Source organism: Coregonus clupeaformis, unplaced genomic scaffold, assembly GCF_020615455.1.
Source record: "Coregonus clupeaformis isolate EN_2021a unplaced genomic scaffold, ASM2061545v1 scaf0087, whole genome shotgun sequence".
NCBI lineage: Eukaryota > Metazoa > Chordata > Actinopteri > Salmoniformes > Salmonidae > Coregonus > Coregonus clupeaformis.
Genome location: NW_025533542.1, coordinates 526,257 through 659,293, shown reverse-complemented (window position 1 = coordinate 659,293; position 133,037 = coordinate 526,257). Strand labels below are relative to the sequence as shown.

The following is a 133,037-nucleotide window of genomic DNA, read 5'->3' as shown; positions in this document are numbered from 1 at the left end:
AGTAACAGATACTATGTCTGCTAATGAGTTGAATAGTAGGCAATTCCAAAATAATAGGAGAAGGCGACACACATAAAACACATTGCTGATCATAAATGCAGAAATAAATGTTTGATAACCAGTATACGATAGCATTTCCAATCGTTTATTTCGCTTTCCTAATCCATTTACAAGGTTTAAAGGACAGGACTCTTATTTTGAAGGATTTTCTCCAAATTACGTGACCCGGAAGTTATTGCTAGCTGGCGTCAAATAGTTCTCCATCGATATTCTCATCCAAACAAACAATTGAAGAACAATTATTTCAGGTAGCTAGGAAGTTCTTTTAAATGTTTTTACATTTTTATTTCGAACTTTAATGAGTCGTTTAACTAACGCATGTTTCAGCCAATCTCTTGAGTCTTTTACAGCTCATGTTGTTATCCTAGCTTGCAAGCTAGCTAACATCAACGTTACACTAGCCATTGTCATGGGTTGGAAAGTGACGGCCGCTAAATAGGTAGGTAGCTTTCTAGCTAGCTAACACTTTGTTTTGTCCAGAATGTAGTATTTAGGTATTGTTGGTGGCTACGAAAAATTACGAAAATGTATGCACTCATAAATCGCTCTGGATAAGAGCGTCTGCTAAATGACTGAAATGTAAATGGCTATGTTTACTACCACGTCAGTGTACACACGTTTGCATTGTATCCCTTTCCAAATTTGGTATAACCTCTTTCTGTTTGTGAAAGTCACCTTTATACCGCCTCTGGTTCTACTGACTCACCTCTAGCCCACCATGTCTGAACCGAGTTCTGGCTGTGGCGTTCCAGTCCAGAGAAGCTCACAGCCTGGTCCAGAGACTGTGTCAGTGAAGCTGGAGGACTGCTGTCAGACACTGGAACTCAGTGTGATTGTCAAAAAGGAGGAGGACAAGGGAGAAGTTAAAGAAGAAACGGAGAAGAGAGAAATCAAAGAAGAAGAAGAAGAGGGGGAGAAGAGAGAGGTCCAAGTAGAAGAGGGGGAGAAGAGAGAGGTCCAAGTAGAAGAGGGGGAGAAGAGAGAGGTCCAAGTAGAAGAGGAGAGAAATGCTGATCCAGGTAGGTTGTAATGGAGAGACGTCAATGTCAAAACAATCAAGTTGACCTAAAATCAAACATTTCCCAAGTAATTCCATACATTGAATCTAGTTAGGTGGAGTTTGCCTTGTTTCCCTGCAGTCTAGAACTGGAACGCTGCTAAAAAGGGTCACGACTCATGAAGTGTATGTGCACTGCTAGCTCTGCTCCTTTGTCAGTCAAAGAGCGATTGAGAAATCTGTCAATTGCAGACAAATTCTTAGTTTTCTTGAAAGCGTACGGACGAATGAGCTATTTTAATAAAAGTGCTATCGGTTTTGAGTCAGAGGAAATTTGAACTTTTCCACCTAAAACAATTGTGATTATTTTATATAATTTTATGTGGGTGACTGCAACAGCAGCAGAACTAGGTAATTGCACATGTGCGCTCTCGTGGGGGAATCCCTTTACGTAAGAACTGCACGTAAGGCCCTTATTCACTATCACAGATGCGTTAAAAAACTGTATAGACCGTAGTTATTCGAAGCAAACAACTACCTACAAACATGTCTGACAATGAAATGCTCGCGAGTGACGAAGAAAACCACTGGAGGGACACCAATGTTTATAATCTGTAATACATTTTTTATGGCCATGGGGCTAAATATAAATACTGCTTGCCGTGCGGTAGCAGAGAGAACAGTCTATGACTAGGGTGGCTGGAAACTTCGGCAATTTTTAGGGCCTTCCTCTGACACCGCTTGGTATAGAGGTCCTGGATGGCAGGAAGCTTGGCCCCGGTGATGTACTGGGCCGTACGCACTACCCTCTGTAGTGCCTTGCAGTCGGAGGCCGAGCAGTTGCCATACCAGGCAGTGATGCAACCAGTCAGGATGCTCTCGATGGTGCAGCTGTAGAACCTTTTTGAGGATCTGAGGACCCATGCATGGCAGCAACACATGACAACACAGCATGGTAGCAACACAACATGGCAGCAGCACAAAACATGGTAGCAGCACAAAACATGGTGCAAACATTATTGGGCACAGACAACAGCACAAAGGTCAAGAAGGTAGAGACAACAATACATCACGCGAAGCAGCCACAACTGTCAGTAAGAGTGTCCATGATTGAGTCTTTGGATGAAGAGATGGAGATAAAACTGTCCAGTTTGAGTGTTTCGTGCAGCTAGCTGCAGGGAGCTGAAAAGAGGAGCGACCCAGGGATGTGTGTGCTTTGGGGACCTTTAACAGAATGTGACTGACCTAAGACGGTTTTATAAATAAGCATAGCATCAACCAGTGGGTCTTGCAACCGGTATACAGAGATGACCAGTTTACAGAGTATAGAGTGCAGCGATGTGTCCTATGAGGAGCATTGGTGGCAAATCTGATAGCCGAATGGTAAAGAACATCTAGCCGCTCGAGAGCACCCTTACCTGCAGATCTATAAATTACGTCTCCATAATCTAGCATGGGTAGGATGGTCATCTGAATCAGGGTTAGTTTGGCAGCTGGGGTGAAAGAGGAGCGATTACGATAGAGGAAACCAAGTCTAGATTTAACCTTAGCCTGCAGCTTTGATATGTGCTGAGAGAAGGACCGTCTAGCCATACTCCCAAGTACTTGTATGAGGTGACTACCTCAAGCTCTAAACCTTCAGGAGGTAGTAATCACACCGGTGGGGAGAGGGGCATTCTTCTTACCAAACAACTTGACCGTTGTATTGGTGATGTTCAGAACAAGGTTAAGGGCAGAGAAAGCTTGTTGGACACTAAGAAAGCTTTGTGTCGGATGCAGTGGATTGAGACGCAGCCCATGAAAAAAAAAAAAAAAACACTATCTCTATCTTAAAGAGATGGATTTTGATGGGGAATTTTTGTATTATGCAAAGAACATTTTCACAGGGACACGGACATCGACTCTAGGGGGTTAAAGAGTATATGCATTGATTTTAATCTGACTCAAGTGATCCTAAATGTGAAAAACCCTGTTAACTCCTCATTGATTTATACAATTCTTACTAATAACATCCATAAATATTTGTCTAGTGGAGTATTTGCATATGATCTCAGTGGTCATTGTCCCATAGTATGTATTAGAGATACCAAACGGCAAAATACTAATCCTCGTTTAATTAAAGAAGATGCATTTTAAAACGTTTTCTCAAGGGATTTTTTTCATGACATGTTCTTACTCTGATTTAGCCACTGACCACGTTAACATGCACACCCATATCCCGTTTATTATTCGTGATACTCAAGTATTCTGTTTTTTGAGTTGACGCATATAAACATCATATCCCGTTTACAATAACCTGAAAAAGCTTCCATCCCTGTTATGAGAAACCCAGATAAAATGCCTGGGATACGCTGATCTAAGACGGGGTACTGTGGCATGTAAACATCTTATTCTGTTTACTGTAGTTGTTATGTTCTGCGCAGGCTGTTTCACATATCATGGGTGTTGTGTGATGCTGTTTTCATCTGATTTTCAAACAAATCACTTCAAAAAAAGTAGGCTACCTTCGCAGTTAGATCCACCATAATAATTCCCTAATAATTTAGCCTATCATAATTAATTTACTATAATTTACTACTGGCTACTTTCACCCCTAATTTAGACACGTTTCTGCTTATAATTTCCGACATTTGGTAGGCCATATTATAATTTCTGACATTTGGTAGGCCATATTATAATTTCTGACATTTGGTAGGCCATATTATAATTTCCGACATTTGGTAGGCCATATTATAATTTCAGATATTTGGTAGGCCATATTATAATTTCCGACATTTGGTAGGCCATATTATAATTTCCGACATTTGGTAGGCCATATTATAATTTCAGATATTTGGTAGGCCATATTATAATTTCCGACATTTGGTAGGCCATATTATAATTTCCGACATTTGGTAGGCCATATTATAATTTCCGACATTTGGTAGGCCATATTATAATTTCCGATATTTGGTAGGCCATATTATAATTTCTGACATTTGGTAGGCCATATTATAATTTCTGATATTTGGTAGGCCATATTATAATTTCTGATATTTGGTAGGCCATATTATAATTTCCGATATTTGGTAGGCCATATTATAATTTCTGACATTTGGTAGGCCATATTATAATTTCTGACATTTGGTAGGCCATTTGTTTGTCAACTATAGTTAGATACATGCAGCTTCTCTTCTGTCATAACTTGTTGCCCCAGAAGACTAAATAAACTAGTGCTCAGCAGCATAATGTCTTACATTGATAGTATGAATGCATTAGTAATCTAGTCAACACCGGTAAAGTTGTCTGTTTTGTTTAGGGACCGGGGAGGAAATGCAATAACTCCAAAACAGAGGAAAGATTGGTCCTGTGCAAAATGTCCAAAATGTCATCCGTTTCACCAGTTTTAAGGAAATGATAAGCTGAGAAAACAATGAAACACTTCAGTTACTATTCCATTTAAACCATATACTTAAATGAGAATATTCTGTTTAATCAAGGTTAAGTGGTAATATTAGCCATAGTGAGGAAACCAGACTCTGTAGTGGACTGCCAATCTTTCAGACAACTGAGAAACAGATTTACTATCTCGATTTAAGAAAGTTAAATCAAGCTACTTTTTAAGCTCTGACTCTGCTGGTGATCCTTCTAAATGTTGGAAAACAGTAAATGCACTGAAGCCTACAAATTCCTCTTCTTCCCTGCCTATGCAAGTTCTGTCTGACTGACATCATAACAGGAGAATAAGGAGGATAAGGGATGCTTTTAATCATCATTTTATCTCGGCAGGCTTTTTATTTGAGAGAAACGGTGGTTTAATCGACCCTGGTCAGTCAATCGACTGCTCTTCCCTCTGCCAGCCTATAGCTGACTCGATGGTTAACCTGTCAATGTAAAAAATTTTTTTTTGTCATTTAGCAGACGCTCTTATCCAGAGCGACTTACAGTTAGTGAGTGCATGCATTTTCATACTGGCCCCCCGTGGGAAACGAACCCACAACCCTGGCGTTGCAAACGCCATGCTCTACCAACTGAGCTACAGGGGACTATTTCTAGTGAATCTTTGTTTTTATTTCAACAATTTACTCCCTGTGATGTGCTAGATGCCCACTGGGGCTGATATGCTTCATCCATTTTTGCTGCAGCTCTCTAACCCCCTGATTGCTGAATCATTAACCCATACTTTTTAACCTGACGATTATATCTGGTACCTAAGGTTTGGAAAGCGGCCCATGTACTCCCCCTTCACCAAGGTGATGACCCTTATGACCTAAATAATTTCTAGCCTAGCTAAAATATTAGAATCCTTGATTAATTCTCAGCTAAGATCTTTCTTATCTTTGAAATGTATTCTAAATGTACAGTACCAGTCAAAAGTTTGGACACAACTACTCATTCCTGGGTTTTTCTTTATTTTTACTATTTTCTATATTGTAGAATAATAGTGAAGACATCAAAACTATGAAATAACACATATGGAATCATGTAGTAACCAAAAAGTGTTAAACAAATCCAAATATATTTTATATTTGAGATTCTTCAAAGTAGCCACCCTTTGCCTTGATAACAGCTTTGCACACTGTTGGCATTCTCTCAACCAGCTACATGAGGTAGTCACCTGGAATGCATTTCAATTAACAGGTGTGCCTTGTAAAAAGTTAATTTGTGGAATTTATTTCCTTCTTAATGCGTTTGAGCCAATCAGTTGTGTTGTGACAAGGTAGGGGGGTATACAGAATATAGCCATATTTGGTAAAAGACGAAGTCCATATTATGGCAAGAACAGCTCAAATAAGTAAAGAGAAACGACAGTCCATCATTACTTTAAGACATGAAGGTCAGTCAATCTGGAAAATGTCAAGAAATTTGAAAAGTTTGTTCAAGTGCAGTCGCAAAAACCATCAAGCGCTATGATGAAACTGGCTCTCATGAGGACCGCCACAGGAAAGGAAGACCCAGAGTTACCAGCCTCAGAAATTGCCCAAATAAATGCTTCACAGAGTTCAAGTAACAGACACATCTCAACATCAACTGTTCAGAGGAGACTGTGTGAATCAGGCCTTCATGGTCGAATTGCTGCAAAGAAACCACTACTAAAGGACACCATAAGAAGAAGAGACTTGCTTGGGCCAAGAAACACGAGCAATGGACATTAGACCGGTGGAAATCTGTCCATTAGTCTGATGAGTCCAAATGTGAGATTTTTGGTTCCAACCGCTGTGTCTTTGTGAGACGCAGAGTAGGTGAACAGATGATCTCCGCATGTGTGGTTCCCACTGTGAAGCATGGAGAAGGAGGTGTGATGGTGTGGGGGTGCTTTGCTGGTGACACTGTCTGTGATTTACTTAAGGCACACTTAACCAGCATGGCTACCACAGCATTCTGCAGCGATACGCCATCCCATCTGGTTTGCGCTTAGTGGGACTATAATTTGTTTTTCAACAGGACAATGACCCAAAACACCTCCAGGCTGTGTAAGGGCTATTTGACCAAGGAGAGTGATGGAGTGCTGCATCAGATTACCTGGCCTCCACAATCACCCGACCTCAACCCAATTGAGATGGTTTGGGATGAGTTGGACCGCAGAGTGAAGGAAAAGCAGCCAACAAGTGCTCAGCATATGTGGGAACTCCTTCAATACTGTTGGAAAAGCATTCCTCATGAAGCTGGTTGAGAGAATGCCAAGACTGTGCAAAGCTGTCATCAAGGCAAAAGGTGGCTCACTTTGAAGAATCTAAAATATAGAATATATTTTGATTTGTTTATCACTTTTTTTGGTTACTACACGATTCCATATGTGTTATTTAATAGTTTTGATGTCTTCACTATTATTCTACAATGTAGAAAATAGCAAAAATAAAGAAAAACCCTTGAATGTGTAGGTGTGTCCAGACTTTTGACTGGTACTGTACATCATTCGGGTTTAAGACTTTTAGCATTACCTCTGCTGCATCCCTAGTTATAAATGATGTGGTTAACTGTATGGATAAAAGGCAACATTGTGCTGCCCTCTAAAATGTGCCGTTTTGCCACAACACAATGCCACAGGAATGTCCACCAGAGCTGTTGCCAGATAATTGAATGTTGTTTTAGAAAATTTGGCAGTACGTCCATCCGGCCTCACAATCGCAGACCACGTGTATGGCGTTGTGTGGGAGAGCGGTTTGCTGATGTCAACGTTGTGAACGGAGTGCCCCATGGTGGCGGTAGGGTTATGGTATGGGAAGGCATAAGCTACGGACAACGAACACAATGGCATTTTATCGACGGCAATTTGAATGCACATAGATACCGTGACGAGATCCTGAGGCCCATTGTTGAGCCATTCATCTGCCGCCATCACCTCCATGTTTCAGCACGATAATAAAGGGCCTCATGTCGCAAGGATCTGTACACAATTCCTGGAAGCTGAAAATGTCCCAGTTCTTCCATGGCCTGCATACTCATTGAGCATGTTTGGGATGTTCTGGATCGACGTGTATGACAGCGTGTAATGGTTGGAAACCACACGTTTGACTCAGTTCCATTTATTCCATTCCAGCCATTACAATGAGCCCGTCCTCCTATAGCTCCTCCCACCAGCCTCCACTGGTCACAGAGTTTGCCCCACGAGAGCGCACATGCACAGTTGTTACCGATCTCCGCTGTTGTTGCAGTCGGACACACAAAATAATCGCAATCGTTTTAGGTGGGAAAGTACACATTCCCTGACTCAAAACCGATAGCAATTTTGATAAAAATAGCTGATTTTGGCAGTACGCTTTCAATAAATAAAATAATCCGTCCACAATTCGCAGATTACACAATTGCTCTTTGACTGACAACAGAGCAGAGTTAGCAGTACAGAAAGACACGTCACGGGTCACTTGACCCTTTTAGCAGCTTTCCAGTTCTAGACTGCAGGGAGAGAGAGGGGGAGAAGGCAAACTCCACCTAACTAGTTTAAATGTATGGAATCACTTGGGAAATTGGGGATTTTAGGTCAACTTCCACTTTAACCTCATACATTCTGATAGGTGCTGTAATTTAATTGGGGAGATGCCTTTGTGTTAATTGGTGTTTTATCACACCTGAATTCTAAATAATCAATGTATTTTTTTTTTTTTACTTTTCTGATTCTAATCCCAAATCTGTTCATATATTCCCACAGGCGAGAGCTCCAACTCCGGCTCACTCAGCGAGCCCAGTTCCACATCACCAGGAAACCACGAACAACACAGAGAGAGGAACTCAAGACGGAAACATCACCATTGCATGGACTGCTTCACTAGTTTCTATGAGCCAGAGGAGTTGAGAAGGCACACTTGTAAGGCGTGCAGCCAAGGTGTGACTTGTCCTCCCAAACGGAAAAAGACTTCCAGCTCCTTCCCACCAATCCTCCCACCAATCCTCTCACCAATCCTCCCACCAATCCTCCCACAATTAGCTTTCATCATCGTGTCAGCTAATGGGGATCCTAGTAAACATAAAGATACATGTGATGAGAGCTTGAACCAGGCCAGAAACCCAACAGCAATCAGTAACCATGTGGACTTTCTCCTTGCTAACCGTTACACTTTGTCGCAGAAGGAGAAACTCCAGATAAAGCGCCTCGGTCCCCACCAGCCACCCGATGTAGAAATAACAGCACTTCCCAAACACCGGAGAAAGGGAAAGGACACGAACCGTGCGTTCAACCCCTCGTGGTTCGATAAGAAACCGTGGCTGACGTCCAGCGTCTCCAAAAAAGCGCTTTACTGCTTCCCTTGCCTTTTATTCGGCAAGGAGGGCGCTTGGTCAACGGTGGGTTTCAAGGACCTGAAGCACCTCTCCGAAAGGATTTCCAAACACGAGAGTTGTAGTGCTCATCTGGAAAGCGGCATGAAACTGGGACTTCTAGGGAAGACTAACACCGCTGGTCAGCTGGTCAGCGTAAACCCAAGCTCCATGGAGATACACAACAGGCAGACAGAGGAGAACAGGTACGTGCTGGGTAGAATGATCAAATGCTACACGCTGTGTGGGAGACACATGGCTGCGACGTGGCGGAGCGGCCGGGTTGAGTCGGACTCCCTGAACACATCCATGTTTAAGTGCATCTTTGAGACGATGTGCGAGGGAGACTCGAGGCTCCAGAGGCATTACGATGCTCACGGCTTCTTTAAGCACCCAAGAGGTTATGTACAAAACACACTGTTTAACTGTATGCACGAGGTGTACAGAGAGGCGATTGCCAAGGAGGTGTGGGCTTCTAGCTTCGTAGCGGTGCAGGTGGACGGCACGCCGTGGACAGGGGAGGTCTCCTCCAGGTTGACCTTACCCCTAGGTACAGATCTAGGATCAGCGTCCCCTCCCCCAATCCCGACCTTAACCATTAGTGGGGAAAATGCCAAACTGGCCGAAGATCAGCGTCTAGGGGCAACAAACTACTCCTGTACGCCACGACGGGTCTCTGTCGTGCTACGGTACATGCTTCCAGACAATACCGTCACCGAGAGGTTTTGGGAGTTTGTGGACCTGAAGGATAGAACGGCCGCCGGTCTCACCGACGCGGTCAAGGACTCGCTGGAGCCACTGAAACTGGAGCGCAAGCTGATTGCTCAGACGTACGACGGGGTCGCGGCGGCAGCAGTGGACGGGGCTGACGTGCGCGACTTGGAAACTCACCTGAAACACACCTATCCCAATGCTAACTTTGTGCACTGCTACGCTCACCCGCTCCGTGTCACACTCCAGCAGATCTGCTCGGCGACAGCGACCCAACTCAAAGTGTTTTTCGCGGATTTGTCTTCGTTCGAGACCTTCTTCAAGGATTGGCCTAAGAGAGCTATGGCCGCAGGGTGGAATTGTGAGCGGGAAACGGTCAGTGTGGTTTGGGAGAATCGCGTTGCTCTTCAGAAGTGTGTGGAGGATATTAGGACACAGCCGGTGTGGGACCAGGACCTTATCAGAGAGGCTTACGGCCTGTCAGCCAAACTCAGGGACACCACGTTCCTACGACTGCTGGAATTATTCTATCTGGTCATGCAACAGGTGGATGTTCTCACTGTCAACATACACAAAAGGGACATTGTCGCGGCGGACATCGAACAGGCAGTCGACCGTTTCAAGAAGTACGTTCAAGACCAACAGGGGAGAGCTGAGGCCCTGGCCACAGCACACGTAGTAGGCCCCGCCTCTGACAACGACACGAGAGACACAAAGACGACTGCAGCGGTCATGAGGAAGGCATGTGACATCGTCATCACACATGTGCGTCACAGGTTTTCTCAAAGTAGTGACCATTTAATCGCGGCCAAACTGGTGAATCCCACGCTCTTCTCTAAGTTCGTCGGTTTAGATAGTTTCCCGTGCTCAGCCCTACAGTGTGCTGCCAAGCTATGGCCGGTGGGTAACACTGGGAAGCTGAAAAGTGAACTGACCTCTCTGTATCGACACACGGAGCTCCACAGTGGTACAACGGCGCTGTCTTTATTGAAAACAATCGGCGAGCACAACCTCCAGGATGTTTTGTCAGAGACGGTCTCTCTTCTCAAAATCGTCATCACCACTCCCATGCAGACCGCCGAGTCTGATAGAAGGTTCCCCACTCTGAAAAGAATCCAGGCGTTGCCGTGTTCTCGGAACGCCTCAGGATCCGCAGTCGCTTGGCAACAGAACAACGGCAGACTGAATGCACTGTCCGTGCTCTCTGTTGAGAAGGACTTCATTCAAGGACTTGGGTCAGACTTTCACGACAAGGTCGTCGATAGGTTTGTCCAAAATGAAACCTGCCCTAGAGCCTTCCTGTTTAAATGAGCAGTACTGCATCTGAGAAGGCTGGGGCTGTGTCCCAGATGTAAAACCGTAGCATATTCTATATAGGCCTTGAGCTGAATACTTAGGCTGAGTGTCCCAAATGGCACCCTATTCCCTCTGTAGGGCACTACTTTAGACCTTGAGCCCTATGGAGTATTCTATTGAATACAAAGTAAGTCTATAGACTCAGTATGAAAGAATTCAGTTATAAATATTTATAAAGTTAACACAATACAGTTATAAAGTCCATAGAATCAGTATGACAGAATTCAGGAGTGAATATTTTTTATACATAATTCAACTCCGTAGAAGGGCTGGTTTGTATTGTCATTAGAGGTCTTCACGGGTCCAAAAAGTTGGACCCCGTACCGAGGACAACGAGTCTGGGTCTAGACCGCCCAGAGTTACCAAACAATAACGTTTATCAGCCAAGTTGCTCTTCTGGGTAACTAATAGGTCTTTATGTATTTTTGTTCAGTGTATGTTGGCTAGTCCTTCTATAAGTCAATCATTTCACCATATTAGATATGCTATAGGCTATGCAGAGCCGTGGTCGGGTCCATTCTGGTCTATCAGCTGTAGTTACATAGACCTGAGATCCAATGACAATCAAATAGGACACACCCTATATTGGGTCCACCCGGACAGTGAAGACCTCTAACTGACATCCAAAGTTAACAATATGAGTGTATTGTTATGTCATGATCTGCTTGTAAACTGTGAAAATATTGTCAACTATCCTTCAACAGAATTATAAATAAAAACAGTTCAAACGATCTGTGTAACGCCTCTTCTTCATTGAAAGTGTATTATGTTGGTAGATTGTCTTCATCGATGACATGTCAGTATAGTAGCATGGTGATAATAAATGATAAGGATAACAGATGTTATACACTGCACTGTTGGAATAATATAACATCACCCTGCAGATAGAAATAGACTGTAATGATAGCGGTCTTTTTTATCCACTGAACAAAAGTATAACGCAACATGTACAGTTTCATGTTTGCATAGCTGAAATACAAGATCCATGTACGCACAAAAAGCTTATTTCTCTAAAATGTTGTGCACAAATTTGTTTAGATCCCTGTTAGTGAGCATTTCTCCTTTGCCAAGATAATCCATCCACCTGACAGGTGTGTCATATCAAGAAGCTGATCAAACAGCATGATCAATACACAGGTGCAGCTTGTGCTGGGGACAATAAAAGGCCAGTCTAAAATGTGTCATTTTGTCACACAACACAATGCCACAGATGTCTCAAATTTTGAGGGATCGTGCAATTGGCATGCTGACAGCAGGAATGTCCACCAGAGCTGTTGCCAGAGAATTTAATGTTAATTTCTCTACCATAATGTCATTTTTGAGAATTTGGCAGTATGTCCAACCGGCCTCATAACCGCAGACCACGTGTATGGCATTGGGTGGGCGAGCGGTTTGCTGATGTCAACGTTGTGAAAAGAGTGCCCCATGGTGGCGGTGGGGTTATGGTATGGGCAGGCATAAGCTACGGTCAACGAACACAATTACAATTGTTCGATGGCAATTTGAATGCACAGAAATACCGTGACGAGATCCTGAGGCCCATTTCTTTTAAGGTATCTGTGACCAACAGATGCATATCTGTATTCCCAGTCATGTGAAATCCATCGATTAGGGCCTAATTAGTATATTTTAATTGACTGATTTCCTCATAAGAACTGTATCTCAGTAAAATCGTTGAAGTTGTTGCATGTTGCGTTTATATTTTTGTTCAGTATATTTGCATTTGTTTTGCCTGACTTCTTTCCGGTGAGCGGTGGTAGCAGAGCGATCTGACTCTGAGCTCGGAGAGAAGTGAAGGAGAGGCTGAAAGCTGTGGCTAGCGATCAATCGTTGATAAACAAACAATCAAACTTTACTCGGTGTGGTGGCGGTTCGGCCAGTATGGAGCATAGTGGTACAAATAAAGGAGGGAGTAGGAAAAAGAGAGCGGGAGAGAGAGAGAGGGAGGAGGGGTTTGAAGGGGAGAGAGCGAGAGGATGGGTTTGAAGGGGAGAGAGAGAGAGGGGGGGAGGGGTTTGAAGGGGAGAGAGAGAGAGAGAGGATGGGTTTGAAGGGGAAGAGAGAGAGAGAGAGAGAGAGAGGTGGGGTTTGAAGGAGAGAGAGAGAGAGGATTTAAGAGAGAGAGAGGGAGGGGAGGAGAGAGAGAGAGAGGAGGGTTTTGAAGGAGAGAGAGAGGAGGGTTTTGAAGGAGAGAGAGAGAGGAGGGTTTTGAAGGGGAGAGAGAGAGAGTGAGAGGGAGGAGGGGTTTAAAGGGGAGAGAGAGAGGAGGGGACTGATGAGGCACTGGATAAGGTATTGATGTTGTACAACAGAGTGTGGGCAGTAGTGGTACCAATCCGGAAGCGAGGGAAGGACCCAACGAGGCCAACAAGCTATCAGCCAACAGCTTTAATATCACATGTATGTAAGATAATGGAACGTATGATTACGGAGAGGGTAACTTACTTCCTGGAGAGCAGGGGGCTAGTATCGCCACATCAGAGTGGGTTCAGGAAGGGTAGGGGAGAACTATGGATCCAGTGCTCTGCTTAGAAGCAGAGGTCAGGAATGCTCAGGTGAACAAGGAGACCGTTGTAGCTGTCTTTTTTGATGTGGAGAAGGTGTATGATATGATGTGGAAGGAGGGGTTGTTAAATCAAGCTTGATATTATGGGGGTAGGAGGAAGAACGTACAACTGAATAAAGGATTTCCTGTTTGGAAGGTCTATCCAGGTGAGGGTGGATAATGGTACACCACAGGGGAGTGTGATTAGTCCTCTGTTGTTCTCAATCATTATCAATGATGTTACTCTCAGGTACAGCCAGATATTGGGAGGTCGTTATTTGCAGATGACATGTCCTTATGGAAGAGGGGAAGAAATGTGCCATACATAGTCAGGAAGGTACAGGAAGCAATTGATGAGGTAGAGCAGTAGGCATTCATGTGGGGATTCAGGTTCTCTGTAGAGAAAACTCAAGACAGTGTTCTTTACCAGGAGGAAGGTGGGAGATGAGGTATGGTTGAGGTTATACGGGAAAAACCTGGAGAGGGTGGGGGCCTTCAGGTTCCTTGGGGTATACTTTGACACTAGACTGACCTGGGCAGAACACATTGAGAGAGTGGTGGGAAAGTGTAAGATGGGGCTAAATGTAATGTGCTGTCTGACGGGGAAGGAGTGGGGGGCTGGGCGTTCCTCATTGAGGACCATGAATGTTGCATTGATCCGATCTGTAATAGACCATGGCAGTATAGCGTATGGTTCGGCAGCCCTCATTGGAAAATGCTAGATGTCATACAGGGGCAAGGACTGTAGTGGGGCGTTTCGGAAGTCCCCAGTGGCTGCACTACAGGTGGAGATGGGCGATATGCCATTGCAGATTAGGAGACAGCAGCTGGCAATGAATTATTGGGTCAACCTACAGGGACATGGGGTGTCTCATCCTGCGAAAGGGATTTTGCAGGCGTGCTGGGAACATGAGCGAAGACAGAATGCGAGCTTTGGGTGTGTGGGTAATACCCAGGCGAAGGTGATGGGACAGTATGGAAGGGAGTTTAGTCCAACGGTAGCTATTCCTGTAAATCCACCATGGCTACTCCCGCCTCCAGTAGTTGATCTAGAAGTGTTGGAGAGACTACAGAAAGATAGGGAGGGTGTTGATCCATCTGATTTCTTTAAGAGACATCTGGAAACTGTGTATCAGGATTTTGTGACCATTTACACAGATGGTTCAAAAGATCCAAGGACAGGACGTACTGGGTCAGCATTTGTAGTGCAGGAATGTAGGGTGGAAGTCAGGAAACGTATTACAGATCATCTGGCTGTATATACGGCGGAGCTGATGGCCATACTGTTGGCCTTGCAGTGGGTGGAGGAAGTCAAACCAGACAGAGTAGTTATTTGCTCTGATTCATGTGCAGTGTTAATGAGTCTCCAGTCCTTTAGCTCACGTAACAGACAAGACCTGCTTTAGGAGGTGCTACAAACCCATGGCGGGATTAAACAGATGGGTATTCAGATAAGATTTACTTGGGTTCCAGCCCATGTGGGGGTGGAGGGGAACGAGGCAGTAGATGTACTGGCTAAACAAGCACTTAGTAGTGGGGATGTTGATGTTGTAGTTTCAATGAGCAAGGCAGAGACAAAAAGACTGATATATACAGTGATGGTGCAGAGATGGCAGGAGCAGTGGAATAGAGATAATAAGGGAAGGCATTTATTTCAAGTACAGAGGAAAGTCGGGGAGGGGAGGACGGCAGGAAGGGACAGAAGAGAGGAGGCTATTTTTACAAGATCAAGGGTGAATAAGACATTAAATGTGATAGGAGAGCATCCATCAGGAAAGTGTGATTATTGTCAGGAAATAGAGAAAGTGGAGCATGTATTGCTACAGTGTGGGCAGTATCAGAGGGAGGCTGAGATCTAGTATAAGGAAGAAGAGGATACAGAAAATTAGTTTAAAGAGTATATTGAGTAGAACGTCATTAGATATAGTCTCAAATATTTTGTTATCTTTTTAAAGAGAAACGGGGTTGGCAGGTAGGATAGACCAATGGGGCAGTGCACAATTGTCCCAGCGTCGTCCAGGGTAGGGGAGGGAATGGCCGGCAGGGATGTAGCTCAGTTGGTAGAGCATGGCGTTTGCAATGCCAGGGTTGTGGGTTCGATTCCCACGGGGGGCCAGTATGAAAAATTTAAAAAGAATGTATGCACACACTAACTGTAAGTCGCTCTGGATAAGAGCGTCTGCTAAATGACTAAAATGTAAATGTAAATGTAGGATTTAGTTTCTCCCTGTCTCTGGCCCACATTCCGGTACAGTAGGTGGCGGTAATGTACCATGACGTTGAATGCCAACCAACGATAAACCCCACCAAAGAAGACTTCTTTCCGTCAGAGGCCAGCAAAACATGCACAATGATAGGACTAACCTGATAGGACGCTCACGAACATTTACCGCAGCATTTTATAATCCAGACCAAACGCCCTCCGAAAGTGGAGACATTTTTTCCGCTTGCTCTACGAGACCTCACCATTTCCCAAGTTCTTCTCAGCCAAACAATTAGCTACAGGAAATCACCTCAAGGTAACCAATTACTAATTTAAAAAATGTTAAATGTGTGCTTGTTACACGGTCTGTAAACTAACAAATTCCACGATAAAACGGCAGTGGATGCGGCGGCCTGGCTTTGTTGTTATCGCAGCTAACTAGCCGTTAGCGATAAACCAGTTAGCCGTTAGCTAGCTACACATCTCCCGTCCAACACGTTTGTGTCGATAGCTAGCTAGCTAACAAACTAACTTAATTTCAGGTTAACGGTTGAAGTGACTTTTACTTAATAGTTAGCCAGCTGTCGTCTAATTGTGTGCTAACCGCCAGCTCATTGTTTAGCCACAGATAGCTAAACGAAATATGTTTTATCTAGTTACTGTAGTTAGCTAAATTGGCTGGACTAGCCGTTGCTAAACCAGCTGGATACCGGTTTATGCAAACAACTAATGCCTAACCCATTTTCCATAACGTTTTAAAGCAAATGAATGAATGTCGATATAACTTGTAGCAATTTAATTGGCTGGACTAGCCGTTGCTAAACCCCCCATCGCTCTTTCACAGCAAAGAAAGAGCGATGGGGGGACAGCGAGTGACGGGAGGGGGCACAGCCAGGCGTAGGTTGGCCACCAGGCAGATAGTCAGAACCGTGCATCGGTAATAAAAAGATTTAAGGCTATCGCAATGCTGTATTTCGCAATTACTTGGCATGCAATGTCTCGCTCAAGTTCACTAAAGTAGGGGCTATCGATGAGTAGCCTGAGCTATTCTACAAGCAACAGACCGATGACCAAACAGCGTTTCCATAGTGAAGAGAAAGAGGAGAGTGGATCGCCGCAGACAGACAGAACCGTGCACGTACGCTATGTCTTGGTAATCTGTATCTAGCAATGCCTCGTAAATTCACAAAAAAAAAAAGAGGATATTCAAGTATAAATTAGGCTATCAATGAGTATGGCTAAGCTATTCTTCATGGTGCCAGTGAATTGAAGTTGAACATCGCCGAATGCGTCAGTTTAATTAGCCCTATATATTCAATAAAATGTTATTAGGAAGGACGTCTACCATGGATCGCTAAAATAATTATGATCACACTTCATCGATTTAAATATTAAGGGGGGACCTATACATTTGGCAGCCAAGCACGATTTAGCAGTGTAGCCTATTGTCATCTAGACAGGTCGTTCAGATATCTTCACGCCTACAATAAAAACCTACAGGCTTCCATCATAATTCAATGTAAAAAAACATTACGAATTACAGGGGCAGTTTGGAAAAACTAAGCCTGTGTGAATCGTCCTCTGGATTAACGCACATGCTGGGATAAATAATTACAAAACCAACGTCTCCAGTAATACCCGTCCAATGGGGCTGTAACATGGAAATTAATAGTCTTATCAGCGTAAATTGGGCCGCATCGTCCCGTGGTATCGTCAAGGCTGCGCACAGCAGAAATATCACTGAAATATTCTAGCTCCTACACATCACCCGGGCCTTTTGAAATGCTATGTTGATGAGCATGATATACCGCAAACCCCCGAGGTGCCTTATTCGGAATTGCATTATTTTCCAGAGAGCGCATAGAGCCCCGAGTTGATTATCCCTTTTATACCATGGCTGTAATTTAACACATTTGCCACTAAAATCTGTTCATTTGCTGGTAGAAATGTGTTCCACATCCACTGAAGTAGCTAGCAAGTTTACAGTATCTTAAATAATCCTACTCCTCACCTCAACCCCCCCCCCCCAAAAAAAAATATATTATTATTACTTGACCCCCCCACCCCCATTCTAGCTCTAACTCTACGTAGAGGGAAAATGTACTTTCTATGCCTGTGATATGTGGTTGTCCCACCTAGCTATCTTACGATGAATGCACTAACTGTACGTCGCTCTGGATAAGAGCGTCTGCTAAATGACTAAAATGTATAATGTCTACAGTAGTTGCTGTGGTAACCAAACAAACAGACTTGCTAGTTTATCTAACCAAACCACCAGTCCTAGCTTGCTATTATGAAAATCGAATTCACCAATACTGTTTTCAATTCGACTTTTGCTTTCAAAAGCAGCTCAAACAAAACTTTACAAAAATTAACAATAGCAATTTTATTCTAAGAGTTAATATTATAAATCATATTAGAGTCGCCAATCAGCTTAAATCCACTAGTTTTTTTCATATTGGACATAAATATTGCACCGTACATAATAGATTGTGTGTCCATAAAACCAGGGTCCAGCCTACTCACTAGAGTCTATAACATACAAAACAGATGAGCTTGAACCAAAAAGCTTGCGTGTCTAATTCGGGGGGAAAACTATTGGACTTCCGCTGATTTGGCCACTCTTTAAAGGGCCACAAAATGGGTGTAAACGCTGTGTGTTTGGAAAATAGAGGTGCTCCTGAGTAGAATGGACCCCCCCCTTTACTGTGACACAACGTACAGGCAATTATGTACGGTGAAATATGCATGTCCAATATTTAAAAAAAACTGCTGGACATCGTGCAATACCAATGGGCTAAATAACTGTGGGATTTAAATGGGTTTTCTAACGTTTATTATTTGTGCTGGCTTCTCAGAGGTCCAAATAATCATTATTGCAAGCTCATGGGACGTTGCATGATGTTGTGAGGTTTAAGTTCTGGTATAAACGATCCAGTCGGACTCCATTAAAAGCTCATGCTAGATTTATTAAACCACGCTGGGTCATACAGCTGCAAAGATAATTTTTTAAAGAATTTCGGCACATATTTATCCCCTCGGTCCATGCCCTCTTCCCAAACAGCTCTAACATATGGCTCCTATCTCACCCTTATGGAAACATCCTGTTTCAGAGAGAGGCCCCCTTTGTACTTAGCCTCTGGCCAAATACTATCTAACCCATAACACGTTAATCACTATTGCTACGCTACTTATATGATTCTAAACATACTAAAACGTGCTCAAGTCAATTAGCCAGTTTCCAACAATTTATAAGATATTTTTTTGCTTATGTCGCAAGATAAAAGATTATTCGACTTTATTCAACTCGTCGGCTCATTTTCCAGCAATGGATGTCGATTTAACTTGTTTCCACTGCTTAATGAATTATAGTGTAAATAAATCCCTTCTGTGCATGTGCATAACTATAGATGCATCCAACAGGAGAGTTTGAGTGATGAAAGTTGGACAGATGATTTGTATGTAAAGGCATCCGCATACTAGGTTCGGTTTGCTGCTAGCAGAACTCGGCTAGGCGACGCAAATGTCTGTGCCTCGCATGCGCCCTTGAAAAGACATTCGCTCGATAAACTAGGAAAAAAACATCCATCTTTCCATGACAGACTGACCAGGTGAAAGCTATGATCCCTTATTGATGTCATCTGTTAAATCCTCTTCAATCAGTGTAGATGAAGGGGAGGAGAGAGGTTAAAGAAGGATTTTTAAGACTTCAGACAATTGAGTCATGGATTGTTTATGTGTGCCATTCAGAGGGTTAATGGGCAAGACAAAATATTTAAGTGCCTTTGAACGGGGTATGGTAGTATGGCCAGGTGCACCGGTTTGTGTCAAGAACTGCAACGCTGCTGGGTTTTTCACGCTCAACAGTTTCCTGTGTGTACCAAGAATGGTCCTCCACCCAAAGGACATCCAGTCAACTTGACACAACTGTGGGAAGCATCAGAGTCAACATGGGCCAACGAATAGAGGCTGTTCTGAGGTTAAAAGGTGTAACTCAATATTATGAATGTGTTCGTAATGTTTTGTACACTCAGTAACAATTCCTCAAAATAGTCAGAATCAATCTAAGATAAATCAAGAAATCTGTTATTAATTTGTAAGTTTTTGCTGAGGAGGTAGGTTTTAGTCGTGCAATATTACATCTAACTAGGATGTTTGGAGCCTTATTTCTCAAGTGAAAAAAATGTGATCAATCACCGACAAAGGGGCGTAGACTTCGGCTACCAAACTTGAGCTTGCCTCAAGAAAATGATTTGTGCGCTCGAACAGCTGGAAAAAAACCTAACGAATGCTAACAACATTTCGTCATAATATACTGTATGCACAAATTGTTTTGACTGGGAAACATGCGGTAAGCTTAAGGCATAGTTGATTGGTCACGAGCATGGTCTCCGCTGACCCAGTCAATCAGTTAACAGAACCAAAACGATCTAAGGAAGGTCCAATAAACCTTGTTATTCAGAAAAGGAGGGACTGTTAGTGAGTTCTGGGCGACGTGGAAGCAGTGTTGCCAATTTAGCCACTTTGTTGCTGTATTTAGAGTCCTGTTTTTTAAATAATGTTTTTATTTGAAATGAAATGCCGTCCAACTGGCGACCGAAGTCAGCTTGCAGGCGCCCGACCTGCCACAAGGAGTCGCTAGAGAGCGATGGGACAAGGAAATCCCGGCCGGCCAAACCCGCCCCTAACAACGCTGTGCGAATTGTGCGCCGCCTTATGGGTGTCACGGCCGGCTGTGACACCCCCGGGATCGAACACGGGTATGTAGTGACGCCTCAAGCACTGCTATGCAGTTTGCGTCACTTGGGAGGCTTTAGAGAGTTTTAGACCCCTCACTATTGGTCTAGCGACAAATTCAGCTACTTTTCAGGCTGCCATTGGGGTGTTTTCTATGGTTTTGATAGCATTTAGCGACTTTTCCCACTCAATTCTGCCACAAAAGAGAGTGGGGGAAGCTGTCTGTGTAACAGAAGTCACGGCAACGGCACAAGGGGAGGGGGTGATAACGCTACGTCGGGGACTGCGGCAAGTTGGTGCTGTGACGTCAATGCGGCAATGGAAAACGTAATCTAGCGACAAATCAAGGAGCCAATAGTGATTCTCACTGAAAAATTGTTTGATTAAATAATTAAGACACACAAATTACTAGAGGGCCAGCAATTTATTTGATTGTGACGGGCTGAGTTCAGACTTGCTGCGCTCTGTTTAAAAAAAAAAAAAAAAAAAAAAAGACTGCAAGTGACAAATGGCTGTAATTATGTTGCAGCTTAAGCAACACGGACAGTGCGATAACACTGATGTTCTGTGGTGGTCGCAACATAATTACAGCCATTTCTGACTGAAAGGTTCTGTTACCGAAATCAATCATTTGTTTAGGAAAAACATTCCCTATTCCCTTAACCCTTGCTCTCTTTATGTGACTCGTAAGCATTGCATGCACGTGACCAATAGGGCCTGACCTATAGCCTATCATCAATAAATTGGTTATTACAAACTCCAAACACCATAACCGCAAAATGGATGCATAGGACGTGACGAACTCGAAATGGGGAAATGTTTACTGGTTGCTCAGGAGGCAAAGGGGAAGATGTGTGGAATAAATTTGACTAGTTGTGGAAAATACTGGAGATCAAGAAAAATAAGGTAAGGAGCAAGTGCTGCAATGCCTATTGTGTGTGCACCAAACAGGTGCTGTATACAATAAAACATTTCTGACCGTTTAGAACAATGTGAACACCACTGAATACATTAGAAGCGTACCAGAGTCTGTTGTAAAACATTTTTTTGGTCAAGCCTTTATTACATCATAGACTAAAAACGGTCACATTCATTCGTGAATGCAATTTACAAAATGGAACGGTTTATTTATTGTTTAAGCTAATTATTCAAGGCTCGCTTTATTTTATTTTAAAACTAAAATGCTTGATTTGCATTTCAAATCATGAATGACTCGCATGCTGTGTGATGACATGAACGAATTAATGATTGAAATGTATGCCTAAGTAAATTACATTATTAAGACTAAACAGGATGCGCTCTTAGGCCTACAGCTCAATCAATGGTGGTTATACAAGGCAGCTATCCTAAGCCTACTAATGATAATGACGTTACTTATTATAATAATGATCATGATAATAACAAGAAGGAGATCAAGAAAAATAGTTGTTATTATTATAAAAAATATGATTTGTTTTTTAAAGTTTTGAGTGACAAGTATTGGTCTTCACAAAGTTTGCTGCTGCAGTGTTATGAGATATTTTTGTCAGATGTTACTATGGTATACTGAAGTATAATTACAAGCATTCCATAAGTGTCAAAGGCTTTTATTGACAATTACATTAAGTTTATGCAAAGAGTCAATATTTGCAGTGTTGACCCTTCTTTTTCAAGACCTCTGCAATCCGCCCTGGCATGCTGTCAATTAACTTCTGGGCCACATCCTGACTGATGGCAGCCCATTCTTGCATAATCAATGCTTGGAGTTTGTCAGAATTTGTGGGGTTTTGTTTGTCCACCCACCTCTTGAGGATAGACCACAAGTTCTCAATGGGATTAAGGTCTGGGGAGTTTCCTGGCCATGGAGCCACATTTTTGATGTTTTGTTCCCCGAGCCACTTAGTTATCACTTTTGCCTTATGGCAAGGTGCTCCATCATGCTGGAAAAGGCATTGGTCGTCACCAAACTGTTCTTGGATGGTTGGGAGAAGTTGCTCTCGGAGGATGTGTTGGTACCATTCTTTATTTTATGGCTGTGTTCTTAGGCAAAATTGTGAGTGAGCCCACTCCCTTGGCTGAGAAGCAACCACACACATGAATGGTCTCAGGATGCTTTACTGTTGGCATGACACAGGACTGATGGTAGCGCTCACCTTGTCTTCTCCGGACAAGGTGTTTTCCGGATGCCCCAAACAATCGGAAAGGGGATTCATCAGAGAAAATGACTTTACCCCAGTCCTCAGCAGTCCAATCCCTGTACCTTTTGCAGAATTATCAGTCTGTCCCTGATGTTTTTCCTGGAGAGAAGTGGCTTCTTTGCTGCCCTTCTTGACACCAGGCCATCCTCCAAAAGTCTTTGCCTCACTGTGCGTGCAGATGCACTCACACCTGCCTGCTGCCATTCCTGATTAAGCTCTGCACTGGTGGTGCCCCGATCCCGCAGCTGAATCAACTTTAGGAGACGGTCCTGGCGCTTGCTGGACTTTCTTGGGCGCCCTGACGCCTTCTTCACAACAATTGAACCTCTCTCCTTGAAGTTCTTGATGATCAGATAAATGGTTGATTTAGGTGCAATCTTACTAGCAGCAATATCCTTGCCTGTGAAGGCCTTTTTGTGCAAAGCAATGATGACGGCATGTGTTTCCTTGCAGGTAACCATGGTTAACAGAGGAAGAACAATGATTTCAAGCACCACCCTCCTTTTAAAGCTTCCAGTCTGTTATTCTAACTCAATCAGCATGACAGAGTGATCTCCAGCCTTGTCCTCGTCAACACTCTCACCTGTGTTAACGAGAGAATCACCGACATGATGGCAGCTGGTCCTTTTGTGGCAGGGCTGAAATGCAGTGGAAATGTTTTTTTGGAATTAAGTTAATTTTCATGGCAAAGAGGGCTTTGCAATTCATCTGATCACTCTTCATGACATTCTGTAGTATATGCAAATTGCCATCATCAAAACTGAGGCAGCAGACTTTGTGAAAATTAGAATTTGTGTCATTCTCAAAACTTTTGACCATGACTGTAGTTGGTGCTAACCGAATCAGTAGGCTATTAAACAAACACTCCAAACATGCAACAGAAGCAGGATCTGCCTTATTTCTGTAGATGGATTATTTATAAAGCCAGGCACACATAACAGTTAGGCCATTTGATTACAGACCTACTTAAGTTAGGGTTTCCTCTCTCCTCACTTTTCTTAGACAATAAGGCGAGGGCTGTTTTCTCACCTCCTCATTCTACTGCTGCCTCCGCCGCATTGTTCTCAACACCAATATGCTGGTTAACTTTGCTATTATTCACATAGCAACATGGTCTACATGGCAACATGGAAAAGGCGCCAATTCAATAGTGCACTGATGTGTTTCAGAACTGCGGACAGTGACCACTATGCAACGCAGGAGAAAGCAATTTTTTTAATAATGCTTTTTTTTCACCATTGATCTTATGTAATATAACCATTTACAATTTCAGTAGCACATGTCTTAGATTGATGGGCTGTGCCATCCACACGGCCTCCACAATTGATTAGTCCACTCAGACAGGCGCAAATCAGACAGGTGTCTTGTACACCATGATATATACAGTGAGGGAAAAAGTATTTGATCCCCTGCTGATTTTGTACGTTTGTCCACTGACAAAGAAATGATCAGTCTATAATTTTAATGGTAGGTTTATTTGAACAGTGAGAGACAGAATAACAACAACAAAAATCCAGAAAAAAGCATGTCAAAAATGTTATAAATTAATTTGCATTTTAATGAGGGAAATAAGTATTTGACCCCCTCTCAATCAGAAAGATTTCTGGTTCCCAGGTGTCTTTTTATACAGGTAACGAGCTGAGATTAGGAGCACACTCTTAAAGGGAGTGCTCCTAATCTCAGCTTGTTACCTGTATAAAAGACACCTGTCCACAGAAGCAATCAATCAATCAGATTCCAAACTCTCCACCATGGCCAAGACCAAAGAGCTCTCCAAGGATGTCAGGGACAATATTGTAGACCTACACAAGGCTGGAATGGGCTACAAGACCATCTCCAAGCAGCTTGGTGAGAAGGTGACAACAGTTGGTGTGATTATTCGCAAATGGAAGAAACACAAAATAACTGTCAATCTCCATCGGCCTGGGGCTCCATGCAAGATCTCACCTTGTGGAGTTGCAATGATCATGAGAACGGTGAGGAATCAGCCCAGAACTACACGGGAGGATCTTGTCAATGATCTCAAGGCAGCTGGGACCATAGTCACCAAGAAAACAATTGGTAACACACTATGCCTTGAAGGACTGAAATCCTGCAGCGCCTGCAAGGTCCCCCTGCTCAAGAAAGCACATATACAGGCCCGTCTGAAGTTTGCCAATGAACATCTGAATGATTCAGAAGAGAACTGGGTGAAAGTGTTGTGGTCAGATGAGACCAAAATGGAGCTCTTTGGCATCAACTCAACTCGCCATGTTTGGAGGAGGAGGAATGCTGCCTATGACCCCAAGAACACCATCCCCACCTTCAAACATGGAAGTGGAAACATTATGCTTTGGGGGTGTTTTTCTGCTAAGGGAACAGGACAACTTGGACGATGGACGGGGCCATGTACCGTCAAATATTGGGTGAGAACCTCCTTCCCTCAGCCAGGGCATTGAAAATGGGTGGTGGATGGGTATTCCAGCATGACAATGACCCAAAACACACGGCCAAGGCAACAAAGGAGTGGCTCAAGAAGAAGCACATTAAGGTCCTGGAGTGGCCTTAGCCAGTCTCCAGACCTTAATCCCATAGAAAATCTGTGGAGGGAGCTGAAGGTTCGAGTTGCCAAACGTCAGCCTCAACCTTAATGACTTGGAGAAGATCTGCAAAGAGGAGTGGGACAAAATCCCTCCTGAGATGTGTGCAAACCTGGTGGCCAACTACAAGAAACGTCTGACCTCTGTGATTGCCAACAAGGGTTTTGCCACCAAGTACTAGGTCATGTTTTGCAGAGGGGTCAAATACTTATTTCCCTAATTAAAATGCAAATCAATTTATAACATTTTTGACATGCGTTTTTCTGGATTTTTTTGTTGTTATTCTGTCTCTCACTGTTCAAATAAACCTACCATTCAAATTATAGACTGATCATTTCTTTGTCAGTGGGCAAACTTACAAAATCAGCAGGGGATCAAATACTTTTTTCCCTCACTGTGTGTATATATATATATAAGTATTCAGACCCTTGACTTTTTCAGCAAAAAACAAGCCATAAGGTTGAAGGAATTGTCCGTAGAGCTCCGAGACAGGATTGTGTCGAGGCACAGATCTGGGGAAGGTTACCAAAAAATGTCTGCAGTATTGAAGGTCCCCAAGAACACAGTGGCCTCCATCGTTCTTAAATGGAAGAAGTTTGGAACCACCAAGACTCTTCCTAGAGCTGGCCGCCCGGCCAAACTGAGCAATCAGGGGAGAAGGGCCTTGGTCAGGGAGGTGACCAAGAACCCGATGGTCACTCTGACAGAGCTCCAGAGTTCCTCTGTGGAGATGGGAAAACCTTCCAGAAAGACAACAATCTCTGCAGCACTTCACCAATCAGGCCTTTATGGTAGAGTGGCCAGATGGAAGCCACTCCTCAGTAAAAGGTCATGTCCCCCCCCCCCCCATATCTTTACCAGGCACAGGCAGGAACCAAAGATTTATTTATGACACTAACGCAAGATGAACATTTTCAAGGTTGTCTCTAAACATGATAAAAATGTCCGTCACAATCTATTTTAGAATAAGGCTGTAACGTAACAAAATGTGGAAAAAGTGAAGGGGTCTGTATTTTACAGTATACACATTCTGGTAACACTGATGTTATTGTTTGGAGAATACAAGCTAACTAGTCATTTTCCATACATATCTGGATGAAGTTTGGTGTTTATTTTTAATAAACTTGCAAGAAATTCTAAAAACCTGTTTTCGCATTGTCATTATAGGGTATTGTGTGTAGATTAGAGATTATTTTTATTTTTTCATCCACTTTAGAATAAGGCTGTAATGTAACAAAATGTGGAAAAGTCAAGGGGTCTGAATACTCAAACTATATTTTACACATTCTGGTACAGGAACACTGGTGTTATTGTTTGGAGATCTAACTAGTAATTTTGTACACATCTGGATGAAGTTTGATAATACTAAGTAAATAATAAGGAAGGAACAGTAGAATTACATGATATGTTTACATTGTAAGATGTTAATTGATAGGCAATGCATTTGGTACAGAGTATGATTTATGATTTGACCAAGTGACCGCCTTTATTCTAACTGGCTCATCAAAACAATGTGCAAGAAGGTGGGGTATTGTATGAGTAGCTAGCTATATTGCTATACAAGTATTGATCCACATTCTAGCTAGTGCCGATCACTGATACAGGCAATAGTTGCTTTCCTTTCCTCCCTACAAAAAGCTTTAAGGCCAACTGTTAAATTGGTTGTCTAGTAACCAGCTAGTGGGCATACTTGTAAACATTGCAGCTAGAAGTTGGTTAGCTAGCTAGCCTGGTAGCTAACAAGTTAGCTAAATGTCGAGTACAGTAGCTAGCTACTAACTACCTAACCTTTACTCTTAAACAGCTAAATGGTAGCTAGCTAGCATAATTACAGGTACTTATATGCTTGAAACAACTTTGGAACCAATTATCCACAGTTGCTAATAATTACCGGTAGCTACCTGGCTAGCAAGCTAGCTTTATTTGGTCCAGGGAGTAGGTTAGCTAGCATCTAGCGTCACGGTAAAACTCCTGTATTACCGTTAAACTCTGTATTCATCCTTGGTCATTAAATTCTGTTGCAAAAGAGGGAGGAGGAGAGTGGATGGTCATCCTCGTTGTCATAGCTAGCTGTGCTCCGTAGTGATTAGTGAAGCTACCCTGACTCTGGCTTTTTGGTTTGTTTACAATTCGCTGAGTCTGCAATGTGCCGGAGACAGTGTGGGCTGTGCACATGGAGGAAGGTGGAAACGTGAACTTCCGATTTTTAATCAATATTTATAAGGAGCCATACCTCGGTGTTTGGAGGGTGAAACTAAACGTGCATTTCCGCACTACAACAGGAAATACTTTGAAATAGTGGCGGCAACTTCCTCTGGAGGGGTCCTTTTTAACTTGCAGATAAAACCACCTCTTCCGAGCGAATGTATCTATTGCGCTGTAGTGCGCCTATAGTCGAATTACTCCAGATATGTTGGTCATTACTGAGACGTGATTAAGAAAGAGTGTTTTGAACACTGATGTTGTTAACCTTTCTGGTTATAACCTTTTTCGGCAAGACAGATCTTCCAAAGGTGGTGGAGTGGTAATCTATACCAAGGAGCACCTTCAGTGCTTGGTTGTCTCCACCAAGTCTGCCCCCAAACAATTTGATTTGCTGGTTTTAAGCATTAAACTTTCAAATAGTTCTTTGTTGACTGTTGCTGGGTGTTATCGTCCTCCATCAGCACCGGCCTGTACCCTACCTGCCCTAAGCTCTCTCCTGGCCCCTTACACTAAGTCTGAATTTGTCCTGCTAGTTGACCTAAACTGGGACATGCTTAAACTACCTGACCAAATCCTAAAGCAATGGGACTCCCTAAATCTTTCTCAGATGATTATCAATCCCACAAGGTATGACTCCAAACACCCAGAAAAGGCTACTCTCCTTGATGTTATCCTCACAAATAATCCTGATAGGTATCAGTCAGGTGTTTTCTGTAATGACCTTAGTGATCACTGTTTTACAGCCTGTGTTCGTAATGGCTGCTCAGTGAAACGACCTGTCCTGATTTGTCATAGACTCTTGCTAAAAAACTTTAATGAGCAAGCCTTCCTTCATGACCTGGCCTCTGTAAATTGGTATAGAATCAGCTTGATCCCCTCTGTTGAAGATGCTTGGACCTTATTTTTTTAAATATTTTCAGTGGTATTGTTAACAAACATGCCCCCATAAAGAAAATGAGAATTTAAAACCGGTTCAGCCCCTGGTTCAACCGTGATCTGGCAGTTACTCCACCTCAAGAATTCCATTTGGCGAAAGGCTCGGCATACTCAGGCTGACTGGCTCTCGTTCAGGCAAATGTGAAATAACTCAGGTTATATGGAAGGCCAAAGTCAGGTACTTTAAGGAGCGGTTCTCTATCTGTGGGTCTAACCCCAAGAAGTTAAAGACCTGGAGAATAAACCCTCCTCCTCACAGCTGCCCATGTCCCTTAATGTTGTTGATGTGGTCGTTACTGACAAAGAGCACATGGCTGAGCTCTTTAATCACCACTTCATAAAGTCAGGATTCCTATTTGACTCAGCCATGCCTCCTTTCCCGTCCAACATTTCCTCTTCTCTCAGCCCTTCTAATGTGACCTGATGCTCCTCCCTCTTTTCCCTCCCACCCCTTCTAATGTGACCTGATGCTCCTCCCTCTTTTCCCCTGCCCCTCCTACAAAGTTTCTCCCTGCAGGCAGTCACTGAGTCCGAGGTGCTGAAGGAGCTCCTTAAACTTGACCCCAAAAAACCATCTGGGTCAGATGGTTTAGACCCTTTCTTCTTTAAGGTTGCAGCCCCTATCATCGCCAAGCCTATCTCTGACCTTTTTAACCTCTCTCTCCTCTCTGGGGAGGTTCCCATTGTTTGGAAGGCAGCCACGGTGTGTCCTTTATTTAAAGGGGGAGATCAAGCTGATCCTAACTGTTATAGGCTAATTTCTATTTTCCCCTGTTTATCAAAAGTGTTGGAAAAAGTTGTCAATAATCAACTGACTGGCTTTCTTGATGTCTATAGTATTCTCTCTGGTATGCAATCTGGTTTCCGTTCGGGTTATTGATGTATCACTGCAACCTTAAAGGTTCTAAATGATGTCACCATTGCCCTTGATTCTGAGCAATGTTGTGCTGCTATTTTTATTGACTTGGCCAAAGCCTTTGATACAGTAGACCATTCCATTCTTGTGGGCCGGCTAAGGAGTATTGGTGTCTCTGAGGGGCTTTGGCCTGGTTTACTAACTACCTCTCTCAAAGAGTGCAGTGTATAAAGTCAGAACATCTGCTGTCTCAGCCACTGCCTGTCACCAAGGGAGTACCCCAAGGCTCGATCCTAGGCCCCACACTCTTCTCAATTTACATCAACAACATAGCTGAGGAAGTAGGAAGCTCTCTCATCCATTTATATGCAGATGATAGTCTTCTACTCAGCTGGCCCCTCCCCGGATTTTGTGTTAAACGCTGTACAACAAAGCTTTCTTAGTGTCCAACAAGCTTTCTCTGCTCTTAACCTTGTTCTGAACATCACCAATACAACGGTCAAGTGGTTTGGTAAGAAGAATGCCCCTCTCCCCACCGGTGTGATTACTACCTCCTGAAGGTTTAGAGCTTGAGGTAGTCACCTCAGACAAGTACTTGGGAGTATGGCTAGACGGGAGTATTGGGAGTATGGCTAGACGGGAGTATTGGGAGTATGGCTAGACGGGAGTATTGGGAGTATGGCTAGACGGGAGTATTGGGAGTATGGCTAGACGGGAGTATTGGGAGTATGGCTAGACGGGAGTATTGGGAGTATGGCTAGACGGTCCTTCTCTCAGCACATATCAAAGCTGCAGGCTAAGGTTAAATCTAGACTTGGTTTCCTCTATAGTAATGGCTCCTCTTTCACCCCAGCTGCCAAACTAACCCTGATTCAGATGACCATCCTACCCATGCTAGATTACGGAGATGTAATTTATAGATCGGCAGGTAAGGGTGCTCTCGAGCGGCTAGATGTTTTTTACCATTCGGCCATCAGATTTGCCACCAATGCTCCTTATAGGACACATCACTGCACTCTATACTCCTCTGTAAACTGGTCATCTCTGTATACCCGTCGCAAGACCCACTGGTTGATGCTTATTTATAAAACCCTCTTAGGCCTCAATCCCCCCTATCTGAGATACCTACTGCAGCCCTCATCCTCCACATACAACATCCGTTCTGCCAGTCACATTCTGTTAAAGGTTCCCAAAGCACACACATCCCTGGGTCGCTCTTCTTTTCAGTTCGCTGCAGCTAGCGACTGGACCGAGCTGCAAAAAACACTCAAACTGGACAGTTTTATCTCCATCTCTTCATTCAAAGACTCAATCATGGACACGCTTACTGACAGTTGTGGCTCCTTCGCGTGATATATTGTTGTCTCTACCTTCTTGCCCTTTGTGCTGTTGTCTGTGCCCAGTAATGTTTGTACCATGTTTTGTGCTGCTGCCATGTTGTGTTGTTGTCTTAGGTTTCTCTTTATGTTGTGGTGTTTCTATTATCATGATGTGTGTTTTTGTCCTATATTTTAATTTTATTTTTAATCCCAGCCTTTTTGCCTTTTGGTAGGCCATCATTGTAAATAAGAATTTGTTCTTAACTGACTTGCCTAGTTAAATAAAGGTTTAATAAAATGAATAAAACATTTTAATTGTTTTACATTTATATTTTAGTCATTTAGCAGACGCTCTTATCCAGAGCGACTTACAGGAGCTATTAGGGTTAAGTGCTTTGCTCAAGGGCACATCGACAGATTTTTTTCACCTAGTCAGCTCGAGGATTAGAACCAGCGACCTTTCGGTTACTGGCACAACGCTCTTAACCACTAAGCTACCTGCCGTTTTCCAGTGAACTTGTCACCTTTATTTTTTGATGTGCATCAATTCTAGCGATTCTATATTTTTATATTGCAAAAAGGGTTTCTGCTGGACGGGATGTGGTTAGCTAGCTTAGATACCCATTGTTGTCTTTTCTGGAGCTATACCACAATCTAGGTTTGTGAAAATCACCCAGAACTCTTTGGGTCTCCTCTTTTTAGATCCTCCTCTAGCCTACCATGTCTGAACCGGGTTCTGGCTGTGGTGTTCCAGCCCAGAGAAGCTCACAGCGGGGTCCAGAGATGATGTCAGTGAAGCTGGGGGACTGCAGTCAAACAGTGGACTTCAATGTGATTGTCAAAGAGGAGGAGGAGGAGAGAGAAATCGATGAGGGGGAGGAGGAAGAGAGAGAGGAGGACAGGGACTCAGTTGACTCAGGTAAATTCAGGCTAACATCCTCTTTGGTTCAGAGAGGTAAACTACAAAGCAGGATCAATGAGTTAGCCAGCTAACTTTGATAAACAACCCAAATAACTAGATTTTCTGGTTCATTAAGAAATGTTAACTTAGAAATGTTTTTGGTTGTTGAGTCAATTAGTCAAGCTTACCTTTCTAAACAATAAAAAGTTATTTCAGAATATTTAGGGAAGTTAGCTGGCTAACTCATTGATTCTGCTTTGTAGTTTACCCCTCAGGCTTCTGTATGTGTAAGAGGTGAGGCGAGTGCCAAAACAAAAATGGCTACCGACCATTGCGCAATGCATTGTAGTTTGACAATGGCATTCTCTATATGTGATGCAATGCAACACGCCCCTTGCAAAGTCTTTCTTTCAATACTCTGTTAATCCAAATGAATGTTGACTCCTGAATTATTAAGCTTAAAGCTTTTGTTCCTCTCGGTCTGTTTCTTACCCCTTATCTGTTCATATTCTTACAGAAGAGAGCCCCAACCCAGACAACGAGCCCAGTTCCACAGCATCAAGACTATCTGGACAGAATCATCAAAGAATACACACTAGAGAGAAACCTTTCCACTGCACAGCATTTGGGAAGCGTTTCAGTGAGAAAGTAAACCTTAAGAGACATGGGAGAGTGCATAGTCGAGAGAAGCCTTACTACTGCATTACATCTAGGAAGAGCTTCAATCATTCAGGAAGCCTTAAGGAACATCAGCGAATACATAAAGGGGAGAAATCTTACCACTGCTCTCTATGCGGGAAGAGTTTCAGTCGAGCAGGAGACATGAAGACTCATCAGAGGTCACACAGTGGAGAGAAGCCTGCCTGTATTTTCAATGTGATTGTCAAAGAAGAGGAGGATGAGAAGGAAATTGATGAGAATGAAAGGAGAGAAGTTGAGGAAACTAGTGGTGTGGTTGACCCAGATACCTCAAGACTACCTGGTCGTGGGAGTTACCCCTGTCCTCAATGTGGAAAGAGTTTCAGTTATTCAGGTAATCTAACGAATCATCAAAGAGTACACACTGGAGAGAAACCATTCCACAGAGCCACATGTGGGAAGAGTTTCAATCGTTCTGGAAGCCTTGAGAAACATCAAAGAGTACATACAGGGGAGAAGCCTTTTCACTGCTCTCAGTGTGGGGAGGGATTCACTCAGCTAAGAAGTCTTAAAAGTCATGAGAGGATATCCATTGGAGGGAAGCCTGCCTGTGGTTTCAATGTAATTGTCCAAGAAGAGGAGGGTGTGAGGGAAATCAATGTGGATGAAAAGCGAGAAGTTGAGGAGGACAATAGTGGTGCAGTTGACAGTGCATGTCAGAGCAAAAACCAAGCCACAAGGTCGAAGGAATTGTCCGTAGAGCTCCGAGACAGGATTGTGTCGAGGCACAGATCTGGGGAAGGGTACCAAAAAATTTCTGCAGCATTGAAGGTCCCCAAGAACACAGTGGCTTCCATCATTCTTAAATGGAAGAAGTTTGGAACCACCAAGACCCTTCCTAGAGCTGGCCGCCCAACCAAACTGAGCAATTGGGGGAGAAGGGCCTTGGTCAAGGAGGTGACCAAGAACCCGATGGTCACTCTGACAGAGCTCCAGAGTTCCTCTGTGGAGATGGGAAAACCTTCCAGAAGGACAACAATCTCAGCAGCACTCCACCAATCAGGCTTTTATGGTAGAGTGGCCAGACGGAAGCTACTTCTCAGTAAAAGGCACATGACAGCCCGCTTGGAGTTTGCTAAAAGGCACCTAAAGGACTCTCAGACCATGATAAACAAGATTCTCTGGTCTGATGAAACCAAGATTGAACTCTTTGGCCTGAATGCCAAGCGTCATGTCTGGAAGAAACCTGGCACCATCCCTACGGTGAAGCATGGTGGTGGCAGCATCATGCTGTGGGGATGTTTTTCAGCGGCAGGGACTGGGAAACTAGTCAGGATCGAGGGAGAGATGAATGGAGCAAAGTACAGAGAGATCCTTGATGAAAACCTGCTCCAGAGCGCTCAGGACCTCAGACTCGGGCGAAGGTTCACCTTCCAACAGGACAACGACCCTAAGCACACAGCCAAGACAACGCAGGAGTGGCTTCGGGACAAGTCTCTGAATGTCCTTGAGTGGCCCAGCCAGAGCCCGGACTTGAACCCAATCGAACATCTCTGGAGAGACCTGAAAATAGCTGTGCAGCGACGCTCCCCATCCAACCTGGCAGAGCTTGAGAGGATCTGCAGAGAAGAATGGGAGAAACTCCCCAAATACAGGTGTGCCATGCTTGTAGCGTCATACCCAAGAAGACTCGAGGCAATAATTGCTGCCAAAGGTGCTTCAACAAAGTACTGAGTAAAGGGTCTGAATACTTATGCAATGTGATATTTCAGTTTTTTTTTTGTTTTTTTTATAAATGTGCAAACATTTCTAAACCTGTTTTTGCTTTGTCATTGTGGGGGTATTGTGTGTAGATTGATGAGGGGGGAAAAAACAATTTGATCCATTTTAGAATAAGGCTATAACGTAATAAAATGTGGAAAAGTAAAGGGGTCTGAATACTTTCCCAATGCGCTGTATATGAACGCAGCTGCCACTTCATTAAAGCCGTTAGATGCAGTTTATCATATAGCACTGCTCTTTTATTACGGGTGACAGTTTTAGTACTTTTTTTTTTTTTTGTACTCATCACTGCATTCTCTACCAGGAAGTTGGTTGGCCATCTTTGATGACACGTAGGTTGATACATTGCTATGTTTTCATTTAAAAAGCCCTTTTACAAAAAACTCTCACTCTACCTAACATCATTACTAAACTTTAGACTTATGAGTTACCACACCCGGTCTCAGGGATGGTTAACTCTGGAAATTCCTTTGGTCTCTACTGAGTTAGGTAAATCAGCTTTTAGTTTTCTTGCAACTTACTTGTGGAACAGTCTTCTAAATGTTCTTAAATGTTTTGGTGCCTCTATGGGCAATTCATAAAGCTGATTGAGGACCTTATTACTGATGAATGAGTTTATTTTTGCTTGCATTTTGTATTTATACTGAAAATATATATATATATATATATATACGCAACATGCAACAATTTTAAAAGATTTTACTGAGTTACAGTTCAAATGAGGAAATTAGTCAATTGAAATAAATTCATTAGGCCCTAATCTATAGATTTCATATGACTGGGAACTGGAACAGGCTGTCGTACACGTCGATCCAGAACATCCCAAACATGCACAATGGGTGACATGTCTGGTGAGTATGCAGGCCATGGAAGAACAGACATTTTCAGCTTCCAAGAATTGTGTACAGCTCCTTGCGCTGTGCATTATCATGCTGAAACATGAGGTGATGGCGGCGGAAGAATGGCTCAACAATGGGCCCCAGGATCTCGTCACGGTATCTCTGCATTCAAATTGCCATCTATAAAATGCAATAGTGTTCGTTGTCCGTAGCACTCCGTTCACAACGTTGACATCAGCAAACCGCTCGCCCACACGATACCATACGTGGTCTGCGGTTGTGAGGCTGGTTGGACATACTGCCAAATTCTCTAAAACAATGTTGGAGACTGCTTATGGTATATAAATTAACATTCACTTCCTGCAGTCAGCATACCAATTGCACGCTACCTCAAAATATGAGACATCTGTGACATTGTGTTGTGTGACAAAACTGCACATTTTAGAGTGGCCTTTTATTGTCCCCAGCACAAGTTGCACCTGTGTATTGATCATGCTGTTTAAACAGCTTCTTGATATGCCACACCTGCCAGGTGGATGGATTATCTTGGCAAAGGAGAAATGCTCACTAACAGGGATCAAAACAAATTTGTGCACAACATTTGAGAGAAATAAGCTTTTTGTGCATATGGAACATTTCTGGGGTCTTTTATTTTATTTCAGCTCATGAATCATGGGACCAACGGTTTTTACATGTTGCGTTTATACACTGCTCAAAAAAATAAAGGGAACACTTAAACAACACAATGTAACTCCAAGTCAATCACACTTCTGTGAAATCAAACTGTCCACTTAGGAAGCAACACTGATTGACAATAAATTTCACATGCTGTTGTGCAAATGGAATAGACAACAGGTGGAAATTATAGGCAATTAGCAAGACACCCCCAATAAAGGAGTGGTTCTACAGGTGGTGACCACAGACCACTTCTCAGTTCCTATGCTTCCTGGCTGATGTTTTGGTCACTTTTGAATGCTGGCGGTGCTTTCACTCTAGTGGTAGCATGAGACGGAGTCTACAACCCACACAAGTGGCTCAGGTAGTGCAGCTCATCCAGGATGGCACATCAATGCGAGCTGTGGCAAGAAGGTTTGCTGTGTCTGTCAGCGTAGTGTCCAGAGCATGGAGGCGCTACCAGGAGACGTGGAGGAGGCCGTAGGAGGGCAACAACCCAGCAGCAGGACTGCTACCTCTGCCTTTGTGCAAGGAGGAGCAGGAGGAGCACTGCCAGAGCCCTGCAAAATGACCTCCAGCAGGCCACAAATGTGCATGTGTCTGCTCAAACGGTCAAAAACAGACTCCATGAGGGTGGTATGAGGGCCCGACGTCCACAGGTGGGGGTTGGCTTACAGCCCAACACCGTGCAGGACGTTTGGCATTTGCCAGAGAACACCAAGATTGGCAAATTCGCCACTGGCGCCCTGTGCTCTTCACAGATGAAAGCAGGTTCAAACTGAGCATGTGACAGACGTGACAGAGTCTGGAGACGCCGTGGAGAACGTTCTGCTGCCTGCAACATCCTCCAGCATGACCGGTTTGGCGGTGGGTCAGTCATGGTATGGAGTGGCATTTCTTTGGGGGGGCCGCACAGCCCTCCATGTGCTCGCCAGAGGTAGCCTGACTGCCATTAGGTACCGAGATGAGATCCTCAGACCCCTTGTGAGACCATATGCTGGTGCGGTTGGCCCTGGGTTCCTCCTAATGCAAGACAATGCTAGACCTCATGTGGCTGGAGTGTGCCAGCAGTTCCTGCAAGAGGAAGGCATTGATGCTATGGACTGGCCCGCCCGTTCCCCAGACCTGAATCCAATTGAGCACATCTGGGACATCATGTTTTGCTCCATCCACCAACGTGGCGTTGCACCACAGACTGTCCAGGAGTTGGCGGATGCTTTAGTCCAGGTCTGGGAGGAGATCCCTCAGGAGACCATCCGCCACCTCATCAGGAGCATGCCCAGGCGTTGTAGGGAGGTCATACAGGCACGTGGAGGCCACACACACTACCGAGCCTCATTTTGACTCGTTTTAAGGACATTACATCAAAGTTGGATCAGCCTGTAGTGTGGTTTTCCACTTTAATTTTGAGGGTGACTCCAAATCCAGACCTCCATGGGTTGATACATTTGATTTCCATTGATAATTTTTGTGTGATTTTGTTGTCAGCACATTCAACTATGTAAAGAAAAAAGTATTTAATAAGATTATTTCATTCATTCAGATCTAGGATGTGTTATTTTAGTGTTCCCTTTATTTTTTTGAGCAGTGTATTTTTGTTCAGTGTATGGTGGATAGTCCTTCTATAAATCAATCGTTTCACCTTATTAGCGTAAAAATAAATATGCTATAGGCTATGCAGAGCCATGGTCGGGTCCATTCTGGTCTATCAGCTGTAGTTACATAGACCTGAGATCCGATGACAATCAAATAGGACACACCCTATATTGGGTCCACCCGGACCGTGAAGACCTCTGACATCCAAAGTTAACAATATGAGTGTATTGTTATGTCATGATCTGCTTGTAAACTGTGAAAATATTGTCAACTATCCTTCAACAGAATTATAAATACAAACATTTCAAACTTGTAACGCCTTTTCATTGAAAATGTATTATGTTGGTAGATTGTCTTTATCGATGACAAGTCAGTATAGTAGCATGGTGATAAATGATAAGGATAACAGATGTTATACACTGCACTGTTGGAATAATATAACATCACACTGCAGATAGAAATAGACTGTAATGACAGTTGTTATGGTTGAAAAATCTATTTGCATTTGTTTTGCCTGACTTCTTTCTGTCAGAGATGCCAGCAAAACATGCACAATGATTACGCTGATACGACGCTCACGAACATTTCCTGCCGCATCTCATAATCCAGACCAAACGCACTTCGAAATTGAAGACATTTTTCCCGCTTGCTCTACGAGATCTCACAATTTCCTCAAGTTCTTTTCAGCCAAACAATTAGATACAGGAAATCAGTTTCAGGTAACCTATTACTAATTTCTAACGTTTTAACATGATGCTTGTAGCACGGTCTGTAAACCAACGCATTCCATGATGAAACGGTAGTGGTTGCCGCGGCCTGGCTTTGTTGTTATCCCAGCTAGCTAGCCGTTAGCGATTAGCCAGGTAGCCGTTAGCAAGTTAGCTACACATCTCCCGTCCAATCCATTTGTGTAGTTAGCTAGCTAACATGCTAACTTCATTTCAGGGTCACGGTTTACGTGTGACTTTCATTTCATACTTAGCCAGCTGTCGTCTCGTCGTGAGTAAAATGACCGTATCGAGGAATTAGCTAGCTAGCTAATCGGCTGCTCATTGTTTAGCCAACCCAAAAATATTTGGTTTAATTATCTAGGTAGCTAGCTAGCAAAATTAGCAGGACTAACAGTTGCTAAACTACCCGGCTAAACTAAACAGCTAATTCCTTGAACAAACCTACAGTGTCATTGCGCAAAATGTTTGCATCATCATCTGGATATGTGTGCAACAAAAGTTCAACCTTCAGCTACCATTTCTGCCAAACCGACAACGTATACACTTTTATCCACACCTTTGATAAATTCAATTAATGCACCACACAGAACCCAATGCCTCTGCAATGCTGAAAAGCAAACGCAGCGTTCCCTTGGAAATGACTGAATGTACTTCTGGTGTATAAAAATGCAATGATACTGGTGGTGTGATCAAGGCGTAACCCTTTTTCCATAACGTTTTCAAACAAATTAAGAAGGAATGTCGACATAAGAAGCAAAATTCGGGTTTCCATCAAAATAATACAGCTGTGAAGCAGGCAAGAATAACTAAGTAATTCCGGTTCACGGATCTTCTTCTTCAATAAATCAATCATATTTTATTTATAAAGCCCTTTTTACATCTGCAGATGTCACAAAGTGCTATACAGAAACCCAGCCTAAAACTCCAAACAGCTAGCAATGCAGATGTAGAAGCACTATGGTATAATGGCATTAGCAACAATTCGATGTGTATTCTGCCACCTGCTGTGGGGATGGATAATAAGGATCCCAAAAAGGAAATAATGTGGGTATTATATATAATATTTTTTATCATACAAACTATCAAAAAAGAAATTAACTGAACAAAATCAACCTGCTTTTATGTAAGAAAACGAACTATTTCTAATCAGGTCCCTACACAGGCTCAGAAGACTCCTGTGAGGGTGGGACATTTCCTAGCGACAATAGTCCTTGCAGTGCTTCTACCGTGAAGTCTTGGAGCCCCCAAAACGTATTGGCTGCAGATATAATGATATCCAGCTTCTTGGACTTCTTAGATACTTTGGGCTGTACAATTAATCACTGTGGCTATAAATGCCACAAAATCCACCTTCTTCACAATGAGTGTATCCAGATAACGCAATTGACTTAAAATACTAGCAACTGGTTGCAATGCATCCACCTCCATATCTTCAACACTGTTGCCTCTTGCCCCTTCGACTCTCTTCACCGCCTCCACATAGGAGATCCGCTGTACAGCCCTGATCCTTGACACCTCGACCTCCTTGACCATAACAGGGGACTCAATGAAGTCCGGAGTATGATCCCCGATAGGCGTTTTCTCCTTCCTTCCATTTACCACACGGGTCAGGTGACGTGCACTGACCACTCCTGGGATTTTCTGACTACGGTACTCGTCATCTATTTCCAAAGAGACTCCAGCTATAACTCCTTTGGCGCCCTGCTCCAAAGATAAATACAGGTTACTTCTGAAGTAGGCAATTTTGCCAGATCCAGTGCACGCTTCTTCTGTTCTTCATCGACACAACACCTTGCTTGAATCCACCTTTCCCATTGCTTTCTTCACAGTTCTCGATATTAGAAATAGATTTCCCAAATGCATTATGGGACCGGTCCTTGTCTTCTACTACAACCTAGACTCATTTTGTTCCTTTCTTTGATTTCATTATTTTCCGTTCATTATCATTCTATTTTCATTATCACACACTTCGCTAGCCGCGCTTTCAGATCCAAGCACAGTCGCCATTTCTGTCTACTCGCTTCTTGGACCGCCGTGGTCGTCACGGATCTTTTGGAATCCTTTCAGAATAAGTGTCCCGTCATGTATACCAAACATTAAGGATATACTGAGAAGATACATGTCTCTCCGCCCTAACAATGGGAGTGGTTGTCCACAAAAGCGGCACGGTGGGCTGTCTAGCTCCCGCCTATCCTTTCTTTTGGATTGGTGGATACATCTCATTATTGTAATCCTTTTTTGAATATTCGATGAGGGTTGTTGACGTCAACCGCCTGTATTCAATGGAGAGGGATGCTATGCTACTAGCTTCATGAATATGCATAGCCATTTAAAGACAACTCCAATATAGTGTCCTACTTATATCAGTACACTCATAACGACTTAAGGAGGATTACCAAACTTCTATTAGATCAAATAAACCTTTGTGTAGCAAATAAGCCATTGCTTTTTTTTGTTGACCAAATTCGAGACACTCTCATTGACCTCCATACAAAAACTCCTTGCTTGGTGGGCGAAACAACGGGGGGGGAAAAACGCCCCCTGCTGGAGGGAGACATAAATGCAGCCAAGTTGGGCCTCTCTCTTTCTCTCTGTGTATACTTTCTAAATTAATAATTCGTGCGAAAATGTGCAGAATTATCTATATATTTTATACTTGTTATCATACAAATAATAATTAAAATATATTTCTATAAGATATTATGTGATTTATTTGTACATTTTTCCAAGCCTAAATGGTCAACAATGTTTTTTGTGTGTGTACTCCTATCATTTATTGGACCGTACACAATTATCTGGAGCACTTTAAGTTTCCAAATCCACTGAGTTTACACCCAGAGGAGTGTCGCTGCTCATTTCGCGGCCCCTAAAGAGTGGCAAATCAGCTTAAATCCACTAGTTTTTTCATATTGGATATAAATATTGCACTGTACATAATAGATTGTGTGTCCATAAAACCAGGGTCCAGCCTACTCACTAGACTCTATAACATACAAAACAGATGAGTTTGAACCAAAAATGTTTGTGTCCAATATGAAAAAACTATTGGATTTAAGCTGATTGGCTACTCTTTAAGGGCCGCAAAATGAGCAGGGATGCTCCTCTGGGTGTAAACTCTGTGACAGTGTGAACGGACAGTGACGGTGTGAACGGACAGTGACAGTGTGAACGGACAGTGACAGTGTGTAGTTGACAACGATAAGAAGTAGCCACAGATAGCAGATAACGTAGCTAACAGATAGCAGATAACGTAGCTAACAGATAACAGATAGCAGATAACGTAGCTAGCAGATAACATAGCTAACGCAAATACAGCTATTCTGGAAATGAATGAGCTTGAATATATCGCTAGCTCTGACTAAAGAAGCAGATTACTAACTCATTCTAGCTGAACATCATTAGTTTGATTACGGATACGAGAGAAGCGGGCTTGTGATTGTTTCACAGTGACTCTAAAATAAATAACATTATTCTCTCATGGAATAAAGATGTTGTATGTGATAGCTACTTCTAAGACTCATACATTAAGTTGTTCCGAACTCACTTCACTGGCGCTTAAGAGGGAGGCTCGCTTTGCTGGTTCTAGTACACAATATACTGCTGGAATGCCAATTAAGGTGTTTACATGTCCTAATAATTTGAAAGGTTACTCAGAAAACCATGTGTTTTAATCTGGGTATGCTTACTTCGATTTTGACCTTATACCGATTAAGATAAGCAGATGAAGGTGTTTACATGACTATTGTATAATCTTCTTACTGACATAATCAGTTTAATATCAAATTATTATAATTGAGGTAGTCAAGATAATTTTGTTAACATGTACAGTACCAGTCAAAAGTTTGGACACACCTACTCATTCAAGGGTTTTTCTTTATTTTTACTATTTATTACATTGTAGAAAAATAGTGAAGAGATCAAAACTATGAAATAACACATATGGAATCATGTAGTAACCAAAAAAGTGTTAAACAAATCATAATACAGTGAGGGAAAAAAGTATTTGATCCCCTGCTGATTTTGTACGTTTACCCACTGACAAAGAAATTATCAGTCTATAATTTTAATGGTAGGTTTATTTGAACAGTGAGAGACAGAATAACAACAAACAAATCCAGAAAGACGCATGTCAAAAATGTTATAAATTGATTTGCATTTTAATTAGGGAAATAAGTATTTGACCCCCTCTCAATCAGAAAGATTTCTGGCACCCAGGTGTCTTTTATACAGGTAACGAGCTGAGATTAGGAGCACACTCTTAAAGGGAGTGCTCCTAATCTCAGTTTGTTACCTGTATAAAAGACACCTGTCCACAGAAGCAATCAATCAATCAGATTCCAAACTCTCCACCATGGCCAAGACCAAAGAGCTCACCAAGGATGTCAGGGACAAGATTGTAGACCTACACAAGGCTGGAATCGGCTACAAGACCATCGCCAAGCAGCTTGGTGAGAAGGTGACAACAGTTGGTGTGATTATTCGCAAATGGAAGAAACACAAAAGAACTGTCAATCTCCATCGGCCTGGGGCTCCATTCAAGATCTCACCTCGTGGAGTTGCAATAATCATGAGAACGGTGAGGAATCAGCCCAGAACTACACGGGAGGATCTTGTCAATGATCTCAAGGCAGCTGGGACCATAGTCACCAAGAAAACAATTGGTAACACACTATGCCGTGAAGGACTGAAATCCTGCAGCGCCCGCAAGGTCCCCCTGCTCAAGAAAGCACATATACATGCCCGCCTGAAGTTTGCCAATTAACATCTGAATGATTCAGAGGAGAACTGGGTGAAAGTGTTGTGGTCAGATGAGACCAAAATGGAGCTCTTTGGCATCAACTCAACTCGCCGTGTTTGGAGGAGGAGGAATGCTGCCTATGACCCCAAGAACACCATCCCCTCCGTCAAACATGGAGGTGGAAACATTATGCTTTGGAGGTGTTTTTCTGCTAAGGGGACAGGACAACTTCACCGCATCAAAGGGACGATGGATGGGGCCATGTACCATCAAATCTTGGGTGAGAACCTCCTTCCCTCAGCCAGGGCATTGAAAATGGGTCGTGGATGGGTATTCCAGCATGACAATGACCCAAAACACACGGCCAAGGCAACAAAGGAGTGGCTCAAGATGAAGCACATTAAGGTCCTGGAGTGGCCTAGCCAGTCTCCAGACCTTAATCCCATAGAAAATCTGTGGAGGGAGCTGAAGGGTTCGAGTTGCCAAACGTCAGCCTCGAAACCTTAATGACTTGGAGAAGTCAGGAGTCAGGAGTGGGACAAAATCACTCCTGAGATGTGCGCAAACCTGGTGGCCAACTACAAGAAACGTCTGACCTCTGTGATTGCCAACAAGGGTTTTGCCAGAGGTTTTGCCAAGTCATGTTTTGCAGAGGGGTCAAATACTTATTTCCCTCATTAAAATGCAAATCAATTTACAACATTTTTGACATGCGTTTTTCTGGATTTTTTTGTTGTTATTCTGTCTCTCACTGTTCAAATAAACCTACCATTAAAATTATAGACTGATCATTTCTTTGTCAGTGGGCAAACGTACAAAATCAGCAGGGGATCAAATACTTTTTTCCCTCACTGTATATTTTATATTTGAGATTCTTCAAATAGCCACCCTTTGCCTTGATGACAGCTTTGCACACTCTTGACATTCTCTCAACCAGCTTCACCTGGAATGCTTTTCCAACAGTCTTGAAGGAGTTCCCACATATGCTGAGCACTTGCTGGCTGCTTTTCCTTCACTCTGTGGTCCAACTCATCCCAAACCATCTCAATTGGGTTGAGGTCGGGATTGTAGAGGCCAGGTCATCTGATGCAGCACTCCATCACTCTCCTTCTTGGTCAAATAGCCCTTACACAGCCTGGAGGTGTGTTGGGTCATTGTCCTGTTGAAAAACAAATGATAGTCCCACTAAGCGCAAACCAGATGGGATGGCGTATCGCTGCAGAATGCTGTGGTAGCCATGCTGGTGAAGTGTGCCTTGAATTCTAAGTAAATCACAGACAGTGTCACCAGCAAAGCACCATCACACTTCCTCCTCCATGCTTCACGGTGTGAACCACACATGCAGAGATCATCCGTTCACCTACTCTGCGTCTCATAAAGACACAGCGGTTGGAACCAAAAATCTCAAATTTGGACTCATCAGACCAAAGGACAGATTTCCACCGGTCTAATGTCCATTGCTTGTGTTTCTTGGTCCAAGCAAGTCTCTTCTTATTATTGGTGTCTTTTAGTAGTACTTTCTTTGCAGCAATTCGACCATGACGGCCTGATTCACACAGTCCCCTCTGAACAGTTGATGTTGAGATGTGTCTGTTACTTGAACTCTGTGAAGCATTTATTTGGGCTGCAATCTGAGGTGCAGTTAATTGCCAATTTCTGAGGCTGGTAACTCTAATTAACTTATCCTCTGCAGCAGAGGTAACTCTGGGTCTTCCATTCCTGTGGTGGTCCTCATGAGAGCCAGTTTCATCATAGCACTTGATGGTTTTTGTGACTGCACTTGAAGAAACGTTCAAAAGTTCTTGAAATTTTCCGGATTGAGTGACCTTCATTTGTTAAAGTAATGATGGACTGTCGTTTCTCTTTGGTTATTTGAGCTGTTCTTGCCATAATATGGACTTGGTCTTTTACCAAATAGGGCTATCTTCTGTATACCCCCACCTTGTCACAATACAACTGATTGGCTCAAACGCATTAAGAAGGATAGAAAATCCACAAATTAACTTTTAACAAAGGACACCTGTTAATTGAAATACATTCCAGGTGACTACCTCATGAAGCTGGTTGAGAGAATGGCAAGAGTGTGCAAAGCTGTCATCAAGGCAAAGGGTGGCTACTTTGAAGAATCTCAAATATATTTTGATTTGTTTAACACTTTTTTGGTTACTACATGATTACATATGTGTTATTTCATAGTTTTGATGTCTTCACTATTAATCTACATTGTAGAAAACAGTACAAAAATAAAGAAAAACCCTGGAATGAGTAGGTGTGTCCAAACTTTTGACTGGTACTGTATGTGTGAGTGTGTGGGTTGAGTCCAGTGAGTGTGCATAGAGCCAGTGCAAGAGAGTCAGTGCCCATAAAAAAAGGGTGTCAATGATTAACTGTTCAGCAGTCTAATGGCTTGGGGGTAGAAGCTGTTCAAGAGCCTTTTGGTGCCAAACTTGGTACTCCGGTACCGCTTGCTGTGCGGTAGCAGAGACGACTTGGGTGGCTGGAGTCATTGACCACTTTTAGGATGGCAGGGAGCTCAGCAGCAGGGATGTACTGGGCCGTACGCACTACCCTCTGTAGTGCCTTGCGGTCGGTTGCCAAGTGGTTGCCATACCAAGCGGTGATGCAGCCAGTCAAGATGCTCTCAATGGTGCAGCTGTAGAACGTTTTGAGGATCTGAGGTCCCAAGAGATACATACAAAGCTCTACCTCGCCCTCCATTTGCCAAATCATAACTCTATCCTCCTGATTCCCGCTTACAAGCGAAACTCAAACAGGAAGTACCAGTGACGCGCTCAAAATGGAAGAGGTCCGATGAAGCGGATGCGAAGCTACAGGACTTTTGCACAGACTGGAATATGTTCTGGGATTCATCCGATGGCATTAAGGAGTTTACCAAATCGGTTACAGGCTTCATTAATAAGTGCATTGACGACGTCGTCCCCACTGTGACGTACATATCCCAACCAGAAGCCATGGATTACAGGCTACATCTGCACTGAGCTAAAGGCTAGAGCTGCCGCTTTCAAGGAGCGGGACACTAATCTGGACGCTTTTAAGAAATCCTGCTATGCCCTCCGACGAACCATAAAACAACAACACTGAACCATGCATGAAACACCAGCTGTTCCGGACGACTGTGTGATCACGCTCTTCATAGCCAATGTGAGTAAGACCTTTTTAAATAGGTTAACATTCACAAGACCGCAGGTCCAGACGGATTACCAGGACGCATACGCAGAGCATGCGCTGACTAGCGGGCACTGACATTTTCAACATCTCCCTGACCCAGTCTGTAATACCTACATGTTTCAAGCAGACCCCCATAGTCCTTGTGCCCAAGAACGCCAAGGTAACCTGTCTAAATGACTATCACCACGTAGGACTCACATCTCTAGGCTGGTCATGGCTCACATCAACACCATCACCCCAGATACCCTGGACCGACTCCAATTCACATACCGCCCCAACAGTTCCACAAACGACCCAATCTCTATTGCACTCCACACTGCCCTTTCCCACCTGGACAAAAGGAACACGTGAGAACGCTGTTTGTTGACTACAGCTCAGCATTCAACACCATAGTGCCCTCCAAGCTCATCACTAAACTAAGGGCCCTGGGATTAAACACCTCCCTCTGCAACTGGACCCTCGACTTCCAGACGGGCCGCCCCCAGGTGGTGAGGGTAGGCAACAACACATCCGCCACGCTGACCCTTAACACAAGTTCCCCTCATGGGTGCGTGCTTAGTCCCCTCCTGTACTCCCTGTTCACCCACGACTGCGTGGCCGCGCACAACTCCAACACCAGCATTAAGTTTGCGACTCAATTCCAGTTTTATTTGTGACTCAATTCCAGTTTATATGACAATCAAAGGTTGATTATCTGCAAGGTTATGGTTGAATGACTGTTTTAATATTTCACCAACTTGTGTTTTGGTATTGGTTATTGAGGGTTACTGAGTGTGAGAAATACTTTGTTACTCCTTGCTGAATACTGAATTTGGTTTTGGGAAAACGACAGTTTTATGCTGATGGTTGGAGAAACCAGTCCACTGCTCTTTATTATTTTAATTGAGTGTTACCAGTGTGACGCTATATCACAGTGAGTGATTGTATATATTGACTATTAAAGACGATCAAGACTCAACACTATACCACTGCTCCTAGTGGATGAAGTAAAATTAAAAGTAGTCCTTGTGCATGGAGTTGTATGGTTTATTTAACTTTGCATTTATTGGGTTTTAGTAGATTTTAAAGCGACAAAACTCTGAGTCTCAGCATCACTCTGTTACCTTGGAATTGCCCCTAATTCTAACACAAGAAAATGCTTGTGTTGCCTAATAGCCTGTAGGCAAATGTTGGAATAGGCTACTGAGGATGGGGTCGTAATTTCAATCACTGAGTGAATCAGATATTAGTAATATGAATATAAAATGAATATGCTTGTGCTCAACAGACGTTTTTTTTTTTTTTTTTACTTATAGCCTAATCTGAATGGCTGTTGCCGTCAAGCTTATATTTTTTTAGGGGGAAATGGTTTCTGCTGGACGGGATGTGGTTAGCTAGCTTAGATACATCTTTGTTGTCTTTTCTGGAGCTATACCACAATCTAGGTTTGTGAAAATCACCCTGAACTCTTTGGGTCTCCTCTTTTTAGATCCACCTCTAGCCTACCATGTCTGAACCAGGTTCTGTCTGTGAAGTTCCAGCCCAGAGGAGCTCACAGCGGGGTCCAGAGATGCTGACAGTGAAGCTGGGGGACTGCAGTCAAACAGTGGAACTCAATGTGATTGTCAAAGAGGAGGAGGAGGAGAGAGAAATCGATGAGGGGGACGAGGAAGAGAGAGAGGAGGACAGGGACTCAGGTAAATTCAGGCTAACATCCTCTTTGCTTCAGAGAGGTAAACAACCCAAAATAACTTGATTTTCTGGTTCATTAAGAAATAAACTTAGAAATGTTTTTGGTTGTTGAGTCAATGAGACATATACCAATTTCAAGCTTACCTTTCTAAACAAGACAAAGTAATTTCTGAATATTTAGGGAAGTTAGCTGGCTAACTCATTGATTCTGCTTTGTAGTTTACCCCTCAGGCTTCTGTATGTGTAAGAGGGAAGGAGAGTGACAAGACAAAAATGGCTACCGACCATTGTGCAATGCATTGTAATTTGACAATGGCATTATCTATGTGCGATGCAATGCAACAAGCCCCTTGCAAAGTCTTTCTTTCAATACTCTGTTAATCCAAATTAATGTTGAATCCTGCATTGTTAAGCTAAAAGCTTTTGTTTCTATCAGTCTGTTTCTTACTATCTGTTCATATTATTACAGGAGAGAGCCCCAACCCAGACTCAGACAACGAGCCCAGTTCCACAGCATCAAGACTACCTGGACGTGGGACTTACCCCTGTCCTCAATGTGAGAAGAGTTTCAGTTCCTCAACTAATTTAAAGAATCATCAAAGAGTACACACTGGAGAGAAACTTTTCCACTGCTCCACATGTGGGAAGAGTTTCAATCATTCCGGACGCCTTAAGGAACATGAGAGAATACATACAGGGGAGAAGCCTTACCACTGCTCTCTGTGTGGAAAGAATTTTCGTTTCGCAGGAGGCCTAAAGAATCATCAGAGATCACACAGTGGAGATAAGCCTTACCACTGCTCTCAGTGTGGAGAGGGATTCACTCAGCTAAGAAGTCTTAAAAGTCATGAGAGAATATCCATTGGAGGGAAGCCTGCCTGTGCTTTCAATGTAATTGTCCAAGAGGAGGAGGGTGAGAGGGAAATCAATGTGGAGGAAAAGAGAGAAGTTGAGGAGGACAATAGTGGTGTAGTTGACAGTGCATGTCAGAGCAAAAACCAAGCCATAAGGTCAAAGGAATTGTCCGTAGAGCTCCGAGACAGGATTGTGTCGAGGCACAGATCTGGGGAAGGGTACCAAAAAATTTCTGTAGCATTGAAGGTCCCCAAGAACACAGTGGCCTCCATCATTCTTAAATGGAAGAAGTTTGGAACCACCAAGACTCTTCCTAGAGCTGGCCGCCCAGCCAAACTGAGCAAACGGGGAGATGGTCCTTGGTCAGGGAGGTGACAAGAACGTTACGGTGACCGTATTACCGCCACACTGGTGGTCACGAGTCATGATGGCAGTCAAATTCGGCTTCTCCGAGCTCTGATGCTGCTGATGGTCATTAGTAGCCTACCAAACTTGCTAACTCCCTGGTACTCAGCACACTATTGTCTCTCTAATCAGACATCAATGTAAATGTAATCCAAAATCTAATCAAACACTTCATGAGAGCCTGTGAGCTCATGTTGCGCAAAATCTTTATAGGCTATGCAATTGCTTGTGAAAACAGAGTTTTGATGGCCTCTATTAAAAAGAGGAGGATCCCATCAGCTTTCTATAGGCTAGGCCTACTATATTTATTTATCAACTTTCCTAATATTATGCACATTGCTTAGCTTTACAACAGGAGTATAGCCTACCTGGCTGGCATGGAAATGAACCAAGGGAATAGCCTCCTCCATTTGCTATTTAAGTGCATTTTGTTCTGAGACAGGTGCATGATCATGGTCCATTCTAAATCAAAAGTAATTTAACACATATATACAGTGGGGAGAACAAGTATTTGATACACTGCCGATTTTGCAGGTTTTCCTACTTACAAAGCATGTAGAGGTCTGTACTTTTTATCATAGGTACACTTCAACTGTGAGAGACGGAATATAAAACAAAAATCCAGAAAATCACATTGTATGATTTTTAAGTAATTAATTTGCATTTTATTGCATGACATAAGTATTTGATACATCAGAAAAGCAGAACTTAATATTTGGTACAGAAACCTTTGTTTGCAATTACAGAGATCATACGTTTCCTGTAGGTCTTGACCAGGTTTGCACACTGCAGCAGGGATTTTGGCCCACTCCTCCATACAGACCTTCTCCAGATCCTTCAGGTTTCGGGGCTGTTGCTGGGCAATACGGACTTTCAGCTCCCTCCAAAGATGTTCTATTGGGTTCAGGCCTGGAGACTGGCTAGGCCACTCCAGGACCTTGAGATGCTTCTTACGGAGCCACTCCTTAGTTGCCCTGGCTGTGTGTTTCGGGTCGTTGTCATGCTGGAAGACCCAGCCACGACCCATCTTCAATGCTCTTACTGAGGGAAGGAGGTTGTTGGCCAAGATCTCGCGATACATGGCCCCATCCATCCTCCCCTCAATACGGTGCAGTCGTCCTGTCCCCTTTGCAGAAAAGCATCCCCAAAGAATGATGTTTCCACCTCCATGCTTCACGGTTGGGATGGTGTTCTTGGGGTTGTACTCATCCTTCTTCTTCCTCCAAACACGTCGAGTGGAGTTTAGACCAAAAAGCTCTATTTTTGTCTCATCAGACCACATGACATTCTCCCATTCCTCCTCTGGATCATCCAGATGGTCATTGGCAAACTTCAGACGGGCCTGGACTTGCGTGCGCTGCAGGATTTTAATCCATGACGGCGTAGTGTGTTACTAATGGTTTTCTTTGAGACTGTGGTCCCAGCTCTCTTCAGGTCATTGACCAGGTCCTGCTGTGTAGTTCTGGGCTGATCCCTCACCTTCCTCATGATCATTGATGCCCCACGAGGTGAGATCTTGCATGGAGCCCCAGACCGAGGGTGATTGACCATCATCTTGAACTTCTTCAATTTTCTAATAATTGCGCCAACAGTTGTTGCCTTCTCACCAAGCTGCTTGCCTATTGTCCTGTAGCCCACCCCAGCCTTGTGCAGGTCTACAATTTTATCCCTGATGTCCTTACACAGCTATCTGGTCTTGGCCATTGTGGAGAGGTTGGAGTCTGTTTGATTGAGTGTGTGGACAGGTGTCTTTTATACAGGTAACGAGTTCAAACAGGTGCAGTTAATACAGGTAATGAGTGGAGAACAGGAGGGCTTCTTAAAGAAAAACTAACAGGTCTGTGAGAGCCGGAATTCTTACTGGTTGGTAGGTGATCAAATACTTATGTCATGCAATTAAATGCAAATGAATTACTTAAAAATCATACAATGTGATTTTCTGGATTTTTGTTTTAGATTCCGTCTCTCACAGTTGAAGTGTACCTATGATAAAAATTACAGACCTCTACATGCTTTGTAAGTAGGAAAACCTGCAAAATCGGCAGTGTATCAAATACTCGTTCTCCCCACTGTATATATATTATTTAGTATATGTAAAGACAACATTAAATTGAGGATAGTCTGATAGGTGACAATATTAGCCTATCACTGTGAATTATATATTATCACTTGTGAATGATGCCCAGCTTAAGGCAAGAAACAGCATAGAACTTCTTTGTCCAACTTTTTCAAAACATAGTCGCACACCTCATGTAGCCTAGCCCATAGGCCTATATGTTTGATAGAAGATAATTTTCACCATAGAAATGCACCTTTATAATAAAGCATTACATGCATAATTGCATTTGCTGTCGCTTCCGAGAACAGTGTTTTTCCACTAATTGATTGGATTTTGGAACATTCGCTCTTACAGCGCTTATAATGTAAAGAAGTAGCCTAATAGTTTATCAACATTTAAAGTTAAATATTCTGATCTGTTGCATCAGCCTCATTACTTAAAAAAATAAAAGTGATGCTAGTGGTTGTATTAATTTGGGATCTATCGCATCCCACAACCGTCCCAGAGTATGTTTGGAATATTTATTGCACAGAAGGACAAGTTGACCAATAGAATAGGTCGACTTTTGTACTATGAGGGATAGTAGATTGACATAAGCTTTAGGTTTATTTGAACAGTGAGAGACAGAATAACAACAACAAAATCCAGAAAAACGCATGTCAGAAATGTTATAACTTGATTTGCATTTTAATTAGGGAAATAAGTATTTGACCCCCTCTCAATCAGAAAGATTTCTGGCTCCCAGGTGTCTTTTATACAGGTAACGAGCTGAGATTAGGAGCACACTCTTAAAGGGAGGGCTCCTAATCTCAGTTTGTTACCTGTATAAAAGACACCTGTCCACAGAAGCAATCAATCAATCAGATTCCAAACTCTCCACCATGGCCAAGACCAAAGAGCTCTCCAAGGATGTCAGGGACAAGATTGTAGACCTACACAAGGCTGGAATGGGCTACAAGACCATCGCCAAGCAGCTTGGTGTGAAGGTGACAACAGTTGGTGCGATTATTCGCAAATGGAAGAAACACAAAAGAACTGTCAATCTCCCTCGGTCTGGGGCTCCATGTAAGATCTCACCTCGTGGAGTTGCAATGATCATGAGAACGGTGAGGAATCAGCCCAGAACTACACGGGAAGATCTTGTCAAGGCAGCTGGGACCATAGTCACCAAGAAAACAATTGGTAACACACTACGCTGTGAAGAACTGAAATCCTGCAGCTCCCGCAATGTCCCCCTGCTCAAGAAAGCACATATACAGGCCCGTCTGAAGTTTGCCAATGAACATCTGAATGATTCAGAGGAGAACTGGGTGAAAATGTTGTGGTCAGATGAGACCAAAATTGAGCTCTTTGGCATCAACTCAACTCGCCGTGTTTGGAGGACGAGGAATGTTGCCTATGACCCCAAGAACACCATCTCCACCGTCAAACATGGAGGTGGAAACATTATGCTTTGGGGGTGTTTTTCTGCTAAGGGGACAGGACAACTTCACCGCATCAAAGGGACGATGGACGGGGCCATGTACCGTCAAATCTTAGGTGAGAACCTCCTTCCCTCAGCCAGGGCATTGAAAATGGGTTGTGGATGGGTATTCCAGCATGACAATGACCCAAAACACACGGCCAAGGCAACAAAGGAGTGGCTCGCTCAAGAGGAAGCACATTACGGTCCTGGAGTGGCCTAGCCAGTCTCCAGACCTTAATCCCATAGAAAATCTGTGGGGGAGCTGAAGGTTCGAATTGCCAAGCGTCAGCCTCAAAACCTTAATGACTTGGAGAAGATCTGCAAAGAGGAGTGGGACAAAATCCCTCCTGAGATGTGTCCCCGGTGGCCAACTGCCACAGAAGAAACGTCTGACCTCTGTGATTGCCAACAAGGGTTTTGCCACTAAGTACTAAGTCATGTTTTGCAGAGGGGTCAAATACTTATTTCCCTAATTAAAATGCAAAACAATTTTTGACATGTGTTTTTCTGGATTTTGTTGTTGTTACTCTGTCTCTCACTGTTCAAATAAACCTACCATTAAAAATATAGACTGATCATTTCTTTGTCAGTTGGCAAACGTACAAAATCAGCAGGGGATCAAATACTTTTTTCCCTCACTGTATATCTCAACATTTGTATCACAACTAAAGTTGCATAAATAACTCTAAATTAAGCATATAGGAGGACCTGTTTCTTTGTTAACCGCTCAACACAGAATAGCCGCATGTGCGCACTTCCTTTTAAATCGTTTATAGAAAATATCCTTTCTATTTTATTAAGCTGTGTTCAATTGTATTCATCATACTATAAAATATATTTTTTAAATGATGCCATGGAATTCTAAGCAAATCTTGTCTGCTAAATGAACTAGTGTAGTCCACAGCCATATGGCATAGCCAGATCAGGGCCTAACACAGAGTATGCTATTCTGCTCTTCAGAAATAGACTACATTTTCTTCATATCATGTTTCTTTAGACCTGTCTATATTAAGTGGATTTATTGGGATGGTGCAGGCTATATTAAGTGGATTTATTGGGATGGTGCAGGCTATATTAAATGGATTTAATGTGATGGTGCAGGCTATATTAAGTGGATTTATTGGGATGGTGCAGGCTATATTAAATGGATTTAATGTGATGGTGCAGGCTATATTAAATGGATTTAATGTGATGGTGTAGGCTATATTAAATGGATTTAATGTGATGGTGCAGGCTATATTAAATGGATTTAATGTGATGGTGCAGGCTATATTAAATGGATTTAATGTGATGGTGCAGGCTATATTAAATGGATTTATTGTGATGGTGCAGGCTATATTCAATGGATTTAATGTGATGGTGCAGGCTATATTCAATGGATTTAATGTGATGGTGCAGGCTATATTAAATGGATTTAATGTGATGGTGCAGGCTATATTAAACAGATTTAATGTGATGGTGCAGGCTATATTAAACGGATTTATTAGACTTTCTTAAATGTAGATGTTGCAAAGGTCTGCATCAGTGGCTTTGAAGCTATGCGTTGAAGCTAGGAGATGCTAAACGTGTTTATGTTAATTAACGGCCAATTACCGTGAGACCGGCAGTTATTTGCTTGACAATCACCGGCTGACAAAACTTCATGACCACCACAGCCCTAACTCTTTACAGAGCTCCAGAGTTCCTCTGTGGAGGTGGGAGAACCTTCAAGAAGAACAACCATCTGTGCAGCACTCAACCAATCAGGCCTCAGTAAAAGGCACATGACAGCCCGCTTGGAGTTTGCCAAAAGACACCTAAAGGACTCTCAGACCATAAGAAACAAGATTCTCTGGTCTGATGAAACCAAGATTGACCTCTTTGGCGTGAATGCCAAGCGTCACGTCTGGTGGAAACCAGGCACCGCTCATCACCTGGCCAATACCATGCCTACGGTGAAGCATTGTGGTGGCAGCATCATGCTGTGGGGATGTTTTTCAGCAGCAGGGACTGGGAGACTAGTCAGGATTGAGGGAAAGATGAACGGAGCAAAGTACAGAGAGATCCTTGATGAAAACCTGCTCCAGAGTGCTCAGGACCTCATACTGTGGCGAAGGTTCACCTTCCAACAGGACAACAACCTAAGCACACAGCCAAGACAACGCAGGAGTGGCTTCGGGACATTTCTCTGAATGTCCTTGAGTGGCCCAACCAGAGCCCGGACTTGAACCCGATCTAACTTCTCTGGGGAGACCTGAAAATAGCTGTACAGTGACGCTCCCCATCCAACCTGACAGTTTGAGAGGATCTACAGAGAAGAATGGGAGAATTTCCCTAAATACAGGTGTGCCAAGCGTGTAGCGTCATGAAGACTCAAGACTGTAATCGCTGCCAAAGGTGCTTCAACAAAGTACTGAGTAAAGGGTCTTAATACTTATGTAAATGTGATATTTCCGTTTTTTAATTTTTTTATAAATTAGCAAAAATTTATAAAAACCTGTTTTTGCTTTGTCATTATGGGGTATTGTGTGTAGATTGATGAGAGAAAAAATATTTAATCAATTTTAGAATAAGGCTATATAACGTAACAAAATGTGGAAAAAGTCAAGGGGTCTGAATACTTTCCCAATGCGCTGTATATGAACGCAGCTGCCACTTCATTAAAGCCGTTAGATGCAGTTTATCATATCACACTGCTCTTTTATTACGGGTGACAGTTTTAGTACTCATCACTGCATTCGCTACCAGGAAGTTGGTCTTTGACGTCACGTAGGTTGATACATTGCTATGTTTTCATTTAAAAAGCCATTTTACAAAAACTAACATCATTACTAAACTTTAGACTTATGAGTTACCACACCCGGTCTCAGGGATGGTTAACTCTGGAAATTCCTTTGGTCTCTACTGAGTTAGGTAAATCAGCTTTTAGTTTTCTTGCACCTTATTTGTGGAACAATCTTCAAAATGTTGTTAAATTTGATGTTTTGGTGCCTCTATGGGCAATTCATAAAGCTGATTGAGGACCTTATTACTGATGAATGTGTTTGTTATTTCCGCTTGCATTTTGTATTTATACTGAAAAAAAATGTTAACGCAACATGCGACAATTTCAAAGATTTTACTGAGTTACAGTTCATATGAGGAAATCAGTAAATTAAAATTAAATCTATGGATTTCACTCGACTGGGAACTGGAACATGCTGTCGTACACGTCGATCCAGAGCATCCCAAACATGCTCAACGGGTCACACGTCTGGCGAGTATGCAGGCCATGGAAGAACTGAGACATTTTCAGCTTCCAGGAATTGTGTACAGATCCTTGCGACATGAGGCCCTTTATTATCGTGCTGAAACATGAGGTGATGGCGGCAGATGAATGGCTCGACAATGGGCCTTAGGATCTCGTCACGGTATCTCTGTGCATTCAAATTGCCGTCGATAAAATGCAATTGTGTTTGTTGTCTGTAGCTTATGCCTGACTATACCATAACCCCACGGCCACTATGGGGCAAATCAATCGTTTCACCTTATTAGCGTAAAATAAATATGCTATAGGCTATGCAGAGCCGTATTCGGGTCTATTAGCTGTAGTTACATAGACCCGAGATCCGATGACAATCAAACAGGACCCACCCTGACCCGGGGGACAAGTTAAGAATTTCAGACACGAACGGTCCCGGGTGTCGGGTATATTGGGTCCACCCGGACCGTGAAGACCTCTAATTGACATCCAAAGTTAACAATATGAGTGTATTGTTATGTCATGATCTGCTTATAAACTGTGTAAAATATTGTCAATTATCCTTAATCTGAATTATAAATACAAACAGTTCAAACTGTCTGTGTAACGCCTCTTCTTCATTGAAAGTGTATTATGTTGGTAGATTGTCTTCATCGATGACATGTCAGTATAGTAACATGGTGATAATAAATTATAAGGATAACAGATGCTATACATTTAATTTCAAATTAAATTAGCCATTTAGCAGACACTTTTATCCAAAGCGACTTACAGTCATGTGTGCATACATTTTTACGTATGGGTGGTCCCGGGGATCGAACCCACTACCCTGGCATTACAAGCGCCATGCTCTACCAATTGAGCTACAGAGGACCACACAGCACTGTTTGAATAATATAACATCACACTGCAGATAGAAATACACTGTAATGATAGCTGTCTTGTTATGGTTGAAAAATCTATTTGCATTTGTTTTGCCTGACTTCTTTCTGTCAGAGATGCCAGCAAAACATGCACAATGAATACGCTGATACGACGCTCACGAACATTTCCTGCGGCATCTCATAATCCAGACCAAACGCACTCGGAATGTGGAGAAATTTTTCCGCTTGCTCTACGAGATCTCACAATTTCCTCAAGTTCTTTTCAGCCAAACAATTAGATACAGGAAATCAGTTTCAGGTAACCTATTGCTAATTTCTAACATTTTAAAATTATGCTTTTAGCACGGTCTGTAAACCAACGCATTCCATGATGAAACGGCAGTGGTTGCCGCGGCCTGGCTTTGTTGTTATTTCAGCTAGCTAGCCGTTAGCTACACATCTCCCGTCCAACCCGTTTGTGTAGTTAGCTAGCTAACATGCTAACTTTATTTCAGGGTCACGGTTAAAAGTGTGACTTTTATTTAATACTTAGCCAGCTGTCGTCTCGTCGTGAGTAAAATGACTGTAACGAGGAATTCGCTAGCTAGCTAATCGGCTGCTCATTGTTTAGCCAACCCAAAAATATTTGGTTTAGCTATCTAGGTAGCTAGTTAGCAAAATTAGCAGGATTAACCGTTGCTAAATTACCCAGCTAAACTAAACAGCTAATCCCTTGAACAAACCTACAGTGTCATTGCGCAAACTGGTACGCATCATCATCTGGATATGTGTGCAACAAAAGTTCAACCTTCAGGTACCATTTCTGCCAAACCGACCACGCATACGTTCGATAAATTCAATTAATGTACCACACAGAACCCAATGCCGCTGCAAAGCAAACGCAGCGTTCCCTTGGAAATGAATGAATGTACTTCTGGTGTATCAAAATGCAATTATACTGGTGGTGTGATCAAGGCGTAACCCTTTTTCCATAACGTTTTCAAACAAATTAAGAAGCAAAATTCGATTTCCATCAAAATAATACAGCTGTGAAGCAGGCAAGAATAACTAAGTACTTCCGGTTCACGGATCTTCTTGGCGTTAGCAACAATTGGGTGTGCATTCCGCCACCTGCTGTGGGGATGGATAATAAGGATCCCAAAAAGGAAATAATGTGGGTATTATATATATATATATATATATATATATATATATATATTTTCATACAAACTATCAAAAAAGAAATTAACTGAACAAAATCAACCTGCTTTTATGTAAAAAACTAACTATTTCTAATCAAGTCCCTACACAGGCTCAGAAGACTCCTGTGAGGGTGGGACATTTCCTAGCGACAATAGTCCTTGCAGTGCTTCAACCGTGAAGTCTTGGAGCCCCAAAAACGTATTGGCTGCAGATATAATGATATCCAGCTTCTTGGACTTCTTAGACACTTTGTGCTGTACAATTAATAACTGTGGCTATAAATGCCACAAAATCCACCTTCTTCACAATGAGTGTATCCAGATAACGCAATTGACTTAAAATACTAGCAACTGGTTGCAATGCATCCACCTCCATATCTTCAACACTGTTGACTCTTGCCCCTTCGACTCTCTTCACCGCCTCCACATAGGAGATCCGCTGTACAGCCCTGATCCTTGACACCTCGACCTCCTTGACCATAACAGGGGACTCAATGAAGTCCGGAGTATGATCCCCGATAGGCGTTTTCTCCTTCCTTCCATTTACCACACGGGTCAGGTGACGTGCACTGACCACTCCTGGGATTTTCTGACTAAGGTACTCGTCATCTACACTACCAGTCAAAAGTTTGGACACACCTACTCATTCAAAGGTTTTTCTTTATTTTTACTATTATTTATTTTTTTACATTGTAGAATAATAATGAAGACATCAAAACTATGAAATAACACACATGGAATCATGTAGTAACCAAAAAAAAGTGTTAAACAAATCCAAATATATTTTATATTTGAGATTCTTCAAATAGCCACCCTTTGCCTTGATGACAGCTTTGCACACTCTTGGCATTCTCTCAACCAGCTTCACCTGGAATGCTTTTCCAACAGTCTTGAAGGATGATTGATGATTTTGCGAGACGGTGTAGCCTACATTAATATAACATGTTGGCTGAGTTCTTCACGTTTTACCAGTATTTGTATTTGTATTTAATATGGATCCCCATTAGTTCCTGCCAAGGCAGCAGCTACTCTTCCTGGGGTCCAGCAAAATTAAGGCAGTTATAACATTTTAAAAACATGACAATACATTCACAACAGATTTCACAATACATTAAGTGTGTGCCCTCAGGCCACTACTCTACTACCACATATCTACAACACAGAATCCATGTGTATGTGTGTATAGTGCGTATGTTATCGTGTGTGTGTATGTCTGTGCCTATGTTTGTGTTGCTTCACAGTCCCCGCTGTTACATAAGATGTAATTGTATCTGGTTTTTAAATCTAATTTTACTGCTTGAATTATTTACTTAATGTGGAATAGCGTTCCATGTAGTCATGGCTCCATGTAGTACTGTGCGCCTCCCATAGTCTGTTCTGGATTTGGGGACTGTGAAGAGACCTCTGGTGGCATGTCTTGTGGGGTATGCATGGGTGCCAGTAGCTCAAACAGACAGCTTGGTGCATTCAACATGTCAATACCTCTCACAAATACAAGTAGTGATGAAGTCAATCTCTCCTCCACTTTGAGCCAGGAGAGATTGACATGCATATTATTAATGTTAGCTCTCTGTGTACATAATAATAATAATAATAATAATAATAATAATATGCCATTTAGCAGACGCTTTTATCCAAAGCGACTTACAGTCATGCGTGCATACATTTTTGTGTTTGGGTGGTCCCGGGGACATCCAAGGGCAAACCGTGCTGCCCTGTTTTGAGCCAATTGCAATTTTCCTAAGTCCCTCTTTGTGGCACCTGACCACAAGACTGAACAATAGGCCAGGTGCGACAAAACTAGGGCCTGTAGGACCTGCCTTGTTGATAGTGCTGTTAAGAAAGCAGAGCAGCACTTTATTATGGACAGACTTCTCCCCATCTTAGCTGCTGTTGTATCAATATGTTTTGACCAGGACAGTTTACAATCCGGGGTTACTCCAAGCAGTTTAGTCACCTCAACTTGCTCAATTTCCACATTATTCATTACAATATTTAGTTGAGGTTTAGGGTTTAGTGAATGATTTGTCCTAAATACAATGCTTTTAGTTTTAGAAATATTTAGGACTAATTTATTCCTTGCCACCTATTCTGAAACGAACTGCAACTCTTTATGTGTTGCAGTCATTTCAGTCGCTGTAGTAGCTGACGTGTATAGTGTTGAGTCATCCGCATACATAGACACACTTGCTTTACTCATAGCCGGTGGCATGTCATTAGTAAAAATTGAAAAAAGTAAGGGGCCTAGACAGCTGCCCTGGGGAATTCCTGATTCTTCCTGGATTATGTTGGAGAGGCTTCCATTAAAGTACACCATCTGTGTTCTGTTAGACAGGTAACTCTTTATCCACAATATAAACTCAGCAAAAAAAGAAATGTCCCTTTTTCAGGACCCTGTCTTTCAAAGATAATTAGTAAAAATCCAAATAACTTCACAGATCTTCATTGTAAAGGGTTTAAACACTGTTTCCCATGCTTGTTCAATGAACCATAAACAATTAATGAACATGCACCTGTGGAACGGTCGTTAAGACACTAACAGCTCACAGAAGGTAGGCAATTAAGGTCACAGTTATGAAAACTTAGGACACTAAAGAGGCCTTTCTACTGACTCTGAAAAACACCAAAAGAAAGATGCCCAGGGTCCCTGCTCATCTGCGTGAACGTGCCTTAGGCATGCTGCAAGGAGGCATGAGGACTGCAGATGTGGCCAGGGCAATAAATTGCAATATCTGTACTGTGAGATGCCTAATACAGCACTACAGGGAGACAGGATGGACAGCTGACCAGTACATCCGAACATCACACCTGCGGTACAGGTACATGATGGCAACAACAACTGCCAGAGTTACACCAGGAACTCCCTCATGGTACCCTTCCTGCAGGCTCATCCTGACATGACCCTCCAGCATGACAATGCCACCAGCCATAATGCTTGTTCTGTGCGTGATTTCCTGCAAGACAGGAATGTCAGTGTTCTGCCATGGCCAGCGAAGAGCCCGAATCTCAATCCCATTGAGCACATCTGGGACCTGTTGGATCGGAGGGTGCGGGCTAGGGCCATTCCCCCCAGAAATGTCAGGGAACTAGCAGGTGCCTTGGTGGAAGAGTGGGGTAACATCTCACAGCAAGAACTGGCAAATCTGGTGCAGTCCATGAGGAGGATATGCACTGCAGTACTTAATGCAGCTTGTGGCCACACCAGATACTGACTGTGACTTTTGATTTTGACCCCCCCCCTTTGTTCAGGGACACGTTATTCCATTTGTTAGTCACATGTCTGTGGAACTTGTTCAGTTTATGTCTCAGTTGTTGAATCTTGTTATGTTCATACAAATATTTACACATGTTAAGTTTGCTGAAAATAAACGCAGTTGACAGTGAGAGGACGTTACTTTTTTTGCTGAGTTTAGCAGGGGGTGTAAAGCTATAACACATACATTTTTCAAGCAGACTATGATCGATAATGTCAAAAGCTGCACTGAAGTCTAACAAAACAGCCCCCACAATATTTTTATCATCAATTTCTCTCAACCAATCATCAGTAATTTGTGTAAGTGCTGTGCTACTTGTCCTTCCCTATAAGTCTGCTGAAAGTCTGTTGTCAAGAGATCGGGGTGCTTGGTAAGGAGCCGGCGGGCTAATCTGCCTTTGCCATCGATACTATTGGCCAACTTACAATCGCTTGATAATAAAGTGGACGAACTACAGGCACGAATATATCCTACCAACGGGACATTAAAAACTGTAATATCTTATGTTTCACCGAGTCGTGGCTGAACGAAGACATGAATAACATACAGCTTGCGGGTTTTACACAGTTTCGGCAAGATAGAACAGAAGCCTCTGGTAAGACAAGGGGTGGCGATCTATGTATATCTGTAAACAAAAGCTGGTGCACGATATCTAAGGAAGTCTCAAGGTTTTGCTCGCCTGAGGTAGAGTATCACATGATAAACTGTAGACCACACTATCTACCAAGAGAGTTTTCATCTATATTCTTCGTAGCTGTCTATTTACCACCACAAGCTGATGCTGGCACTAAGACCGCACTCAATGAACTGTATACGGCCATAAGCAAACAGGAAAATGCTCATCCAGAGGCGGCGCTCCTAGTGGCCGGGGACTTTAATGCAGGGAAATGTATCTGTTTTACCTAATTTCTACCAGCATGTTAAATGTGAAACCAGAGGGGGAAAAACTCTAGACCACCTTTACTCCACACACAGAGATGCGTACAAAGCTCTCCCTTGCCCTCCATTTTGCAAATCTGACCATAATTCTATCCTCCTGATTCCTGCTTACAAGCAAAAACTAAAGCAGGAAGCTCCAGTGACTTGGTCAATAAAAAATTGGTCAGATGAAGCAGATGCTAAGCTACAGGACTGTTTTACTAGCACAGACTGGAATATGTTCCAATAGCATTGAGGAGTACACCACCTCAGTCACTGGCTTCATCAATAAGTGCACCGATGACGTCGTCCCCACAGTGACTGTACGTACATACCCCAACCAGAAGCCATGGATTACAGGCAACATCTGCACTGAGCTAAAGGGTAGAGCTGCCGCTTTCAAGGAGCGGGACTCTAACCCGGACGCTTATAAGAAATCCCGCTACGCCCTCCCGACGAACCATCAAACATGCAAAGTGTCAATACAGGACTAAGATCGAATCGTACTACACCGGCTCCGACGCTCGTCAGATGTGGCAGGGCTTGCAAACTATCACAGACTACAAAGGGAAGTACAGCCGCGAGCTGCCCAGTGACACGAGCCTACCTGACGAGCTAAATTACTTCTATGCTCGCTTTGAGGCAAGTAACACTGAAACATGCATGAGAGCTTCAGCTGTTCCGGACGTCTGTGTGATCACGCTCTCCGTAGTCGAAGTGAGTAAGACCTTTAAACAGGTCAACATTCACAAGGCCGCAGGGCCAGACGGATTACCAGGACGTTTACTCCGAGCATGCGCTGACCAACTGAGTCTGTAATACCAACATGTTTCAAGCAGACCACCATAGTCCCTGTGCCCAAGAACACTAAGGTAACCTGCCTAAATGACTACCGACCCGTAGCACTCACATTTGTAGCCATGAAGTGCTTTGAAAGGCTGGTCATGGCTCATATCAACACCATTATCCCAGAAACCCTAGACCCACTCCAATTTGCATACCGCCCCAACAGATCCACAGATGATGCAATTTCTATTGCGCTCCACACTGCCCTTTCACACCTGGACAAAAGGAACACCTATGGGAGAATGCTATTCATTGACTACAGCTCAGCGTTCAACACCATAGTGCCCTCATAGCTCATCAGGTTGGATGGGGAGGCTCTCTGCACAGCTATTTTCAGGTCTCTCCAGAGATGTTCGATCGGGTTCAAGTCCGGGCTTTGGCTGCGCCACTCAAGGACATTCAGAGACTTGTCCAGAAGCCACTCCTGCGTTATCTTGGCTGTGTGCTTAGGTCCGTTGTCCTGTTGGAAGGTTAACCTTCGCCCCAGTCTGAGGTCCTGAGCGCTCTGGAGCAGGTTTACATCAAGGATCTCTCTGTACTTTGCTCCGTTCATCTATGCCTATATCCTGACTAGTCTCACAGTTCCTGCCGCTGAAAAACATCCCCACAGCATGATGCTGCCTCCAATTTGTAAGTCGCTCTGGGTAAGAGCGTCTGCTAAATGACTTAAATGTAAATGTTTCCTCCAGATGTGACGCTTGGCATTCAGGCCAAAGAGTTCAATCTTGGTTTCATCAGACCAGAGAATCTTGTTTCTCATGGTCTGAGAGTCTTTAGGTGCCTTTTGGCAAAACTCCAAGCGGGCTGTCATGTGCCTTTTACTGAGGAGTGGCTTCCTTCTGCCCACTCTACCATAAAGGCCTGATTGGTGGAATGCTGCAGCGATGGTTGTCCTTCTGGAAGGTTCTCCCATCTCCACAGAGGAACTCTAGAGCTCTGTCAGAGTGACCATCGGGTTCTACCTCCCCGACCAAGGCCCTTCTCCCCCGATTGCTCATTTTGGCCGGGCGGCCAGCTCTAGGAAGAATCTTGGTGGTTCCAAACTTCTTCCATTTAAGAATGATGGAGGCCACTGTGTTCTTGGGGACCGTCAATGCTGCAGAAATGTTTTGGTACCCTTCCCCAGATCTGTGCTTCGACACAATCCTGTCTTGGATCTCTACGGACAATTCCTTCGACCTCATGGCTTGGTTTTTGCTCTGACATTCACTGTCAACTGTGGGACCTTATATAGACGGATTTGTGCCTTTCCAAATCATGGCCAATCAATTGAATTTACCACAGGTGGACTCCAATCAAGTTGTAGAAACATCTCAAGGATTGATCAATGGAAAAGAGGATGCACCTGCGTCTCATAGCAAAGGGTCTGAATACTTATGTAAATAAGGTATTTCTGTTTTCTACCAACCTGTTTTCGCTTTGTCATTTTGGGGTATTGCTGAATATTTTTTTTATTAATCAATTTTAGAATAATGCTGTAATGTGGAAAAATGTGGAAAATGTCAAGATGTCTGAATAATTTCTGAAGGTACTGTATATGTTTCAAGCAGACCACCATAGTCCTTATGCCCAAGAACGCCAAGGTAACCTGTCTAAATGACGATCACCACTGTTAGGTTCTGACAGAGTGAAAAACTAACGGACAACTAGTCAAAGCTCAAACAAAGTTTATTCACCCAATGGATCAAACAGCTGCAAAGACGAAGACATGTTTACACAAGCACATATATTTATACCTTCTTCCTATGCTGAGTCCCCTCCTTGCACATCTGGACAGCCAATACATCTCTGGTGCTAGACAGGACTTTAGTGGTGCTTGTTCTTTCTCAGTTCATCTGACCTGACATCGGCCCAAAATTCCTCACTCCTCCCCAACGCACGGCTACCCGATCTGTTGACTGAAACCAGACCGTTGCCTCTCCTCCATAGGATACATGAGATTTAACAATAACATGTTCTGACAAAATGTAAACTTGTTTCTGCCCTTCCCTTTCTCCCCCAGTAGATTTCAGTTAGACCCTCAGTTCTAATATGGTAACATGAATAGGGATATTTCAAGTTTAGAAGTGTCAAGTGTCTTCACTGACATTTTCAACATCTCCCTGACCCAGTCTGTAATACCTACATGTTTCAAGCAGACCCCCATAGTTCTTGTACCCAAGAACGCCAAGGTAACCTGTCTAAATGACAATCACCACGTAGGACTCACATCTCTAGGCTGGTCATGGCTCACATCAACACCATCACCCCAGACACCCTGGACACACTCCAATTCACATACTGCCCCAACAGTTCCACTAACGACCCAATCTCTATTGCACTCCACTCTGCCCTTTCCCACCTGGACAAAAGGAACACGTGAGAATGCTGTTTGTTGACTACAGCTCAGCGGTCAACACCATAGTGCCCTCCAAGCTCATCACCAAGCTAAGGGCCCTGGGATTAAACACCTCCCTGGATCCTGGACTTCCTGACAGGCCGCCCCCAGGTGGTGAGGGTAGGCAACAACTCATCCGCAACGCTGAAACTCAACACGGGGGATCTCCTCAGGGATCCGTGCTTAGTCCCCTCCTGTACTCCCACAACTGCGTGTCCGCACACAACTCCAACACCATCATTAAGTTTGCGACTCAATTCCAGTTTTATTTTGTGACTCAATTCCAGTTAATCTGACAATCAAAGGTTGATTATCTACAAGGTTATGGTTGAATGACTGTTTTAATGTTTCACCAACTTGTGTTTTGGTATTGGTTATTGAGGGTTACTGAGTGTGAGAAATACTTTGTTACTCCTTGCTGAATACTGAATGTGGTTTTGGGAAAACTTCTGTTTGTTATTGAGTGTTAAATGCTGATGGTTGGAGAAACCAGTCCACTGCTCTTTATTATTTTAATTGAGTGTTACCGGTGTGACGCTATATCACAGTGAGTGATTGTATACATTGACTATTAAAAGACACCATACTGTTGCTCTTGTTTTGGCGTGTTGACGATCAAGACTCTCAACACTATACCACTGCTCCTAGTGGATGAACATTGTTCAACATTCTATAATTCTTAAACATCATTCTATGGGTTTTAGTACATTTTAAAGTGACAACTCTGTGTCTCAGTTACCTTGGATACCTTTTTGTTATACCACAATCTAGGTTTGTGAAAATCACCCTGAACTCTTTGGGTCACCTCTTTTAGATCTACCTCTAGCCCACCATGTCTGAACCGGGTTCTGGCTGTGGTGTTCCAGCCCAGAGAAGCTCACAGCGGGGTCCAGAGATGCTGTCAGTGAAGCTGGGGGACTGCAGTCAAACAGTGGAACTCAATGTGATTGTCAAAGAGGAGGAGGAGGAGAGAGAAATCGATGAGGGGGAGGAGGAAGAGCGAGAGGAGGACAGGGACTCAGTTGACTCAGGTAAATTCAGGCTAACATCCTCTTTTGTTAAGAGAGGTAAACTACAAAGCAGGATCAATGAGCTAGCCAGCTAACTTTGATGAACAACCCAAATAACTAGATTTTCTAGTTCATTCATGTAAACTTAGATATGTTTTTGGTTGTTGAGTCAATTAGACCATGACAATTTCAAGCTTACCTTTCTAAACAATAAAAAGTTATTTCTGAATATTTAGGGAAGTTAGCTGGCTAACTCATTGATTCTGCTTTGTAGTTTACCCCTCAGGCTTCTGTATGTGTAAGAGGGAAGGAGAGTGCCAAAACAAAAATGGCTACCGACCATTGCGCAATGCATTGTAATTTGACAATGGCATTATAATAATAATAATAATAATATGCCATTTAGCAGACGCTTTTATCCAAAGCGACTTACAGTCATGTGTGCATACATTCTTACGTATGGGTGGTCCTGGGGATCGAACCCACTACCCTGGCGTTACAAGCGCCATGCTCTACCAATTGAGCTACAGAGGACCATTATCTATGTGCGATGCAATGCAAAAAGCCCCTTGCAAAGTCTTTCTTTCAATACTCTGTTAATCCAAATTAATGTTGAATCCTGCATTGTTAAGCTAAAAGCTTTTGTTTCTATCAGTCTGTTTCTTACTCTCTATATCTGTTCATATTATTACAGGAAAAAACCCAAACCCAGACAACGAGCCCAGTTCCACAGCATTAAGACTACCTGGACGTGGGACTTACCCCTGTCTTCAATGTGAAAAGAGTTTCAGTTCGTCAAGTAATCTAAAGAATCATCAAAGAGTACACACTGGAGAGAAACCTTTCCACTGCTCCATATGTGGGAAGAGTTTCAGTGAGAAAGTAAACCTTAAGAGACATGTGAGAGTGCATAGTGGAGAGAAGCCTTACCACTGCACCACATGTGGGAAGAGTTTCAATCATTCAGGAAGCCTTAAGGACCACCAGCGAATACATACAGGGGAGAAACCTTACCACTGCTCTCTTTGTGGTAAGAGTTTCAGTCGAGCAGGAGACCTGAAGACTCATCAAAGATCACACAGTGGAGAGAAGCCTTACCACTGCTCACTTTGCGAGAAGAGTTTCAATCAGCCAGGAAACCTAAAGAGTCATCAGCGAATACACACTGGAGAGAAGTCTGCCTGTACTCTCAATGTGATTGTCAAAGAGGAGGAGGACGAGCAGGAAATTGATGAGAAGGAAAGGAGAGAAGTTGAGGAGGAGGAGGAAACTAGTGGTGCGGTTGACCAAGGTACATCAAGACTACCTGGTCGTGGGAGTTACCCCTGTCTTCAATGTGGAAAGAGTTTCAGTTTCTCAGGTAATCTAACGAATCATCAAAGAGTACACACTGGAGAGAAACCATTCCACTGTGCCACATGTGGGAAGAGTTTCAGTGAAAAAGTCAACCTCACGAGACATGAGAGGGTACATAGTGGAGAGAAGCCTTACCACTGCACCACATGTGAGAAGAGCTTCAATCATTCTGGAAGCCTTAAGGAACATCAAAGAGTACATACAGGGGAGAAGCCTTACGACTGCTCTATTTGTGGGAAGAGTTTCAGTCAGCCAGGAAACCTTAAGAAACATCAGAGAATACATACAGGGGAGAAGCCTTACCAGTGCTCTCTATGTGGAAAGAATTTTCGTTTTGCAGGAGACCTAAAGAATCATCAGAGATCACACAGTGGAGATAAGCCTTACCACTGCTCTCAGTGTGGAGAGGGATTCACTCAGCTAAGAAGTCTTAAAAGTCATCAGAGAATACAAATTGGAGAGAAGCCTGCCTGTGCTTTCAATGTAATTGTCCAAGAGGATGAGGGTGAGAGGGAAATCAATGTGGAGAAAAAGAGAGAAGTTGAGGAAGAGGAGGACAATAGTGGTGCAGTTGACCCAGATACATCAAGACTACCTGGTCGTGGTCGTTACCCTTGCCATCAATGTGGGAAGAGTTTCCGTTCCTCAAGTAGTCTAAAGAATCATCAAAGAGTACACACTGGAGAGAAACCTTTCCACTGCTCCCAATGTGAGAGGGGTTTCAGCGAGAAAGTAAACCTTAAGAGACACGAGAGAGTACATAGTGGAGAGAAGCCTTACCACTGCACCACATGTGGGAAGAGTTTCAATCATTCAGGAAGCCTTAAAGAACATCATAGAATTCATACCGGGGAGAAACCTTACCACTGCTCTCTGTGTGGAAATCATTTTCGTCTTGCAGGAGACTTAAAGAATCATCAGAGATCACACAGTGGAGAGAAGCCTTACCACTGCTCTCAGTGTGAAGAGGGATTCACTCACCTAAGAAGTCTTAAAAGTCATGAGAGAATGCACATTGGAGGGAAGCCTGCCTGTGCTTTCAATGTGATTGTCCAAGAGGAGGAGGAGGAGGAGGAGGAAGAAGTTGAGGGAGAGGAGAGTGACATAAAAATGAAGTGAGGATACTACATAAGCTAACTCTATAGGTATGGAAATGCAAACCTATCCTTGCAATGGTGTCTTCTGTGACAGCATGGTCATGGGCAGCACCGTTGAGGGCTAGCTTCATCTTCTTTTACTTCTATGAGTGTATTGGAACTTCACAAATGAACTCAACTTGAATACCACCACCTAATGTGTTGGAGTGTGTATTTATTGAACCTTTATTTTGACAGGGAGTCAATGCTGAGACCAAGGTCTCTTTTCCAGATGAGCCCTGGATAGCACCACAGTACACATCAAAATACAATGAACACATTCATATACAGACTAATATACACATTATTGTACACAACAATACACGAAAGCAAAACACAATGGAAAAAAAAAACAGACACATTCTTTAGTAAAACGTTCCCCTATCAACAGTCTGAAATGCATTAGAGGCATCAATTCCTACAATTTTAAAGTGGATTGTAGATCAAGGCACAAGGAAACTAAAGGCTGATCTACCAACTCTCTAGACACCAACGGAGTGAACGGGTTGATCAACCAAAGGCTGATCTACCAACTCTCTAGACACCAATGGAGTGAACGGGTTGATCAACCAAAGGCTGATCTACCCAACTCTCTAGACACCAACGGAGTGAACGGGTTGATCAACCAAAGGCTGATCTACCAACTCTCTAGACACCAATGGAGTGAACGGGTTGATCAACCAAAGGCTGATCTACCAACTCTCTAGACACCAATGGAGTGAACGGGTTGATCAACCAAAGGCTGATCTACCAACTCTCTAGACGCCAATGGAGTGAACGGGTTGATCAACCAAAGGCTGATCTACCAACTCTCTAGACGCCAATGGAGTGAACGGGTTGATCAACCAAAGGCTGATCTACCAACTCTCTAGACACCAATGGAGTGAACGGGTTGATCAACCAAAGGCTGATCTACCAACTCTCTAGACACCAATGGAGTGAACGGGTTGATCAACCAAAGGCTGATCTACCAACTCTCTAGACGCCAATGGAGTGAACGGGTTGATCAACCAAAGGCTGATCTACCAACTCTCTAGACACCAATGGAGTGAACGGGTTGATCAACCAAAGGCTGATCTACCAACTCTCTAGACACCAATGGAGTGAACGGGTTGATCAACCAAAGGCTGATCTACCAACTCTCTAGACACCAATGGAGTGAACGGGTTGATCAACCAAAGGCTGATCTACCAACTCTCTAGACACCAATGGAGTGAACGGGTTGATCAACCAAAGGCTGATCTACCAACTCTCTAGACACCAATGGAGTGAACGGGTTGATCAACCAAAGGCTGATCTACCAACTCTCTAGACACCAATGGAGTGAACGGGTTGATCAACCAAAGGCTGATCTACCAACTCTCTAGACACCAATGGAGTGAACGGGTTGATCAACCAAAGGCTGATCTACCAACTCTCTAGACACCAATGGAGTGAACGGGTTGATAACATATCATTTAGAGGCAGCTGCTCTTGTATAAATAGTATCACCATAATGGAGAACAGGTGAAAGGTCGACTGCTTCCCAGGTGAAAGGTCGACTGCTTCCCAGGTGAAAGGTCGACTGCTTCCTAGGTGAAAGGTCGACTGCTTCCTGCCGACTAGATAGAGACCAGATCTGTTTCTGTAAAAACGCCCACTTTTAAATATTAGTTCCTTAACAAGCTCAGTCCTATGTTTAAAAAAAAAAAAAAAAAACTATAAATCATTGTCAATCAAAATACGAAGGTATTTGTATGCAGGGACTTGTTTGATTTATAGAACCATCCCGACGAGTGAGGAAGATGTAATCCATCTGAGGCAATCTTACGAGAACTTGAAAACAACATGTATTCAGTTTTGCCTGTACTAAGTATGAATTTTAAATCAGTAAGGGCTTCCTGCACAACTGAAAATTCGGACTGTAGCCTTGTCACAGCCAGGTCAGCAGTCGTGGCAATTGCGTACATAATAGTATCATCCGCATATATAGTAAATATATATATATATATATATATACATATATACTGAATAAGACATTTTCCATTCAAACAATAACCTTATTTCTCTCGTTTACATCCCTGTTAGTGAGCATTTGTCCTTTGCTAATATAATCCATCCACCTGGCAGGTGTGACATATCAAGAAGCTGATTAAACAGCATGATCATTACACAGGTGCACCTTGTGCTGGGGACAATAAAAGGCCACTCTAAAATGTGCGGTTTTTTTACACAACACAATGCCACAGATGTCTCAAGTTTTGAGGGAGCGTGCAGTTGATCATTCAAGGCAGGAGCAAAAAAAACACACTCGGCCCTCCAGGAATTGGGTTCGACACCCCTGCTTTGCCTGGAGACGGAGGGAAAGTAAAAGAGCTGTTGCCAGATAATTGAATGTTCATTTCTCTACCATAAGCCGTCTCCAACATCGTTTTAGAGAAATTGGCAGTACATCCATCCGCATCTGGCCTCACAACCGCAGATCACGTGTAACCACGCCAGCCCAGGACCTCCACATCTGGCTAAGCATGTGATATATACTGAACAAAGATATAAACGAAACATGCAACAATTTCGAAGATTTTATTGAGTTACAGTTCATATAAGGAACTCAGTCAATTGAAATAAATTCATTAGGCCCTAATCTATGAATTTCACGTGACTGGGAATACAGATATGCATCTTTTGGTCTCAAATAGGGGCGTGGATCAGAAAACCGGTCAGTATCTGGTGTGACCACCATTTGCCTCATGCAGTGGGACACATCTCCTTCGCATAGAGTTTATCAGGCTGTTGATTGTGGCCTGTGGAATGTTGTCCCCCTCCTCTTCAATGGCTGTGCGAAGTTGCCGTGCATTATCATGCTGAAACATGAGGTGATGATGGCGGATGAATAGCATGAAAATGGGCCTCAGGACGCACTGCAAAATTCTCAAAAAACGATGTTGGTACAGACTTATAGTACAGAAATGAACATTCAATTTTCTGGCATCAGCTCTGGTGGACATTCCTGCAGTTAGCATGCAAATTGTACGCTCCCTCAAAACTTGAGACATCTGTGACATTGTGTTGTGTGACAAAACTGCACATTTTAGAGTGGCCTTTTATTGTCCCCAGCATGCTGTTTAATCAGCTTCTTGATTGGACACCTGTCAGGTGGATGGATTATCTTGGCAAAGGAGAAATGCTCACTATCAGGGAAATACACTTTTTGTGAGTATGGAACATTTCCGGGATATTTTTATTTCAGCTCATGACACATGGGACCAACACTTTACATGTTGTGTTTATATTTTTGTTCAGTGTATATCTGCATCTGGGCTGTGTTCAGTATTCAATCAGATTGCGGATGGTAATTTCCGAATGATCCGACTCATGCAGCGCTGACAGTGAATGGGATTTCCATGAATGCAGGAACATTGCCTTTTAAAAGCTGCAATGTTGACAACTGCCACTGTGATTGAATCCCAGCCTTAGTCTAGTCATGGTAGAGCATGGCGCTTGCAACGCCAGGGTTGAGGGTTTGTTTCCCACGGGGGGCCAGTATGAAAATGTATGCACTCACTAACTGTAAGTCGCTCTGGATAAGAGCGTCTGCTAAATGACTAAAATGTAAAATGGTGTGCGTTGTGTGATTTTAACCAATTATGAGGAGGCATTGGCTACTAATTACCTACTAATTGGTTGGTGATTGGAAACACTCATCTTCCTCTATTGTTTTACTACAAAACATAGAAACGCGGCATTTTCACATATGTTGATGTTGGGGTGGTCCTTGAGATGATGAATATGTAGTAGAATTGTTTTTTAAATGTATTTTTTAAAGTAACGTATGCCCATGTACATGATTTAAAATGTTAATGTAAAACAGTTTACAGTAGCGTAGTCTATATAGGCCTTGATCTGAAAACTTGGGTGTCTGACAGAATTCAGGCGTGAATATTTTTAATACATGATTAAACTCAGTAGAAGGGCTGGTTTGTATTGACATCAAGTGTATTGTTATGTCATGATCTGGATGGAACCTGTGTTTAAAATATTGTAAAGAATCCATTAATTGAATAATAAATGCAAACAAACTATTCTTCTTCATTGAAGGTGGATGATGTTGGTAGATTGTCTTTATTCATGAAAAGTCAGTAAGCTATTTGCATTTATTTTACGGAGTGGCTGCTGTTCTGGATTTTCTGGGATTACTTTACACACAGTCTCTGCTCTCTTTATGCAGGATTATCTACTTTACACACAGTCTCTGCTCTACTCGTTCAGCTGCCCAGAGAAGAGGCTACTCAGAGACACAGAACGTGATCCGGATCCTTAGCTTTGAGAAAGGTTTCCGGAGGGGCGGGCGGGGTGTGGTAGTCGTGGGGTTTTGATAAAAAATGCTTTATCTGCCTTCCCAATGAAAACTACTTAGAAAATTCTAACATTTATTTTATGCAAAAAATATGTGGACGTGTTGACAACATGAAAGAGAGAGTGGCGCAGATTACCGTTCGATTTGAGAAGGGTGCGGCTCCCTCCCTGCTTTCGCCCAATAAGGTGACAGGCCTATGACCGGTGCCCCGTGGCTCAGCATAATCAAATCGGCCCAGTGTCTATAAGTGGGTGTTGCGAAAGTGGGAGGATCAACAGAAGTGGGAGTTTGGAAAGCCAATGAGCTAATTGGGCAGATTTGTTGCCACTCAACCGTTTTGCATGTCTGATGGGGCTGCACAGCAAGTCGATTGATGACAACTGTAGCATTTTAGCTTAGCCTAACCCTAACCCTTTTCCTAGCCTAAGTCTCATTCTCATAACTACCATGTTAATTATCCCAACCTGCTGCATTAGTTATCCTAACCTGCTGCATTAATTATCCTAACCTGCTATGTAAACATTAAACTAACCTGCTGTCCAACGGGCTGTGGCCAGTTGGACCTATGTTTTGGAACATGGTAGCTGGTAACCAGTTAAAACAGCTAGAACATCTAGTACCAGCTTCAGAGCAGGACTAGGTGGGTTTCTGGGCCGATAGCAGTCACCCGGTGCGCAACAACCAATGGCTGCTTGCAATGTCTTTGTCTGCTCATTGGATGATGCTGCCATCATTGACATGGTGGAATCGTTGGTCGGCTGCTAACCGAATGACTGCGTTGTAGTGTCCTGGAACGCCGCTACTGTCTGCCTGCTGTTGGGAATCACCCACTGTCTGCCTGCTGTTGGGAATCACCTACTGTCTGCCTGCTGTTGGGAATCACCCACTGTCTCATACATTGTAATATTGTTGTGTGCTGGTATTGTACATTTTGTATTGTAGATATGTAGTGGTGTAATAATGTTATATGATGTACTGTTTTATCTTTTGTTTTATATGTGATGTAAGTGCTTTAATGTGTTTGGACCCCAGGAAGAGTAGCTGCTGCCTTGGCTAATGGGGATCCCTAATAAATACAAATACTGTAACTTGCTTAGACCTATATTTCAATAGATTGGCTACTGTATCAATTCATCATTAATTCATTCATGTCATCACACAGCATACGAGTCATTCATGCTTTGAAATGCAATCAAGCATTTTAGTATTAAAATACAATAACAAAGGGAGCTTTGGATAATTAGCCTAAACAATAAATAAACAATAAATAAACCGCAATTCACAAACGCATGCAACTGTTTTTACTCTTTGCTGTAATAAAGGCTTTATAGTTTTGTTTACACTGTTTCAAACATGTCTCAAGGGTTGAGGGAATAGGGAATGTTTTTCCTGAACAAATTAGGTATTTCGGTAACAGAAATGTTCAGTCAGAGAAACAAAGTAAGAAACTAAATGGCTGTAATGATGTTGCAGCTTCAGCACGGACTGCGTGATAAACTCTTGCTGTGCTGTGGTGCCTGTTCGCTGCAGCAGGGAGGAGAGAGAGACAACGTTCTCCAGTCACACAGGCTACTCAGTGTCATTTCTTTTTAACACAGCGTGGCCCTCGGGCTCCCTCTTGAGTCATTTGTGTGTCTTAATTATTTCATCAAACGGTGCACTTAAAGCATCAGTGCATATAGTTGATTTTATTCAAACACATAGGGTGTGTCTATATATGGAAAAATACACGTTTTAACATTTAGACCAATCGATTGGTCGAAAGAACAGACGACTCTCGGTCGACCAAATTATTTATTTTTTTCAGGAAAAGACCTAAGCCAAATACAGGCAAATCCTTGATGAGAACCTGCTTCAGAGTGCAAACGACCTTAGACTGAGGTGAAGATTTACATTCCAACAGGACAATGACCCCAAGCATACAGCCAAAGCAATGCTGGAATGGCTTCAGAACAAGAATGTGAAAGTCTTTGAGTGGCCCAGCCAAAGCCCAGACTTGAATCCCATTGAAAATATGTGGAAAGACTTGAAGATTGCTGTTCACCACTGCTCTCCATCTAACTTAACAGAGCTTGAAAAAAGCTGCAAGGAAGAATGAGAGAAAATCCCCAAATCCAAATGTAAAAAGCTGATACAGACATACCCAAGACGACTCGAAGCTGTAATCACCGCCAAAGGTGCTTCTACAAAGTATTGAAAATGAGTTATTTCTGTATTTCATTTTCAATAAAATAGCTCACATTTCTAAAAATATGTTTTCACTTTGTCATTATGGGGTATTGTGTGTAGATGGGTGAGAAAAATAAATCATCAATTTTGAATTCAGGCTGTAACAACAAAATGTGGAATAAGTCAAGGGGTATGAATACTTTCTGAAGGCACTGTAGGTGAGACAAGTTCACAACCATACAGTTGAAGTTGGAAGTTTACATACAATTAGGTTGGAGCCATTAAAACTCGTTTTTCAACCACTCCACAAATTTCTTGTTAACAAACTATAGTTTTGGCAAGTCAGTTAGGACATCTACTTTGTGCAAGACACAAGTCATTTTCCCAAAAATTGTTTACCAGACAGATTATTTCACTTATAATTCACTGTATCACAATTGTAGTGGGTCAGAAATGTACATACACTAAGTTGACTGTGCCTTTAAACAGCTTGGAAAATTCCAAAAACTGATGTCATTGCTTTAGAAGCTTCTGATAGGCTAATTGACACAGTGGGGGAAAAAAGTATTTAGTCAGCCACCAATTGTGCAAGTTCTCCCACTTAAAAAGATGAGAGAGGCCTGTAATTTTCATCATAGGTACACGTCAACTATGACAGACAAAATGAGAAGAAAAAAATCCTGAAAATCACATTGTAGGATTTTTTATGAATTTATTTGCAAATTATGGTGGAAAATAAGTATTTGGTCAATAACAAACGTTTCTCAATACTTTGTTATATACCCTTTGTTGGCAATGACACAGGTCAAACGTTTTCTGTAAGTCTTCACAAGGTTTTCACACACTGTTGCTGGTATTTTGGCCCATTCCTCCATGCAGATCTCCTCTAGAGCAGTGATGTTTTGGGGCTGTCGCTGGGCAACACGGACTTTCAACTCCCTCCAAAGATTTTCTATGGGGTTGAGATCTGGAGACTGGCTAGGCCACTCCAGGACCTTGAAATGCTTCTTACGAAGCCACTCCTTCATTGCCCGGGCGGTGTGTTTGGGATCATTGTCATGCTGAAAGACCCAGCCACGTTTCATCTTCAATGCCCTTGCTGATGGAAGGAGATTTTCACTCAAAATCTCACGATACATGGCCCCATTCATTCTTTCCTTTACACGGATCAGTCGTCCTGGTCACTTTGCAGAAAAACAGCCCCAAAGCATGATGTTTCCACCCCCATGCTTCACAGTAGGTATGGTGTTCTTTGGATGCAACTCAGCATTCTTTGTCCTCCAAACACGACGAGTTGAGTTTTTACCAAAAAATTATATTTTGGTTTCATCTGACCATATGACATTCTCCCAATCCTCTTCTGGATCATCCAAATGCACTCTAGCAAACTTCAGACGGGCCTGGACATGTACTGGCTTAAGCAGGGGGGACACATCTGGCACTGCAGGATTTGAGTCCCTGGCGGCGTAGTGTGTTACTGATGGTAGGCTTTGTTACTTTGGTCCCAGCTCTCTGCAGGTCATTCACTAGGTCCCCCCGTGTGGTTCTGGGATTTTTGCTCACCGTTCTTGTGATCATTTTGACCCCACGGGGTGAGATCTTGCGTGGAGCCCCAGATCGAGGGAGATTATCAGTGGTCTTGTATGTCTTCCATTTCCTAATAATTGCTCCCACAGTTGATTTCTTCAAACCAAGCTGCTTACCTATTGCAGATTCAGTCTTCCCAGCCTGGTGCAGGTCTACAATTTTGTTTCTGGTGTCCTTTGACAGCTCTTTGGTCTAGGCCATAGTGGAGTTTGGAGTGTGACTGTTTGAGGTTGTGGACAGGTGTCTTTTATACTGATAACAAGTTCAAAAAGGTGCCATTAATACAGGTAACGAGTGGAGGACATAGTTAATACAGGTAACGAGTGGAGGACAGAGGAGCCTCTTAAAGAAGAAGTTACAGGTCTGTGAGAGCCAGAAATCTTGCTTGTTTGTAGGTGACCAAATACTTATTTTCCACCATAATTTGCAAATAAATTCATAAAAAATCCTACAATGTGATTTTCTGGATTTTTTGTCCTCAATTTGTCTGTCATAGTTGACGTGTACCTATTATGAAAATTACAGGCCTCTCTCATCTTTTTAAGTGGGAGAACTTGCACAATTGGTGGCTGACTAAATACTTTTTTCCCCACTGTATCATTTGAGTCAATTGGAGGTGTACCTGTGGATGTATTTCAAGGCCTACCTTCAAACTCAGTGCCTCTTTGCTTGACATCATGGGAAAATCAAAAGAAATCAGCCAAGACCTCAGAAAAAAATTGTAGACCTCCACAAGTCTGGTTCATCCTTGGGAGCAATTTCCAAACGCCTGAAGGTACCACGTTCATCTGTACAAACAATAGTACACAAGTATAAACACCATGGGACCACGGAGCCGTCATACCGCTCAGGAAGGAGACGCGTTCTGTCTCCTAGAGATGAACGTACTTTGGTCCGAAAAGTGCAAATCAATCCCAGAACAACAGCAAAGGACCTTTTGAAGATGCTGGAGGAAACAGGTACAAAAGTATCTATATCCACAGTAAAACGAGTCCTATATCGACATAAACTGAAAGGCCACTCAGCAAGGAAGAAGCCACTGATCCAAAACCGCCATAAAAAAGCGAGACTACGTTTTGCAACTGCACATGGGGACAAAGATTGTACTTTTTTTTAGAAATGTCCTCTGGTCTGATGAAACAAAAATAGAACTGTTTGGCCATAATGACCATCGTTATGTTTGGAGGAAAAAGGGGAACGCTTGCAAGCCGAAGAACACCATCCCAACCGTGAAGCACAGGGGTGGCAGCATCATGCTGTGGGGGTGCTTTGCTGTAGGAGGGACTGGTGCACTTCACAAAATAGATGGCATCATGAGGAAGGAAAATTATGTGGATATATATTGAAGCAACATCTCAAGACATCAGTCAGGAAGTTAAAGCTTGGTCGCAAATGGGTCTTCCAAATGGACAATGACCCCAAGCATACTTTCAAAGTTGTGGCAAAATGGCTTAAGGGCAACAAAGTCAAGGTATTGGAGTGGCCATCACAAAACCCTGACCTCAATGGTCCAAAACACACAATCAAATCTACATGAAAATTGCTAAAAAGCAACTAATTGGAAGTTTTGGAATGGCCTAGTCAAAGTCCAGACCTAATCCCAATTGAGATGTTGTGGCAGGACTTGAAACGAGCAGTTCATGCTTGAAAACCCACACGTCACTGAGTTAAAGCAGTTCTGCATGGAAGAGTGGGCCAAAATTCCTCCACAGCGACGTGAGAGACTGATCAACAACTACAGGAAGGATTTGGTTGGAGTCATTGCAGCTAAAGGTGGCACAACCAGTTATTGAGTGTAAGGGGGCAATTACTTTTTCACACAGGGGAATTGGGTGTTGCATAACTTTGTTTATGAAATAAATATGTAATTGTTATTTACATTTTAGTCATTTAGCAGACGCTCTTATCCAGAGCGACTTACAGTTAGTGAAAACATATTTTTTATACTTGCCCCCCGTGGGAATCGAACCCACAACCCTGGCGTTGCAAACTGCTCTATCAACTGAGCTACATCCCTGCCGGCCATTCCCTCCCCTACCCTGGGCCAATTGTGCGCCGCCCATGAGTCTCCCGGTTGCGGCCGGCTGCGACAGAGCCTGGATTTGAACCAGGATCTCTAGTGGCACAGCTGGCACTGCGATGCAGTGCCTTAGACCACTGCGCCACTCAGGAGAATTATTTGTTCACTTGTGTTCCCTTTATCTAATATTAGGTTTTGGTTGAAGATCTGATAACATTCAGTATCACAAATATGCAAAAGTGGAGAAAATTAGAAAGGGGGCAAATACTTTTTCATTGTACTGTATGTATATATTCTTAAATTCCATTCCTTACTAGTTTTGTGTGTATTGGGTATATGTTGTGAAATTGTTAGATATTACTTGTTAGATATTACTGCACTGTCAGAGCTAGAAGCACAAGCATTTCGCTACACCCGCTATAACATCTGCTAAACACGTGTATGTGACAAATACAATTTGATTTGATATTATGTATGGGTTTTCTTTTGTTACATGGAATATTGGCAAAAGCCGTATCACTCTCTCCGGTCCTAAAGACTGAGAACTAAAAGAAGGAAGACATTTGAGTTTTGTTTGTTTTGGCAATGTATTCTTTTTATTAGGGTGGATGGAGTAAGTTAGTATCACTAAGTATGGATTTATTTTTTATTTTATATATTTTGTGGTTTCAAACTGTCCAGTTGGTGGCGGCAATACAACTTTTGGATGTAGTCCGCCATAAAACCCAGAGAAGAAGAAGAAAATACATGTTATCCTGTGCGAGCTTATGTGCGGAGTACATTACGATGTTACAGGTGTCAAACTTATGGGCATGTGGCAGCAGTATGTAGGAGGGAGATTCCAAGGTGTGAGAAGTGTGCAGAAGGGCATGAGACTAAGGAGTGTGAAGCAGTGGGGAAAGTGGTGGTATGTGGTAATTGTAGGGGTGGCCATGGGGCTGGGGATCAGACATGTCCAGTGTGAGAGAAGCAGGTTGAGGTTTCCAGGGTAAGAGTAGAGAGGAAGTTGTCATATGCGGAGGCAGTGAAGAAAGTAGAGGAAGAGGGGTCAAGGGGGAGGGATCCTGAGAGAAATGGTGTGAGTAGTAGAGATTTACCAGTACAGAGTGATAAACCAAAAAGTGATATATGGTTCAGCAAGATTGGATTTTTAGCGTTTATAGCAATGGTTATTAATTGTACTGCAGGGATGGAACGCAAATCGAAGAAAATTGAGGTTGTGGTGGCAGCTGCAGAGAGATATTTGGGTGTGCGAGACTTGACAGCAGAAGAGTTACAGGGAGTGTTAAGTGGTGATGTCCCATCATTTCAGGTTGAGGGCATGAGGTAGGAGTGAGTGTATTTAAATAGTGGAGAAGGGTGGGGTTAATTATTAGTTGTAGTGTTGAAGGTGTGAGTGTAGTGTTAGATGGTAGGATATTTCTTTGCTTTGGTTTATTTTATTTTTCAAGGAAAGATAAGGGAGTTAAACTCCAGTCTAGTAGGTGGCGGTAATGCAACAAATTGGATGCCAACCGCCGTTAAACCTCATTGAAGAAAAAGAAAATACATGTTTCCCTCCGAGTCTGGTTGATTTAATTCAGTATAATATCCTAATTTAGCACAAATTGTACGTATTGGATTGAACAAGAGAGGCCAGCAAAACATGCACAATGACTACGCTGAAATGACGTTCACGAACATTTCCTGCAGCATCTCATAATTCAGACCAAACGCACTCGGGAAGTGGATACATTTTTTCCCGCTTGCTCTAGGAGATCTCACCATCCTCAAGTTATTTTCTGCCAAACAATTAAATACAGGAAATCCGTTTCAGGTAACGTATTGCTAATTTCTAACATTTTAAAATTATGTTTGTAACACGGTCTGTAAACCAACGCATTCCATGATGAAACGGTAGTGGTTGCCGAGGCCTGGCTTTGTTGTTATCCCAGCTAGCTAGCCGTTAGCGATTAGCCAGGTAGCCGTTAGCAAGCTAGCTACACATCTCCCGTCCAATCCATTTGTGTAGTTAGCTAGCTAGGATGCTAACTTCATTTCAGGGTCACGGTGGAAGTGTGACTTTTATTTAATAGTTAGCCAGTTGTCGTCTCACCGTGAGTAAATTGACTGTAGCGAGGAATTAGCTAGCTAGCTAACCGGCTGCTCATTGTTTAGCAACAGAGAGGTTAGTTATACAAAATATTTGGTTTAACTATCTAGGTAGTTCGCTAGCCAAATTAGCTGGACTAACCGTTGCTAAACTACCCGGCTACAGGTTTATGCATACAGCTAACGCCTCGATCACACCGACAGTGTTATACATTTTGGTACACCTGAAGTACATTAATTTCCAAAAGGACGCTGCGTTTGCCTTGCAGCGTTGCAGAGGCAGTGCGTTCTATTTGGTACATATGTTGAATTTATCAAACTGTATGCGTAGACGGCTTGACAGAAATGGTAGCAGAAGGTGAATGTTGAACTTTTGTTGCACACATCTCCAGATTATGCTGCTTACCATTTTGCGCAAAGCACTGTTGGTGTGATCAAGGCATAATCCAAACGCCTCAAACACACCTACAGTGTCATTGCGCAAAATGTTGGTTTGATCAAGGCATAACCCTTTTTCCATAATGTTTTCAAGCAAATTAAGAAGGAATGTCAACATATGAAGCAAAATAAGAGTTTCCATCAAAATAATACAGCTGTGAAGCAGGCAAGAATAACTAAGTACTTCCGGGTCACTGATCTTTTGGAATCCTTCAGAATAAGAGTCCCCTCATGTATACCAAAGATTATGGATATACTGACAAGATACCCGCCCTAACAATGGGAGTGGTTGTCCACAAAGCGGCACGGTGGGCTGTCTAGCTCCCGCCTATCCTTTCTTTTGGATTGGTGGATACATCTCATTATTGTAATCCTTTTTTGAATATTCAATGAGGGTTGTTGACGTCAACCGCCTGTATTCAATGGAGAGGGATGCTATACTACTAGCTTCATGAATATGCATAGCCATCTAAAGACAACTCCAATATAGTGTCCTATTTATATCAGTACACTCATAACGACTTCTATTAGATCAAATAAACCTTGTGTAGTAAATAAGACATTGCTCTCATTGACCTCCATACAAAAACTCCTTAATTGGTGGAAGAAAACGCCCCCTGCTGGAGGGAGACAGAAATGCAGCCGAGTTGAGCCTCTCTCTTCCTCTCTGTGTATACATTTACATTTGACATTTTAGTCATTTAGCAGACGCTCTTATCCAGAGCGACTTACATTTAGTGAGTACATACATTATTTTATTTTTCATACTGGCCCCCCGTGGGAATTGAACCCACAACCATGGCTTTGCAAACGCCATGCTCTACCAACTGAGCTACATCCCTGCCTGCCATTCCCTCCCCTACCCTAGACGACGCTGGGCCAATTGTGCGCCGCCCCATGGGTCTCCCGGTCGCGGCTGGCTACGACAGAGCCTGGATTCGAACCAGGATCTCTAGTGGCACAGGTAGCACTGTAAATGAATACTTAGTGCGAAAATGTGCAGAATTATCTATATATTTTATACTTGTTATCATACAAATAATAATTACATGTATTTATATAAGATATGTGATTTTATTTGTTAATATTTCCAAGCCTAAATGGTCAACAATGTTTTTTGTGTGTGTACTCCTATCATTTATTGCACCGTACACAATTATCTGTACGTTGTGCTGCAGTAAAATGGCTGTCCATTCTACTCAGGAGCATTTCTAGTTTCCAAATCCACTGAGTTTACACCCAGAGGAGCGTCACTGCTCATTTCGCGGCCCTTAAAGAGTGGCCAATCAGCTTAAATCCAAATTTTTAATTTTTTATATTGGACATAAATATTGTACAGTACATAATCGATTGTGTGTCTATAAAACCAGGGTCCAGCCTACTCACTAGAGTCTATAACATACAAAACGGATGAGTTTGAACAAAAAATGTTTGTGTCCAATATGAAATCTGATTGGCTACTCTTTTAAGGGCTGCAAAATGAGCAGCGATGCTCCTCTGGGTGTAAACTCTGTGACGGTGTGAACGGACAGTGACGGTGTGAAGTTGGCAACGATAAGAAGTAGCCACCGTAACAGATAATGTAGCTAACGAAAATAGAGCTATTCTGGAAATTCATGAGCTGGAATATATCGCTAGCTCTGACTATAGAAGCAGATTACTAACTAATTCTACCTGAAGATCATTAGTTTGATTACGGATACGAGAGAAGCGGGCTTGTGATTATTTCACAGTGACTCTAAAATAACATTAATCTCTCTTGGAATAAAGAAGTTGTACGAAGAGAACTGAAAGTCATTGAAGACCGTTTAGCGCTTGAGTCGCTGGTTTATTTAGAATTTAAACAAAATATAACTTTTGTCTATTGACAATTGTATTTCAAATCAAATGTTATTCGTCACAGGTGTAGACTTTACTGTGGAATGCTTCCTTACGAACCCTTTCCTAACAGCAGAGTTAAAAAGTAAGGAAAATGAGCAAAGAAACAAAAAAGTACCGTTACCAAGTCTGAGGTTACATGCACACAATAATGTTTATTGTGGATAGTCAGATTAATATAATAGTTTGATTAAAACGTTGACATGCTTTGCAAGAATAATGATTTCCCTAACAATTCTGTTTTACATGGACACGTCTGAAATCAGGCTACCTGATGGCACTCTGATAAATGCAGAAAATCGCGACTCAAAATAAACGTTCTACCACAGCGACCATGGTATTTTTGGGAAGCATATTTGATTCTGAGTTCGGACATATACAGTTTGTATGCGAAAACTACTTCTAAGACTCATACATTAAGTTGTTCCGAACTCACTTCACTGGCGCTTAAGAGGGAGGCTCGCTTTGCTGGTTCTAGCACATGTGCTGATCAAATATACTGCTGGAATGCCAATTAAGGTGTTTACATGTCCTAATCATTTGAAAGGTTACTCAGAAAACCATGTGTTTTAATCTGGGTATGCTTACTTCGATTTTGACCTCATACCGATTTAAGATAAGCAGATGAAGGTGTTTACATGACTATTGTATAATCTTCTTACTGACATAATCAGTTTAATATTGAATTATTAATATTGAGGTAGTTGAGGTAATATGTACATGTAGTTAGGGGTAAATCAGGATAGATAATAAACAGAGTAGCAGCAGCGTATGTACAGAGTGTAAAGGAGTGTGAAAGTGTGTCTGTGTGTGTGGCGTCAATATGCATGTGTGTGTTTTGTGTACGTAGTGTGAGTGTGTGTGTGTGTTGGAGTGTCAGTGTAGTATGTGTGAGTGTGTGGGTAGAGTCCAGTGTGTGTGCTTAGCCGGTGCAAGAGAGTCAGTGCAATAACAAAAAAAGGGGGTCAATGCAAATAGTCCGGGTAGCCATTTGATTAACTGTTCAGCAGTCTTATGGCTTGGGGGTAGAAGCTGTTCAGGAGCCTTTTGGTGCCAAAATTGGTACTCAGGTACCGCTGGGCGTGAGGTAGCAGAGATGACTAGGGTGGCTGGAGTCTTTCACAATTTTTAGTGCCTTCCTCTGACACCGCCTGGTATAGAGGTCCTGGATGGCAGGAAGCTTGGCCCCAGTGATGTACTGGGCCGTACGCACTACCCTCTGTAGCGCCTTGCGGTTGGAGGCTGAGCAATTTCCATACCAGGTGGTGATGCAGCCAGTCAAGATGCTCTCAATGGTGCAGCTGTAGAACGTTTTAAGGATCGGAGGGCCCATGCCAAATCTTTTCAGCCTCCTGAGGGGGAAGAGGCGTTTTTGTGCCCTCGTCACGACTGTGTTTTTGTGTTTGGACAATGATAGTTCTTTAGTGATGTGAACACCGAGGAACTTGAAGCTCTTGACCCGCTCCACTACAGACCCGTCGAGGTGAATGGGTGCGTGCTCGGCCCTCCGTTTCCTGTCAGCGCCTTTTGTCTAGTTGACGTTGAGGGTGAGGTTGTTGTCCTGGCAACACACTGTGTCCTTGCAAACTTAATGATGACTCACCTAGCTGTATAGGGACATAAGCAAACAAGAAAATGCTCATCCAGAGGTGGCACACCTAGTGGCCAGTGATTTTAATGCAGGAAAAATGAAATCAGTTTTACCTCATTTCTACCAGCATGCCACCTGTGTAAAACTCTAAATAACTTTTACTCCACACACAGAGACGCATACAAAGCTCTACCTCGCCCTCCATTTGGCAAGTCATCCTCCTGATTTCTGCTTATAGCAAAAACTCGAACTGGAAGTACCAGTGATCCGATAAAGCGGATGCTAAGCTACAGGACTGTTTTGCTAGCACAGACTGGAATATGTTCCGGGATTCATCCGATGGCATTGAGGAGTGAACCAGTCCACTGCTCTTTATTATTTTAATTGAGTGTTACCAGTGTGAAATTATATCACAGTGAGTGATTGTATACATTGACATAGACTCTTGTTTTGGTGTGTTGACGATCAAGACTCTCAACACTATACCACTGCTCCTAGTGGATGGACATTGTTCAACATTCTATAATTCTTAAACTTCATATGAATGGATGGAATTAAACCAAACAATTGTAAACTACTTCCACTGAAAATGATAGAAACACATTCACTTGAAGAACAGTGCAGATACAAAGTTTGGTAACAGAATGATGGTTGGTGCTGTTTGTGCCGTCATCGTTACCAAACTTTGTAGAATTTTCAGTGTAAATTGTTAAAAGTAGTCCTTGTGCATAGAGTTGTATGGTTTGTTTAACTTTTCATTCATTAGGTTTTAGTAGATTTTAAAGTGACAACTCTGAGTCTCAGCATCACTCTGTTACCTTGGATACCTTTTTGTTGTCTTTTCTGGATTTATACCACGATCTAGGTTTGTGAAAATCACCCTGAACTCTTTGGGTCTCCTCTTTTAGATCTACCTCTAGCCTACCATGTCAGAACCAGGTTCTGGCTGTGGAGTTCCAGCCCAGAGAGGCTCACAGCGGGGTCCAGAGATGGTCTCAGTGAAGCTGGAGGACTGCAGTCAAACAGTGGAACTCAATGTGATTGTCAAAGAGGAGGAGGAGGAGAGAGAAATCGATGAGGAGGAAGAGGGAAAGGAGGACAGGGACTCAGGTAAATTCAGGCTAACATCCTCTTTGGTTCAGAGAGGTAAACAACCCAAAATAACTATTAATTTTCTGGTTCATTAAGAAATGTTAACTTAGATATGTTTTTGGTTGTTGAGTCAATTAGTCAAGCTTACCTTTCTAAACAAGACAAAGTAATTTCTGAATATTTAGGGAAGTAAGCTGGCTAACTCATTGATTCTGCTTTGTAGTTTACCCCTCAGGCTTCTGTATGTGTAAGAGGGAAGGAGAGTGACAAGACAAAAATGGCTACCAACCATTGCGCAATGCATTGTAATTTGACAATGGCATTATCTATGTGTGATGCAATGCAACAAGCCCCTTGCAAAGTCTTTCTTTTAATACATTTACATTTAAGTCATTTAGCAGACGCTCTTATCCAGAGCGACTTACAAATTGGATGAACAGTGTCTGATACTCTGTTAATCCAAATTAATGTTGAATCCTGCATTGTTAAGCTAAAAGCTTTTGTTTCTCTCAGTCTGTTTCTTACTCTGTATCTGTTCATATTATTACAGGAGAGAGCCCAAACCCAGACTCAGACAACAAGCCCAGTTCCACAGCATCAAGACTATCTGGCCGTGGGAGTTACCCCTGCCCCCAATGTGAGAAGAATTTCAGTTCCTCAACTAATCTAAAGAATCATCAAAGAGTACACACTAGAGAGAAACCTTTCCGCTGCTCCATATGTGGGAAGAGTTTCAGTGAGAAAGTAAACCTTAAGAGACATAAGAGAGTACATACAGGTGAAAAACCTTACCACTGCTCTCTTTGTGGAAAGATTTTCAGTCGAGCAGGAGACCTGAAGACTCATCAGAGATCCCACAGTGGAAAGAAGCCTGCCTGTACTTTCAATGTGATTGTCAAAGAGGAGGAGGATGAGAAGGAAATTGCTGAGGTAAAGAGAGAAGTTGAGGAAGAGAAGGAAAAGAGAGAAGTTGAGGAAGAGGAGGAAACTAGTGGTGTAGTTGACCCAGATACATCAAGACTACCTGGTCGTGGGAGTTACCCCTGTCCTAAATGTGGAAAGAGTTTCAGTTCCTCAAAGAATCTAAAGATTCATCAAAGAGTACACGCTGGAGAGAGAACATTCCACTGTGCCACATGTGGGAAGGGTTTCAGTGAAAAATTCAACCTCACAAGGCATGAGAAGGTACATAGTGGAGAGAAGCCTTACCACTGCACCCAATGTGGGAAGAGCTTCAATCGTTCTGGAAGTCTTAAGGAACATCAAAGAGTACATACTGGGGAGAAGCCTTATCACTGCTCTCTTTGTGGGAAGAGTTTCAGTCAGCCAGGAAACCTTAAGAAACATCAGAGAATACATACAGGGGAGAAGCCTTACCACTGCTCTCTGTGCGGAATTAATTTTTGTTTTGCAGGAAACCTAAAGACTCATCAGAGATCCCACAGTGGAGAGAAGCCTTACCACTGCTCTCAGTGTGGAGAGGGATTCACTCAATTAAGAAGTCTTAAAAGTCATCAGAGAATACATATTGAAGGGAAGGCTGCCTATGATTTAAATGTGATTGTCAAAGAAGAGGAGGGTGAGAGGGAAATCAAAGAGGAGGAAAAGAGAGAAGTTGAGGAAGAGGAGGATAATAGTGGTGTAGTTGACCCAGATACATCAACACTATCGGGTCGTGGTCGTTACCCCTGCCCTCAATGTGGGAAGCGTTTCCGTTCCTCAAGTAATCTAAAGAATCATCAAAGAGTACACACCGGAGAGAAACCTTTCCACTGCTCCCAATGTTGGAGGGGTTTCAGTGAGAAAGCAAACCTTAAGAGACATGAGCGAGTTCATAGTGGAGAGAAGCCTTACTCCTGCACCACATGTGGGAAGAGCTTCAATCATTCAGGAAGCCTTAAAGATCATCAGAGAATTCATACAGGGGAGAAACCTTACCACTGCTCACAGTGTGGAAATACTTTTCGCTTTGCAGGAGACCTAAAGAATCATCAGAGATCCCACAGTGGAGAGAAGCCTTACCACTGTTCTCAGTGTGGAGAGGGATTCACTCACCTAAGAACTCTTAAAAGTCATGAGAGAATTCACGTTGGAGGGAAGCCTGCCTGTGCTTTCAATGTGATTGTCCAAGAGGAGGAGGAGGAAGAAGTTGAGGGAGAGGAGAGTGACGTGAAATAAAGGTGAAGTGAGGATACATAGCTAACTATAGGTCTGGAAATTCACATCTATCCTTGCAATGGCGTATTCTGTGACATCATGGTCATGGGCAGCACCTTTGAGGGCTAGCTTCATCTTCTTTTACTTCTATGAGTGTATTGGAACTTCACAAATGAACTCAACTTGAATACCACCACCTAATGTGCTGGAGTGTGTGCCTAAACCCTGGATAGCACCACAATACACATCAAGATATAATGAACACATTCAACTACACATTCATATAAATAAACACATTAAATTACCCATTCATATACACATTAATATAAACCCATTCATATACACATTAATATAAACCCATTCATATACAGATTAATATACAACACAATACACAAAAAGCAAAACATAATCATAAAAAACAGACACATTCTTTAGTAAAAAAAAATAACGATAAATCATTGTCAATCCAAATACCATGGTATTTGTATGTAGGGACTTGTTTGATTATAGAACCATCCCGATGAGTGAGGAAGATGTAATCCATCTGAGACAATCTTACGAGAACTTGAAAACAGCGTGTAGTCAGTTTTGCCTGTATTAAGTATGAGTTTTAAATCAGTAAGGGCTTCCTGAAATAGACAGTAGCCTTGTCACAGCCAGGTTGGTCAGCAGTCGGGGCAATTGCATATCATAGTATCATCCGCATATATATTAAGCGAGAAATGTTCCCACAAAAGCTTATTTCTCTCAGATTTTGTGCACAAATGTGTTTACATCCCTGTTAGTGAGCATTTCTCCTTTGCCAAGATAATCCATCCACCTGACGGGTGTGTCCAATCAAGAAGCTGATTAAACAGCATGATCGTTACACAGGTGCACCTTGTGCTGGGGACAATAAAAGGCCACTCTAAAATGTGCAGTTTCACAATTATTATTTTTTTAAGCCTCACAATTTCTCCCATGGGAAATATCTTGTTCAATAAAGCATGGGATATACCGTATATCTGTATCTGGGCTGTGTTCTGGTTGCATGCGTGCTACATCTTCGACTGCCCTCCAACTACTCCAGGTGGCTCACAGATTCAGGCCAGTTATTCAATCAGATTGCGGATGGTAATTTCCGAATGATCCGACTCATGCAGCGCTGACAGTAAATGGGATTTCCATGAATGCAGGAACATTGCTTTTTTAAAAGCTGCAATGTTGACAACTGGCACTGTGATTGGATCCCAGCCTTAGTGTGATTTTAACCAATTATGAGGAGGCATTGGCTACTAATTACCTACTAATTGGTTGGTGATTGGAAACACTCATCTTCCTCTCTTGTTTTACTACAAAACATAGAAGCGCGGCATTTTCACATATGTTGATGTTGGGGTGGTGCTTGAGATGATGAATGTCGTAGAATTGTTTTTTAAATGTATTTTTTTAAGTAACGTATGCCCATGTACATGATTTAAAATGTTTAATGTAAAACAGTTTACAGTAGCATAGTCTATATAGGCCTTGAGCTGAAAACTTGGGTGTCTGACAGAATTCAGGCGTGAATATTTTTTATACATGATTCAACTCAGTAGAAGGGCTGGTTTGTATTGACATCAAGTGTATTGTTATGTCATGATCTGGATGGAACCTGTGTTTAAAATATTGTAAAGAATCCATTAATTGAATAATAAATGCAAACAAACTGTAATCTTCTTCATTGAAGGTGGATGATGTTGGTAGATTGTCTTTATCCATGAAAAGTCAGTATTGTATCATAGTGATAATAAATCATAAGAATAAGAGAAGCTATACACTGCATTGTTGGAATAATATAACATCACCCTGCAGATAGCTGAAGATAGAAATGGGCTTTCTTGTTTTAGTTGATAAAAGCTATTTGCATTTATTTTATGGAGTGGCTGCTGTTCTGGATTTTCTGGGACCCGTATTTTCCGGACAAAAGATACAGAGCGTTCTGCGCATGTGTAGGATTATCTACTTTACACACAGTCTCTGCTCTACTCATTCAGCTGCCCAGAGAAGAGGCTACTCTGGAGAATGTTTTTGATGAATGGAGAGTGGATTATCTACTTTACACACAGTCTCAAAGCTGTCATCAAGGCAAAGGGTGGCTATTTGAAAAATCTCAAATATATTTTGATTTGTTTAACACTTTTTTGGTTACTACATGATTCCATGTGTTATTTCATAGTTTGGATGTCTTCACTATTATTCTACAATGTAGAAGATAGTAAAAAAATAAAGAAAAACACTTGAATGACTAGTTGTTCTAAAACCTTTGACCGGTAGTGTAAACACCTGGCACGGTGAGAACAGAGGATTCCCCTTTATTGCATTTTTACCACAAGCCAATGTGACCACATCACAGAAGCTCTCGCCATTCAAACTTCCTGCCAGTTCGTTGTGAACGCTTTTAGCCTATTTTATATCCAGCAAGCAAGAGCAAGGTGCTTCTTTCCAGATCATATACATTTTTTTAATTGCTCAGAATAAGTGACCGAACTACAGTATTTTTAGGGAAGGGTATAACATGTCTAAAGTGCTGAAAGTTTCCAAAAGCACAGTGGTCTCCATCATTGGGAAATATGGGACGACCCAGGCTCCGCCTAGAGCTGGCCATCTGACCAAACTGAGCAACCGGGCAAGAAGGACCTTGGTCAGGGAGGTGACCAAGAACCCAATGACCACTCTGACAGAACTACACTGTTCCTTGGCTGAGATGGGAGAACCTGCCAGAAGGACAACAGTCTCTAGAGCGCTTCACCAAATCTGGGCTTTATGGGAGAGTGGCCAGACGGAAGCCACTCCTGAGGAAAAAGGCGCATGACATCCCGCTTGGAGTTTGTAAAAAGGCATGTGAAAAGACTCTGAGAGCATAAGGCAAAATATTATGTGGTCTGATGAGACAACAATTTAACCATTTGGCCTGGATGCAAAGCTCTAATGTCTGGAGAAAAAACAGCTCATCACCCGTTGAACACCATCCCTACCGGGAAGCATGGTGGTGGCAGCATCATGCTATGGGATGCTTTTCAGCGGCAGGGACTGGGAGACTGGTAAGGATAGAGGGAACAATAAATGGAACCAAATTAGGGCTGACCCCATTTAGTCTACTGGTCGATTGTTTGGTCGATAGGTTGTTGGTCGACCGAGATTTCTTTAGGTGTGCAGTCACAAATAGTTTTTTTTCATGGTGCACAAGACATCTGCCTGATTCAAGCCTGTCTCAGTGGACTAATCCTTTCCCAAGGCCACTGGATGGCACAGTCCAACACTCTAAATTGAACATTGTAAATGATTATATTATGTAAGAATAATGGTGCAACACTAATAAATATATTATTTTATAACAAATGGTTCTAAAACGTAATCTTCTGCGCGCCTTTGAATTGACGCCTTTTCCTAGACCATGTTGCTATGAGAATAATAGTGAAGTTAACCATCATATTGGTGTTAAGAACAATGCGGCGGAGGTAGCAGCATAATGAGGAGGTGAGGAAACAGCCCTTGCTTTAATTGTCTAAGAAAATTAAGGGGAGAATGTATGCACTCACTAACTGTAAGTCGCTCTGGATAAGAGCGTCTGCTAAATGACTAAGATGTAAATAACAGACATTCTAGTATTACTTATAATTTGTTTGTTTACACTGTTCCAAACGGGCAGAAAAATAATATTGTAATCTAACAGCACCTGTTTGTCATATAATATGCACGCAGCTCTCGCTCCTATCCCCTCCTTATGCAGGCAGCTCTCGCTCCTATCCCCTCCTCCTCCTATCCCCTCCTCCTCCTATCCCCTCCTAGCCCCTCCTTTTCCTAGATCTCCTGCTTCTTGTTGTTATTGTTACAATTATTATGATCGTCATTATGATTATTACAATTATTATGATCATCAATATAATTATTACAATTATTATGATCGTCATTATGATTATTACAATTATTATGATCATCAATTAATTATTACAATTATTATGATCGTCATTATGATTATTACAATTATTATGATCATCAATATAATTATTACAATTATTATGATCATCATTATAATTATTACATTTACGTCATTTAGCAGACGCTCTTATCCAGAGCGACTTACAAATTGGTGCATTCACCTTATAGCCAGTGGGATAACCACTTTATAATGTTTTTGGGGGGTAGAAGGATTACTTTATCCTATCCCAGGTATTCCTTAAAGAGGTGGGGTTTCAAGTGTCTCCAGAAGGTGGTGAGTGACTCCGCTGTCCTGGCGTCGTGAGGGAGCTTGTTCCACCATTGGGGTGCCAGAGCAGCGAACAGTTTTGACTGGGCTGAGCGGGAACTGTGCTTCCGCAGAGGTAGGGGGGCCCGCAGGCCAGAGGTGGATGAACGCAATGCCCTCGTTTGGGTGTAGGGACTGATCAGAGCCTGAAGGTACGGAGGTACCGTTCCCCTCACAGCTCCGTAGGCAAGCACCATGGTCTTGTAGCAGATGCGAGCTTCAACTGGAAGCCAGTGGAGTGTGCGGAGGAGCGGGGTGACGTGAGAGAACTTGGGAAGGTTGAACACCAGACGGGCTGCGGCATTCTGGATGAGTTGTAGGGGTTTAATGGCACAGGCAGGGAGCCCAGCCAACAGCGAGTTGCAGTAATCCAGACGGGAGATGACAAGTGCCTGGATTAGGACCTGTGCCGCTTCCTGTGTAAGGCAGGGTCGTACTCTCCGAAAGTTGTAGAGCATGAACCTACAGGATCGGGTCACCGCCTTGATGTTAGCGGAGAACGACAGGGTGTTGTCCAGGGTCACGCCAAGGCTCTTCGCACTCTGGGAGGAGGACACAAAGGAGTTGTCAACCGTGATGGCGAGATCATGGAACGGGCAGTCCTTCCCCGGGAGGAAGAGCAGCTCCGTCTTGCCAAGGTTCAGCTTGAGGTGGTGATCCGTCATCCACACTGATATGTCTGCCAGACATGCAGAGATGCGATTCGCCACCTGGTTATCAGAAGGGGGAAAGGAGAAGATAAGTTGTGTGTCGTCTGCGTAGCAATGATAGGAGAGGCCATGTGAGGATATGACAGAGCCAAGTGACTTGGTGTATAGCGAGAATAGGAGAGGGCCTAGAACTGAGCCCTGGGGGAAACCAGTGGTGAGAGCACGTGGTGTGGAGACAGCTTCTCGCCACGCCACTTGGTTGGAGCGACCGGTCAGGTAGGACGCAATCCAAGAGTGAGCTGCGCCGGAGATGCCCAGCTCGGAGAGGGTGGAGAGGAGGATCTGATGGTTCACAGTATCAAAGGCAGCAGACAGGTCTAATTATTACAATTATTATGATCGCCATCAGTTCCAAGATGGCGTAGCAGTGCGGTCGTGTACTCTTGTGTGTCCGTGTAAATAGCCAGTTTTTCGCTTTTTTTTGTATTTTGTTGTATATATTCCACTATCACACTTTTAATCATTCTACTAAATATACTTTCCTGCAGGTTTATCTCCACTGTACTCATATCCTTCCATATCATTGTCTGTACATAATGCCCTGAATCTATTCTACAACGCCCGGAAATCTGCCCCCTTTAATCAATGTACCCAACGCACTAGAAGACCAGTTCTTAAAGCCTTTAGCCGTATCCTTATTCTAGTCCTCCTCTGTTCCTCTGGTGATGTAGAGGTTAACCCCTGCAGCCCCCAGTATCACTCCCCAGGCGCTATCATTTGTTGACTTCTGTAACCGTAAAAGCCTTGGCTTTTTGCATGTTAACATCAGAAGCCTCCTTCCTAAGTTTGAGTTATTCACAGCATTAGCACACTCCGCCAACCCTGATGTTCTAGCAGTGTCTGAATCCTGGCTTAGGAAGGCCACCAAAAATTCAGAAATGTCCATCCCCAACTACAACATTTTCCATCTAGATAGAACTGTCAAAGGGGGTGGAGTTGCAATATACTGTAGAGATAGCCTGCAGAGCTCTATCAAACTATCCAGGTCTGTGCCCAAACAGTTTGAGCTTCTACTTCTAAAAATCCACCTTTCCAGAAATAAGTATCTCACTGTTGCCGCTTGCTACAGACCCCCCTCAGCCCCCAGTTGTGCCCTGGACACCATATGTGAATTGCTTGCCCCCCATCTATCCTCAGAGTTCGTACTGCTTGGTGACCTAAACTGGGATATGCTTAACACCCCGGCCATCCTACAATCTAAACTAGATGCCCTCAATCTCACACAAATTATCAAGGAACCCACCAGGAACAACCCTAAATCCGTAAACATGGGCACCCTCATAGATATCATCCTGACTAATTTACCCTCTAAATACACCTCCGCTGTCTTCAACCAGGATCTCAGCGATCACTGCCTCATTGCCTGCGTCCGTAATGGGTCCGCGGTCAAACGACCACCCCTCATCACTGTCAAACGCTCCCTAAAACACTTTAGCGAGCAGGCCTTTCTAATTGACCTGGCCCGGGTATCCTGGATGGATATTGACCTCATTCCGTCAGTAGAGGATGCATGGATGTTCTTCAAAAGTGCTTTCCAGACTTGACTGCCCTTGACCAGCACAAAAACATCCTGTGGCGTACTGCATTAGCATCGAACAGCCCCCGCGATATGCAACTTTTCAGGGAAGTCAGGAATGAATATACACAATCAGTTAGAAAAGCAAAGGCTAGCTTTTTCAAACAGAAATTCAAAAACTCAAAAGTCCATGGAGAATAAGAGCACCTCCTCCCAGCTACCCACTGCACTGAGGCTAGGAAACACTGTCACCACCGATAAATCTACAATAATCGATAATTTCAATAAGCTTTCCAAGCTGGTCATGGGTGCACCTCAGCCACGCTCAAGGTCCTAAACGATATAATAACCACGATCGATAAAAGATAGTACTGTGCAGCCGTCTTTATCGACCTGGCCAAGGCTTTTGACTCTGTCAATCACCGCATTCTTATTGGCAGACTAAATAGCCTTGGTTTCTCAAATGACTGCCTCGCCTGGTTCACCAACTACTTCTCAGATAGAGTTCAATGTGTCAAATTGGAGAGCCTGTTGTCTGGACCTCTGGCAGTCTCTACGGGGGTGCCACAGGGTTCAATTCTCGGGCCGACTCTATTCTCTGTGTATATCAATGATGTCGCTCTTGCTGCTGGTGACTCTCAGATCCACCTCTATGCAGACGACACCATTTTGTATACATCTGGCCCTTCATTGGACACTGTGTTAACAAACCTCCAAACGAGCTTCAATGCCATACAACACTCCTTCCGTGGCCTCCAACTGCTCTTAAACGCTAGTAAAACTAAATGCATGCTCTTCAATCGAACGCTGCTTGCACCCGCCTGCCCGACTAGAATCACTACTCTCGGCGGGTCTGACTTAGAATATGTAGACAACTACAAATACCTAGGTGTCTGGTTAGACCGTAAGCTCTCCTTCAAGACTCACATTAAGCATCTCCAATCCAAAGTTAAATCTAGAATCAGCTTCCTATTTCGCAACAAAGCCTCCTTCACTCATGCTGCTAAACATGCCCTCGTAGAACTGACTATCCTACCGATCCTTGACTTCGGCAATGTCATTTACAAAATAGCCTCAAACACTCTACTCAGCAAATTGGATGTAGTCTATCACAGTGCCATGCGTTTTGTCACTAAAGCCCCATATACTACCCACCATTGTGACCTGTACGCTCTCGTTGGCTGGCCCTCACTACATATTCGTCGTCAAACCCACTGGCTCCAGGTCATCTATAAATCTCTTCTAGGCAAATCCCCGCCTTATCTTAGCTCATTGGTCACCATAGCAACACCCACCCGTAGTATGCGTTCCAGCAGGTATATCTCACTGGTCATCCCCAAAGCCAACACCTCCTTTGGCCGCCATTCCTTCCAGTTCTCTGCTGCAAATCACTGGAACGAACTATAAAAATCTCTGAAGCTGGAGACACTTATCTCCCTCACTATCTTTAAGCATCAGTTGTCAGAGCAGCTTACCGATCACTGCACCTGTACACAGCCCATCTGTAATTAGCCCACCCAACTACCTCATCCCCATATTGTTATTTACATTGTTATTTATTTTGCTCATTTGCACCCCAGTATCTCTATTTGCACATCATCTTCTGCACATCTATCACTCCAGTGTTAATACTAAATTGTAATTATTTTACACTATGGCCTATTTAATGCCTTACCTCCATAACTTACTACATTTGCACACACTGTATATAGATTTTCTATTGTGTTATTGACTGTACGTTTTGTTTATTCCATATGTAACTCCGTGTTTGTTGTTTTTATCGCACTGCTTTGCTTTGTCTTGGCCAGGTCGCAGTTGTAACTGAGAACTTGTTCTCAACTGGCTTACCTGGTTAAATAAAGGTGAAATAAAATAAATATGAGGGGGGGAAGACATCTTGGGCATCTGGCATGACCTCCTCCTTTAGGACCATCTGGCACCCGGAATATGTTATATAAGTTAAGATAGGAGATGGAGCCAGACACCTGCAGGAACCAACCTATGAACCATGCCTATGTAGCTTGTCTATGTAAGGAGTATATAAGAGATCTAACGGGATCCCCGACGGAGCTCACTTCAGACCGGTACTTTATGCATCTAAGTTTGACTGTGACCTCTCCAGCTTGCTGTTAATAAAGAATGATTCATTTAAGATTGACTTCAGGTGGTAATTTCCATGACAGGAGCTTTGGATAATTAGCCTAAACAATAAATAAACCGCAATTCACAAATACATGCAACTGTTTTTATTCTTTGCTGTAATAAAGGCTTGATATATATTTTTTAAATTGTATTTAGTGTTGTTTACACTGTTCCAATTGGTCAGAAAAAAAGATAGTATTGTAACCTAACAGCACCATAATACTCAGGCAACGCTCGCTCCTATACCCTCCTTTTTCTTGATCTCCAGTAGTTTCCACAACTAAGTCAATGGACCTTGATTAGTTTCATCTGACCAGAGTACCTTCTTCCATATGTTTGGGGAGTCTCCCACATGGCCTTTTGGCGAACACCAAACGCATTTGCTTTTTTTTTTTTCTTTAAGCAATGGCTTTTTTCTGGCCACTCTTCCGTAAAGCCCAGCTCTGTGGAGTGTACGGCTTAAAGTGGTCCTATGGACAGATACTCCAATCTCCGCTTTGCAGCTCCTTCAGGGTTATCTTTGGTTTCTTTGTTGCCTCTCTGATTAATGCCCTCCTTGCCTGGTCTGTGAGTTTTGGTGGGCGGACCTCTCTTGGCAGGTTTGTTGTGGTGCCATATTCTTTCCATTTTTTAATAATGGATTTAATGGTGCTCTGTGGGATGTTCAAAGTTTCAGATATTTTTTATAACCCAACCCTGATCTGTACTTCTCCAGAACTTTGTCCCTGACCTGTTTGGAGAGCTCCTTGGTTTTCATGGTGCCGCTTGCTTGGTGGTGCCCCTTGCTTAGTGGTGTTGCAGACTCTGGGGCCTTTCAGAACAGGTGTATATACAGCTCTGGAAAAAAATTAAGAGACCACTGCAAAATTATCAGTTTCTCTGGTTTTTACTATTTAAAGGTATGTGTTTGGGTAAAAATAACACTTTTGTTTTATTCTATAAACTACTGACAACATTTCTCCAAATTCCAAATATAAATATTGTCATTTAGAGCATTTATTTGCAGAAAATGACAACTGGTCAAAATAACAAAAAAAGATGCAGTGTTGTCAGACCTCGAATAATGCAAAGAAAATAAGTTCATGTTCATTTTTAAACAACACAATACTAATGTTTTAACTTAGGAAGAGTTCAGAAATCAATATTTGGTGGAATAACCCTGATTTTCAATCACAGCTTTCATGCGTCTTGGCATGCTCTCCACCAGTCTTTCACAATGATGTTGGGAGACTTTATGCCACTCCTGGCGCAGAAATTCAAGCAGCTCGGCTTTGTTTGATGGCTTGTGACCATCCATCTTCCTCTTGATCACATTCCAGAAGTTTTCAATGGGGTTCAGGTCTGGAGATTGGGCTAACCATGACAGGGTTTTATACTTTTCCTCATTAAATAAGATTTGGTTCAGGTGATCACCTAATCAGCACCTAATTCAGTAGAATGAGGAGTGCCTGTGTTGGAATTCAACAGACACTGGAATGGAATGGCTGTCATACATGTAGAGATGCTGATTTAAGAACAATTTGCAGTGGCCTCTTAATTTTTTCCACAGCTGTATACTGAGATCATGTGACAGATCATGTGACACTTAGATTGCACACAGGTGGACTTTATTTAACTAATTATGTGACTTCTGATGGTAATTGGTTGCACCATATCTTATTTAGGGGCTTCATAGCAAAGGGGGTGAATACATATGCACACACCACTTTTCTGTGATTGATTTCTTAGAATTTTTTTTAACAAGTTATTTTTTTCATTTCACTTCACCAATTTGGACTATTTTGTGTATGTCCATTACATGAAATCCAAATAAAAACCCATTTAAATTACAGGTTGTAATGCAACAAAATAGGAAAAACGGCAAGGAGGATGAATACTTTTGCAAGGCACTGTAGGGTGTTTTTATACATGGAAAAATACACATTTGAACATTTCAACCAATCGATTGGTCGAAAGAACAGACGACTCTCAGTCGACCAATTATTATTTTTGTCTGGAAAAGCCCTCAGCCAAATAAAGGCAAATTCTTGATGAGAACCTGCTTCAGAGTGCAAACGGCTGTAGACTGGGGTGGAGATTTACTTTCCAACAGGACGAGGACAAAGCAAACAGCCAAAGCCACGCTGGAATGCCTTTAGAACAAGAATGTGAAAGTCCTTGAGTGGCCCAGCAAAAGCCCAGACTTTAATCCCATTGAAAATCTGTGGAAAGACTTGACGATGGCTGTTCCACATCTAACTTAACAGAGCTTGAAAAAAGCTGCAAGGAAGAAGGTGCTTCTACAAAGTAATGACTCAAGGGTGTGAATACTTATGTAAATGAGATATTTCTGTATTTCATTTTCACTAAAATCACTCACATTTCAAAAACATGTTTTCACTGTCATTATGAGGTATTGTGTGTAGATGGGCGAGAGAAAAAAATGAATCCATTTTAATTCAGGCTGTAACAACAAAATGTGGAATAAGTCAAGGGGTATGAATACTTTCTGAAGGCACTGTAGGTGAGACAAGTTCACAACCATATCAGTCACAGTAAGTACATTTTCCCCCAGTAAATTAGTTATCATATATGTTTTTTCTACTTTTTGATGTATTGATGTTGTTTTGTTGTTGTTGTTGTTTTTAGTGCCGGTACAAGTGAGAAAAGACAGCCTGAATGACCTGAGTCACTGTTTTCATGGTCCTCCTCTTCCTCCTCCTTGATTTCTCTCTCCTCCTCCTTCTCCTCCTCCTCCTCCAGCTCCTTGACAATCACATTGAGTTCCAGTGTTTGACTGCAGTCTTCCAGCTTCACTGACACCATCTCTGGACCCCGCTGTGAGCTTCTCTGGGATAGAACATCACTACCAGAACCCGGTTCAGACATGGTAAGCTAAAGGTGGATCTAAAAGAGGATGCCCAAAGAGTTCAGGGGGATTTTCACAAACCGAGATCGTCGGAAAGCTCCAGAAAAGACAACAAAAATATATTTAACCTAAATAAGAAGAAAAAATAAGAAATAAGAAATTAAAGAAATATCAGAATGAGCTGTCAGAGTCCAGGATTTAAATACGGGTTGTGGACAATATATAAGTAGGAGAAGGAATGTACAGCAGTAGTTATATAAGATGAGCTATGTCCAGAATACAGTATGAACAGCAGTAGTTATATAGGATGAGCTATGTCCAGAATACAGTATGTACAGCAGTAGTTATATAGGATGAGCTATGTCCAGAATACAGTATGAACAGCAGTAGTTATATAGGATGAGCTATGTCCAGAATACAGTATGAACAGCAGTAGTTATATAGGATGAGCTATGTCCAGAATACAGTATGAACAGCAGTAGTTATATAGGATGAGCTATGTCCAGAATACAGTATGAACAGCAGTAGTTATATAGGATGAGCTATGTCCAGAATACAGTATGAACAGCAGTAGTTATATAGGATGAGCTATGTCCAGAATACAGTATGAACAGCAGTAGTTATATAGGATGAGCTATGTCCAGAATACAGTATGAACAGCAGTAGTTATATAGGATGAGCTATGTCCAGAATACAGTATGAACAGCAGTAGTTATATAGGATGAGCTATGTCCAGAATACAGTATGAACAGCAGTAGTTATATAGGATGAGCTATGTCCAGAATACAGTATGTACAGCAGTAGTTATATAGGATGAGCTATGTCCAGAATACAGTATGTACAGCAGTAGTTATATAGGATGAGCTATGTCCAGAATACAGTATGAACAGCAGTAGTTATATAGGATGAGCTATGTCCAGAATACAGTATGAACAGCAGTAGTTATATAGGATGAGCTATGTCCAGAATACAGTATGTCCAGAAGTAGTTACAGTGCATTCAGAAAGTATTCAGACCCCTTGACTTTTTCCACATTACAGCCTTATTCTAAAAATGGATTTATAGAAGGCCTAGCCAACATACACTGAACAAAAATATAAACACAACAGTGTTAGTCCCATATTTCATGACCTGAAATAAAAGACCCAAGAAATGTTCCATACGCACAAGGTGCTCCTGTGTAATGATAATGCTGTTTAGTCAGCTTCTTGATATGCCACACCTGTCAGGTGGATGGATTATTTTGGCAAAGGAGAAATACTCACTAACAGGGATGTAAACAAATTTGTGCACAAAATCTGAAGGGGAAAAAAAAAAAATTGTGCGTATGGAACATTTATGGGATCTTTTATTTCAGCTCATGAAACATGGGACCAACACTTTACACGTTGCTTTTACATTTTTGTTCAGTGTATGTTGGCTAGGCCTTCTATAAGTCAATCATTTCACCATATTAGATATGCTATAGGCTATGCAGAGCCGTGGTCGGGTCCATTCGGGTCCATCAGCTGTAGTTACATAGACCTGAGATCCGATGACAATCAAACCCACCCTGAAACGAGGGACAAGTTAGAATTTCAGACCCGAACGGGCCTGGGTCTCGGGTATATTCGGTTCACCTGGACCGTGAAGACCTCTAATTGAAATCCAAAGTTAAGAATATTTATTTAATGAGGCAAGTCAGTTAAGAACAAATTCGTATTTACAATGAGGGCCTACCCCGGCCAAACCCGGACGACGCTGGGCCAATTGTGCACCGCCTTATGGGACTCCCAATCACGGCCGGATTGTGATACAGCCTGGAATCGAACCAGGGTCTGTAGTGACGCGTCTAGCACTGAGATGCAATGCCATAGACGGCTGCGCCACTCGGGAGCCAAATACACACAATATGAGTGTATTGTTATGGCATGATCTGCTTGTAAACTATGTCAAATATTATCAACTATCCTTCAACTGAATTATAAATAAAAACAGTTCAAACGATCTGTGTAACGCCTCTTCTTCATTGAAAGTGTATTATGTTGGTAGATTGTCTTCATCGATGACAAGTCGTATAGTAACATCATGATAATAATTGATAAGGATAACAGATGTTATAAATAATAATAAATAATAGGTCATTTAGCAGACGCTCTTATCCAGAGCGACTTACAGGAGCAATTAGGGTTAAGTGCCTTGCTCAAGGGCACATCGAATTTTCATAGTCGCTTTAACCACAACTTCGGTTACTCCAACGCTGCACTGTTGGAATAATATAACATCACACTGCAGATAGAAATAGACTGTATTGATAGCGGTCTTGTGTTGGTTGAAAAATCTATTTGCATTTGTTTTGCCTGACTTCTTTCTGTCAGAGAGGCCAGCAAAACATGCACAGTGACTAAGCTGATATGACGCTCACGAACACTTCCTGCAGCATCTCATAATCCAGACCAAACGCACTCGGAAACTGGAGACATTTTTCTGCTTCCTCTACCAGATCTCACAATTTCCTCAAATTATTTTCAGCCAAACAATTAGATACAGGAAATCAGTTTCAGGTAACCTATTGCTAATTTCTAACATTTTAAAATGATGCTTGTAACACGGTCTGTAAACCAACGCATTCCATGATGAAACGGCAGTGGTTGCCGAGGCCTGGCTTTGTTGTTATTTTAGCTAGCTGTTAGCCAGTTAGCAAGCTAACTACACATTTCCTGTCCAACCCGTTTGTGTAGTTAGCTAGCTAACATGCTAACTTCATTTCAGGATCACGGTTGAAGTGTGACTTTTATTTAATAGTTAGCCAGCTGTCGTGTCATCGTGAGTAAAATGACTGTAGCGAGGAATTAGCTAGCTAGCTAACCGGCTGCTCATTGTTTAGCAACAGATAGGTTAGTTTATATAAAATATTTGGTTTAACGTTAGTTTTCTAGGTAACGTTAGATCGCTAGCAAAATTAGCTGGACTAACAGTTGCTAAACTACCCGGCTACCGGTTTATGCAAACAGCTAATCCCAACGCCTCGAACACGCCTACAGTGAAATTGCGCAAAATGGTACGCAGCATCATCTGGATGTGTGCAACAAAAGTTCTACCTTCAGTTACCATTTATGTCAAGCCTTCCACGTATACACTTTAATGCATACCTTCGATCAATTCAGCAAATGCACTGCCTATGCAACGCAATGCTGTAAGGCAAACGCAGCGTTACTTTGGAAACCCTTAATGATGACTCACCTAGCTTTATAGGGCCATAAGCAAACAAGAAAATGCTCATCCAGAAGCGGCGCACCTAGTGGTCGGTGATATTAATGCAGGAAAACTTATATCCGTTTTACTCTATACTCCTGATTCCTGTTTACAAGCAAAACTCAAACAGGAAGTAACGATGACACGCTCAATACGGAAGTGGTCGGATGAAACAGATGCTAAACTACAGGACTGTTTTTCTAGCACAGACTGGAATATGTTCCGGGATTCATCCGATGGAATTGAAGAGTTTACCAACTCAGGTTCGGCCTTCATTAATAAGTGCATCGATGACGTCGTCCCCACAGTGACCATACATACATATCCCAACCAGAAGCCATGGATTACAGGCAACATTTGCACTGAGCTAAAGGCTAGAGCTGCCGCTTTCAAGGAGCGGGACACTAATCCGGACGCTTATAAGAAATCCCACTATACCCTCAGACGAACCATCAAACAGGTAAAGCGTCAATACAGGACTAAGATTGAATCCTACTACACCGGCTCTGACGCTCGTCAGATATGGCAGGGCTTGCAAACTATCACAGATTACAAAGGGAAACCCAGCTGCGAGCTGCCCAGTGACGCGAGCCTACCAGACGACCTTTAAATAGGTTAACATTCACAAGGCTGCAGGGCCAGACGGATTACCAGGACATGTACTCAGAGCATGCGCTGACCAGCTGGCAAGTGTCTTCACTGACATTTTCAACAGCTCCCTGACCCAGTCTGTAATACCTATATGTTTCAAGCAGACCACCATAGTCCTTGTGCACAAGAACGAAAAGGTAACCTGTCTAAATGACTATCACCACGTAGGACTCACATCTCTAGGCTGGTCAAGGCTCACATCAACACCATCACCCCAGACACCCTGGACACACTCCAATTCCCATACCGCCCCAACAGTTCCACAAACAACCCAATCTCTATTGCACTCCACTCTGCCCTTTCCCACCTGGACAAAAGGAACACGTGAGAATGCTGTTCGTTGACTACAGCTCAGCGTTCAACACCATAGTGCCCTCCAAGCTCATCACCAAGCTAAGGGCCCTGGGATTAAACACCTCTCTCTGCAACTGGATCCTGGACTTCCTAACGGGCCGCCCCCAGGTGGTGAGGGTAGGCAACAACTCATCCGCAACGCTGAAACGCAACATGGGGTCCCCTCAGGGATCCGTGCTTAGTCCCCTCCTGTACTCCCACAACTCCAACACCATCATTAAGTTTGCGACTCAATTCCAGTTTTATTTTGTGACTCAATTCCAGTTTATCTGACAATCAAAGGTTGATTATCTACAAGGTTATGGTTGAATGACTGTTTTAATGTTTCACCAACTTGTGTTTTGGTATTGGTTATTGATTGTATACACTGAATTCGGAAAGTATTCAGACCCCTTCCCCTTTTCCACATTTTGTTACGTTACAGCCTTATTCTAAAATTGATTAAATAAATAAAAATCCTCATCAATCTACACATAATACCCCATAATGACAAAGCGAATACCGGTTTTTCGAAATGTTTGCAAATTTATTCTAAGTAAAAATCAGAAATACCTTATTTACACAAGTATTCAGACCCTTTGCTTTGAGACTCGGTATTGAGCCCAGGTGTATCCTGTTTCCATTGATTATCCTTGAGATGTTTCTACAACTACATTGGAGTCCACTTGTGTTAAATTTGATTGATTGGACATGATTTGGAAAGGCACACACCTGTCTATATAATGTCCCACAGTTGACAGTACATGTCAGAGCAAAAACCAAGCCATGATGTCAAAGGAATTGTCTGTGGAGCGCCGAGACAGGATTGTGTCAAGGCACATATTTGGGGAAAGGTACCATAAAATGTCTGCAGCATTGAAGGTCCCCAAGAACACAGTGGCCTCCATCATTCTTAAATGGAAGAAGTTTGAAACCACCAAGACTCTTCCTAGAGCTGACTGCCCGGCCAAACTGAGCAATCAGGGGAGAAGGGCCTTGGTCAGGGAGGTGACCAAGAACCCGATGGTCACTCTGACAGAGCTCCAGAGTTCCTCTGTGGAGATGGGAGAACCTTCCAGAAGGACAACCACCTCTCCAGCAGTCCACCAATCAGGCCTTTATGGTAGAGTGGCCAGACGGATGCCACTCCTCAGTAAAAGGCACATTACAGCCCACTTGGAGTTTCCAAAAGGCACCTAAAGGACTCAGATCATGAGAAACAAGATTCTCTGGTCTGATGAAACCAAGATTGAACACTTTGGCCCGAATGCCAAGTGTCTGGAGGAAACCTTGCACCATCCCTACGGTGAAGCATGGTGGTGGCAGCATCTTCCTGTGGGGATGTTTTTCAGTGGCAGGGACTGGGAGACTAGTCAGGATCGAGGCAAAGATGAACGGAGCAAAGTACAGAGAGATCCTTGATGAAAACCTGCTCCAGAGCGCTCAAGACCTCAGACTGGGGTGAAGGTTCACCTTCCAACAGGACAACGACCCTAAGCACACAGCCAAGACAACGCAGGAGTGGCATCGTGACAAGTCTCTGAATGTCCTTGATTGGCCCAGCCAGAGCCCGGACTTGAACCCGATCTAACATTTCTGGAGAGACCTAAAAATAGCTGTGCAGTGATGCTCCCCATCCAACCTGACAGCGCTTGAGAGGATCTGCAGAGAAGAATAGGAGACACTCCCCAAATACAGGTGCCAAGCTTGTAGCGTCATACCCAAGAACAATCGAGGCTGTAATCGCTGCCAAAGGTGCTTCAACAAAGTACTGAGTAAAGGGTCTGAATACTTATGTAAATGTTATTTTTCCGTTTTTAAAAATAAATAAATGTGCAAACATTTATAAAAACCTGTTTTTGCTTTGTCATTTTGGAGTATTGTGTATAGATTGATAAGGGGAAAATCGAGGCTGTAACGCTACAAAATGTGGAAAATGTCAAGGGGTCTGAAAACTTTCTGAATGCATTGACTATTAAAGACACCATACTGTTGCTCTTGTTTTGGTGTGTTGACGATCAAGACTCTCAACACTATACCACTGCTCCTAGTGGATGGACATTGTTCAACATTCTATTGTTCTTACACTTCATACGAATGGATGGAATTAAACCAAACAATTCTAAACTAGAGGCCTCCCAAGTGGCACTGCGGTCTAAGGCACTGCATCGCAGTGCTTGAGGCGTCACTACAGACCCGGGTTCAATCCCAGGCTGTGTCACAACCGGCCGTGACCGGGAGTCCCATAGGGCGGCGCACAATTGGTCCAGCATCTTCCGGGTTAGGGGACGGTTTGGCCTGGGGAGCTTTACTTGGCTCATCGCACTCCTTGTGGCGGGCCGGGCGTCTGCAGGCTGACTTCGGTCGTCAGTTGAGCAATGTTTCCTCCGACACATTGGTGCAGCTGGCTTCCGGGTTAAGCGGGTGGGTGTTAAGAAGCGCGGTTTGGAGGGTCATGTTTCGGAGGATGCATGACTTGACCTTTGCCTCTTCCGAGCCGGTTGGGGAGTTGCAGATGAGACAAGATCGTAATTGAATATCACGAAATTGGGGAGAAAAGGGGGTAAAATACAAAACAAATTAAAAATAAAACTACTTTTTAAATGATACAAAAACACATTTACTTGAATAACAGTAAATGACGGTTTGTGCTGTTTGCTGTCAGCAAACTTTGTGGAATATTTTTTTTTACAGTGATAATTCTGTGTATCGGCATCACTCTGTTACCTTGGAATTGCCCCTAATTCTAACACAAGAAAATGCTTGTGTTGCCTAATAGCCTGTAGGCAAATGTAGAAATAGGCTACTGAGGATGGGGTCGTAATTTCAATCACTGAGTGAATCAGATATTAATAATATGAATATAAAATGAATATGCTTGTGCTCAACAGACGTTTTTTTTTTTTTTACTTATAGCCTAATCTGAATGGCTGTTGCCGTCAAGCTTATATTTTTTTTAGGGAAAAGGGGTTTCTGCTGGACGGGATGTGGTTAGCTAGCTTAGATACATTTTTGTTGTATTTTCTGGAGCTATACCACGATCTAGGTTTGTGAAAATCACCCAGAACTCTTTGGGTCTCCTCTTTTAGATCCACCTCTAGCCTACCATGTCTGAACCAGGTTCTGTCTGTGAAGTTCCAGCCCAGAGGAGCTCACAGCGGGGTCCAGAGATGCTGACAGTGAAGCTGGGGGACTGCAGTCAAACAGTGGACTTCAATGTGATTGTCAAAGAGGAGGAGGAGGAGAGAGAAATCGATGAGGGGGAGGAGGAAGAGGGAAAGGAGGACAGGGACTCAGTTGACTCAGGTAAATTCAGGCTAACATCCTCTTTGGTTCAGAGAGGTAAACAGCCCAAAATAACTATTGATTTTCTGGTTCATTAAGAAATGTAAACTTAGATATGTTTTTGGTTGTTGAGTCAATTAGGCCATGCCAATTTCAAGCTTATCTTTCTCAAAAATAAAATGTTATTTCAGAATATTTAGGAAAGTTGTGAGGCGAGTGCCAAGACAAAAATGGCTACCAACCATTGCGCAATGCATTGTAATTTGACAATATCTGTGATGCAATGCAACAAGCCCCTTGCAAAGTATTTATTTCAATACTCTGTTAATCCAAATTAATGTTGAATCCTGCATTGTTGTTAAGCTAAAAGCTTTTTGTTCCTCTAAGTCTGTTTCTTACCCTATATATCTGTTCATATTCTTACAAAAGAGAGCCCCATCCCAGACTCAGTCAACAAGCCCAGTTCCACAGCATCAAGACTATCTGGACGTGGGAGTTACTTCTGCCCTCAATGTGAGAAGAGTTTCAGTTCCTCAACTATTCTAAGGAATCATCAAAGAGTACACACTGGAGAGAAACCTTTCCACTGCTCCACATGTGGGAAGAGTTTCAGTGAGAAAGTAAATCTTAAGAGACACGAGCGAGTACACAGTGGAGAGAAGCCTTACCACTGCACCCAATGTGGGAAGAGTTTTAATCATTCTGGAAGCCTTAAGGAACACCAAAGAATACATACAGGAGAGAAACCTTACCACTGCTCTCTTTGTAGCATGCGTTTCAGTCAGCCAGGAAGTCTTAAGAAACATCAGAGAATTCATACAGGGGAGAAACCTTACCACTGCCAACAGTGTGGAAAGAATTTTCGTTTTGCAGGAGACCTAAAGAATCATCAGAGATCACACAGTGGTGAGAAGCCTTACAACTGCTCTCAGTGTGGCGAGGGATTCACTCAGCTAAGACGTCTTAAAAGTCATCAGAGAATACACATTGGAGGGAACCCTGTCTGTGCTTTAAATGTGATTGTCAAAGAGGAGGAGGGTGAGAGGGACATCAAAGAGGAGGAAAAGAGAGAAGTTGAGGAAGAGGAGGACAATAGTCATGTAGTTGACCCAGATAAATCAAGACTACCTGGCCATGGTCGTTACCCCTGCCATCAATGTGGGAATAGTTTCCATTCCTCAAGTAATCTAAAGAATCATCAAAGAGTACACAGTGGAGAGAAGCCTTACCACTGCTCTCAGTGTGGCGAGGGATTCACTCAGCTAAGACGTCTTAAAAGTCATCAGAGAATACACATTGGAGGGAACCCTGTCTGTGCTTTAAATGTGATTGTCAAAGAGGAGGAGGGTGAGAGGGAAGTCAAAGAGGAGGTAAAGAGAGAAGTTGAGGAAGAGGAGGACAATAGTAGTGTAGTTGACCCAGATACATCAAGACTACCTGGGCGTGGTCGTTACCCCTGCCATGAATGTGGGAAGAATTTCCGTTCCTCAAGTAATCTAAAGAATCATGAAAGAGTACACACTGGAGAGAAGCCTTACCACTGCTCCAAATGTGGGAGGGGTTTCAGTGAGAAGGTAAACCTTAAGAGACATGACAAAGTACATAGTGGAAAGAAGCCTTATCATTGCACCCAATGTGAGAAGAGCTTCAATTATTCAGGAAGCCTTAAGGAACATCAGAGAATACATACAGGGGAGAAGCCTTACCACTGCTCTCTTTGTGGGAAGAGTTTCAGTCAGCCAGGAAACCTTAAGAAACATCAGAGAATACATACAGGGGAGAAGCCTTACCACTGCTCTCTTTGTGGGAAGCGTTTCAGTCAGCCAGGAAACCTTAAGAAACATCAGAGAATACATACAGGGGAGAAGCTTTACCACTGCTCTCAGTGTGGGGGTGGATTCACTCAGCTAAGAAGTCTTAAAAGACATGAGAGAATACACATTGGAGAGAAGTCTGCCTGTGCGTTCAATGTGATTGTCAAGGAAGAGGAGGAGGAGGATGAGGAGGAGGAGGAGGGAAAAGAGGAAGAAGTTGAGGGAGAGGAGAGTGACGTGAAATAAAGGTGAAGTGAGGATACATAGCTAACTCTATAGGTATGGAAATTCACACCTATCCTTGCAATGGCGTATTCTGTGACAGCATGGTCATGGGCAGCACCGTTGAGGGCTAGCTTCATCTTCTTTTACTTCTATGAGTGTATTGGAACTTCACAAATGAACTCAACTTGAATACCACCACCTAATGTGCTGGAGTGTGTGCCTAAACCCTGGATAGCACCACAATACACATCAAAATGCAATGAACACATTCAACTACACATTCATATAAACATTAATATACAAGAAACACATTAAACTACACATTCACACATTCATACTACACATTTTATACATGATTCTAATATACACGTTATAATATTCTGAACAAGATAGCACCACCTAATGTGCTGTAGTGTGTATATTCTGAACAGGTACAAAGTCAAGGCTGGTGTTTTACTGCTACCTGCAGTTATGGAATGTTAGCGCAGGGTGTAATTCATTGGTTGACCCCCTCCTGTTGACCTGGATGGAATTATGCGATCCTTCCTTAACACATAGTAAGTCCCACCCAGTTGACCACTTCAAAATGGTGAAAACCCTCAATGGTGCTGCCCATGCTAAAACAAGCTTTGTCCAGGTGCGCCCTCTATCCACCTCTATGGCTAACGCACACAGGAGGCTCCCAGTGTGGGAGGAGCTTCTGTCAGGTAGGAGAGCGTCATCAGAAAATACATTTCTCCAATGGGAAATATATTGTTCAATAAAGCATGGGATATACCGTATATCTGTATCTGGGCTGTGTTCTGGTTGCATGCGTGCTACATCTTCGACTGCACTCCAACTACTCCAGGTGGCTCACAGATTCAGGCCAGTTATTCAATCAGATTGCGGATGGTCATACAGCATGCAATGACACTCTAGACGATTCTGTGCTTCCAACTTTGTGGCAACAGTTTGGAGAAGGCCCTTTCCTGTTTCAGCTTGACAATGCCCCTGTGCACAAAGCGAGGTCCATACTGAAACGGTTTGTCGAGATCGGTGTGGAAGAACTTGACTGCACAGAGCCCTGACCTCAACCCAATCGAACACCTTTGGGATGAATTGGAACGCCGACTGCGAGCCAGGCCTAGTCGCCCAACACCAGTGCCCGACCTCACTAATGCTCTTGTGGCTGAATGGAAGCAAGTCCCCACAGCAATGTTCCAACCTCTAGTGGAAAGCCTTCCCAGAAGAGTGGAGGCTGTTATAGCAGCAAAGGGGGGACCAACTCCATATTATTGCCCATGATTTTGACGAGCAGTATTGTATTTTGGCCATGTATTGTATCTTCCTCCATTTTTTTTACTGCAAAATATAGAAACGCGCCATTTTCACATATGTTGATGTTGGGGTGGTGCTGGAGATGATGAATATGTAGTAGAATTTGTTAGAAATGTCCCTTTAAAGTAACGTATGCCCATGTACATGACTAAAATGTAAATGTAGTCGAATCTTTTTGAAATCTCCCTTTAAAGTAACATATAATACATTACTAAACTTTTAATGTAAAACAGTTCACAGTAGCATATTCTATATAGGCCTTGAGCTGAATACTTGGGCTGAGTGTCCCAAATGGCACCCTATTCCCTCTGTAGTGCACTACTTTAGACCTTGAGCCCTATGGAGTATTCTATTGAATACAAAGTAAGCCCATAGAATCAGTATGAAAGAATTCAGTTATAAATATTTATAAAGTCAACACAGTACAGTTATAAAGTCCATAGAATCAGTATGACAGAATTCAGCTGTGAATATTTTTTATACATGATTCAACTCAGTAGAAGGGCTGGTTTGTATTGACATATAGTGTATTGTTATGTCATGATCTGGATGGAACCTGTGTTTAAAATATTGTAAAGAATCCATTAATTGAATAATAAATGCAAACAAACTGTAATCTTCTTCTTCATTGAAGGTGGATGATGTTGGTAGATTGTCTTTATCCATGAAAAGTCAGTATTGTATCATAGTGATAATAAATCATAAGAATAAGAGAAGCTAAACACTTCATTGTTGGAATAATATAACATCACCCTGCAGGTAGCTGAAGATAGAAATGGGCTTTCTTGTTTTAGTTTATAAAAGCTATTTGCATTTATTTTATGGAGTGGCTGCTGTTCTGGATTTTCTGGGACTCGTATTTTCCGGATAAAATATACAGAGCATTCTGCGCATGTGTAGGATTATCTACTTTACACACAGTCTCTGATCTACTCGTTCAGGATTATCTACTTTACACACAGTCTCTGCTCTACTCGTTCAGGATTATCTACTTTACACACAGTCTCTGCTCTACTCGTGTAGGATTATCTACTTTACACACAGTCTCTGCTCTACTCGTTCAGGATTATCTACTTTACACACAGTCTCTGCTCTACTCGTGTAGGATTATCTACTTTACATACAGTCTCTGCTCTACTCGTGCAGGATTATCTACTTTACACACAGTCTCTGCTCTACTCGTTCAGGATTATCTACTTTACACACAGTCTCTGATCTACTCGTTCAGCTGCCCAGAGAAGAGGCTACTCTGGATAATGTTTTTGATGAATGGAGAGTGGATTATCTACTTTACACACAGTCTCTGCTCTACTCGTACAGGATTATCTAATTTACACACAGTCTCTGCTCTACTCGTTCAGGATTATCTACTTTACACACAGTCTCTGCTCTACTCGTTCAGTATTATCTACTTTACACACAGTCTCTGCTCTACTCGTTCAGGATTATCTACTTTACACACAGTCTCTGCTCTACTCGTTCAGGATTATCTACTTTACACACAGTCTCTGCTCTACTCGTTCAGGATTATCTACTTTACACACAGTCTCTGCTCTACTCGTTCAGTATTATCTACTTTACACACAGTCTCTGCTCTACTCGTGTAGGATTATCTACTTTACACACAGTCTCTGATCTACTCGTTCAGCTGCCCAGAGAAGAGGCTACTCTGGATAATGTTTTTGATGAATGGAGAGTGGATTATCTACTTTACACACAGTCTCTGCTCTACTCGTACAGGATTATCTAATTTACACACAGTCTCTGCTCTACTCGTGTAGGATTATCTACTTTACACACAGTCTCTGATCTACTCGTTCAGGATTATCTACTTTACACACAGTCTCTGCTCTACTCGTTCAGTATTATCTACTTTACACACAGTCTCTGCTCTACTCGTGTAGGATTATCTACTTTACACACAGTCTCTGCTCTACTCGTTCAGGATTATCTACTTTACACACAGTCTCTGCTCTACTCGTTCAGGATTATCTACTTTACACACAGTCTCTGCTCTACTCGTTCAGTATTATCTACTTTACACACAGTCTCTGATCTACTCGTGTAGGATTATCTACTTTACACACAGTCTCTGATCTACTCGTTCAGCTGCCCAGAGAAGAGGCTACTCTGGATAATGTTTTTGATGAATGGAGAGTGGATTATCTACTTTACACACAGTCTCTGCTCTACTCGTACAGGATTATCTAATTTACACACAGTCTCTGCTCTACTCATGTAGGATTATCTACTTTACACACAGTCTCTGCTCTACTCGTTCAGGATTATCTACTGAGATGGTGGTACGGCTTTTTACCATATTCCATGGAACCCTTTTGCCAAGAAATCTTTCAGCCCCAGGAACCGCTCCGCCACAACCACAATGATTTCTATCTTCCTAGATATTTTCCCCATCTTGGCAGTTCCATTAATCACCATTGCTATAAAGGCCACAAAGTCCTTAACCTTTTTAAAATGTAAGGATCATCTTGTTGAAAAGCAACCCCTGCATCCTGCATTGAAGGCTTATCTACCACCATGGACTCTTCACTGGCCACTTTAAGAAATGGAACACTAGTCACTTTAATAATGTTTACATATCTTGCACTACTCATCTCGTATGTATATACTGCATCCTATTCTATAATATTCTACTGTATCTTAGTCCATGCCGCTCTGTCATTGCTTGTCCATATATGTATATATTCTTAAATTCCATTCCTTACTAGTTTTGTGTGTATTGGGTATATGTTGTGAAATTGTTAGATATTACTTGTTAGATATTACTGCACTGTCGGAGCTAGAAGCACAAGCATTTCGCTACACCCGCTATAACATCTGCTAAACACGTGTATGTGACAAATACAATTTGATTTGATATTATGTATTTTGAAAAGAAGGTTGACGACATCCGATCCTCGTTTGTTAAGTCAAATGACACTGCTGGTCCTGCTCACACTGCCCTACCCTATGCTTTGACTTCTTTCTCCCCTCTCTCTCCAGATAAAATCTTGCGACTTGTGACGGCAGGCTGCCCAACAACCTGCCCGCTTGACCCTATCCCCTCCTCTCTTCTCCAGACCATCTCCGGTGACCTTCTCCCTTACCTCACCTCGCTGATCAACTCATCCTTGACCGCTGGCTATGTCCCTTCCGTCTTCAAGAGAGCGAGAGTTGCACCCCTTCTCAAAAAACCAACACTCGATCCCTCTGATGTCAACAACTACAGACCAGTATCCCTTCTTTCTTTTCTCTCCAAAACTATTGAGCGTGCCGTCTTTAGCCAACTCTCTTGCTATCTCTCTCAGAATGACCTTCTTGATCCAAACCAGTCAGGTTTCAAGACTGGTCATTCAACTGAGACTGCTCTTCTCTGTGTCACGGAGGCTCTCCGCACTGCTAAAGCTAACTCTCTCTCCTCTGCTCTTGTCCTTCTAGACCTGTCTGCTGCCTTTGATACTGTGAACCATCAGATCCTCCTCTCCACCCTCTCCGAGCTGGGCATCTCCAACGCGGCTCACTCTTGGATTGCGTCCTACCTGACCGGTCGCTCCTACCAAGTGGCGTGGCGAGAAGCTGTCTCCGCACCACGTGCTCTCACCACTGGTGTCCCCCAGGGCTCAGTTCTAGGCCCTCTCCTATTCTCCCTATACACCAAGTCACTTGGCTCTGTCATATCCTCACATGGCCTCTCCTATCATTGCTGCGCTGACGACACACAACTAATCTTCTCCTTTCCCCCTTCTGATAACCAGGTGGCGAATCGCATCTCTGCATGTCTGGCAGACATATCAGTATGGATGACGGATCACCACCTCAAGCTGAACCTTGGCAAGACGGAGCTGCTCTTCCTCCCGGGGAAGGACTGCCTGTTCCATGATCTCGCCATCACGGTTGACAACTCCGTTGTGTCCTCCTCCCAGAGTGCGAAGAGCCTTGGCGTGACCCTGGACAACACCCTGTCGTTCTCCGCTAACATCAAGGCGGTGACCCGATCCTGTAGGTTCATGCCCTACAACATTCGGCCTTACACAGGAAGCGGCACAGGTCCTAATCCAGGCACTTGTCATCTCCCGTCTGGATTACTGCAACTCGCTGTTGGCTGGGCTCCCTGCCTGTGCCATTAAACCTCTACAACTCATCCAGAATGCCACAGCCCGTCTGGTGTTCAACCTTCCCAAGTTCTCTCACGTCACCCCGCTCCTCCGCACACTGCACTGGCTTCCAGTTGAAGCTCGCATCTGCTACAAGACCATGGTGCTTGCCTACGGAGCTGTGAGGGGCACGGCACCTCCGTACCTTCAGCCTCTGATCAGTCCATACACCCAAACGAGGGCATTGCGTTCATCCACCTCTGGCCTGCTGGCTCCCTTACCTCTGCGGAAGCATAGTTCCCGCTCAGCCCAGTCAAAACTGTTCGCTGCTCTGGCACCCCAATGGTGGAACAAGCTCCCTCACGACGCCAGAACTGCGGAGTCACTCACCACCTTCCGGAGACATTTGAAACCCCACCTCTTTAAGGAATACCTGGGATAGGATAAAGTAATCCTTCTACCCCCCCTTACCCCAACCCAAACCCCAACCCAAAAACTAAAAAACTAAAAAAAACATTGTAAAGTGGTGATCCCACTGGCTATAAGGTTAATGCACCTATTTGTAAGTCGCTCTGGATAAGAGCGTCTGCTAAATGACGTAAATGTAAATGTAAAATGTATGGGTTTTCTTTTGTTACATGGAATATTGGCAAAAGCTGTATCTCTCTCAGGTCCTAGAGACTGAGAACTAAAAGAAGGAAGAAATTTGAGTTTTGTTTGTTTTGGCAATGTATTATTTTTATTAGGGTGGATGGAGTAAGTTAGTATCGCTAAGTATGGATTTATTTTTATTTTATATATTTTGTGGTTTCAAACTGTCCAGTTGGTGGCGGCAATACAACTTTTGGATGTAGTCCGCCATAAAACCCAGAGAAGAAGAAAATACATGTTGAAGTTTCCCTCCGAGGCTGGTTGATTTAATTCAGTATAATATCCTAATTTAGCACAAGTAAGTATTGGATTGAACAAGAGAGGCCAGCAAAACATGCACAATGACTACGCTGAAATGACGCTCACGAACATTTCCTGCAGCATCTCATAATTCAGACCAAACGCACTCGGAAAGTGGATACATTTTTTCCACTTGCTCTAGGAGATCTCACCATCCTCCTTGGCAGTTATTTTCTGCCAAACAGTTAGCTAGAGGAAATCAGTTTCAGGTAATGTATTGCACATTTCTAACATTTTAAAATGACGCTTGTAGCACGGTCTGTAAACCAACGCATTCCATGATGAAACGGTAGTGGTTGTCGAGGCCTGGCTTTGTTGTTATCCCAGCTAGCTAGCCGTTAGCGATTAGCCAGGTAGCCGTTAGCAAGCTAGCTACACATCTCCCGTCCAATCCATTTGTGTAGTTAGCTAGCTAGGATGCTAACTTCATTTCAGGGTAACGGTGGAAGTGTGACTTTCATTTAGTACCTAGTTAGCCAGCTGTCGTCTCATCGTGAGTAAAATGACTGTAGCGAGGAATTAGCTAGCTAGCTAACCGGCTGCTCATTGTTTAGCAACAGGGAGGTTAGTTATACCAAATATTTGGTTTAACTATCTAGTTATCTCTCTATCCAAATTAGCTGGACTAACCGTTGCTAAACTACCCGGCTACAGGTTTATGCATACAGCTAACGCCTTGATCACATCGACAGTGTCAATATATGTTGGTACACCTGAAGTACATTCATTTCCAATGGGACGCTGCGTTGCTTTGCAGAGGCAGTGCGTTCTGTTTGGTGCATATGTTGAATTTATCCACATGCGTCAAACTGTATGCGTAGACGGCTTGACAGAAATGGTAGCAGAAGGTGAATGTTGAACTTTTGTTGCACACATCTCCAGATGATGCTGCTTACCATTTTGCGCAAAACACTGTTGGTGTGATCAAGGCATAATCCCAACGCCTCCAACACCCCTACAGTGTCATTGCGCAAAATGTTGGTTTGATCAAGGCATAACCCTTTTTCCATAATGTTTTCAAGCAAATTAAGAAGGAATGTCAACATAAGCAAAATAAGGGTTTCCATCAAAATTATACAGCTGTGACGCAGGCAAGAATAACTAAGTACTTCCGGGTCACTGATCTTTTGGAATCCTTCAGAATAAGAGTCCCCTCATGTATACCAAAGATTATGGATGTACTGACAAGATACCCGCCCTAACAATTGGAGTGGTTGTCCACAAAAGCGGCACGGTGGGCTGTCTAGCTCCCGCCTATTCTTTCTTTGAATTAGTGGATACATCTCATTATTGTAATCCTTTTTTGAATATTCGATGAGGGTTGTTAACGTCAACCGCCTGTATTCAATGGAGAATATAGTGTCCTACTTATATCAGTACACTCATAACGACTTAAGGAGGATCTGGATAAATCCAGAAAATCACATTGTAGGATTTTTAATGAATTTATTTGCAAATTATGGTGGAAAATAAGTATTTGGTCACCTACAAACAAGCAAGATTTCTGGCTCTCACAGACCTGGAACTTCTTCTTTAAGAGGCTCCTCTGTCCTCCACTCGTTACCTGTATTAATGGCACCTGTTTGAACTTGTTATCAGTATAAAAGACACCTGTCCACAACCTCAAACAGTCACACTCCAAACTCCACTATGGCCAAGACCAAAGAGCTGTCAAAGGACACCAGAAACAAAATTGTAGACCTGCACCAGGCTGGGAAGACTGAATCTGCAATAGGTAAGCAGCTTGGTTTGAAGAAATCAACTGTGGGAGCAATTATTAGGAAATGGAAGACATACAAGACCACTGATAATCTCCCTCGATCTGGGGCTCCACGCAAGATCTCACCCCGTGGGGTCAAAATGATCACAAGAACGGTGAGCAAAATCCCAGAACCACACGGGGGGACCTAGTGAATGACCTGCAGAGAGCTGGGACCAAAGTAACAAAGCCTACCATCAGTAACACACTACGCCGCCAGGGAATCAAATCCTGCAGTGCCAGACGTGTCCCCCTGCTTAAGCCAGTACATGTCCAGGCCCGTCTGAAGTTTGCTAGAGTGCATTTGGATGATCCAGAAGAGGATTGGGAGAATGTCATATGGTAGATGAAACCAAAATAGAACTTTTTGGTAAAAACTCAACTCGTCGTGTTTGGAGGACAAAGAATGCTGAGTTGCATCCAAAGAACACCATACCTACTGTGAAGCATGGGGGTGGAAACATCATGCTTTGGGGCTGTTTTTCTACAAAGGGACCAGGACGACTGATCCGTGTAAAGGAAAGAATGAATGGGGCCATGTATCGTGAGATTTTGAGTGAAAACCTCCTTCCATCAGCAAGGGCATTGAAGATGAAACGTGGCTGGGTCTTTCAGCATGACAATGATCCCAAACACACCGCCCGGGCAACGAAGGAGTGGCTTCGTAAGAAGCATTTCAAGGTCCTGGAGTGGCCTAGCCAGTCTCCAGATCTCAACCCCATAGAAAATCTTTGGAGGGAGTTGAAAGTCCGTGTTGCCCAGCGACAGCCCCAAAACATCACTGCTCTAGAGGAGATATGCATGGAGGAATGGGCCAAAATACCAGCAACAGTGTGTGAAAACCTTGTGAAGACTTACAGAAAACGTTTGACCTGTGTCATTGCCAACAAAGGGTATATAACAAAGTATTGAGAAACTTTTGTTATTGACCAAATACTTATTTTTCACTATAATTTGCAAATAAATTCATAAAAAATCCTACAATGTGATTTTCTGGATTTTTTTTCCTAATTTTGTCTGTCATAGTTGACGTGTACCTATGATGAAAATTACAGGCCTCTCTCATCTTTTTAAGTGGGAGAACTAGCACAATTGTTGGCTGACTAAATACTTTTTTCCCCCACTGTACATATGGGGTAAACAAAACATAAAGTCAGAAATACAACAGAAAATATATATACAGTATGTGCGAATGTAGTAAATTATGGAGGTAAGGCAATAAATAGGCCATAGTGCAAAATAGTTACAATTTCGTATTAACACTGGAATTGATAGATGTGCAAATAGAGATACTGGGGTGCAAATTAGCAAAATAAATAACAATATGGGGATGAGGTAGTTGGGTGGGCTAATTTCAGATGGGCTGTGTACAGGTGCAGTGATCGGTAAGCTGCTCTGACAACTGACGCCTAAAGTTAGTGAGGGCGATAAGAGTCTCCAGCTTCAGAGATTTTTGCAGTTCGTTCCAGTCATTGGCAGCAGAGACCTGGAAGGAATGGTGGCCAAAGGAGGTGTTGGCTTTGGGGATGACCAGTGAGATATACCTGCTGGAGCGCAGACTACGGGTGGGTGTTGCTATGGTGACCAGTGAGCTAAGATAAGACGGGGAGTTGCCTAGCAGTGATTTATAGATGACCTGGAGCCAGTGGGTTTGGCGACGAATATGTAGTGAGGGCCAGCCAACAAGAGCGTACAGGTCACAATGGTGGGTAGTATATGGGGCTTTGTTGACAAAACGGATGGCACTGTGATAGAATACATCCAATTTGCTGAGTAGTGTTGGAAGCTATTTTGTAAATGACATCGCCGAAGTCAAGGATCGGTAGGATAGTCAGTTTTACGAGGGCATGTTTGGCAGCATGAGTGAAGGAGGCTTTGTTGCGAAATAGGAAGCCGATTCTAGATCTAACTTTTGATTGGAGATGCTTAATGTGAGTCTGGAAGGAGAGTTTACAGTCTAACCAGACACCTAGGTATTTGTAGTTGTACACATACTCTAGGTCAGACCCGTCGAGAGAAGTGATTCTAGTCGGGTGAGCGGGTGCAAGCAGCGTTCGGTTGAAGAGCATGCATTTAGTTTTACTAGTGTTTAAGAGCAGTTGGAGGCTACGGAAGGAGTGTTGTATGGCGTTGAATCTCGTTTGGAGGTTTGTTAACACAGTGTCCAATGAAGGGCCAGATGTATACAAAATGGTGTCGTCCGCATAGAGGTGGATCCGAGCGTCACCAGCAGCAAGAGCAACATCACTGATATACACAGAGAATAGAGTCGGCCCGAGAATTGAACCCTGTGGCACCCCCATAGAGACTGCCAGAGGTCCAGACAACTGGCCCTCCAATTTGACACATTGAACTCTATCTGAGAAGTAGTTGGTGAACCAGGCGAGGCAGTCATTTGAGAAACCAAGGCTATTTAGTCTGCCAATAAGAATGCGGTGGTTGACAGAGTCGAAAGCCTTGGCCAGGTCGATGAAGACGGCTGCGCAGAACTGTCTTTTATCGATCGCGGTTATAATATCGTTTAGGACCTTGAGCGTGGCTGAGGTGCACCCATGACCAGCTCGGAAACCGGATTGCATAGCGGAGAAGGTACGGTGGGATTCGAAATGGTCGGTGATCTGTTTGTTAACTTAGCTTTCAAAAACTTAAAAAAGGCAGGGCAGGATGGATATAGGTCTGTAACAGTTTGGATCTAGAGTGTCACCCCCTTTGAAGAGGGGGATGACAGCGGCAGCTTTCCAATCTCTGGGGATCTCAGACGTTACGAAAGAGAGGTTGAACAGGCTAGTAATAGTGGTTGCGACAATTTCGGCAGCTAATTTTAGAAAGAAAGTGTCCAGATTGTCTAGCCCAGCTGATTTGTAGGGGTCCATATTTTTCAGCTCTTTCAGAACATCAGCTGTCTGAATTTGTGTAAAGGAGAAGCGGGAGGGGGGCATGGGCAAGTTGCAGCGGAGGGTACAGAGCTGGTGGCCGGGGTAGTGGTAGCCAGGTGGAAAGCATGGCCAGCCGTAGCAAAAGGCTTGTTGAAATTCTCGATTAATGTAGATTTATCGGTGGTGACAGTATTTCCTAGCCTCAGTGCAGTGGGCAGTTGGGAGGAGGTGCTCTTATTCGCCATGGACTTTACAGTGTCCCAAAACTTTTTGGAGTTAGTGCTACAGGATGCACATTTCTGTTTGAAAAAGCTAGCCTTTGCTTTCCTAACTGATTGTGTATATTGGTTCCTGACTTCCCTGAAAAGTTGCATATCGAGGGGGGTTGTTCGATGCTAATGCAGTACGCCACAGGATGTTTTTGTGCTGGTCAAGGGCAGTCAAGTCTGAGGAGAACCAGGGGCTATATCTGTTCTTAGTTCTGCATTTTTTGAATGGGGCATGCTTATTTAAGATTGAGAGGAAAGCACTTTTAAAGAACAACCAGGCATCCTCTACTGACGGAATGAGGTACAGTGGGGAAAAAAGTATTTAGTCAGCCACCAATTGTGCAAGTTCTCCAGCATTGTGCAGCAGAGACCTGGAAGGAATGGTGGCCAAAGGAGGTGTTGGCTTTGGGGATGACCAGTGAGATATACCTGCTGGAGCGCAGACTACGGGTGGGTGTTGCTATGGTGACCAGTGAGACTAAGATAAGACGGGAGTTGCCTAGCAGTGATTTATAGATGACCTGGAGCCAGTGGGTTTGGCGACGAATATGTAGTGAGGGCCAGCCAACAAGAGCGTACAGGTCACAATGGTGGGTAGTATATGGGCTTGTTGACAAACGATGGGCACAGCTTGTGATAGAATACATCCAATTTGCTGAGTAGTGTTGGAAGCTATTTCGTAAAATGACATCGCGCTAAGTCAAGGATCGGTAGGATAGTCAGTTTTTACGAGGGCATGTTTGGCAGCATGAGTGAAGGAGGCTTTGTTGCGAAATAGGAAGCCGATTCTAGATCTAACTTTTGATTGGAGATGCTTAATGTGAGTCTGGAAGGAGAGTTTACAGTCTAACCAGACACCTAGGTATTTGTAGTTGTACACATACTCTAGGTCAGACCCGTCGAGAGAAGTGATTCTAGTCGGGTGAGCGGGTGCAAGCAGCGTTCGGTTGAAGAGCATGCATTTAGTTTTACTAGTGTTTAAGAGCAGTTGGAGGCTACGGAAGGAGTGTTGTATGGCGTTGAATCTCGTTTGGAGGTTTGTTAACACAGTGTCCAATGAAGGGCGAGATGTATACAAAATGGTGTCGTCCGCATAGATGTAGATCCGAGCGTCACCAGCAGCAAGAGCAACATCACTGATATACACAGAGAATAGAGTCGGCCCGAGAATTGAACCCTGTGGCACCCCCATAGAGACTGCCAGAGGTCCAGACAACTGGCCCTCCAATTTGACACATTGAACTCTATCTGAGAAGTAGTTGGTGAACCAGGCGAGGCAGTCATTTGAGAAACCAAGGCTATTTAGTCTGCCAATAAGAATGCGGTGGTTGACAGAGTCGAAAGCCTTGGCCAGGTCGATGAAGACGGCTGCGCAGAACTGTCTTTTATCGATCGCGGTTATAATATCGTTTAGGACCTTGAGCGTGGCTGAGGTGCACCCATGACCAGCTCGGAAACCGGATTGCATAGCGGAGAAGGTACGGTGGGATTCGAAATGGTCGGTGATCTGTTTGTTAACTTAGCTTTCAAAAACTTAAAAAAGGCAGGGCAGGATGGATATAGGTCTGTAACAGTTTGGATCTAGAGTGTCACCCCCTTTGAAGAGGGGGATGACAGCGGCAGCTTTCCAATCTCTGGGGATCTCAGACGTTACGAAAGAGAGGTTGAACAGGCTAGTAATAGTGGTTGCGACAATTTCGGCAGCTAATTTTAGAAAGAAAGTGTCCAGATTGTCTAGCCCAGCTGATTTGTAGGGGTCCATATTTTTCAGCTCTTTCAGAACATCAGCTGTCTGAATTTGTGTAAAGGAGAAGCGGGAGGGGGGGGGGGCATGGGCAAGTTGCAGCGGAGGGTACAGAGCTGGTGGCCGGGGTAGTGGTAGCCAGGTGGAAAGCATGGCCAGCCGTAGCAAAAGGCTTGTTGAAATTCTCGATTAATGTAGATTTATCGGTGGTGACAGTATTTCCTAGCCTCAGTGCAGTGGGCAGTTGGGAGGAGGTGCTCTTATTCGCCATGGACTTTACAGTGTCCCAAAACTTTTTGGAGTTAGTGCTACAGGATGCACATTTCTGTTTGAAAAAGCTAGCCTTTGCTTTCCTAACTGATTGTGTATATTGGTTCCTGACTTCCCTGAAAAGTTGCATATCGGGGGGGGGGGGGGGGGGTGTTCGATGCTAATGCAGTACGCCACAGGATGTTTTTGTGCTGGTCAAGGGCAGTCAAGTCTGAGGAGAACCAGGGGCTATATCTGTTCTTAGTTCTGCATTTTTTGAATGGGGCATGCTTATTTAAGATTGAGAGGAAAGCACTTTTAAAGAACAACCAGGCATCCTCTACTGACGGAATGAGGTACAGTGGGGAAAAAAAGTATTTAGTCAGCCACCAATTGTGCAAGTTCTCCCACTTAAAAAGATGAGAGAGGCCTGTAATTTTCATCATAGGTACACGTCAACAATGACTGACAAATTGAGAAAAAAAATCCAGAAAAGTACATTGTAGGATTTTTAATGAATTTATTTGCAAATGATGGTGGAAAATAAGTATTTGGTCACCTACAAACAAGCAAGATTTCTGGCTCTCACAGACCTGTAACTTCTTCTTTAAGAGGCTCCTCTGTCCTCCACTCGTTACCTGTATTAATGGCACCTGTTTGAACTTGTTATCAGTATAAAAGACACCTGTCCACAACCTCAAACAGTCACACTCCAAACTCCACTATGGCCAAGACCAAAGAGCTGTCAAAGGACACCAGAAACAAAATGGTAGACCTGCACCAGGCTGGGAAGATTGAATCTGCAATAGGTAAGCAGCTTGGTTTGAAGAAATGAACTGTGGGAGCAATTATTAGGAAATGGAAGACATACAAGACCACTGATAATCTCCCTCGATCTGGGGCTCCATGCAAGATCTCACCCCGTGGGGTCAAAATGATCACAAGAACGGTGAGCAAAAATCCCAGAACCACACGGGGGGACCTAGTGAATGACCTGCAGAGAGCTGGGACCAAAGTAACAAAGCCTACCATCAGTAACACACTACGCCGCCAGGGACTTAAATCCTGCAGTGCCAGACGTGTCCCCCTGCTTAAGCCAGTACATGTCCAAGCCCGTCTGGAGTTTGCTTTTGGATGATCCAGAAGAGGATTGGGAGAATGTCATATGGTCAGATGAAACCAAAATATTACTTTTTGGTAAAAACTCAACTCGTCGTGTTTGGAGGACAAAGAATGCTGAGTTGCATCCAAAGAACACCATACCTACTGTGAAGCATGGGGGTGGAAACATCATGCTTTGGGGCTGTTTTTCTGCAAAGGGACCAGGACGACTGATCCGTGTAAAGGAAAGAATGAATGGGGCCATGTATCGTGAGATTTTGAGTGAAAACCTCCTTCCATCAGCAAGGGCATTGAAGATGAAACGTGGCTGGGTCTTTCAGCATGACAATGATCCCAAACACACCGCCCGGGCAACGAAGGAGTGGCTTCGTAAGAAGCATTTCAAGGTCCTGGAGTGGCCTAGCCAGTCTCCAGATCTCAACCCCATAGAAAATCTTTGGAGGGAGTTGAAAGTCCGTGTTGCCCAGCGACAGCCCCAAAACATCACTGCTCTAGAGGAGATCTACGTGGAGGAATGGGCCAAAATACCAGCAACAGTGTGTGAAAACCTTGTGAAGGCTTACAGAAAACGTTTGACCTGTGTCATTGCCAACAAAGGGTATATAACAAAGAATTGAGAAACTTTTGTTATTGACCAAATACTTATTTTCCACCATAATTTGCAAATAAATTCATAAAAAATCCTACAATGTGATTTTCTGGATTTTCTTTTCTCATTTTGTCTGTCATAGTTGACGTATACCTATGATGAAAATTACAGGCCTCTCTCATCTTTTTAAGTGGGAGAACTTGCACAATTGGTGGCTGACTAAATACTTTTTTTCCCCACTGTAAATATCCATCCAGGATACCCAGGCCAGGTCAATTAGAAAGGCCTGCTCGCTAAAGTGTTTTAGGGAGCGTTTGACAGTGATGAGGGGTGGTCGTTTGACCGCGGACTCATTACGGACGCAGGCAATAAGGCAGTGATCGCTGAGATCCTGGTTGAAGACAGCAGAGGTGTATTTAGAGGGTAAATTAGTCAGGATGATATCTATGAGGGTGCCCATGTTTACAGATTTTGGGTTGTACCTGGTAGGTTCGTTGATAATTTGTGTGAGATTGAGGGTATCTAGTTTAGATTGTAGGTTGGCCGGGGTGTTAAGCATATACCAGTTTAGGTCACCAAGCAGTACGAGCTCTGAGGATAGATGGGGGGCAATCAGTTCACATATGGTGTCCAGGGCACAGCTCGGGGCTGAGGGGGGTCTGTAGCAAGCGGCAACAGTGCGAGACTTATCTCTGGAAAGGTGGATTTTTAGAAGGAGAAGCTCAAACTGTTTGGGCACAGACATGGATAGTTTGATAGAGCTCTGCAGGCTATCTCTACAGTAGATTGCAACCCCAACCCCTTTGGCAGTTCTATCGAGACGGAAAATGTTGTATTTGGGGATGGACATTTCTGATTTTTTTGTGGCCTTCCTAAGCCAGGATTCAGACACTGCTAGAACATCAGGGTTGGCGGAGTGTGCTAACGCAGTGAATAACTCAAACTTAGGGAGGAGGCTTCGGATGTTAACGTGCAAAAAAACAAGGCTTTTACGGTTACAGAAGTCAACAAATGATAACGCCTGGGGAGTAGGAGTGATACTGGTGGCTACAGGGCCTGGGTTAACCTCTACATCACCAGAGGAACAGAGGAGGACTAGAATAAGGATACGGCTAAAGGCTTTAAGTACTGGTCTTCTAGTGCGTTGGGTACAGAGAAAAAAAGGGGCAGATTTCCGGGTATGGAAGAATAGATTCAGGGCATTATGTACAGACAAGGATATGGAAGGATATGAGTACAGTGGAGGTAAACCTAAGCGTTGGGTAACGATGAATGAGATAGCATCACTGGAGGCACTGATTGAGTCGGTCTCCGCATGTATGGGGGGTGGGACAAAGGAGCTGTCTAAGGCAGGTTGAGCTGGGCTGGGGGCTCTACAGTGAAATAGTACAATAAGAAATAACCGAAACAGCAATAAGCAAGGCATATTGACATGGGAGAGAGGCATAAAGCAATCACAGGTGTTATTCGAGTGAGCTAAGACAACAGCTGGTAATGGCGACAAAGTTTGGGCTGAGGCTAAACATAAACAGGATGTGGTACCGTATAAAGGAACAGTCCAGCAGGCATCAGCTGTATAGCTGAGTTATCATAAGGTCCGGTGAACAGCAATAAGAGAGTTCGGAGGTAGTTCGGGGGCTGCTACAGCACTGGCGAGCAAGAGGCCCGGCTTGCTTGTGCTAGCGGGCCGGGGCTAGCAGATGGATCTTCGTGGTCAACGTCGTAACGGGAAGCCTGTTGAAACCACATCAGACGATTTAATCGGCAAACCAGTCGTGTTGGATCGGCGGGGCTCCGTGTCAACACTAGGAGGTCCCGTCCGGTTGACAGAGAGGTAGATAGCCGGGAGATGGGCCTGGCTTGAGGCTAGCTCAATGATAACTGGTGCTTGCTAATGGACAATGGTAATTAGCCAACTACAACAGCCATTTGGTTGCAGCTAGCTGGTTGCGATGATCCGGCGCTAGGGTCCAGTGATTCCGGCAGAAAATCCGATATGCTCTGGGTCGATAGCACGCTGTGCAGACTGGCCGACAAATTGTCCAAGCTAGAGCTGGCTGGTGGGTAGTGCAGGCCCCGGACAATGGTGAAGACGCTAACGGTGGCTAAATGCAAGTAGCCATTCGGTTGCAGCTAGACTAGTATCAGCTAAAGGTTCTTGATAAAAGTTATAAAGAAATAATATAATCCTTTCCACGTTGGGTGAGGTGGGTTGCAGGAAAGTATATTTAGTTAAAGAATGAAAAGTCAAATTGAGAAATATATACAAAATAGACAAAAAACAAAAAAAACTGGCTATTTACACAAGGACACCTCTACGCCATCTTGGAGTGTATACTTTGTAAATTAATAATTAGTGCGAATGTGCAGAATTATCTATATATTTTATACTTGTTATACAAATAATAAATGTATTTCTATAAGATATGTGATTTTATTTGTTAATATTTGCAAGCCTAAATGGTCAACAATGTTTTTTGTGTGTGTACTCCTATCATTTGTTGCACCGTACACAATTATCTGTACGTTGTGCTGCAGTAAAATGGCTGTCCATTCTACTCAGGAGCATTTCTAGTTTCCAAATCCACTGAGTTTACACCCAGAGGAGCGTCGCTGCTCATTCCGCGGCCCTTAAAGAGTGGCCAATCAGCTTAAATCAACTTTTTTTTATTTTATTTTTATAATCCGTTCACCTGCTCTGCGCTCTCACAAAGACACAGCGGTTGGAACAAAAAATCTCAAATTTGGACTCATCAGACCAAAGGACAGATTTCCACCGGTCTAATGTCCATTGCTCGCGTTTGTTGGTCCAAGCAAGTCTCTTCTTATTATTGGTGTCCTTTAGTAGTTTTTTTTTGCAGCAATTCAGCCATGAATGCCTGATTCACCTCTCAACAGTTGATGTTGAGATGTGTCTGTTACTTGAACTCTGTGAAGCATTTATTTGGGCTGCAATCTGAGGTGCAGTTAATTGCCGATTTCTGAGGCTGGTAACTCTAACTTATCCTCTGCAGCAGAGGTAACTCTGGGTCTTCCATTCCTGTGGCGGTTCTCATGAGAGCCAGTTTCATCATAGCACTTGATTGTTTTTGTGACTGCACTTGAAGAAACGTTCAAGGTTCTTGACATTTTCCGGATTGACTGACCTTCGTGTCTATCGTTTCTCTTTGGTTATTTGAGCTGTTCTTGCCATAATATGGACTTGGTCTTTTACCAAATAGGGCTATCTTCTGTATACCCCCCTACCTTGTCACAATACAACTGATTGGCTCAAACGCATTAAGAAGGAAGAAAATCCACAAATTAACAATTTTTAGGGCCTTCCTCTAACACGGCCTGGTATAGAGGTCCTGGATGGCAGGGAGCTGGGCCGTACGTACTACCCTCTGTAGTGCCTTGCGGTCGGATGCCAAGCAGTTGCCATACCAAGTGGTGATGCAGCCAGTCAAGATACTCTCAATGGTGCAGCTGTAGAACGTTTTGAGGATCTGAGTTCCCATGCCAAATCTTTTCAGCCTGTTGAGGAGGAAGAGGCGTTGTCATTCCCTCGTCACAACTGCATTGGTGTGTTTGGACCATGATAGTTCCTTAGTGATGTGGACACCGAGGTGAATGGGATGTGCTCGGCCCTCCGTTTCCTGTAGTCCACTGTCAACACTGAACCATGCATGAAAGCACCAACTTTTCTGGAAGACTGTGTGATCACGTTCTCCTTAGCCGATGTGAGTAAGACCTTTTAAATAGGTTAACATTCACAAGGCCGCAGGGCCAGACTGATTACCAGGACGCATACGCAGAGCATGCGCTGACCAGCTGGCACTGACATTTTCAACAGCTCCCTGACCCAGTCTGTAATACCTATATGTTTCATGCAGACCACCATAGTCCTTCTGCACAAGAACGCCAAGGTAACCTGTCTAAATGACTATCACCACGTAGGACTGACATTTTTAGGCTGGTCATGGCTCACTCCAATTCACATACCGCCCCAACAGTTCCACAAATGACCCAATCTCTATTGCGCTCCACACTGCCCTTTCCCACTTGGACAAAATGAACACGTGAAAATGTTGTTCGTTGACTGCATCTCAGCATTCAACACCACAGTGCCCTCCAAGCTCATCACCAAGCTAAGGGCCCTGGGATTAAACACCTCCCTCTGCATCTGGATCCTGGACTTCCTGACGGGCCGCCCCCAGGTGGTGAGGGTAGGCAACAACACATCCGCCACGCTGACCCTCAACACGGGGTCCTCTCAGGGGTGCGTGCTTAGTCCCCTCCTGTACTCCCACGACTGTGTGGCCGCGCACAACTCCAACACCATCATTAAATTTGCGACTCAATTCCAGTTTTATTTGTGACTCAATTCCAGTTTATCTACAATCAGATTATCTACAAGTTTATGTTGAATGACTGTTTTAATATTTCACTAACTTGTGTTTTGGTATTGGTTATTGAGGGTTACCGAGTGTGAGAAATACTTTGTTACTCCTTGCTGAATACTGAATGTGGTTTTGGGAAAACTTCTGTTTGTTATTGAGCGTTTAATGCTGATGGTTGGAGAAACCAGTCCACTGCTCTTTATTATTTTAATTGAGTGTTACCAGTGTGAAGCTATATCACAGTGAGTGATTGTATACATTGACTATTAAAAGACACCATACTGTTGCTCTTGTTTTGGTGTGTTGACGATCAAGACTCTCAACACTATACCCCTGCTCCTAGTGGATGAACATTGTTCAACATTCTATAATTCTTAAACTTCATACGAATGAATGGAATTAAACCAAACAATTGTAAACTACTTCCACTGAAAATGATATAAAAACACATTCACTTGAAGAACAGTGCAGATACAAAGTTTGGTAACAGAATGATGGTTGGTGCCGTTTGTGCCGTCATTGTTACCAAACTTTGTAGAATTGTCAGTGTAAATTGTTAAAAGTAGTCCTTGTGCATAGAGTTGCATGGTTTGTTTAACTTTGCATTCATTGGGTTTTAGTAAAGTGACAACTCTGTGTGTCAGCATCACTCTGTTACCTTGAAATTGCCCCTAATTCTAACACAAGAAAATGCTTGTGTTGCCTAATAGCCTGTAGGCAAATGTTGGAATAGGCTACTGAGGATGAGGTCGTAATTTCAATCACTGAGTGAATCATATATTAGTAATATGAATATGAACTGAATATGCTTTTTTACTCATAGCCTTTTCGACTCTGAGTCTCAGCATCACTCTGTTACCTTGGATACCTTTTTGTTGTCTTTTCTGGATTTATACCACGATCTAGGTTTGTGAAAATCACCCAGAACTCTTTGGGTCTCCTCTTTTAGATCCACCTCTAGCCTACCATGTCTGAACCAGGTTCTGGCTGTGGAGTTCCAGCCCAGAGGAGCTCACAGCGGGGTCCAGAGATGCTGTCAGTGAAGCTGGGGGACTGCAGTCAAACACTGGAACTCAATGTGATTGTCAAAGAGGAGGAGGAGGAGAGAGAAATCGATGAGGGGGAGGAGGAAGAGAGAGAGGAGGACAGGGACTCAGTTGACTCAGGTAAATTCAGGCTAACATCCTCTTTGGTTCAGAGAGGTACACTACAAAGCAGTATCAATGAGCTAGCCAGCTAACTTTGATAAACAACCCAAATAACTAGATTTTCTGGTTCATTTAAGAAATAGTTAACTTAGATATGTTTTTGGTTGTTGAGTCAATTAGACATATGCCAATTTCAAGCTTACCTTTCTAAACAAGACAAAGTAATTTCTGAATATTTAGGGTAGTTAGCTGGCTAACTCATTGATTCTGCTTTGTAGTTTACCCCTCAGGCTTCTGTATGGGTAAGAGGGAAGGAGAGTGACAAGACAAAAATGGCTACCGACCATTGCGCAATGCATTGTAATTTGACAATGGCATTATCTATGTGTGATGCAATGCAACAAGCCCCTTGCAAAGTCTTTCTTTAAATACTCTGTTAATCCAAATTAATGTTGAATCCTGCATTGTTAAGCTAAAAGCTTTTGTTTCTCTCAGTCTGTTTCTTACTCTGTATCTGTTGATATTATTACAGGAGAGAGCCCCAACCCAGACTCAGACAACGAGCCCAGTTCCACAGCATCAAGACTATCTGGCCGTGGGAGTTACCCCTGTCCCCTCAATGTGAGAAGAATTTCAGTTCCTCAACTAATCTAAAGAATCATCAAAGAGTACACACTAGAGAGAAACCTTTCCACAGCTCAGCATTTGGGAAGAGTTTCAGTGAGAAAGTAAACCTTAAGAAACATCAGCGAATACATACAGGGGAGAAGCCTTACCACTGCTCTCTGTGCGGAAAGATTTTCAGTCGAGCAGGAGACCTGAAAAATCATCAGAGATCCCACAGTGGAAAGAAGCCTGCCTGTACTTTCAATGTGATTGTCAAAGAGGAGGAGGATGGGAAGGAAATTGATGAGGAAAAGAGAGAAGTTAAGGAAGAGGAGGAAACTAGTGGTGTAGTTGACCCAGATACATCAAGACTACCTGGTCGTGGTCGTTACCCCTGTCCTAAATGTGGAAAGAGTTTCAGTTCCTCAAATAATCTAAAGATTCATCAAAAAGTACACACTGGAGAGAGAACATTCCACTGTACCACATGTGGGAAGGGTTTCAGTGAAAAATTCAACCTCACGAGTCATGAGAAGGTACATAGTGGAGAGAAGCCTTACCACTGCACCCAATGTGGGAAGAGCTTCAATCGTTCTGGAAGTCTTAAGGAACATCAAAGAGTACATACAGGGGAGAAGCCTTTTCACTGCTCTCTTTGTGGGAAGAGTTTCAGTCAACCAGGAAACCTTAAGAAACATCAGAGAATACATACAGGGGAGAAGCCTTACCACTGCTCTCTGTGCGGAATTAATTTTTGTTTTGCAGGAAATCTAAAGAATCATCAGAGAGCACACAGTGGAGAGAAGCCTTACCACTGCCCTCAATGTGGGAAGAATTTTACTTCCTCAGGTAATCTAAAGAATCATCAAAGAGTACACACAGGAGAGAAACCTTTCCACTGCTCCCAATGTGGGAGGGGTTTCAGTGAGCAAGCAAACCTTAAGAGACATGAGAGATTACACAGTGGAGAGAAGCCTTACCACTACACCACACGTGGGAAGAGCTTCAATCATTTCAGGAAGCCTTAAAGATCAGAGAATGAATACAGGGGAGAAGCCTTACCACTGCTCTCAGTGTGGGGAGGGATTCACTCAGCTAAGAAATCTTAACAGTCATCAGAGAATACACATTGGAGGGAAACCTACCTGTAATCTCAATGTGATTGTCAAAGAGGAGGAGGGTGACGGTACTCTCAATGTGATTGTCAAAGAGGAAGATGGTGACTGTACTCTCAATGTGATTGTCAAAGAGGAGGATGGTGAGAGGGAAGTCAAAGAGGAGGTAAAGAGAGAAGCTGAGGAAGAGGAGGACAATAGTGGTGCAGTTGACCCAGATACATCAAGACTACCTGGCCGTGGTCGTGAGAAGGTAAACCTTAAGAGACATGACAAAGTACATAGTGGAAAGAAGCCTTACGATTGCACCCAATGTGAGAAGAGCTTCAATTATTCAGGAAGCCTTAAGGAACATCAGAGAATACATACAGGGGAGAAGCCTTACCACTGCTCTCTTTGTGGGAAGAGTTTCAGTCAGCCAGGAAACCTTAAGAAACACCAGAGAATACATACAGGGGAGAAGCCTTACCACTGCTCTCTTTGTGGGAAGAGTTTCAGTCAACCAGGAAACCTTAAGAAACATCAGAGAATACATACAGGGGAGAAGCTTTACCACTGCTCTCAGTGTGGGGGTGGATTCACTCAGCTAAGAAGTCTTAAAAGTCATGAGAGAATACACATTGGAGAGAAGTCTGCCTGTGCTTTCAATGTGATTGTCAAGGAAGAGGAGGAGGAGGAGAAGGAGGAGGGAAAAGAGGAAGATGTTGAGGGAGAGGAGAGTGACGTGAAGTGAGGATACATAGCTAACTCTGGAAATTCACACCTATCCTTGCAATGGCGTATTCTGTGACAGCATGGTCATGGGCAGCACCGTTGAGGGCTAGCTTCATCTTCTTTTACTTCTATGAGTGTATTGGAACTTCACAAATGAACTCAACTTGAATACCACCACCTAATGTGCTGTAGTGTGTATATTCAAATCAAATCAAATTTTATTGGTCACATGCGCCGAATACAACAGGTGCAGACATTACAGTGAAATGCTTACTTACAGCCCTTAACCAACAGTGCATTTATTTTTAACAAAAAAAGTACAAATAAAACAACAACAAAAAAAGTGTTGAGTAAAAATTCTGAACAGGTACAATGCCAAGGCTGGTGATTTACTGCTACCTGCAGTTATGGAATGTTAGCGCAGGGTGTAATTCATTGGTTGACCCCCTCCTGTTGACCTGGATGGAATTATGCGATCCTTCCTTAACACATAGTAAGTCCCACCCAGTTGACCACTTCAAAATGGTGAAAACCCTCAATGGTGCTGCCCATGCTAAAACAAGCTTTGTCCAGGTGCGCCCTCTATCCATCTCTATAGCTAACGCACACAGGAGGCTCCCAGTGTGGGAGGAGCTTCAGTCAGGTAGGAGAGCGTCATCAGAAAAGCCTCACAATTTCTCCCATGGGAAATATCTTGTTCAATAAAGCATGGGATATACCGTATATCTGTATCTGGGCTGTGTTCTGGTTGCATACGTGCTACATCTTCGACTGCACTCCAACTACTCCAGGTGGCTCACAGATTCAGGCCAGTTATTCAATCAGATTGCGGATGGTCATACAGCATGCAATGACACTCTAGACGATTCTGTGCTTCCAACTTTGTGGCAACAGTTTGGAGAAGGCCCTTTCCTGTTTCAGCTTGACAATGCCCCTGTGCACAAAGCGAGGTCCATACTGAAACGGTTTGTCGAGATCGGTGTGGAAGAACTTGACTGGCCTGCACAGAGCCCTGACCTCAACCCAATCGATCACCTTTGGGATGAATTGGAACGCCGACTGCGAGCCAGGCCTAGTCGCCCAACATCAGTGCCCGACCTCACTAATGCTCTTGTGGCTGAATGGAAGCAAGTCCCCACAGCAATGTTCCAACCTCTAGTGGAAAGCCTTCCTAGAGGAGTGGAGACTGTTATAGCAGCAAAGGGGGGACCAACTCCATATTAATGCCCATGATTTTGACGAGCATGTGTCCACATACTTTTGGCCATGTATTGTATCTTCCTCTATATTTTTTACTGCAAAATATAGAAACGCGCCATTTTCACATATGTTGATGTTGGGGTGGTGCTGGAGATGATGAATATGTAGTAGAATTTGTTAGAAATCTCCCTTTAAAGTAACATATAATACATTACTAAACTTTTAATGTAAAACAGTTCACAGTAGCATATTCTATATAGGCCTTGAGCTGAATACTTGGGCTGAGTGTCCCAAATGGCACCCTATTCCCTCTGTAGTGCACTACTTTAGACCTTGAGCCCTATGGAGTATTCTATTGAATACAAAGTAAGCC

The 133,037-nt window shown here is 43.1% G+C and overlaps 4 protein-coding genes, 2 long non-coding RNA genes and 1 pseudogene across 10 annotated transcripts; 6 read left to right on the top strand and 1 right to left on the bottom strand.

Annotated features, from left to right (window-relative positions):
• Positions 1-1,032: 1,032 nt before the first annotated feature.
• On the top strand, positions 1,033-11,589 carry LOC121557809. Its single transcript, XM_041871271.2, has 2 exons — positions 1,033-1,079; positions 8,187-11,589. The coding sequence occupies exon 2, from the start codon at positions 8,291-8,293 to the stop codon at positions 10,811-10,813; it is 2,523 nt and encodes an 840-aa protein (XP_041727205.2). The 5' UTR covers positions 1,033-1,079; positions 8,187-8,290; the 3' UTR covers positions 10,814-11,589.
• Positions 11,590-15,757: 4,168 nt separating this feature from the next.
• Positions 15,758-32,723, top strand: LOC123483357 (zinc finger protein 271-like; the record flags this gene model as incomplete). The annotated part of the gene is made up of 3 exons (XM_045213205.1): positions 15,758-15,922; positions 31,118-31,334; positions 31,834-32,723. Coding segments are annotated over exons 2-3 (1,089 nt in total), but the record flags the coding sequence as incomplete, so codon positions are not given.
• A 4,730-nt stretch (positions 32,724-37,453) lies between these two features.
• On the top strand, positions 37,454-48,223 carry LOC121557800. Its single transcript, XR_006658206.1, has 3 exons — positions 37,454-37,566; positions 46,974-47,181; positions 47,646-48,223. It is a non-coding gene; the product is annotated as an uncharacterized LOC121557800 (long non-coding RNA).
• Positions 48,224-56,248: 8,025 nt separating this feature from the next.
• Positions 56,249-109,518, top strand: LOC121557810 (zinc finger protein 345). Of its 5 annotated transcripts, XM_041871279.2 has the most exons (4): positions 56,249-56,362; positions 57,677-57,843; positions 65,455-65,671; positions 66,345-69,852. In XM_041871279.2, exons 3-4 carry the CDS (start codon positions 65,473-65,475, stop codon positions 68,123-68,125), a joined length of 1,980 nt encoding a protein of 659 aa, XP_041727213.2. In that variant the 5' UTR covers positions 56,249-56,362; positions 57,677-57,843; positions 65,455-65,472; the 3' UTR covers positions 68,126-69,852. The 5 variants fall into 5 exon arrangements, with proteins under 5 accessions (XP_041727213.2, XP_045069131.1, XP_045069130.1 ...); XM_045213196.1 differs by lacking the exons at positions 57,677-57,843; positions 65,455-65,671; positions 66,345-69,852 and adding exons at positions 106,292-106,508; positions 106,917-109,518; XM_045213195.1 differs by lacking the exon at positions 57,677-57,843.
• Positions 68,244-88,304, bottom strand: LOC121557827. The gene is made up of 2 exons (XR_005998418.2): positions 87,699-88,304; positions 68,244-68,296 (listed from the first exon to the last, which is right to left on the bottom strand). It is a non-coding gene; the product is annotated as an uncharacterized LOC121557827 (long non-coding RNA).
• Positions 79,876-87,705, top strand: LOC121557814 (zinc finger protein 436-like). The gene is made up of 3 exons (XM_041871283.2): positions 79,876-80,070; positions 85,161-85,362; positions 85,895-87,705. The coding sequence occupies exons 2-3, from the start codon at positions 85,179-85,181 to the stop codon at positions 87,520-87,522; spliced, it is 1,812 nt and encodes a 603-aa protein (XP_041727217.1). The 5' UTR covers positions 79,876-80,070; positions 85,161-85,178; the 3' UTR covers positions 87,523-87,705.
• A 19,809-nt stretch (positions 109,519-129,327) lies between the features above and the next one.
• Positions 129,328-131,736, top strand: LOC123483359 (annotated as a pseudogene).
• The last annotated feature ends 1,301 nt before the right edge of the window (positions 131,737-133,037 follow it).

Excerpts from the sequence above, each read along its gene's own strand:
- LOC121557809 (XM_041871271.2), top strand. The coding sequence starts at position 8,291 with ATGGACTGCTTCACTAGTTTCTATGAGCCAGAGGAGTTGAGAAGGCAC.
- LOC121557814 (XM_041871283.2), top strand. The coding sequence starts at position 85,179 with ATGTCAGAACCAGGTTCTGGCTGTGGAGTTCCAGCCCAGAGAGGCTCA. Across the intron at positions 85,363-85,894 it reads AAAGGAGGACAGGGACTCAG|GAGAGAGCCCAAACCCAGAC; the intron begins GTAAATTCAGGC and ends ATATTATTACAG.
- LOC121557810 (XM_045213195.1), top strand. The coding sequence starts at position 65,473 with ATGTCTGAACCGGGTTCTGGCTGTGGTGTTCCAGCCCAGAGAAGCTCA. Across the intron at positions 65,672-66,344 it reads CAGGGACTCAGTTGACTCAG|GAAAAAACCCAAACCCAGAC; the intron begins GTAAATTCAGGC and ends ATATTATTACAG.